We start from the raw sequence: 105,635 nt of genomic DNA, 5'->3' as shown, positions 1-105,635 counted from the left end.
ATCCTGCAGTTTTCAGCGCAATCTTGAAAAACAGGTTGCGTCCCCTATAGGCCGTGAAAATAACGAATCGCCCCTAAAAGCTGCTTGAGTCTCTGGATGGAGGGTAGTGATGTTCTACTCATCTCTATGGAAATGCACACCCAGTATCCAGAGGGCTTCAACGTCTACTATCAGTATGCAATAAATATAGATGACGATGGGGAAGCAGGGGAGGTGCGGTACTTGGTACGGATGCAGAGCAATCTGTACTTCTCTGGGGAACAGGAAACATATTGGCGGCTTCTTGGAGGGTGTTCTCTATGTCACCAAGGGTCCATTGAGAATTGAGACAGTGGACCGGGAACAACCACTAACCAGAGCCCTAGCCGCTACACTACTCACCAGCACAAGAGGTTTGCTTCCAAACCGTGTAGCGGGGCTCTTAAACACATTTCACATTCCCAAGCTTGGTAGGGTTGAGGTTTTAAGTTACTCCCACCTTTGTGACATTAGGGCCCCTGAGTATGCAAGAGGAGCCGCACTGCAGAGCTCAGAAGCAGACCCCTTGGGCTCTATACTTTTAACAAAGGCTGTACACAAGCTGCTTCATCTGGCGTAACACGATGAACGTCCTTGACTCGAGCTTGGCGTGAAATTTCAGTACAGTGTGGACGGCTACAACCGCTGGTCTTGATTGCGATTTATTTTTCACGCGGAAGTTACATGCAATGGATTGAAGTCAAGAAAACAAGGAACATAGCGGTAGAGAAGACATGGTGTACAGGGAGTTCAGTTCGCATAATGTTTTGTCTAGTCTTGCACTTGTTAACAACTGATTCCAACATCAACTGCTGCAACTTCGAAATGAGAGGACAAACAAGGCACTGGAAGCTGCAGCAAAAAAAATGGGATGCGATCGTTATGCAAAAAAGGTCTGCGGACGCACAGCTGTAGCTACGCACGATGGCTCCGCCTTGGGAAAGACACCCGCGCCAACTGACACTCAAAACAACATTGAAACGCTGCGCCAGTAGAGAGTCCCGGAACTACACCTAGTAGGGTTAAGTTGGCGCCTGTATCGATTCCTTTGCAGGGTCAAAAGAGTATCCGCAAACATTCCCATGCCAGCGGAGTTCAAGAAGTTGTTGTCGTGGTATTACTACGTAATGTGCAGTTATGTAGAAATTTTAGTCTCAACATCGTCAAATTTACTGTTAAGCGGCAAGCAGCTCCCCTGTACGACTTTTAAGAAACTTTGTGCTGTTTCTTTCTGGAGCCCCTCTGAAGATTTCCGGTCTTTAGAGCTAGCATTTAATAGGAACTCTACACAACATGTGGAATACCTTTCCAGATTGGCCCAGACCCCCCCCCCCTCTCAAAAAAAATTTAAAAAAGTTCATGTATCGGTCGCCCGACTGGAGAAGGAAGAGTGACTACCCTGCTCGGAGGAAGACTCCCACAGACAGCCGCAGGCACTGGAAGTGCTCAAAGAGGCCCTCGGGCCTCTATAACGGTTTGAGTAAAGACTTGGTGAGAGAAGAAGGAAGCTGCTGAGGCGAAACTGCTTTCGAAAAATAATACTGAATTGCAATCTTTTTTTTTTCAGGCTTTATAGAGTCATGCACATTTGTATAGTGCTACCAGACCTATATCACCTTCAGCACACAAGAACTCATGCAGTTCTTCCTCTTCCTTATGAATCCTTAATAGGAGACTAGGGCACGTACTCACCTAAACAGCGCTGGAACTAAAATGCGGCTTTACTTCGTTCGCCGCGAGAGACTTGGCGCAGACAACAGTGGTCTACCGGACCCTCTGCGGACCAAAGCTTGTTTTTATCGCCCTGTACTCAGACTTCATGCTGCGATCACTCAAGGATATTTTAAGCAGTAGCACCGCGCCAACTCTTTGTATTTGGCCTTCCGTACATCCTGTTAAATATTTTGTTGCAGCGACGCCCCCTCCCCCTCTCCCAAAGATGTCTTCAAGGCACAGCACCGCGAGTCGCACACTGTGTCTGAAGGAAGGACGCCTCGGCTGCTTCCAAGAACAGTTGGGAAGCTCCCATTAGGCACCCCCCCCCCCCCCCCACCCCTGAGGGAAAGCGGTGTCCGTGTGTGACAGCGATTTGTGTGTGAGGGCGGGTGCGCTAAGGGGATTATTGCTTTTCCAAGGTCGGCAAAGCCAGGCACGCAGCGACCCCGGAGAAGCGAGTTTCTTTTTGACGCTCTCCAGCTAGTGTTTCTTTTCTGGTTATGTAGCTGTAAAATAAATCACCGTTCCTTGTTTTAACGCTGTGCAATCTCCCGTACGTTATTGAAAAACGAACACATCCGCTACTCTTTATGACTGAGACTTGACCGTGCAGCACGGCTCCCGTGTGATGTACACGAACTCGTGGTATGATGTCAGTCTGGTGTAGATGCCAAGGTGTCCATTGCTGCCGCAACCGACGCCGGTCGATACGATGCCCATCTCGACCACACGGCCAGGATAGTGCAACGAAGACATCAGTGGTCCCCCGCTGTCGCCCTGCAAATAATGGATAAATGTATTCGCTTCAATTTCGCTCACTCAGTCCGCTCTTCCTTCCGAGTATCGGGCCCCGCAAAACTCATATGCGCAGCGTGCACCCTCTCGGATGCTATAATTATTCCTTCCTGGAAAGTGTTGATTGTTGAGAAAGGCCGGGAAAGCATGGATGCTTTCCAGCTGTACCCGTCCTCGGTGACTGATAGAACGAAAGTTTTGCTCTTCTAAGTGGACAGACTTCTATTATTCGAATAGTGGAAAAGAACACCCTGCCACAGGGTTCATCGCTATGTCTCGCACCGTACTATAGCCCTTAACATTTTCGGACTAAAGCTTGTACCAGTGCACGAATGCGGAATTAGAAGGCATCATTTGAGTGTTGAATTAAAGCATACGATGTAAAGTATGCCATGAACAAGGTAGTCACTTAGCTACAGTTTTGTAGAAATTGCTTGAAATTTCGTATCTTCTGAGCCTCGTTCTGCCTTGTGATTGCGGACCACACGGTAATTTGCGTTTTAATAAAACTGAGGTCATGCGGAGTCAAAGAGAATTTTGTTTATAAAAGAAAATTTGAAAAGATGTAAAATTTTGTTTCCTTAAGCTCCGTCAAAATATCTAAAAATACAGTTTTCAAATGAAGAAAATTTACCTAGAATGACCTCTTTTTTTCAGTTGGCAGTGGCCGGGGAGCCCGCAACAGCCACTGAGACGATCATGTGCTCCGCCTTCGCCAGCTGCTAGTACTGCGTCATTTTCGCGCGTTGCCCACCATGTGCAAGATGCCTCTGATGAAGCAATTCAAAGAAGGGGCGAGTCGTACCAAATGTGTGTTATAGAGCAATGCCAGTGGACAATTTCGAGTCTATGAAACAATACCAGCAACTGTGTGCGCAATAAACGACTTCAAATAAGACTGCCTTCCTTCTACATGAGTACATATAATTTACACATCTGAGAATTCTTTATAGCGCTCTTCATGATATTTTGTTCATTAGGAATTCTTTACACCCTTCAGTGCGTCTAAGGTTGTGCATGTGAGTGTTGAGGCTCCGTCTCTCTCCGAGCTGGTTTCGATGGTTCGCACAGCTACCTAACCGGATTTTTCGCGCCTAAGTTTAGCAGAGGTAGCATCCGGAGATCATATTTCCCGAATACTATGTTTGGGTTTGTTTTATGCCTTGTAAAGACGAAGATGTGACAACGAGGTAGCGGCAGTGCTATCGCTGAGCGCGTGCTGTTGCCAGGCTCCAGAATAATCGCGGACGCCTAGAGGGCCTCGTTCATGGTTCTGGTGGTGCATGAGCTATTAAACCCCCTTTCAAGTGGTGGAGGTTGCTCCTGATTCCGTCCTGGAGCTCCGCAGCGGCACTGTAACGTCAGCAGTGCCGAATAACGCCCCCCTGGCTCCCCAGCCACCGGCTGCTCCGCTTGTCTGCTCCGGCACACCTCGACAACGGGACCCGGCGGTATTCAGTGGGCTCGGCGACTCTGACGTCGAGGACTGGCTGGCTTCCTACGAGCGGGTCAGCACGCACAACCGCTGGGACGACGCCATGAAACTAAACAACGTCATCTTTTACCTGGCTGATGTCGCCAACCTCTGGTTCCGTAACCACGAAGCCGATATCGTCACATGGTCCACGTTCAACACGAGCTTCACTGAGGTATTTGGCCGTCCTGGCGTGCGCAAACTTCGCGCCGAACAGCGCTTACGCGAACGGGCTCAGCAGCCTGGCGAGACATTTACTAGTTATATTGAGGACGTGGTGGATCTTTGCAAGCGCGTGAACAGCGATATGACCGAGGCTGATAAGATCCAAAATATCATGAAGGGTATCGATGAAGATGCGTTCCAAATGCTTCTAGCCAAGCAGCCGGCCACCGTGGCATCCGTCATCAGCTTGTGCCAGAGCTACGAGGAGCTCCGCAAGCAACGCGTCCTCACTCGTCGCACCGTACTGCCTGCCGACGTCCTGTCCGCTGATGTCGAGACCGCAGGAGGGCAGCAGCTCAGGCATGACATTCATAAGTTCATTCGAGAGGAGATCGCACGCCAACTAGCGCTCATCTCTGGAGTTCGGAACCGCCCGCCAGCGCTATCTCCCACCCTTCAGCAGACGATCCGAGCCCAAGTCGCGGAGGCCCTGCCACCCCTGCCACAGCAACCTGTGGCTGCCCCTCTTACTTACGCCGCCGTTCTTGCCAGACCACCATCCCATCCCTTGAGCCCTTTTCAAGACGCCACTCAAGCGCCGCCACCTTCGACGCCCCCGCCTGATTTCTCGCATCGGGCTCAGGTGGCACAACCGTCGCCTCTCTTCACGCCGGCAGTCTCGCACTACGGTCGTTTGTGGCGTACTCGCGACAATAGGCCTATTTGCTTTGCCTGCGGCTTCGCCGGCCATGTAGCCCGCTACTGCCGCAGACGTCCTTCTTCGCCTGCTGACGTCCTGCCACCATCTGCGTATGGGTCTTACATACATAAGTATGGTGGGGCAACCAGAAAAGGAATGTAAACCAATAGGCCACTGCCTGTGCCACTTAAGTATAACAGGCTTAACCCAATCGTAATATAAATGAAAAGGCCCGAAGGCAATGTTGTGCTTTTGCCACCCGTAGGTGGGAAAATAAAAAAATGGGGTAATGCTACTAAGCGACCCTCAGCCGGTGGAGCGGGCCCGGGGAGACTCCCCTGATCTCCCCTGGGACGTAGCGGAGGGGGTGGAACGTAGGTTGTGGGAATGGGACTGAGGGAAGGGTTATGGGTAATGTGATGGGAATGGGGAAAGCGAGACATTGACCCTCATTTTATCATTGCTCAACTTCTGTCTGGCCAGGACTGGGAGGGCGTCGATGTTGACCAATGGTGCGGCTCCACTCACGGGATGCCCGACCACCCAACGACGCAATAGTTCCGACTCGAAGACAGGAAATCCTAACCCGGGGCAGCTGCCTCGGGCTCCTCCACGACTTTTAGGGGTCCGGTTCGGACTTGCGAATCGCTGCCCAGCTACTAACACTCAAGTGTTTTTCGTGGTTTTTCAGACTCCGGAAGTATGTGTGGTGGATCCAGCCAATGGAATTAGACTCCCGGGGACCCACCTGTGCTTCCAACCAACCAACCTTGCACTTATTTCTTCCCCTGGCTTGCTTCACACCTACTGAGGAGGGAGTGTTCAGGGCCGGGCTGACCGGGCCACAAGCCAAGAACCTGGCCGAGGGTGAGATAACCCGGGCCTACTCCACCGCTACTCCACAACATCGACGGTATTCGCATCGGTCATACTAAGGTCCCCCGTACCTCGGCGTCCCACGCTCTAGCCTCACGGCTCCGCGGTCAGCCATCCTGGCTGCTTCCCCTAGGACATCGCTCCCAAGGAGCCCTTCTGCTGGAAACCCCCGCGCGTACCTGGCCTCTCCGTGACCAAAAACCGACGCGCCAGCCGGTAGCCACGCACGCCCCCGCGTGCAGAGGCCTTTTGATTTTCGAGCACTTTTCGAGCCCAATTCCGTGAGTCCAACCTGGTTATAAAACCAGGCCTGCCTCCGCACAGGCATCGGACCTCACGTGCGCGACTGGCCCACTCAGTCGCTTGGGAGTCGCTGCCACTCCCATGGGGTTTTGCATCCCCAGAAGACGAGCCCCGGCAAGCCCATCCCCACTGCTGGCGTTGCACCGGAACAAACCCTAGTAGCCGAAACTACACCGGCCCGTATCCGGTGGCAGGGGGGGGGGGGGGGCCACGAGCAGGCCGCACAGTCGGATTCCCCCCCCCCCCGGGTCTTACATACAGCCGCCCCGCGTGCAAGCGGACCCATTGCCTCCTGCCTTCTCCACCAACCGCCAGGCTGCCACCTCTCATCGTTCCTCTTCTCCGCGGCGCCGTTCCCTATCTCCTATGCGCCGTCGGGCCAGCCCTTCCGCTGCGGAAAACTAATAAGCGCAGTTCCCGAGGCAAGAGCTGCGTCCCCTGGGAACTCTACAAGACCTCTGCGCTCACCAACAAACGTTATTGATGTTTTTGTCGAAGGTGTTGCAACCTGTGCTCTCGTGGACACCGGAGCTGCTGTCTCAATTATGGACGCGAAATTTTCTCGAAAACTGAAGAAAGTCATGACGCCATTTTCGGGAGTTTCTTTTCGCACTGCTACCGCCGAACAGGTCGAGCCGTTCGCAACCTGCACCGCGCGAGTCGTTATTCAAGATGTCTTGTACATCATTCAATTCCTGATCTTCTCCTCTTGCTCCCATGACGTAATTCTAGGATGGGACTTTCTTTCTGAGCACTCCGCCGTCGTCGATTGTGCCCGCGCCGAAGTTACTTTCTCTGCCCTGCCCAAAGCCTACCCGGCCGCACCGTCTCCTGAATATCCGGCCAAAGTACACCTGTCTCACGATGTCGAGCTCCCGGCAAATTCCTCTGTCCTTGTATCCCTCTCGTGCGCCTCACCACGCAACCAGCCTGCTGTAACTGTACTCTTTACCCCCTCGGAGTTATTTCTTCGCCGCAAGAACATGCCGCGACCCTTCGCTGTCCTCACGGTGACCTCCGGAACGACAGCCATGCGCGTCAGCAACCCTCTCTCATCTCCAGTGACCCTTATTCATGGTGAATGCCTTGGGTGCGTCTAACCGGCTGAACTTCTGCAACTTGACGACGACCGAGAAACTGCTCTCCCGCCATCGCTGGACTCTCTTACTCCTGTTCCCTTGTCACCCCCACCGCCCTCTGACATTCTGTATAGCGCCATCGATCAAGATCTCACTTCTCCCTACCGTGACCACCTGTTCCACCTGTTACACCAATTTCGTTCATCGTTTGACGCGTGCCAGTCTCCTCTCGGGCGTTCTGCACATGTCCATCATACCATCGATACCGGCTCCCATCCACCTCTGCGACAGTGCCCATATCGCGTGTCAGCGACAGAGCGTCGAGTCCTCAACGAGCAAGTGGACGACATGCTCGAGCGTGGGATTATACAGCCGTCGCACAGCCCTTGGTCATCCCCGGTCGTGCTGGTTCGAAAGATGGCTCCATAAGATTCTGTGTGGATTATCGCCGCCTAAACACAATAACTAGGAAAGACGTTTATCCTCTACCACGCATCGATGACGTTCTCGATTGTCTGCAAGGTGCGGAATTCTTTTCGTCCCTGGATCTGCGTTCTGGATACTGGCAAATCCCCATGTCCAAATGCGATCGTGAAAAAACTGCTTTCGTCACGACCGACGGACTATACGAATTTAACGTCATGCCATTTGGTCTTTGCAATGCGCCCGCAACATTCGAACGCATGCTGGATAACGTCTTGCGCGGCTTGCGCTGGAAGACGTGTCTTTCCTACCTCGACGACATCATTGTTTTCTCGGCCGACTTCTCCACACATCTGACTCGTCTGCGCCAAGTGTTGACCTGCCTCACCGCCGCCGGCCTGCAACTAAATTTGAAGAAATGCCACTTCGGCGCTCGCCAACTGACCGTACTCGGCCATGTCGTATCCAAAGCGGGCATCCTTCCGGATCCGGCAAAGCTTCGCGCTGTTGCCGACTTTCCAAAGCCCTCTACTCTCAAAGAACTGCGGAGTTTCATTGGCCTCTGTTCCTAATTTCGGCGCTTCATCCGAAATTTCGCTACAATCATTTCGCCTTTGACGCGGCTTCAAGCCCAGAACTCCTTGTCATCATGGTCCTCTGAGTGCGATGAAGCTCGTCGACTCCTTACTTCACCTCCCATCCTTCGCCATTACGACCCTAACGTCCCGACAGAAGTGCACACGGATGCTAGCGGCGTGGGCATTGGTGCTGTGCTCGCCCAGCGAATACCTGGATTTACAGAATACGTTGTCGCCTATGCGAGCCGCACGCTGTCCAAGCCGAGATCAATTACTCCGTCACAGAAAAAGAATGCTTGGCCATTTTGTGGGCGATAACCAAATTCCGACCATACCTCTACGGCCACCCCTTCGACGTAGTCACCGATCATCACGCTTTGTGCTGGCTGTCATCGCTGAAGGATCCATCGGGTCGCCTTGGCCGCTGCGCTCCGCGCCTCCAGGAGTACGACATTCGAGTCGTCTATCGCTCTGGCAGTAAGCACTCTGACGCTGACGCCCTCTCCCGGTCTCCGCTGCCTTCCGACACTGCGACCATCTCGAGCATTGACTCCGAGCTGTCCTCGTTGCGCCCGGTAAACATGCTTGTGGAACAGCGCAAGGACCCCTGGATTACATCTCTCGTGCACCATCTGTCTGGGCCCCCTACGGCAGCTGCCTCTCGCTCACTTCGGCGAGAAGCCCGCCACTTCACTCTGCATGACGGTCTCCTCTATCGTCGCAATTACATGCCCGACGGTCGAAAATGGCTCCTCGTCATCCCTCGCCAACTACGAGCTGAAGTCTGCGCCTCTGTTCATGCCGACCCCCAGACTGCTCATGCTGGTGTTTTGAAAACCTACACTTGACTTCGGCACCGGTACTACTGGCGTAGAATGTACAGCTTTTTACGCAAGTACATTCACTCATGCATTGCGTGCCAACGCCGCAAGTCTCCGTCACAGCGCCTTTCTGGCCCATCGCAGCCATTACCTTGCCCTGCCCGTCCCTTTGATCGCGTCGGCATCGACCTTTACGGGCCCCTGCCCTCTACCCCTTCAGGTCACCGTTGGGTTATAGTCGCCATAGACCATCTCACGCGCTATGCTGAAACGGCGGCTCTTCCGGCGGCTACAGCGCGAGGCGTGGCCTTCTTCATTCTCCGCCAGCTCATTCTCCGCCATGGCGCCCCTCGTGAGCTTCTGAGCGACCGCGGCCGTGTGTTTTTATCCGAGGTTGGCCAGGCGCTTCTGCAAGAGTGCCGCATCGTTCACAGAACCTGCACAGCGTACCATCCTCAGACCAACGGCCTCACCGAACGGTTTAACCGGACACTCGGTGACATGCTCACCATGTACATCAGTCCCGACCATTCCAACTGGGACCTCGTTCTTCCGTTCGTTACCTACGCATATAATACCGCCGTCCAGTCCACCACAGGCTATTCTCCGTTCTTCTTTCTTCTTTACGGCCGCGAACCTACAAGCATGCTTGACACCATTCTTCCTTACCATCTTGATGCATCTGACTGCGCAACTGCTTCTGAAATTTCCAAGTATGCCGAGGAATGCCGCCAGCTCGCCCGTTCCCTCACGTCCGCTGACCAGAATCGACAAAAAGAGCGTCGGGATTCCGGTAGTCAAACTCACGTACCCCTTTCCCCCGGCTCACTTGTCTGGCTCTGGATCCCTGCTGGCTCTCCTGGCCTGTCGTCCAAATTCCAAGCCAAATATCAAGGCCCTTACCGTGTTCTTTCTCAACCTTCCCCTGTGAACTATGTCGTCGAACCACTGACACCCTCCTCTGACCTTCGCCGTCGTGGCCGTGAAACGGTGCACGTCAGTCGCCTCAAGCCTTACCATGACCCCTTGATCTGCACTACGCCTTGAGTCACCAGGATGGCTCCTTTCATCCCCGGGGGCCATTGTAAAGACGATGTGACAAGGAGGTAGCGGCAGTGCTATCGCTGAGCGCGTGCTGCTGCCGGGCTCTAGAATAATCGCGGACGCCTAGAAGGCCTCGTTCTGCGCCTGGTCCTGCCTTCCTGGTTCTGGTGGTGCCTGAGCTATTAAACCCCCTTTCAGCCTAATTAGGCCACAATGAGTCGTAAGTTTACGTTGTCTTTTCCTGCGCTTGAGCGAATGTTTTCACAAATGCTGCAAACGCCCACAGAATCTCGCCCGGTACGAGAGGTACACCCCCATCAAAAATATACAGCCCAAGGGGTTTGCTTGTGAGACCTTGCTCGGCGACCATAATCTCTCGAAATAGGAATGGCTTTGTGTCCTCAATCCTCCCGTTTTGGACTGTTTGATGCAGTAAGGAGCCACACTAAACAGCTTAGAAGCAAACCCCTCGGGCTGTATACTTTTGACGGGGGCTGTACGTACCAGTGGGTGGAGCGGGGACAGGCGGAAGTGTCGAAATATGGTGTGATGGTTTTTCTTGGCTGCACTGAGGACACCTTTTCATTAATTGTATCAGCCCTGGTCTCAAGAAACATTTTTCGCAGAAATTTATCCCATATTTTTGCAAGTTGGGTTTCTACACTACATCTGCCAGCCGGAGCTACAGTGCTAAATTGCTGCACAAAACTTTCGGTTTTGCACTTCATTTTGCAAGTTATCTACCGGAACGTCCTTCAGAATGTGACACTACAGCGACGAAGAGAAGCCCATGGCCATTACTTGCTTCTTTGACTCGGAGCATCGTGTGCAAATCCTGCCCAGAGCGATGCTTACTCGCCGACCACTTCATCACTCTTCTGTTGATATACTGGAAAAGTTATTTAAAGAACTGGACAGTGGATACAAGGTAAGGAAATACGATGGTGGGAGTTCGCGGGATGGCACTGGTAGCACAATTTAACATGCATCCGAAGCAAACTAGACTGTCCTGCAGGAGCCTTGCGCTGTTGTTTGGGACTGCAGCATTGACTTTGAGCCGAGCTGTGAAAAACAAAGCCTAAATGCTTACACGGCTTCGAATATTCCACGAAGTGACCGCGGGAAAACTAGTCCGACATGTGCAGCTGCGTCGAGCTGCACAGAAACGGACTCCTGCTTACGTTGGTCGGGCGCAGCTTCTGCGGGGCAGTTACGTGGCTTTGTTTCATCTGTACGTCGTCGAGAATAGACTTTACAGGTCAGTGTTGTCGAAGAAAAATCCAAAGCTTGTCAAAAACGCTATCGGTTCCCTTCCCGGAATGTGGCAAAGTTTCACGCCTTATGAAAGAGGGTTAGAACTCTGGCCGCATTTTATGAAGGACAATCATTGCAGGCGCCTAGATGAAAATGCTTTTGAATTCGGTTCTCCCAAAAGTTACAGCAAGCAAACTGGAGCAGATTCGTTACTGCACGACCTTCGCCCTGGCACGCTTTTCCGAAAATGTTCACCGATGACTTCAAAAGAATTTTTTTTCGGAACCGATGTACAGAGTCGTCCACTCTTAGTGCGAACACGAGAGCGCGTGGCCCAACTGTTTACATGTACGCTGCTTGCGACACAGCCGCTCATAGCAGCAAAATGGCGCAGGAGAAGAGGGACCTGGACGTGGCGCTTCCCGTCATCGGTCACTTCGGTTAGATGAGCGGCAATGTCGGACGCAGTGACCTCCCAAAGAGCACGGCCATGCACTCGCGTGGTCGCGCTAAGAGTGGGCGACCCTGTACATGTCGCGAATTGCCAAATACGTACATTGCTCAAATGACTCCACTTAATAAGATTATTTTTTTATCTAACGATGCAAAATTGTGTTTGTGAACATCAAGGACGAATAGTTCTTCTGAAGCTGTGAGGGAGCGCACGAAAGACGCGTTCTGCAGAACTGACAACACAGTGATCAAGTGCCACGACCGTTTTCAAAAGAGCTCAGAAATCTGTTGACTCCACTAATGGTGAGATTGAATGCCAACAGAACACGCCACTTGCCGCAGCCTCGTCTTAACAGCCATTGTCTCACAAAAGGCACTTCTCAGTGCTACAGTAGTCCTACTTAGTAACAGGCCGAGCAACCGCACTGCTGCACTACGCACACATTAAGCATTGCTGAACGCTTAGCACGCAGCCAGCATGGCACCGCAGCTTTTTCGTGGTCTGAGCTGAAAACATTTTCAACATTTATTGCACGACAGAATTGGGCACCATCAAAACGCCTTTGGTGGCAGGACAGAAGTGCAAAACAACGAAAGGACTGAAGCGAAGCGCTTGTGGAGATAGCCTGGTATGCGACCGCGGCCATATTTATCAGAAGGCCCGCCGACGCAGAGATCAACCGTGCGACGGCGGCAGCGTCCGCCCGAGGCAACGGTCCCGAGTTTTCTAACCAGCGCGTGCTGGCGACATGGTCATCTTCGGCACTTCGCCGGTGCTGGCGGCGCCGCTCGCTACATACTTTATTACGGTTGACTAAAATCAAACTCCGTAAAATTTGGACATACTTTGATCGAATAATGTTTTCTGTCATCAAGGCTGATAGAATATACGAAAAAGCGTCCTCAAAGCAGCCATTCCATACCTACACTTAACACTCCGCACTCACCACTGCAGCACTGTGCGAAGTTTGGGCGTGTACAAGCGGCTGTCTTATCCAGGCGAGTATGCAAACCGACACTACTAAGCGACGCGACTTTTTTAGGTACCTTCGAAAACTTTCTCATTTTCTACGTCCACATTCTGGACTACGTCATCGAAAGAGATGCAGTTGGCGCAAAACCATTCAGCATACATGATATGGCTAATTCATGGCTGTCTCGCGTCATTGGACCTATCACGTAGAAAACCCGTGATCTTGAAAGCTCATAAATTGCCTAAGCTTTCGATACAAAAAACGAATATGGTTAAGTAATGTTTTCTTAAAACAAAACAAAAAATGAAGAGGATAATTAAAATAGTTGTGATTTTTTTTATTTTCCTCACATGTTGCAGAATAAGACACACAACATTCAGCAGTTAACTTTCTCTCTGGTTCTATTTCTTGCTTTCCAGGCGGCATGATGTCGCACGTAGTCCTACAGCTCTGTGCATTGCAGAAATACAGAGAGGGGCTTTCTCATGCACACTGGTGATTATTTACAGCCCACCCACCACAACGCGTACATCTTATCGGTGTAGCGAGGCTATTGCCAGCGCCACAGTATAAAGAGAAAACAACGAAGGGAAAGACAATCATGAGGACTCACCTGACAGGGCTCTTCTTCTGCACCCCCGGCGCACAAGTTGGACTCGAATTATGGCGCCATATATGGTCACGCACTGGGCCTGAGAGACGAAAGCAACTTTGGCCGCCTTCGGTGTTTGCCTGTCCGGGCCCCTGGGACAAGGAACGAGGGGCGGGGGGGGGGGAACAATTTAATGCCTGCAGCGCATACATAAGGGCACTGTGTAGTACGACGAGCTCTGTGCATTGACTTCTTTTTCTGAGGCGCCCAGCTTTAGTATAATATTAGGCGATGGAGCCCATGTAATGGAAAAAACGTATAACGGATGGTCGTTAAGGGTAGCAGACTCGATTCCAAGAGAGGCCATGCGAAACAGATGGCAGCAGAAACATATGTAGGCGGATTATATTACGAAGTTAGAGATAACAGCGCCGCAGCTGGCAGAGGACAGGGTTAATTGTAGAGATATAGGAGAGGGCTTTGTCCTGCATAGAGTAGAACTTTTCGGGCTAGTGTTCATTGTAGATGCAAAGAAAACTGTCCGACCGACACACTGACAGCGAAGAGGTAAAGACGCACACAACAGCCGTCAGTGTTTGGTTCGCGCAGTTCTTTCTTTGTCCTGCAGTAGGAGTAGTCATGCTGATGATGATAATATTAGGCAAAGGAGTGCATAGATCTGGTCCATTCCCACCGTGTCATTCGTAATAGTGTATGTAGCATGCATTAGCAGCACTTTTAAGAGAGTGGAAGTAAAAGCACTTAGGTGTTCGGCTTGTTCCAGAAAAATTTTATCTGAAAGCCTTTTTATAAATGCTTTACAAAACAATTACTTCTTTTACAACATGTATTGCCATATACCATGTTTCGCATCTATGTAAATAGGCCTGATTTTTCAAACTTACAAACAAAAATACGCAAGAAAAGGGCGTCAGCCAATAATAACCTTAATTTTCTTCCTCAAAAATCCGCGCGCGGTGGTGACAGGCCATGCAAGAACGAAAAAAAAACAGTGCCAAGCTTCGCTGCTTAGCGAACCAAATTCCAGCGAGAGCCGGTTTACTGCGCTCTGTGCTGCGCTGTTTTGATTTCGCAGTGCAGAACATCTAAATTAAAAGCAGGCACGTTATGCTGCGGTTAGCACATTAAAGAGACAGGAGGTATTTTATAGTTTCCTTCTTTTATTCATTCGGCGTGTAACAAGGGCCCCTCTGAGACGACGACGATTTTCACTCCGTTGACAGTGACGGTGGACAAGAGTTTCTTCGTCGGCCATAGCATTAGCAAAGTACCGATGGTGCACGCACGCGGAGCCACCAGGGGCAGGAAAGTTTTATTAGTTTTGGTTTCAGCTACTTCCGTGAACCTGACGACTGGAAGAGAGCTGATGCTTAAAATTGAACTATTCCTGCCCACGCAGGCAACGTATTGTCACGCGCCTTCGTAGACAGAAGAAGCAGAAGATAAACGGTTGAACGAATGGGTAGAGGTAAAAGAGGAGGAAGGGCAGAAGGACGCTCGTAGGCTTCGTCGCGGTCCTGCTTCGATCGATTTCTCTTTAAGTAAACCCCCGTGCGTGGTAAGCAAGTAAAATATCAATATTTTGACGAAGAGGACGACGAACTCTGCAGTGGCGCGGGCAGGAGCGCTCACGCTAGGCCCACCGCCATTAAATCATTCCGTCGCCATCTGTCATGTAGTCCTGCTTTCACCTGCTTGCCGTCACGTAACAATATGTACTTATGCTTGTGGTAATCTTTGTGCAATAAATTTTTAACCTTGAAACCGGGGCGCGAAGCTGCCCTATTTTCGCTAGCGATGGTTAGAACGCTCTCGGGGGTGAAGTTTTTTTCCCCTGGATAGCGCTGTCATGAGGACGATACGACGCTCGTATTGGCTTCCCTCGTTCTGTTATTGCGGGTAATTGGCGCAGACACCTGTATTGGACGAACAGTTGTGTACATGGAGGTCTCCTACCTTTAACTTATTCCGCTCGAAGATTCAGGCGTCCCGCCCACGCTAGCTCCTATCATCTGTTCGTTCTTTTTTTTTCTATTTTAGGCCTGACTATCACTCTGGCATGAGGCCGCGCTAATGTTCTAGCTTAGTGCAAAGTCCCAAACCCATCAGCTGTTCCTTCCTTTTTTTCTATTTTAGGCCTGACCATCACTCTGGCATGAGGCCGCGCGAAAGTTTTAGCTTGGTGCCAAGTCCCACTCCCATCATCTGTTCCTTCTTTTTTTCTATTTTAGGCCTGACCATCACTCTGACATCAGGCAGCGCGAAAGTTGTAGCTTGGTGCCCAAGTCCCGCTCCCATCATCTGCCTCTTACTTTTATCTCAGCCACCTGCTTCTCCTCATTTCTGTCTTATGTGAGCAATCTGCTTCTCCTTAGTACCTTAGTTTAGGCCGCGCGATGACTCTGGCATGGCGCCACCTGTGTCGCCGGATTACACTGAAGCTCTTCTCAGGGGGGACTCCGTTCCGTCAAACAGCTCTCGCCGTAAAATAACCGTACCAATAAGAAGAATGCAGTCTTGGAAGCATTTCATTTACAAATACCAATGCTGCCCAGCCAAACATTTGGAAACTTACAACGTTGAAGGACTCTAAAAACTACCAAGAGGCAGCTTCAGATGAATTCGTAATTTCACCCGTATTGGTAAAACGAATATCTCTCACCTTACACCCATCCTATCGCACCACTTGCCAAGCTCCCAAAGCCAGTGGGCCTGTCCGAAAAGGTGCGCAGCGATCCCTATCCCTTCGGCGCCTCTCTCTTTCTGGGAAGATGTTCTGCTACACTCTGGACGGGGCGTTTAGTAGGCATTGATCAGGGTGTATTCTTATCTGATGTCGTTGAAGTTCTACTCACCGAGTGCAATATCATTCATCAGACTTGTACAGCCTACCATCCGCATACAAACGGTCTAACTGAACGATTTAATCGCACTCTGAGCGACATGCTGGCAATATACGTTGCTGCCAGCCACACGAATTGGAACCTCATTCTACCCTATATTACGTACGCCTACAACACTGCTACTCAGTCCACCACCAGTTTCTCCCCATTTTTTCTGCTCTACGGCCGACATCCATCCGCTCCAATCTACAAAGTTCTTCCATACCGCCCTGCCTCATCTGAGTGTACAACTATTTCTGAAGCTGCCCAGCACGTCGAAGACTGCCGCCAGATTGCACGGTCGCTCACGGTAGACACTCAGGGGCGCCAGAAACACCGCCATGATGACGGTCAGCTTGATCCGGATTTCCCACCTGGTTCACTTGTCTGGCTGCGGATTCCTTTCACTGCTCCCGGCCTCTCAAAGAAACTTCTTTCGCAATACCATGGCCCCTACAGCGTCCTGGAGCGCAAATCCTCCGTTAACTACCTTATTGAGCCCCTCACACCGTCTTCCGATCTTCGCCGATGTGGTCGCGAGACTGTGCATGTCCAACGACTCAAGCCATACTATGACCTGGTTGTGTTGACCGCGCCCTGAGTCGCCAGGATGGCTCCTTTTCTCCCCGGGGCCATTGTGAAGAAGAAGGGCATCATCCTATATTTACGGAGGAAAATAGAGAAGAAGAAGAGGTAGCCGCACTGCCATCGCTCAGACCGAGCGCCTGCTGAACAGACGAGAGACTCGGTCTTGTTTCGCCGCCGCCTCAGCATTAACCTAAGCCCCCGTTACATTATATATATATATATATATATATATATATATATATATATATATATATATATATATATATATATATATATATATATATATATATATATATATATATATATATATATATCGCGAGCATGTCAAGGTGGTTAATATATCTGTGTTAATAGTGAACATACTGTTTATGAATTTACTAATGCATGCGTTTTGGCACGATACCCTAAAATTATTTATATTTTTCACAACTGCTGCTGGGTATCACTGTTTTTTGTCGAGCTGATGACGCCACGTGCGCTTACATCTGACTGATTAAAGGCTCCGGTTCTTCTTATTACTTCGTATTCTTCGTATTTCAGCTTCATTTTGACCAAGACCAATATGAAGCCAATCGGCAGGATGGACGGCGCCTGCTTAAATCGACAGCTGTGCCGACAATTTTTGAATTCAGGCGTAAGGAAATATATACTTTCTCGAAAGTAAACATTTCGACTCAGAAACGTCGGCTCACTAACCTCTACTTATGCTGATGCTACTTAAATACTCTCCAAGCAGTGTCTTTATGTACTGCGAGAACATTTTATTACGAAATGCTGATGGCATAAAAAAAGTCGGAAGAAATAATAGGGACATTTTCTCGCTGATCTGCCCCATAGTTCCTCCAGTACAGATGGCAGAATGAAGCAGGTCGGGTCCTGATCACGGGTCTGTGTTTGCTAGCTAATGCATATCGTTCTAAATCTGATGAAGGGAACCATTTAAAAGCATATGCGAAATTCAAGCCAAGTTCAGTGCTTCGTGTTCTCAATGCAATTTGTTTCTGTTTTTCTAACATTTTCAGCTCGACCTAAATACAGAAACCCGCCTCGTCAACGAACGTTCCCAACTACCATTGTCGGTGATAGTGACCAGAGCTCATCAGCCGCAGAAGAATGCTGTTCTGAGAGCGCTGACAGTGATGTGAGCGAAGAGCATCAAGATGCAAGGGAGAGTGGAGCACGAACAGCAGATGTGTTTTCTATGTCCGCAACTGAGCTCGTGAAACAAGTAAAGGACCTTCAGAATAAGAACTCGATTTTGAGGAAACAATGCTCCATGAAAAAAAAAAGCTGGATAGAAAAATTAGAACTACAAAACGCCTTCAGAAAGAGATGTCTACTTTGACCTCAAATCACAGCTTCCTGAACGAAAATCAAAACGTCGCGCTGCAGAAGCACAACAAAAAGGGCTGTACATGGAGCCCAGCGACAGTAAAGAAGGCTTCGCAGCTGAAGTTTGCTTTTGGTTCTACAGGATACGATGTTCTGTTTGAGCAAGGCAATCCGCTGCCGTCAAGGAGAACGCTCTGCAGAAGTCTACAGCATCTTCCATTTCAACCAGGCGTGCTCGCTCAAATATTTGAAATAATGAAGACCAAGGTACCCAAGATGGCCGATATTGAAAAAGACTGCATATTGTTCCTGGATTAAATGGAGATCAGAAAAGGGCTAGAGCTAGATCGCAGTTCTGATGTTTTTTTCTTGTGTGTTCATGGTTACAGGCAAGAACAGCCGTTGGAAGCAAGTGATAGCTTATCATTTTACAGCTGCTTACGTTTCTGGTGACAGGTTGAGAGATTTTGTGCTTCATCTCATACGACTCTGCTCGGAGATCTCTCTTCACGTACTCTGTGTGACCGGTGACATGGGTGCCTCCAACCGAGTCATGTGGAGGTCTTTAAGTCTGTCGAGCTCACGTAAATCGGTGACTGTGTGCAGTGTTCCCCACCCTTGTGATGCAAGAGAGCTTTACTTTATGCCCGACCCTGCTCATGTACTTAAGAATATTAGAGGACATCTTTGTGAGGAAGAATGTCATGCATCTTAGTGAAAAGATTGTATCAAGAATTAATTTGCCGAGCACTGAAATTTTGGTAGGGCATGTTGAGAATTTGATTGAGCTTCAGCACGACGAACAGCTCAAGGTTGCTTGAAGCCTCAGTGAAATTCATTTTTCAGATGGTCACTTCACAAAAACGAAAGTCGGAATCGCTGTGCAGCTATTCAGAGAAGCCCCCGCAGGAATTAGGTACCTTGTAGATCAAGGAGCGTTACCATCGAAAGCTGAAACCACTGCTTGGTTTTCTGAACTTTTATTCAAGTGGTACACGATAATCACTGCTCGCCATTCGTTGGTCGCCTTAAGCATGATTGACATAGAAAAGTATGAGCGAGCAGTTTCAGTTTTGAACCTTGCGTCAGAAGTTGTATCGGAACTCAGCATTGGCGTGCGAAAAATCTGGAAGCCCTGCCAGTCAGGCGTACTCATGACGACAAATGTTGTGCTGAAGCTACACCTTTACCTCCTGAAAGACTGCGGGTACAAATTTGTCCTGACTGGCAGGCTTGTCCAAGACTGCTTGGAGAATTTATTTTCCGTAATCCGAATGCGGGCGCCTGTGCCCAAGTCAAATGATCTAAAAAATGCCCTTAAAATTGTGTCAGTAAGGCAGTTTCTAAAAGTTCCAAAAAAATCTGGCTACGAAATTGACGACAGTGATTATCTAGTTGATTTTCTCTCTCCAGAAATACAGCAAGCGAGCAGTGCGAATCTGACGAAAATGAGGAAGTCATTGATAGAGATCTGCACCCAGTGTCTTCTATCGAGGGTGACATACTTTCTGATTTAGCGAGATTCTTAGGCCAATTTTGTCTACTGTAGAACATTGCTTGGTGTGCATGCTCATGCTGACCGTGGAAGAGCTCGGAGAACAGCACAAACTCGTTCAGCTGAAAGAGTTTTTACAAGGCTGAAAAAATTTAACTTACGCAAACCAAGAAGTTCTGAAAATTGTTGAGCAGTGCGAAAGGACATTTAATTTTTTTCTGAAACAAGGGATATTAGTCGTGTCAAAAATTCAATGAAGACCCTAAGACAAATGATTATCAGTTGTGTGGCCCTCCCACAAGTTTCGTGCACACAGCACTCAGAAATTTTCCAGAAACTTGTTGACCGTTTCGTGTCCCTTAGGCTTCGTATTGCCGCGAACATTTGCAGTGTTTGTTCATTCTTTAAATCTGCCACCAGACAACTTTATCGCTTTGTTTGCGACTGAACACGCGACTAGATTTATCTGGATTGATCGCCACCTGGCAGCGCTGATTCTACATTGTTCCGGAGTGTTCTAGTAACTTTGCACGCTTTATCTCGAAAGCTCGCTATCACCTTTAAATTCAGCACCTCCGACAGCGGCGGACATTCTATTCGACGACCGCAGAGTAGGCTTGTCGCTTCGCCGCCACAGGGTGATTCAGTCCAATTTGGGAGTAAGCCCTATAAATCGTTTTCTTTTAGAAGACCTTTTGTCCGTCTTCATCGCTGCTTCGACTGCCGTCACCACTACGTGACATATGGTGGAGGTGTTGGGTAGCCTTACATGTTCCGGATGCCCCCTTCAAGTCGTGAAGCCAGCCCTCAGAGCTTCGCACCCGAGGACGAGCCAGCAGCTCAGCGAGCCAGCCGAAGTCTCCAGGGAGAGGAGCCTAAGTTTGGGACCCTGCTGGACCGCACCAGACAGCGAAAATACGCTCTTACGAGCACCACAACCTCGCCGAAGATGTCGATACCGATCGTACGACAGCAGCCGCGGGTGCCGCCAACTTTCAGTCGATCCCTAGGCCAACACGCTGAAGAATGGTTGGACCTATTTGAGCGCGTGGCGTCATTCAACAAGTGGGATGATGCGGCGAAAATTGGACACGTGTTTTTCTCTTTGGATGGCTCCGCACGCACGTGGTACGGAAACTACGAGTCGTCCCTTACGACATGGGAGCTATTCAAGAGAGAACTATTGAAAGTATTCACCAGTGTCGTGAGGAAAGAAAGAGCCGAACGACTCCTCGAGTCCAGGATCCAGCTTCCGAATAAGCCCGTCCGCGGTTACGTCGAGGAAACGAGGCGCCTATTTCGCCGCGCCGGCCCCGAGATGACCGCGGAAAAGAAAGTTCGTAAAAGAAAAACTCTTAGGCAGCCTCGTCCGCCAGCCGCCAGAAACAGTCGATGAATTCATGCAAGAAGCCTGCACGATTGAGAAGACCCTCGACGTCCGAGCTCGGCAGTACAATCGCCCTTCCTCTGCCTGTGCAATCCGTTCGGACATGACGGCCACCACCAGCGACAGCGACAGCTTGCGGGAAGTTATTCGTGAAATCGTCTGAGAGGAGCTACGCCGATTACTGCCATCCTCCCCACAGCCACAAGCATCGACTCTGATCGATGTGGTGCGGGAAGAAGTGCGACAGGCACTTTGCACCCCGACGGCCACAGAACACCAGGCCATAACCTACGCCGCTGCAGTAAGGACTCCTCAGCCCCAACGACAACCCCTGCATCCTGTCTGACATGAACAACTTGTTCCCGAACGCCACCTCCCTGCCCCCGCCCGCCCAGCCTACGATCGACGCTCAAGCCCCAGGAAGTGCGACGACTGGAGGACTTCCAACAAACGGCCACTGTGTTTCCATTGCGGTGAGGCCGGCCATATTCTTCGTCACTGCCCGTACCGACGTATCGGTCTTCGAGGATTTGCCGTTAACACCCTACGACCACGCTTCGGCCAACGTCCGCAGGAAATCGACGAGTACCTGCGTCGAGAGGAGCACACGCCGATCCGCTTTTCGCACTCACAATCGCCGCCAACCTCGCGCTTAATTTGCATCGGCACGCCGCAACTACGCAGCCGCGGTACGAGGAAGGTCTCCCAGCCCCCGTAGGGGAAACTAAAGACAGCAACCTCTGGAGGTGAGGTTGCTCACGAGCGAAACGCCGAAGATCCTCCACCGACCACGCCCCATGAAGACGCTGCACCCGCGACGCCACATGAAGAACCGACACTCGCTACACCGACGCCGCACACCACGACGCAAACTTCCTTCAAAACGACGCCGCCAGTCAAAAAAGCTTCGACCACACGCCCCATCCGCAACTCGCATGCGTGACGAAGCCGTGACCCGACGCCGAGAGCGACATGCAATGCAAGAACCAGGACCTGCGACTTGGAAGTGACTATCGACTCTCTGTCAAAGCCCCTAACGTGTGTCACAGCGAGAACGACAAGCCATCAGGGACCAAGTCGGAGAAATGCTTCGCGACGACGTCATCCAGCCTTGAAACAGCCCATTGGTGGCACCGGTTGTTCTAGTGACAAAGACGGCGCTCTCTGATTCTGCGTTGATTCCCGCCGCTTGAGCACCATAACAAAGAAGGAAGTCTACCCCCTCCCCCGCATCGACGCCACACTGGACCGTCTCGGCAACGCCAAATATTTCTCGATGATGGACCTCAAGAGAGGCTATTGGCAAACACAGGTCGACGAAAGAGATCGCGAGAAGACAGCATTCATCACTCCGGATGGGCTGTTTGAGTTCAAGGTGATGCAATTTGGTCTCTGTTCCGCACCAGCGACGTTTCAGCGAGTACTGGATACAGTGCTGGCAGGCCTGAAGTGGCAAATTTGTCTGGTATATTTAGACGATGTCGTTGTCTTCGCGTCGAACATTGAAGAGCACCGAAAAAGACTTCGAACAGTACTAGAAGCCATCAAGTCGTCTGGCCTAACCTTGAAAGCAGAAAAGTGCCACTTTGCCTACGAAGAGCTGCTGTTTCTAGGCCACATCTTTAGCAAGGAGGTAGTATGCCCGAACCCGCAGAAAACAGCTGCTATTGAACAGTTTCCGCCACCGGCCGATAAGAAAGCAGTGCGCAGATTTCTCGGACTGTGCGCATATTACCGAAGATTTCTGAAAAACTTTTCGCGCATTGCCGAGCCCCTGACCCAACTGACGAAAGCAGACGTGCCGTTTAAATGGGAAGCGGCGCAAGCAGAAGCCTTCAAAAACTTCATTGTCGTTTACAGTCCCCACCGATTCTCGCGCATTTTGATGAAAACGCCGATACTGAAGTTTATACCGACGCAAGCAGCGTGGGCCTAGGTGCCGTTCTCATTCAAAAAAGTGACGGACTGGAGAAAGTCACCGCATACACTAGCCGTTCTCTTTCCAAGGCCGAGGCTAACTATTCGACAACTGAGAAGGGATGTCTTACCGTCATCTGGGATACGTGGAAATTCCGCCCCTACCTGTACGGACGACCGTTCAAGGTGGTCAGCGATCACCACGCGCTGTGCTGGCTTGCCAATTTGCAGGACCTCTCTGGCCGACTCGCTCGATGGAGTCTGCGTCTCCAGGAGTTTGACGTCACCGTCGTTTACAAGTCGGGACGCAAGAACTCTGACGCCGATTGCCTCTCACGAGCCCCTGTAGATACACCGCCGCCGGACGACGATGAGGACGCCTTCCTGGAACCCATCAGCCCCAGCTCTTTTGCTCAGTAGCAACGCTCGGACCTCGACCTAAAACGCCTCATCGAGTACCTGGAAGGCAAGGTTTCTTCACCCCGCCATTTCATTCAAGCGAGGACTGTCTTCCTTCTGTGTGCAGAATGAGGTCCTTGTGAAGAAGAACTTTGCCGCGAGCAATACAGCCTACATCCTTGCTGTACCTGCTTGTCTCCGCGAAGCAGTTCTACACACTTCACACGACGAGCCGACAGCTGGACATTTCGGGTTTACTCGCACCCTCCGACGCATTCAAGACAAGTATTACTGGCCCCGACTGTCTGCCGATGTCGCACATTATGTGAAAACCTGCCGATATTGTCAGCGACGAAAGACCCCTCCAACACGACCAGCAGGATTTCTGAACCCTGTTGAACCTCCCTCAAGGCCTTTTCAGCAGATCGGCATGGCCTTTCTTGGCCCTTTTTCAACATCAACGTCTGGAAATAAGTGGATCATCATAGCGACCGACTACCTTACCCGCTACGCCGAGGCGAAAGCCCTACCGAACGAAACAGCAGCAGAAGTCGCCAAATTTTTCGTGGAGCGCATTCCTCTTCGACACGGCGGCCCCGATGTGCTTATCACGGACAGAGGAACAGCATTCATGGCAGAACTAACGTAAGCCATCCTGCGTTAAAGCCAAACCAGCCACTGGAGGACAACTGCATACCATCTGCAGACCAACGGACTGACCGAGCGCCTGAACAAAACCATCGCCGATATGCTCGCCATGTATGTCCATGCCAAACAAAAAACCTGGGATGTCATCCTGCCTTACGTCGTCTTCGCCTACCACACCGCAGAGCAGGAGACCACTCAGATGACGCCTTTTAGCCTCGTCCATGGGATGAGGCCACGACCACGCTAGACGCCATGCTGCCCAACGTAAAAGAAGAAGATGACATTGACGTTGCCGCTTAGGTCGACAACAACAACAACAACAACTTTCAACGCGCAGAAGCAGCTCGAAGGCTTGCCCGATTACGGATCAAAGATCAGCAGCGGTCCGGCGCCAGACGCTACAACCTACGAATACGCAACGCGGAATACAAGCCAGGAGACCAAGTCTGGGTTTGGACGCCCATTCGCCGCCGTGGATTGAGTGAAAAGCCTTTGCGCCGCTATTTCGGCCCGTACAAGGTTCCTCGTTGGCTAGGGGAACTGGATTATGAAGTCATCCCTGACGCAATGACTGCATCCCAGCGACGCCGCGTACTACCAGAAATTGTCCATGTAGTCCGTCTGAAGCCGTATTATGCGCATTGAAGGACGCTGCATTTCCATACTCTATTTTCGCAACATCCCTTTTATCTCTTACTAGTCGCATTATTTGTTTTAATGCATTGGGTCGATGCTTCATTGAGAGGAGAGTAATGCCGCGAACATCTGCAGCGTCTGTTTATTCTTCAAATCTGCCGCCACACCACTTTATCGCTTTGTTTGCGACGCAAGACGCGACTAGATTTATCTCGATTGGTCGCAGTCTGGCAGCGCATATTCTACGTTGCTCCGGAATGTTGTAGTAACTTTGCACGCTTTATCCGAAAGTTCGCTGTCAGCTTTAAATTGAGCACCTCCGACAGCGGCGGGCATTCTGTTCGACGACCGCCGAGCACGCTTGTCGCTTCGCCGCCGCCGAGTGATTCAGTCGATTTTGGGTGCAAGTCAGCCCAGTAAACAGTTTTCTTTTAGAAGACCTTTTGTTCGTCTTCATCGCTGCTTTGACTGCCGTCACTACTACGTGACAGTATTTTCGCACGATATCTAAACACACCTGAACTTCCTGATCGATCCTATGGAAGCAAAACAGTAGCAGGCGCCGGCCATCAGTGATTACAAGTTGCCTTTTGTTTTAGAACTCAGAGCGGAATGTGTAGAGGCGCGGACAGAAGTAAACGGAGTGCGCCGCACAAGAAAGAACTGCGTGTCAGCGCCGCCTAGCCGAAGCAGACGAAAGCTCGAAATCGCCACGTGCATGTGCAGGCCCCCTTCCGGCGCGACCCTCTCAATGCTCCGCTTGCCTCTCATTCGTCCGGCGTCTATGTCGTGCTGATGATGATTATGATCAGATGGTCGTGCTCTGTGTAGCTAGCCAACATTTCTGAACACACAGACCCCTGTCTTGATACGGCAACTTTTCCGGGGACGGCTCTACCTTTAAGCAGCTTCGTGGGAGACAGCTGGGGTCCTATTCTCGACAATTCGCCATTTTGTTCAAATTGTGACGTAGGCGTGACGTAACCACCAAGGCGGTGCCAGGTTACGTACCCACAGAATCTGATTACGGGAAGAAAAAAAAAGTAAAATCTGGTCTAGAAATAAATACCGTCGTCTGCTACTATTGGCGCCAAGTACGGAACAGAACGCCGCTCCGGGAGCTTGCGCTGAGCCTATGCGTTGCAATCTTAGGTGCATACGCGTCGAGGGGCAGTGCGAAGGAGTGAAATATGTTGCGGCCTCTTGCGTATCATGTCGGATGTCCGGCAGCAGCTAAGGTCCGACTTAGGCTACTCAGTGTGAAAGACTCGCACGTCGGTTGTCAAAGGATTCCACGAGTTCGATGCGGCGGTGCGAGCGAGGGCGCAGCCTAGACGACTTTTCAGTCGAGGTGAACTGATGGCGTACCCGCGAGTCACGAGCGGCGTCACACGCGTGCGTACTGTTGCGCAGAGAAGCTGGCGAACATCAGGAAGGGGACAAGGGTATTCGCAATGGCGTACGTGCCGAATGGGAGCGGAAAGTGAAAGCTTTGGCCGGCAAGATGCCTTTGTGGCATTGCTCCTCATAACGATCGACGACAGCTTCGCACATTCGCTTACCAGCCACAGTTGAATGCAGGAACTGAGACTAAGGCAGTTTTCTGGGGGAAAAGTAATCTCGTCCGGGACAGGAAAGAAGCAACGAGAGCTATATTTTTAGAGTGGTGCCGCCACTGCTGAAAAGGTGCCCGAAGCGGCGCCTAAATCCGCGCAGGCCAGCAGTCCCTGCCCGAGGACAACGCTCGCATACTTCTTAGCGTTGAAAATTCTGCGGAAACTCACTGTTTCCTAGGCGCCGCGTCAGCTACTGTCAGGTCAGCAAGGGTGCTAAAACTTTTAATCGCTACGTATCGGCTTTAACAGAGAGCGGGGCGCAGCGCAGTTGTATCTGTGTGCGCTTGGAAGGCCTCCAAGATTTGTTTAGTGCTGAAATGCATGCTTGGCAAGGCAAGCCTATGTACACATTTTAGGCAACGAGTTGCACCAGACTCTGTTGTTAGCCATGTTTGCCTGCACCCGCGCACGATACGAAACTGCAAAGCGCGGAATATCGTAGTAAATCTCGTCAAGGAGAACGCACCGAGTGCGCATCCCTTATTATCAACTTAAATGTGCAAAGCCGGGGAAAAAACAAGATTCTTTTCTGGCATTAATAACAAACAACATAAGACAAAGCGAAAACTCCCCCCCCCCCCACACACACAACATAATTTGAATAGAGTGCACCCTCACAAAATTTAGTGATGTACTCATATTTTGCTTCCTAAGCCTGCACGCATGCACTTTTGTGATGTAAGTGGCACATTTATTACTTCATAAAAATTACAAATCCTGTCAGCAATTTTGCTTGTTTTTCCCTCCGTAGAAAGGCATAAATTTATTCTACTTGTTCAAGTGAATGCGTAACACTCACGACCACCACACAGAAGCAGCTACACTATATGTGCGATGCAAGTAAGCACAACATTCTTTGAGGTGGGGCAAAATTATTTTCTTGAGCACTTACAGGCCGCCTCACCTCCTTTGCTGTCCACACAAGCAACAGGAGTAAGGCAGCATCTTGAAGTTTCTTCGTTGTAGAATAACAGTTATGCACCTACCATAAAATCAAGCAGCTCCTTTAGATGCCTGATCAAGTCTACAGTACAGCAAGCTTCCAAGTAAGAGAGAAAGATATGTGCCAGAAAAGGTGGAGAGGTCGGATAAGGAAAAGTTCCTTCACCTGTTATTCCACAAAGGGGCAGGGGAGGAACATAGAGGTAGACAGTAAATATCGGGGGTGACACCATATTACAGTAAGACACATGCAATGTGCAAGATTCTTGCTTTATTTGCTTTGTTTTATGGGGGTTATGATCCCAAAGCGACTCAAGCTATGAGAGATGCTGTAGTAGAGAGCTCTCGATAATTTCGACCCCCTCGGGTTCTTTACCGTGAACTGGCATCGCACAGTGCACGGGCCTCTACCGCTGCGGCCGGGATTGAACCTTCGTCTTTCGGTTCAGCAGCCAACCACCATAACCACTGAGCCACCGCGGCAGCTTTATTTGTGTGATGCAAGAAACTTAATTTAATGTTCATGTATGCACACTCATTGCCTAGTACACTACACGCCACACAAAGCCCGAACATGTGTTTTCGGGCCAAGCATTCCAGTTGGTCTTGCACGCAGTATTTAAAGAGACAACTACGTGGCACCATGAGCCGAATAGCTGAAGGAGAACAAAAGCATGACAGTAAACTTAAGAGCACTACAGACAAGGAGGAAATTAATTTATTTCTATACCCTGAAGGCCCGGAGGCATACAAAGAAGAGTGGGGGAACACATAAAATTGGTAACCGCTTTTTCGAATTTAATACAGCCAGATATTGCAGCAATAGAGGCAGGAACATGGCAGGAAAAACAAAAGCATAAGATTAGACAGAAAATAGGCAAGACATTCAATGTTGATGTCGCCCACAGGACAACATATGGGAGGCACCAACACAGACAGCAGTAGTGTTCTGGTTAGGGTACTATTAAGACAAAAGTCTCCAGGAAACACAAAAAGCAATCTAGCCAGTTACGGTAGCCACTGGCTTTAGGTAGGTTTTTAATGTGTGCACCACGTAGGATGTATTCATGATAATTAATAAACCACAGGAGATTGTTCAACACGAAATAAATTATCCTCAAAGCACCATACAATACACACCTAAAAAGAGAAGTCAGCAGTAGGAATTGCAACGATACGGTGCATGTGCACCCCTACGTGAAGACTTCACGCCATAGGGTTCACTTTTTAGCTGTGTAGTGGAGTATGCAAGGCACCCATCATGCAATATACTTCTGCGAGGTGAGGAAAACCCTTGTTTTAGCCTTTCAAGGCCCTTTAAGGTTCAAGAACACCGAGTGTTGCACTTCGGGGATCAAAAGCAGACCATGTGGCCTGAAGACTTGACTACAACCCTGCAATTGATTACCATTGAAGACAGCTGGCGCACCATTAAAAACCAAAACAGAAATGCCAAATACGAAGCAGAACAAGCATTCCAATTTTTGATCTAGGTATATTTTACAAACGTACATACTGGAGCAGTTGCTATGCTGTTGTATTCTGCCAGAAAATTATGTGCTGCAGCCATAAAAAGCACCCTATTTAGAGGACGATGGATGCTAAATGGGATTGAAATGAATAAATCAGTGACAACTAAAGCAAACCCCGAGAAAAATGAGTTCGCAATGTACGAAGTTGTGTACAAAGTGCCCTAAAGGGTTGGATGCAATTTTCTCATGCATTTAGTCATTTGCATCTTTTTTTGCCGAACATCAGCACAGCCACGCATGCACAGATAATTTTACACAGAGGTGGGATGAGACATTGGTGGCACTGACCCAGTTAATCGCAAGGGAAGGCCTGAGTACTGGGTAAAGTAGACGATAAACCGGTGATCAGGATAGATGTAAGTGAAACTGGTGCATTTGATTGACTAAAGGCAGAGAAAACTGCTATATGTTAGTAGAAATTGAGTGAACTGGAAGATATTTTGCTCAAAATTTGAGCCCCCTGAAATATTAGCTTGTTTTAAAAAAATAATTGCTTTGCTGCCAATTTTCTTTTGAAGCTCAAGCAAAATTTCGGAGCAAGTCAGCTATAGAACAAACTCCATTTCTGCAAAGTATCACAACAAACACATTTGTTTTTGATACAAAAAAAAAATTTCATGACTGCTGCAGGACATGTGATGGAAATGAGCCGATTGCTGCTGCCACACAGCAAAAGTGGTAAAATCCCACACACATCAGGGTCACAGAAGCAGATTTCTCCGGTAACAAGACAAGTTGCAATGTGTGAAAGAAGTGTGACGCGGTATACGTGCGCATTGATAATGCCCATTTCACGAAGTGCCAAATCCAGTAGATTCCTGTGTTAAATAAAAAAATAGCAATGCATCCATTGATGCCCCAGTGATACCAAAGAAACATAGGTTGAACAGATTGTCTGGAATTTTTGTCAAATTCGCCTAACAGCATTAGCAGTAGCCAAGAACAAAGTGCCAGCAACAAGGTTGGTAAAAGCAGGGCCTTACACATCGAAACTGGTCGAACTAGCAGACAGCTGCCTTGTCTTTCATTCACACAAGCTTGGCAGATGGCAGACATGAAAAAGTTGCCCCACTTTTTGCTCAGAGGAAAACTAGTGGATTGCTGTATCACAACACATAGCATTTAAAAGCAACAGTAGAAAACAGGCACACAGGCAAAGAAATGTCAGGAGACAAAGCTTGCTTTGCTCTGTGAGCACACACAGATGACACATTAGGGACCTCCTATCGGACGAACAGTTGCCTACAATATCAGACTGCGCCCTTAGCAAGATGTGATAAATGACTGCATACACAACCCCATGTTTTCTTTCACTGCACTGAAGCTCTGTTTCCTCTGTTTCACTACACTAAAGCACCCACATGCACAATCTGCATAAAGAGAGCACACAGAAATGCAGTACGTCAAGAATTAGCAACTGTTCAGTAGCGTTAAAGCATGTGTTTACTCACACATCCGGCCAATTTGCAGATGGTAGGAGAAACGTTTCTTCTACGCTTCCTGTCACGTGAAGAACTGCAGCACTAGAGAAAAGCCTAGTCTACACATCAAACACACTTGTCATTACACACTCGAGTGACAAACTGAAAGTAAAATCTGGTCCTGTTTAAAGAGCAGCACAAAAATCACAGACTTGAACAGCTTTCTTGCTGTGTGCAATGAAACTTGAAGCACAAAAAACGTTTACATATACTGATCATAGCATGACTACAGGTGAAAACTATGGCAGTGAATCCTGCAGCTAAATGCGGATGCATGCAATGTGTCGCACAGTGCAAGTTGTGATCGCCTTTGAAAATAATCCTGTTCCTTATGTACAGCACTTGGCACCTGTGAAGACATCCAATGCAACCCTTCCAAAGAATGATTCTTTGCTTGAGAAGCACTCTAGCTGAGAGGTGAACGATGTTGAACCTTGCAGCAGCATTCCTCAGCACATGACTTCCTAGGATAGCAGTGATGCATCGAAGAGGCACAATATACACATGTCACCTGGAAGGCAATCAACACTGTCTTTAGTGCGTGAGCTTGAGTGCAATGCAAGTTTCATACACACAAGAGAAATGACTTTCAAATACGAGACATCACAGGGCTGTAATTATCAAACTAAAGTTTCACGTATGACTGTTACTACTCAAATAAACTGCTTTTGTAACAGTTATATTTTATAGGTCATCTCAATCAAAATGATGGAGGAAGTAAAACAGAACTGTGAAAACAGCTTGACTACAGCCAGACTGATGGGTATAAATAATTATTACATATTTATTTTTATTGTGTTGCAGTGAAGACAACTGCTTCAAGGCATATTGTATGGGAAGTCCAAGGTTAACTTTACCTCAGAATATTTAACTGCACTAAAATCTCACTACACGAATGCTTTTGCAACTGCATTTATCAAAATGCAGATGCCAAGCCATTGTGTTTGTGTGCAACGAAAGAAAACCATAGACATGCAGACGCCCTACGAGTCACCCACATCCGCATATCGTAGTAATCTGAAAACTCGTTACCTTAGAGACAAGACTATTTTGAAATGCTGTTTTTATTTTCACAAGGCTTCCTCGCTTAATAGACTACAAATAAATGTGTCATGAGATTCATAGCTGTTTGCATGTGACCAAAAAAGGGTAGGAACATAAGGGACTTGTTATTACACACCCAAAGAAAGCCACCAGCCATCAATATGAATAACCTTGCATGCAGTCATCTGAGGAAAGTCAACAGCAACTTTTCGTTGCTGTTTCCCTTACCTCATCGATGCTCGCGACGATGTACCCGGCACATGTACGCTGCCTTGGTGACACCGCTGTCTTCAGAAACTGCCCTTATGCACACAGACACTGACGCACACAACTTAAGCACACAGATGATGCACTGATGAGCACAGTCCCGCCGACAAGCCGAACACATTCTGGAAGCATGTTGCTCAGCCGGCAGACAACATTTTGTGCCACCCTCTCATCACTCACGCAGTTGAATATCAGGTCAGCCACAGCGTGTAAATAGAGGCAAACACTGAACTGATTGGTGTCCAGATGTTCACAGCTACCGATCGCGCCTTGAAACACAGGATCAGAGTAAAGGCCGGAGCACCTTCAATCCCATGTGTAAGGCAGACCAAGGTGCTCACGCGCTGCCTCTTGCCGCAATTGTTCTTGCACAGCCCGCCACCACACCATATATCACTGGCCAAGCCGTCAAACTCACGAACCGTGCAGTCCTTCGAAAACACTGAGGCGCACTCACGAATGCCTCGCTTCTCGCAGCCCGTTATAACAAACAGCAGCTACGGACCCCGCCAAATCCTCGCTGTAGCAACCACGACCGCGCGGACCGATAATTTATTAGCATGAGAGAAGCGTTTGAAACGGGAGCGCAGCTAGAGTCCTCACGCGGGTGTAAAATTACGCTGTGATAATTAAGGCTCTAAAAGGCTGCTTAATGAAGAGGTACCATTATAACGCCGATTCAATGCTTCTACATTCAAAACAACCATGTTTCTGAACAGTTTATTACTTCAAATAAGCGCCTACCAAACTACGGTGAGCTAACAGCCATAAAAATCAGTGTGGTCATAATTCGATTATGTCCACCATAATTCGTCCTCAAAAAAGCGGTTTACCCTCTATTCCTAACAGAAATCGCATATGTCGCTTAGTTTTTCTATCAATTAATTAATAATAATTTCAAGGTTGACACTTTTAATATCATTAATTATTCCTCTGGGTACCAAACTAGAAATCGCCATTCTCTTTCCATAACACCATTAAATTCGCGAGTTAATTGTTTTAAATATTCCTTTTTTCTAAGAACCATCACTGATGGAATAACCTCATGGATGATGTTGTCAGGCAGACATCATTACATTCATTTCAAGAGCATTTGCATTGATTGTTGCTAATTTACCTTGTCGCTGTATTTTCTTGCTGAATTTCTATGTGCAATTCTGTTTTTTTTGTAATTCTGTATATTAACACAATGTTCCCACCTGCTATGATCTTGTGTACAAGATGGCATTATTCATAAATAAACTAGAGCTGTTCAGTTGGCTCTACTCATGAAGTCTGCTCCAACGTTATTTCTGCCTTTAATATATTCCACCTCAAATTAGTATTCTTGCAAGGCCAAACTCCATTTCATAACTTTACTATTGTTCATTTTGGCCTTGGTTAAGTATTCAAGCGGCTGATGATCTGTTTCAATCCTGAAATGTGTCCCATAAATATAAATGTGGAATTTATTTACCGCCCACACCACCGCCAAACATTCCTTTTCGACAGTGGAGTAGTTGCGTTCACTAGCCGATAACCTCTTGCTTGCAAAAAATACCGGATGTAACACGCGATTCTCTTCTTGCAAGAGTACGGCTCCTAAAGTTCTGCCTGATGCATCAGTGCGAAGCACAAACTATTTATTCATATTCAGAGCAAGCAGAACGGGCGGTTTTGCCATATACCCTTTTAACATAACGAATGCATTTTCAAGTTCAGCTTTCCAATTCAGCTTATTGCTTACCCCCTTCTTAGTTAGTTCGACAAGCGGGTCGGCTATGTGGGCATAATCGGGAATAAAGACCCTTTAGTATCCCGTCAGACCCAGGAACGACTGTACCTCTTTCTTGGTCGTCGGTGTCTGGGCCTGCTGTATCTTGTCCAAGATGTCGTCTTTCGTCGCGATACGGCCCATCCCCAGCTTGTGCCCGAGAAAAGAAATGGCTTCAATGCCTCACATTTTGCCAGTTTTATGGTCAACCTAGCTTGCTGAATTCTATCAAATAGCTTTTTCAGCGTAATTATATGCTCTTCCCACGTATCTATTTCCACCAGGATGTCATCAATATAGTGTTCTACATTTTGGAGCCCATCCAAAACCTTCCTCATGAGCTTCGTGAATATTGCGATGCTGTCTTCAAACCAAAAGGCATGAATTTAAACTGGAATAAACCCGCCAAGCACGAAAAGGCAGTCTTCTCTTTAGACGAATCTTCCATTGGTATTTGCCAATATCCTTTAGCTAAGTCAAATTTAGAAAAAAAAACTGTTGTGAGCCACCTTAGCGAACACCACGTCCGCTTTTGGTATGGGCTCTGCATCGGGTGCTATGATGTCATTTAGCCGACGAAAATCTACACACAGTCGGTTAGTACCATCGGGTTTTTGACAACCACGAGAGGCGCATTGTATGCTGACCACGCCCTCTCAATCACACCAAGCTCCAACATATCCCGCACCTCCTTTTCTATTGATTCTTGAACTGCTAAAGGTAGTGGGTATTGCTTCACGCTGATTGGTCTACCTGTAGAGAGATCTCTTCTGCAACATATGACATCCGTTTTGCCCGGCACATCTGAAAACGCATCCTCTTTGCTTTGGAGTAGGGCCTTTATCTGTGAGCTTCGGGCTTCATTCAAATTGGCACCTTGTGTGATCCTACAGTTTCCTTCCCACTGCACGTGGGCACCTCGGCAACATCATCAATCTCCTCGGCTACGACCGAGCATGCTACCTTGGGGGCGCACTGTACTGGAACTCTTTCTTCGTACTTTTTCAACAAGTTTGCATGGAAAACCTTCTCGGTGTTATTTAGCAATAACTCATAATTCATGTCATTTTTCTTTTGAGTCACAAGGTAAGGGCCCTTCCACTGCATCAGTAACTTATTATGATCCGTGGGTAGCAAGATGAGAACCTTGTCGCCTGGATTCAAATTCCTGTGAGTGGCTTTCTTGTCATAGTAGCTTTTATAACGTTCGCGCGCCCGTTCCAGACCTTGATGTGCAAGCCTGCATGTTTCTTCCAACTTGTCCCGCAACTCAAGAACGTATGTGTATGTTGTCTTAAGATCTGATGCAATCTCCTTATTAGCCCACAGCTCCTTAAGTATTGTAGGTGGACCTATAACGGTTCCCCCATACAACATCCCGAAAGGCGAGAAACCAATACTCGTTTGTGGTACTTCGCGGTAAGCGAACAAAAGAGCTGGGTGATATCTATCCCATTGAGTAGGTGTCTCGTGGCACATTTTCTTGATCATGTTTTTGAGGGTGCTGTTGAACCGCTCTACAAGCCCATTACACATGGAATGGTAAGGCGTTGTCAGTAACTGCCTTACTGACAAAAGGCGGTTAACATCCTTCATTAGTTCCGATGTGAAATTCGAGCCCCGATCACTCAAAACTTCCCTCGGGAACCCATAACGCGAAAACATTTCCACGAGACCCTCCGCCACTTGGATACTGTCAATAGTTCTCAGTGGAATAGCATCAGGCAAACGAGTGGCCACGTCGACCAGAGTAAGCACATATCTATTGCCTTTAGCGGATACTGGAGAGATTGGCCCCACAATGTCAATCGCCACTCGCTGAAACGGTAGATCGATGGCTGGCATCTTGCCCAGAGGTACGGGACCAACTCTTCCCTTCGGAACTGTGCGCTGGCACACGTCACATGAGCGAACAAAGCGCTTAACGTCACTCTGAACACCCGGCCAAAAGAACTCCTCGGTGATCCTATTTACCGTTTTTTGAACACCCTGGTGTCCGGCCATAATGGCGTCAAGTCATAAGCGTAGCACGGTCTATCGCATATCTCTCGGTAACACCAGCTGTTGGACCCGCCTTCCTGAACTAAATATGCATTGTCTGTGCAGAAGACAATTTACCCCATTGGTATTCGAAAGACGTACGACTCTTCTTTCTTTTCACTTTTTCCCCGACTCTTTCGATGCAGGCCTTCGAGCTCGGTTCTTCTTTTTGCCTAATTGTCATTTCGCCCGGTGTTACGCTCAAGCACATTGCACCAGGAGTAGAGAGCGAACGCTGCGTTGCTCGGGCTGTCGCTTGAGCTCTTGTCTCCACTGCCGACGAGAAACAGACTGCACCCGTCTGACCTGTCGCGGACCTTTCCTCCTTTGAATGTTCTTCAACGTCGAGCATCCTCCACTCGGCATCGGGGTCTTCGACACTTCTTGCACCCGTAATGTTTCCCAGGATGAGATCGTAGATGGGTTGGTCTACGCATTTTGCCACTACCTGCCCAGTATAATATGGCGTGGACACTAGAATCCTTGCTTCAAGAAGGTACCTCACTGTGCTATCTACAAGAGTGACGGCCGACGCTTCCCCTGTGAGATCCTCGTCCTACACCAGGCTTCTCCGAACCAAGACTGTGTTGGCTCCGCTGTCTCTAAGCACCAATATAGGACGGTCCCCTATTTGCCCAACCGCCACTGGCATTGCTGCTTTCGACTTGGGTGTTTCACTACCTGCCTCATTTTCCAGCGGCGTTTGCTCTCCTTTCAGCTGTGGAACCTCGGGTGGCGTGACAAGTTCTACCATAGAGTCGACAACGCATGCAGCTCGGTTTTGCGTTCTGTATCGGCACTCATCCAGAGTATGACCCCTCCTCTCACAACCTTGACAAACAACCTGTGTTTTTTGGCCAGCGCTCCTAGTCCGACAGTCAGCTGCACGGTGTCCCACGTTGCCGGTGAGAAAACACCTTATTGGCGCCTTAGATGCACCGCCATATTATTTTGGTTTTGCCGCATCTGTCTCTAGGGTCTTTTGGGTTTCCTCCTTTGCCTTACTCAAAGTTCTTAACCCTTGAGCCTCGAGGAATTGGTCTGCAGTGTCGGCGAACTCTTCCAACGAACACAACTTTCTTTCTTTCAGGAATAGCACCAGCTTTGAGCTGCAACACGCTAAAAATTGCTCTCTGACCAGCTTGTCACGCACACCTTCAAAACTGTTTTCTGTGTTTGACATATCAAGCCACCTATCAAAATAGTTGGGTAGCCTGCTGGAAAACTGCTTTGCGGTTTCCGAATCCTCAGGTTTCGCGGTGCGAAAGCTCTCGCGAAAACCCTCTGCCGTAAGCCTGAATCTTTGGAGGAGTGCCTTTTTGACTTTCTCGTAGTACATGGAATCAGCAGCAGGCATCCTTCCAAAAACATTCAGCGCCTCTCCGACTAAACACATGCTCAATGCCGTGGCCCATTCACTGCGCTCCCAGCCTTGCCCCAAAGCTATCCGCTCGAATCGTTGCAGATATGCATCCAAATCATCTCTCTTGTCATCGAAAGGAGCCATCAGCTTTCTTGAACAAACTCTTGCCGGTCTATGAGATTCTGTACCCACTAATGGACGCTGATCATTGTCCGTGATCTCCTCATATCCTCCCGCGACATGCGCCTGTTTCCACAAAAGAAACTCTTTCTCCCGTTCTATCCTTTTCTCCTGTTCTTCTGCCTCGCGGGCTCTTGTAGCTCCTCGCTCTTCTGCCTCGCCACCTCTTTTCGCCTCGCGCTCTTCTGCATCACGAGCTCTTTTTTCTCGCTCTTCTGCCTCGCGAGCGTCTGCGCGTGCTTGCGCCCTTTCCTCTCTCTGCCTCTTTCCCTCCTCCTCATAGAGATGCATCGCCTCTTCCTTGCTTAACCTTAGCTTGAGCGCCAGTTCTAACGTTCTTGCCAAATCCATCCTTTCTGCCGTCGAGAGATCGGAAAGATCCGAGACAAGGCAAAAAGAAAAAAGGAAATGAATCCTGGCACCGGCTCGCCACTTATCTTTGTCACGGATCTCTCCGGAGAACACTCGGACCGAAAGAATGGACCAGGCAACGGGCGTACCCACACAAACGCACATTTAATGCACCCTACGTGACGCACACACTAGAACACAAAACTAACAAAACTAATACAAAACACAAAGACTATAAATACACATGACCCGGGCACACTGCTACCAGCGTCTACTACTAGCGTTCTACTATTCGTGGTCGGCGTTTGTGCTCACGGTTGGTTCGGTGCGGCTGCGGCATTGTATGGATCCCGTAGCCGGCGTCGAGGCGGCGTTCGACGTACTTGGGCGGGCGTCGCTGGCGGCGTCGCTGGCTGCGTCGTATAAGCTCCCGGTCCAATCGCCCGTGGAGGTGATGCAGGTGCTGTTGGTGTGGGGGGCACCACCCGGATGAGTGGCAACAGCGCTGGAGACACACCTGGCCGTAGCAGGTGGTAGCGACCTCCGTTGACTCCCCGGAACGGGCTCAGGCACGGCAGGAAGGCCACGATGCGATGCCGTAGAACGCGAGCTCACCGGAGCAGTAGCTTGTGTCGCTCTCTTCCAGCCGATGGATCCCTGAGCCGCCGGAGCCTCCGCATCTCTGCTGTTCCTCCCCGGGCCTCGCTCTCACTCGCCCTTTTGTAGCCTCGGTGTCAGTCCACGTAAGCCTTGTCGTCGTCTTCTCTTCTCCACCAATCATCTCCCTCCACCTCACCGAATGCTTCTCCACCAATCATCTCTCTCCACCTCACCGAATGCTTCTTCCTCTTCTTTATTCTTCGGTTAATTCACGTCGTCCTCTTCACAACTCTTTCCTTTGAAATTTAATTTAGGCTGCTTAATATATGTGACAACATTACATGTTTTTGAGGATTTGGTATCACGCGGAGAAAATCATTGTGGAAAGGCTCCGAGTACTGCGATTTAATGTGAACTCCTGCCTGATTACTGCAAGCAAGCCTGCGTTTGTTACGTTGACCATGTGCAAATTTCTGGCGGCGCCTTTGCACCTGTGTCACATTCCGCAGGCCATTTCTCGTTTTACTCAAAACCCATAGCGAAATACTAGCGATGAGGCAGCGCCTCCTCTATTTTTACAATGCCTGCCGAATGCGGCCGATCCGACCATCCAACACCCTCTCCTATCTTCCTTTCCTACTCTCCCCCGTCGGCTAGCCTTGGCGCCTGCTATACATTTGCGAGGGAGAGTGACCATCTGAGTGGCGCCTGACGACGGAAAACGGACGAAGACAGTTTTTGAAACGTTGCCTCTTTCTTCGTGAGGCGGCGCTCTGCATCCCTCATAGTAATCAGGCTGCCTGTCAGGTAGGCGACCGGTCTCGAGGAGCGCGCGCCGCCGCCGCTACTCGAGCCCGGCCGTGTCAGGAATTGACGCGTCATCGAGCGCGCCGTGCGTGGCGCTGCTCATAGTGGAGCCACTGCAGGCGCTGGTTTTAAAAGGGGCCACAGAGAGTGGGGTACAGCAGTGTTAGCTACAAAAGATTGTGGCGACTTGTTCGAATCGTGTATCTATTTTAGCTACAGTGCTGAAACATTCCGCAACAAGTGCTGAAAATTCTTTGCAGAAATGTGAAATCACAGTGCAAAGGTAGTTAGTAATAGGTTAGCAGCGATTGCGTGTTCAACCCACAACCGTGGTGGCCTCATTTTGGTAAACAGTGAATGGAGAAACGCTCGTGTATTGACACTTAAGCACACGTTAATCTGGAGGCCTGGATTATGACACGCCTCGAATACAGCACGCCCCAATTAATCAACCTATTATCGCCTAAAATGTTTGAATAAGGTTGTACAGATGTAGTAAAGGCATGAGTGCCATGGTGCTTCGGCAAATACAACACGCTGCTTCGACGAGAACACGACGCGCTAAAGAAATTTTAATAGAGAAGGGCATTCTTGGCCAGCACCTCGCACTTTGTGTGATACTGTGCGAATTGTGAGTATTGTTGCTAAATAGTCGCTTATAAATTTTGACGAGAAATAACATAACATGCAGCAGTAGTGGATGCTTAATGCTTCAAAGGCGCGGTGCTTTCCGAAAAGATGTTTTTGCGTTGCTAATTTGAGCTCGTGTGCAGCGTATGCAGTGGCTCAGGTTTTCGCATCCGTTGAGGTCAGTGCACTCGTCGGCCATGTTACAAAGCTCCTTAAGCATCAAAACAGGGGTTTGCTCTGTTTTCAAGAGTTCAGTCCTTCACCGTTGCCGCTTCCAAACAGTCGGCTCAATTCCTTGCAGAAAGGTCATGGAGATTTGTGGGTCTTCCCCTGAAGCACTGCTAGATCAAGATTCACAATGGCAAACGTACTGAACTTCTTACCACGTAGAAGTTTTGGTTACTTTCACCACAAACCAGCTATGGACGATGTGCCCTTTCGGGTATCTGCTCTTCTTCCTGCGCTATTAAATAAAATTTCTCGTCGGGTGTAAAAAACATATTGGCGACTTAGGGAGGCAAGAGGTGGGGGAAGCTTCGGAAAAACCAGGGCCTCCTCTATATTTAGAAATAGAGGGCGCGCTGGGAAAAACAGTTAAGGGGTGCGTACGTAGGAAACTCACTTTCGGCGACTCACTGCACGGACGTTCTGCTCGGTGCTGAGAAAGCGATACAAAAATGAAAAAGCGCTGGTAGAAGAAGAGGCAAATAAAACAAAAATCATGTCCACTTCAGCACGTGGTCAGACGCAGTCATCGTAACATCGATGAGTGAGCGTGACCAACGCGAATTTTCATACCGACCGGTTCAGTAACTGCTCGAGATAAGATACGTGTTCACGTCTTCAGCTTCAAAGCTTGGAAGCTAGCTTTTACCTCGTATTCCTTGCGTCTTTTCCTAAGGTGATACAGTGAAGTCTGCGGGATTCCATTTTTTCGTGCACGATGCGTTACTGTTGTGTGCCATCGTGCAGGTCGAGGACAGACAGCATCGATGCTATGTCTCGTTTCACGAGATTCCCAGTGACGATTTGCTGCGTGCGCAAAGGCTGAAAGTTATCGGACGCAACAACTGACCACCCAACTATGCGCCGCCTCGCTCCACCGTCTGCAGCAAGCATTTTCTACCTGAGGACTTCAGAGAGGGCTGCAAGAGGCGCACACTGAAAAAAGGGTCGGTTCCGAGTATTCTCACCTCATGTGCCCCGCAAATGCAAGCAGCGAGCTCGCCTGGAAGCTGCAGTTATATTCCGGCCAAACGTCTGTCAGAGGCGGGACACGAACTCGACGAGGACGGCGTAGCAGTCAAAAACCCTCGCAAGGAAGAGCTTCAAACCACTTGGGATGAGCTCTCTGATGATGCTGCGGGAGGCACGTTTGGTGGTCCTGTTCCTTACATCACCGGTGACCATAGGGATGTAACCAGCTCTGTCGCCTCTTCAGTACCATCCTTGCACAACATCTCACAGGATTTTACGTCGGCGGCTGAAGGAGCGTCTACAGAGCCAGGAACACTCAACACTGTGACCGTAGTTACACCTTGCGCAGAAATGACCAGTTCGGCAGATGTATCTCGGCAACACAACCATGCACTTCCGAGCCCGTTGGTCGTGGGATCACCTTCTGTGAACACGCTTTTGAAACCTACCACTTCTCTCACCCCTGCATCCCACCCGCAAGTGATGTATACTGCAACAAACGCGCTTTCACGCCTGGCAGTGGTCGGAGGGACGCCAACAGAGTGTCCGTGCGCCGAAACGTAACACCGTTACTAAAAAGAAGTTACAGCTGTCAGATGGCCCCCATCAAAACAAGTTTCAGAATCGGGGTCGAACGCAGGAAATGTAAACGTAAAGAAAGAGCCCTTCTACAAAAGATAAACACCCTTGCGCAAACGATGGTACGTTACAAGGAAGAGGTGCACAAGTTGAAATAAGATTCTGGAGTGAGCGCATTCTTGAGAATTGTAGAAGCTCCCATGGAAAACGATCTGCAAGCGTAATTTATGCACGATCAAGTGAAGAACTACGGACGAAAACGGCCGTCATGGTCGGAAACGACAATCAGATATTCAACCATCCTCCGCAGCCTCTCTGCAAAGGCATACGAATACCTGCGGTCAGAATGCCTCCTTCGTTTGCCTTGCCGGAGCACTTTGCAAAAGTACCTTGGATTGACAGCCGGACAAGTCGGTTTCAGTACTTTCGTAAGCTGCAGGCTGGAGGCAGAATTGCTGACCCTAACTGCTCCTCAGGCAAGAGCATGCAGCTTAATAGTTGATGAAATGCGAATCAAGGAACGGCTGTTGTATCATAAGCAGCGTGACGCTTTTTTGGGAGAAGTCGACATGAGCCCAGAATTACAGCACTTCGTGGGCACCGAAAATGATGAACTTGCCAACAGTTCGCTATGTTTTTTGCTCTGTGGTCTTAGTGCACGCTTTAAGATTCCTGTCTCCTATTTCATCACGAAAGTTAGCACCGGAGTCCAGCTTGCTGAGACCATGACGTACGTCATCAAGAAAACTGAAGAAATTGGTTTTGAGATCGTGCGCTTGGTGACAGACAACCATAAAAGCAATGTCGCTGCAATGGGCATCCTCTGCAAAGGGGCTGCCACGGCCATTGCTCCACACCCTTTGGACGAGTCCAGGCGCATTTTCCTTGCATTCGACCAGAGCCACATCATAAAGAATGTAAGGTCGCAGTTCCTGGCAAAGGATATGGGGGGCAACAAACAGATTACAGCCACACCGCTGAAGAAGCTCTACAAAATGCAGCGAGTCTCAACAGTGAAGCCGGTGAGGTTCCTCACGCGTCGCCACTTGTATCCGTCCAACATCGAGAAGATGAGCGTAAAGACTGCTGTACAGATGTTTTTACCTCCGGTTACAGCAGCCCTGGAATACATGAAAACTCAGGCCGGACACATATGCGATGCGGAGTTCGTGTTAGTGGGCCCAACGGTCGAATTCATGCTGGTAATGCGCCGGTGGTTCGTCCTCATGGATGTTAGCAATACAACGCAACACATTCACAAGAACGACCCGGACAGCCGACCGTTCACCGACGCCGAGGACCCGAGACTAGAATGGCTCGAGCACGAGTTCATTTCTTACCTGTCGAGGCTGAAAGAAGAAAGCAGCCAAGAGAGCTACCTCAGCAATGAGACACACCACGCACTCTTGCTCACCACCAAATGGAATGTGGAGTGCATACGTTTTTTATTGAAGGACAAGGGCTACAAATTTGTGCTCACTCGAATGTTTTCCAGTGATCCAATTGAGGCATTATTCGGATTTTTGCGAAGGTCCGCTGGTTGCAACGACACTATGGATGTGGCCAATGTAATATCAGGACTGGAAAAGATGCTAAAAACAGGCATCGTGTCTTCCTCGATGTCAAGCAATGTGAACTGCTCTACATCATTCTGCAGTGTCACTGCTATTTCTGCTAAAGTGACCCCCAACAGTTGTTCGACAAAAGCTTTTTCCCCACTGCCGCCGAGGAAAAATTATTGCAACTGTGCATATCTCCAAGTCATCGCCTTCCGGATCCAGAGTTAGCCAGCATCTCGATGATTGGCGGATACATCGTTCGAGTTACAACAGAAAACTGGAGCTGCGAACGCTGCATTCAACTTATACAAAAGTCAGTCGGAGACTCGCCGATCGACTGCCTCATCAAATACCAAGATCGTGGAGGGCTGAAATACCCTACAAAGGAACTTGTTTCTGTGTTGATGGCGCTTAGGGCCTTTGTGGACGTTGTGCTGCAACACAGAAAGGCCATTACCAAGCCACTGAGAATGAGCTCGAACACGCCGTTAAAGTTTTGATGAAGGCTCCTGTGCTGGTGTGTGACAACGAAGGCCTTGCTCACTGAAGAATGTTTTTAGAGCTTTTGTGCACGAAGTTTATTAGGCCCCTCCTTAGCAACCATGCCCTTGATATTACGGACCAGAAGTCTGTCGCCAAATTATACGTGAAAAAGCCACTCTCACGCAAAGTGCTCAAACTGTGACTATATGTGATGTTGAAGGTGCATGGATGTTGGTAAATGTGGCATCACTTTTATTGCTGAGTACGGCCAGCCATATATAAGAGCTAGATGATGGAGCTAGCCCAGTAAAGAAAGATAGCTGCGGCTCCATCCGGGCGTTAGGTGAGTTTTGTTTTGTTCGCTATTGCGATTCGATCGCGTACGAGGTGCTTCGTCCTGCTCCCGTGTACGAAAGTGGTTGTCCTACACTGAAAATTTCGTTTGACTGTAAATGAAAGTTAATAGACAGGAATTCTGTAAGTGTAAATGGCTGTAGATGCAAAGAGTTGTAATTTATATAGCATCAGACACAGGCAAAGTCTTGTATGTGTTTTTACTGTATATAGTTGTAAATATATGTAAATAAACGTACGTAAACACCACCTTCTTTTATACATTCTATGCCATGACTTCTTCAGCTCCACATAGATAAGCTTAAAAACTCCCAGACCTCACGCAAAACTGAAAGCAGCAGACGTAAGGCGCATAATTAAATGGTGCCATTTTACTGCTGCTACGATGACAGCAGTTTGCCAGCTTCGCGGACCACATCATTTACCCACACAAAACAATTTTCTTTAACAATGCGGCCACGAAACGGAGTAAAGTAACAGTTTGCAACGCTTTATTAGTCAGCAAGGAACAGAAAATATTCAGGGGGGGGGGGCACTTTATCGACCGAAAGTGCGGTGAGGCGAAAACCTTTTGCGCGGTGTTGCTGCTTGTGTCGCTGATGTGTGGTGGATATGTTGATTAAAGAGTGCGCAAGTGTTTATGAATTTTCTAATATCTTTACTTGAATGTAACGTAATCAGCTGGGTGAATGTTTGCTTCTAGGTTATATTTCGAGGTGGGGGCAAATTTTGGAGTGGCCTAGGCCAAATTTGGAGGTCACTATCGTGTTCGTCGTTGTGAAATTAGGTTGAAAATCGATTTTGGTCCAAATCTGTCGAATTCATATTTCGGGGGTGTGGAGGTCAAATTTGGAGGTCACCATCGTGTTGGCCGTAGTGACATTAGGCTGGACATAGATTTGGTCCAAATCGGCCCCGTAGTCATGAGCCTATAGTTGCTTTCGTGTTATTAAGTGGCGCAAACACTCCAAGCAGCGCCTCAAATATGCCAGCCGCAGCCGTCAAGTGATCAGCGGCGCGAACGCCTCAGCCCGCCTCTGCGAACAGCGAGCAAAGCTCCAGCCGCTGGCGCTGGAAGAAACGCCGCGCCGCGGATAAAACGAGAGCTACACAAGAAGGGGTACGAAGGCAGAATCTGACAGACGCATGGGGTAGGAGAGGGGCAGAGCGATAACCAGAATTTCAACAGCGCGCGCCTATACGTAAGCATGACGCAAGCAGTCCAACCATCTGGGTAGCGCCGCAGCGCGGCAACTAACTGAAGTGAGGCGTACCGGCGGCTCTCATTGCGAAGCGGGCGATTCGGCTGGCATTGTAAAAATAGAGGAGGCGCTGGATGAGGGCAGTCGGCTAAAGCGTGCCTGTTCCTTTTGATACAGTGTGTGTAAATCCAATCTATTTTGAGTAAACAGATTAGAGATGACGATGGAACCATTATAGAGTTTCTCAATATTACCTAGAAGGAAAGCTGGCGCCACCATTTATGCGAGTTTCTTAAGGAACACTCCATCCACCATCGGAGTGAGTCAGTGAAAACTTTATTGGATCTTTCAAGGGTTTCGCGGTTATGAAGTCTCCGTCGTCTTCTCTGGTGCTGGCGACTTGAGGCTTCTCGTCAGCAAGGGTGGGCCCCTATTCCAAGGCTCCACTAAGTCGTGCTGCATCATTCGCGTGCTGCACTTGCTCCGCACTCGAGTGTTCGTGTTGGTGGAATGCTTTGTTGCGTTCGCACTCCCACGTGATATGGTAAAGTGTAGGTGTGGCATCGCACCAAGGGCAGGTGGCTCTGTATTGTGTCGGGAACATCTTATTAAGTATGTGTAGGTTAGGAAAGGAGTTGGTCTGTAATCTGCGCCAGCCGGTCGCTTCCTCCTTTGTTAGGGCTTTGTGTGGCGGTGGATATCTAATTCTAGCTCCCCTATGCAAGTTCAAGGTATCTGCGTATCCACCCTCGCAAGCCTGTAGGCGGAGCTCCGGAGAATTTGACTGCCCTGCTCGAAATGCGTTACCTTGAGCTAGGCTGTCTGCCCTTTCGTTCTCCCTATGCCCGAGTGGCCCGGGATCCAGACTATGTTATGCCTGGGTTTCTCCTCGGCGGAGGTTATCCCGCTGAGTATTCTAAGGGCTGTTCTGCTGATCCTTCCCCTCGTGTGGTTCCTGCACGTCTCCTTCGAGTCCGTCAGTATGTTGACAGATCGGCCCGTTCTGTAGCCTTCTGCTGCCGCCAGCGCAACGGCAATCTCTTCGGGCTCCGCTGTGCCGGCGACCTTTGCCGTGGCACACGTGATCATGTTTCCTTCCTTGTTTACCACTACCGTCGCGGCTACGCGTTCTCTCTCGCGCGGATATACGGCAGCGTCCGTGTATACGGTGTTGTATAACTGGGCTAGCGTTCTTTCTACGTACTCGGCCCTCGCTTTTCATCTGTCTTCGTGAAGATCGGGGTCCCTGTTTTTCGGCAATGGTCCCACTTTAATGGTTTTCCTAAGGTGGTGCGGTACGTCCGCGTCTCTGTCTACTAGTCCGCTCGTGTCCCGACCCAACCTTCTTAGGAGCGCTCATCCCGTAGGGGTGCCGCTGAGTCTCGTGGTTTGCGTTCCCAGCAGAGCTTCGGCGAGCTCGCTGAAGGTGTTGCTGATGCCTAGCTGGAGCAACTTTTCGTTCGACGTGTTCTTGGGTAGGTGCAGAGCAGTCTTGTACGCCTTTCTGAGAATGGTGTCGGCTTGCTCTCTTTCCGCCTTGGTCGTCGCGTGGTACGGCAGGGAGTACGTGACTCGGCTGACAATTAGGCTGTTGACTAGCTTGAGAGTGTGTTCCTTCATTCCGTATCTCTTTTGGGAGACTCTGTTGATCATACGGCCCGCCTGCTCTGCCGCCTTGCTCAGCAGGCTGATGGTGTGGCTGCATTTTCGGCTTCCTTGCAACCACATGCCCAGGATCCTTATCATGTTCTTTTCCGGGATGTTCTGTCCCTCGAGAATGACCTCCAGTGTCGCTTGGGTGGGATTCTTGCCGACCCTTAGGAGTTCCGACTTCTCCGTCGAGCATCTTAGGTCCCTCTCTCTGGTCTAATTTTCTGCGCAAGTTGCCGCTTCCTGTAGTTTTTCTTGCTTCTCCCCGAGTGATCCTTGGGTGACCCATATCGTGATGTCGTCGGCGTACATCGCGTGTTGGATGCTCTGGATCTCGTTGAGCCGTCTTGCGAGTCCAATCATTGCCACGTTGAAGAGGACGGGCGATATGACGGATCCTTGGGGTGTGCCTTTGCACGGCGTGGGGAAGACGTCGCTTCTCAGCTCGCCCAGCCCCACGGTCGCCGTTCTGTCGCTCAGGAAGGCTCTGACGTAATCGTGCGTTCTCCTCCCGCAGTTGGTGTTGTTGATGCCTTCTATTATGGCCGCGTGGCTTACGTTGTCGAAAGCCCCCTTTATGTCGAGGGCCATGACGACGTTTTCGCCCACCTTCGGCATCGTCTCGAGCACTTCCTCCTTTAGTTGGAGCAGCACGTCTTGCGTAGAGAGGTTGGCTCTGAACCCCTGCATGCTGTCTGGGTACCATTGTTCGTTCCCCAGGTGCGACTGGATTCTGTTCGTGATCACTTTCTCGTACAGCTTGCCCAGGCACGACGTTAGAGATATCGGCCTGAGGTTCTCGATCTGGAGCTTCTTGCCCGGCTTCGGAATCATCACGACGACGGCGTGTTTTAACTCCGCCGGCACTCTTCCCTCTTGCCAGAGCTTGTTGAGGTAGGTCGTAAGCTGATCTATCGCCTCGTCACTGAGGTTCCTTATTAGCGAGTTCCGGATCTTGTCTGCCCCCGCCGCCGTGTTCTTCGTGGCCGATCTTATCGCCTTGACGACCTCCTCTCTCGTGATGGGTCGGTCCATGGCCGGGTTCTCTTCGCCACGGTATTCTTCTCGGTAGCTGTCGACCTCATCTTTGCCGTAGCACTTGATCCGGGCCTCTTCGAGTAGTTGTTCGTCCGTGCCTTCGTTTGGTGCACCAGCCTCTGTATCGACTTGCTGCCTTCGGATTTGCGTTTTCTCGGGTCCATGAGGGCCTTGAGGATCTGCCACGTTCTGGCCGTGCTGAGGGTGCCGTTCAGCGAGTTGCTGAATTGCTGCCACCCCTGCCTGGCCAGCTGCGTCGCGTACTGCTCCGTTTGCTTGGTTATATCGGCAATTTTCTTCTTTAGCTTCCTGTTGAGTTTTTGTCTCTTCCACCGCTTGGTGAGCCCGCGTCTCGCCTCCCATAGCTTGAGGAGGCGCTTGTCCACCTCCGGCGTTTGTTCCGTTCTGTCTACTTCTTTCGTGTATAGGTCTTAGATTCGTCTGAGTTGTTGGCTCCACTCTTCCGTAGAACCGATGGCGCCCTCGAGCTGCTTGCAGTGCGCTCTGAAGGCGTCCCAGTCCGTTAGCCGAGCCGTGCCAATCTTCCTCCTGACGTTGTCGGCCACCGTGCAGATCCTTATTATGTGGCGGTCGCTTCCAAGGCTCTCGAGTAGGTTTTCCCACTCCGCTTGTTTGGCGCCCCTTATGAAGGTTAGGTCGGGACTCGTGTCTGGACTGACGCTGTTCCCCTGCCAAGTCGGTTGATTCTCGTCGGTTAGCAGCTCGCATCCTACGTTCTCTGCCGCCGTGCAGATGCCGCGCCCCTTTTTGTCCTCTTTGTTATAGCCCCATCTCGGGCTCTTGCCGTTAAAGTCGCCCGCTATGATTAAGGTGTTTTGCCTCGCCAACTTGTTCGCCTCCGCAAAGAGCCTAATAAAGTTCCCTTTTGTTTGCTTGGGTGGGTTGTATAGATTTACGATATAGGTGCTGTTGGAATTTCTTTTCTTTTGGGGAATTATCTCCGTAATTACGTGTTCGATCTGGGTGTCCTCTATTTCTTTGTGTGCTATGGCTACTACTTGTTTGCTTATGAGGGTTGCAGTGCCGCCGCTTTCCTGACACGTGTAGCCCCTGAGTGTTGGGGTGTTGTTTGCTTCTTGTAACATAATTACATCTGGTGGGGTTCCTCTGGTGTATATAATTTGCTGCAGGAGGCCTTCCTTACGCTTGTACCCCCTGCAGTTCCATTGCCAAATTTCTAGTTGTTGGTGCCGTTCTGATATGTTTGGTTACTGTTGTTTGTGTTGGGGGTCTCTGCGCCGATCCTGCGTTCGTTGTATAGTCTGTCTCTGGCGTCGTTGGTGGTTCTTTGCGTGGTCTGGTTTTTTACATAGTTTCTAAAGCTCTGTTTGTGTGTGGGTGCAGGAGTAGACGCGGGACAAGTCAGGTGGAGAAGATGGCGGGGCATGCACTTATCACTCGTGCCATGTTTGAGTTTCATATCGATGAATTTGTGACCACTTAAAAGCTCATAATTTGGGAGAATTGCGCATATTGCTTATCAGGGGCTCTGTGATGTAGCAGTGCGCTGACCGCTCCAGGCGTTAAGATAGTGACTCCTGAAACCCCTGCATTCCGCCCTTTATGAACTCGCTGCCCAATGCACACTTCACGTTTTTAAGGATTTGGTATCGCCCGTAGAAACAAGACACTGCGGAAAGGTCCCGAATACCGCGATTTAATGCGAACTCCTGCCTGCTTGCTGCAAGCAAGCCTCCGTTTGTTACGCTGACCATGTGCAAACTTCTGGCGGTGCCTTTGCGCCAGTGTCACATTCGGAAGGCCATTTCTCATTTTACTCAAAAGCCATAGCGAAATCCTAGCGATGAGGTTAGACGGCTGAAGCGTGACTGTTTCTTTTGAGACAATGTGTATAAATACAAGCTATTTGCGACCAAGTTGAGTTTACTTAGCGTGCTAACTACGTCCTAGCTTTGCTTCGAACTGCGAGGCTGCACTCGTCGTCAGCACCGTTGAGTAAACCGACTAGAGATGACGATGGAACCACCATAGAGTTTTTCAATATTACCTATAGGGAAAGCTGGAGCCACCGTCCATGCAAGTTTCTTAAAGACCACTCCACCCACCATCGGAAATGCCGGGAAGACGAGGTTTCTTATTTGGCTTCATCAGCGTTGGGCCCAAAACATCAGTTCTGCCTCGGAAGCAGCCCCTGGACCTCGAGGCTCCCGCCTACATCGAGATTAAACTTCTTTTATAGTGGGTTTTTCGCTTCATTAAATTAAATTCAAGTATTAGGCTGGTATTGAAACTTTCACAACATTTTTTCGAGGTTCGCCGCTTCAAGAGTCGTATGTTTGGCTAAATCCGCTTTTCATGCCCAACAAAAGCCAAGTCAAATACTCAGCCTCATCTTCCCAGAATTTCTGCGCCTCTCCATGGTGAATAAAGTGCTGTGCCGCCAGCTTTATTTCTATGTAATATTCAGAAACTCTGTGGGAACCAAAAAGCTCTCTCAAGTCCATCTTAAGTTGTGTTATTCTTGCTCTGGACCTTATTGAATTGCGAGCGTTTCCTCCGCAGTTTTTTAGCGCAGGTTGCAAAACAAGGGGAGGTCTCGTCAGCGGGAGTTGTCACGTCAAGCCTGCAACCGCATGTGCAGCTTGAGTGCGTGTCTAGCTGACGTGACCTGGAGGTGCAGTAAAGGTTAAACGGCGCCTGTAGCTTGGAGCATTTCGGACTCACGGTTAGTGTTGGCGGCTGCCGCGAAGACGGCAAGCCTTTCTTTGTGTTCTACCGAGGCTCTCTTGAAGCTAGAAACTTTTCGGGTTCTCGACTATTTTTTTTTTGCTCCTGACGTGCGGGGCCAGTGCTCGGATAAAAAACGAAGTGCAGATAAACCTCCCCGAAAGGTCTCGGGCAATGTCCAGACAATGTGGGACTCTTGATCAAAGTGTTTTTTTTTTTCCTGACATCTGCCGCGGCTCCCTGCTGCTTTGTATGCCCATGAAGGGCAAAACAGATTAAATAAAGGTTGGAGAGTTTTTCCACAGAAGTACAGGAGTTTCAACTAAATTTAAAAAATAATATGCGATGACTAGGATTTTGAAACGGAAAATCTGAATAGCCAACTGTTTCATAGTTCCTGCTCACGGGCACATTCGACGCGAGGCGAATGCTCTACTTTTACTCCATGCCATTTATCATGATGTAAGCATCATCACAAAATGGAGGACTTAAGCATCCAGTTGACTAATAATATAGTTAACCCAGGCCCAGATGAAAGAATCAGATATATGGAGCTGCGAATTGCAAAAGGAAGCTGAAACTTTCATAATGAGAACTCAAAGATCAGCCCTAACATCTTAGTGCCTAAGGATAATTTTGTCTCCATGTTCTATTGGTTTGAATTTTGTGTCTGCTATTTGCGAATATTCGTTGTGAGCAAAGGTATCCTTTCAAGCAGCTTGTTTGACTTTTAATCAATGCGCTGAAATCATTGCTCTGACTTATTTCTCTACAGAGACCGGTCCTGCGAGAGATTTTCCGCCACGGTGGCCACCGGTGTCAGCGCATGTTCTTTGCTTCGTCATTACCGCACCTGATGTACTGGCGCGAGAGCAGTTTTACAGGCATTAGGGCGGGTATTTTTTTTTTGGAGCAATAACTTATTTGAGGCAATTTTGCTGCTTCCTTCCTGATTTATCTTTTCCGGACAAAAAGGTCCAACGAGCAAGACTTACCAGTTTGGTCGCTGCTGCCTACCTGACAAAATGTTCCAAATGGTGTGCTTCAGCTTCGAGCGCCATTGTCAGGCTAATAGTTTGCGCAGGTCAAGAGACCAGCTATTCAGATCGCGCTTTACATCAGGCTAGGCTAAGACCAGTGGGCCATATGTAAGCAGCACTTGCCAACAGGTGTTCTCTACAGATCCTGAAACAATATCTTTGCTTTCTATTTGTTGGTGTTCTTTTCATGAACGTCTGCTTCTGTTCGCAATGTTCGCCCCTCGCCAAGCGGTGCGTCGTAGACTTCTGGACTGAGTTAAAGAAGGGACATCAGTGCTAGAGAATTTGAAAAAGTTCAGTGCGGTTCAGCTTTCTTTATATATATATATATATATATAACTGCGCCTGATGTTCACAAAGTGATCAAGGAAGGGAAAACCTCAGGGTGCTTTCCAACGTTTCGACAAGAGGAATTCTTCTAGAGCTTAGAACAGTGGTCTTTCACCCGTACCCCTTCAGTCTTAATCGCTAACTGCTATCCAATGCACGGGCTATTGCTGGCGCTATCGAAGATATATTAGTATTGGAAATGCATGTAGCGCGACAGAAAAGATGACGGAAAGCCGATGATACAGACAAGCGCTACTCGTTACTAGTTTTGGCTGATGGTTGAAACACACGTTTTTACAGGTTTTTTTTCATGGACGAACACCGCAGGCTCTCGCATAAATGATAAAGGAAACACCAAACCCCCGCCGCGGATAACTCTGTCTAAAAATATTATGCTCATTATGGTATAGCTTCACCTAAGGAGAGAGACGTACGTCGTACGTGACACGGCTCGCACGATGGCCCGTCGTTGCCTCTTCCAATTACCGGTGTCTTCTTTTTTTTTAATGGTGAGCGCTTTTTAGGCCATTCGAAACTCTTGCAATGAACTACGTAAATTCTTTCCGATCCCATTCTATAGGCATCTTTCATGCTCACGAAGGTGCTTATTCCGATAAAGCCCCGACTGACAATGTACGCTTTCCCACAGGAGAGCAGTATTTGATAAACAATCCCTACTTTGCACGCAACATGTCTATACTAATGCTTGATTCATACTCATGTTCATGAATGTTTAAGTAAAGAACGCTCTTGTTAAGTTAGAAGCCCACGGCGCCGATGGGTTGTTCCCCTCCCCCCCACGTTTTCCCTGGAGCGGTCATCTCCGTGGGAAGTAGAAGGAGTTTACTGAGAGGCCCGACGCCCGCGCGTAGGGTGCCTCGATGACGGCTACCCGCGCTAATCCATTCGGATCTGGCGCCTACTCACCTCCTGCTGACCGGCCGTGCACGAGGGGTAGAGCGGTGACAGTGCATCACGCGTTCCGGACGCTGCCCAAAGCCGTGCGAAAGCGGGAGAAGGACCCCGAACTGTCTTGTCAGAGTCGCAGGGGGCCGACGACCTTTTTCCGCTGAGGAAATTCCTTCGCTGTCAGCGGAGACGGCAAAGCCGATGCGTGGCGCCTCGATGGAATGCCCATGCAGCGAGCTGCGTACGCGAAACCGCGCGCCCTGCACGTTCCAGGAGGCGCGGAGTCCACTGGGTCAGGCTCTGGTGAGCCCTGGGCTCCGCCCACTTGCATGTACGGTGCCATTGCACTGCTATTGGTTCAAATTGGGCGAGAGCTGGTTTAGTAATGCTCCGCCCAATTATCGAAGGTGTTGAAAACCGCTGGAGACAACGACTTCAGAGGAGCGCGCCCAGTCTCAGCCTCGGCCACTTTTATTAAGCCTTTTTTATTAACTGCCTTATTCTCACCTGCCTTGTATTTCGGCACCGTTTTTAATAAATAAGTTTTGTCTTAAGAACTTAGAATTTCTGCCCCAACCGGCAACGTGTCATCAGACAAGTGAGTGAAGACCAGAAAGCTCTTCGTACTGCGAACCGCCGTGTATATTCGATCACCGGCCAGTGTGCCGTCATCATTCACCGCTCGCGACGAGCAACCGACCAGCCCAATCCGGCCATCCCATCAGAGTAGGGCAGGAAAGATTAACTGGTGCCGTGACCAGGATCATCGGAAATAACTGGTGCCGTGACCAGGATTGAGGATAGTTTAATGCTCTCACTGCCGTTCCATCTCTCTTGAAATTCGACAGGATCCTTGTGCCCCAAAGGAGAGCGTCGGAGGAGGCAGAAATTAGCGACATTACCAAGCCAGCATTCATGGCCTACTTCGGTGCAGACGATTGACTTACCAGAAGATGGAAAACACACCCATCGTACATGCCGCTGAAATAGACGTCGTTAAATTGGTTGTACATGGATTCCGACCACACCGTGTGTCTCAGTTACATCTTAACTCAATAGATATAGGCCGTTTCTGCCAAATTCTGCTCAACCACTTGACAAATACAGCCTTCAGTTGGGAGAACAGATACTTGCGCAGGTTCAAGCGGCCATGTTAATAACCTGATGATCCCGTTGACGCCGCAGCCATCAATAGCAGACGCGGTTTTTTTAAAGGCGCGCATGGTATTCGGAGACGACTTAAATTTGGTAGTCACATATATAAGAAATGTTACCCTCCAAGCCCACAACACGACAATGAGCGTGTTACCCAAGCATCTGTCTGGTAGCCCAGCAGAATACCAGATTCCTCGGCAACCCTGCCTACGTTGCACGCGGAACTGAAGACACGTGAAGCACTGCGGCGCCTCCGGGATCCACTGTCGGCGGAGGAAGCCATCTTAGGCCGCCATCAGCTCTCAAACGACGTCACGTATTCGCGAATGCTGAACAACATTCTCCTTCCGGCAGCACTGTGACGGCCGCCCGTGGTCTACTCGAGCCAGGTTCCCACTGAGTTCGATATGGGCATAGTTGGCGTCCTCCTTGCAAGGCAAGTGTTCCGCGCCGGCCCGAGACCAGTTTTGATGACTGGTACCGCCACTACGCGGGGTTTTCCTGCCACTGCATGGCGCACTCCGAGCTCTTGACTGAGGCAGCAGATTTCCACAACCTCCGAAAATGCCAAGCTCTGCATATTTTTATGTGGGCGTATTCCCTGCTGATCGCGCACCGTGCGGTCAGCGAACAGTACTAAGTGCAAAGTTAGGCGAGCAATTTTCACGACGTCTGGTAGAGTGCTCAGCATGTTCTGTTCACAAGATTATTTATATTCTCTTCCAGCGGGAGCTGGCGCAACAACGGCAATGCTCTTGTCTCAACAGCATTGTGCCAATGGCCAACGTACCAGTTTCTTGACGCATTTGTCTGTGCATCGTATAAAGGTGCTGCAGACACGAGTTGTGTGAACCTGGCATACTGCAGGCGGGCTTCTGCACTAGAAAACTTGTGGATTTTTATCCTAGGACTTAATGTTGCACTCCAACTTTTCCTTATTTTACCTCTCAAATATTCCGCCTTATTTGTGACACCGTGTCGACTTTTAACAGACTATGTTAGGCTGAGTGTAATCTCTACGGGACAGCCTTTTTTCCCTGGTGTTAGAAGCACGTCGTGTATAAATGCCATTACTTTTATAACAGCCACATAGGATAAAATATTCGACTAAGTTAGCGAAATATGCGGCAATATCAATGTAGCCTGTACTCGCGGAGACTATGCCGAATTCCTGTAGCTTGCGAAGGCTTTTGCTAGCCCGCGTTGGACCCATCGCCTATTATTTTCGCGCAATTATATCAGATTCACGATAACTCTCAGGCACGAATGAACAATGAGGTGTTGAGCTATTTTAGTGGAGCATATTGTAGCACGTAGTGGTTACGACAATGTAGGCAGTGGGGAAGACAACGAAAAGTTCTAACAGAACGCTATTGATCGGGGCTAACAAGCGCTCGCAATGGACTGAATAACTCGGCGGCGGCGAAAGCAACAAGCGTGCTCGCCGGCCGTCGAACAGAATGCCCGCTGCTCTCAGCTGTGCACAATTTAAAGGTGATAGCGAACTTTCGAGATACGGAATGTAAAGTAACCACAATAGCCTGAAACAACGTAGAATCGGCTCCGCATCGATGCGTTGCGAACGTCGGATATTTTGTCGAGGAAAACAATCGGCGTTTCTTTGTAACCGTGCCGGTATTCGTCACCGAATTTCGTCAGCAGCACTTCAGCTTGGGCATTGCGGAAATGTGCAGTGCCTCTTGCAATGCCGATCCCTCGCTCTAGAAGCAACTCCATGTTTCCACAGATAAGATTTTTCAACATCTTGCCATGCGTGCCGCCTATGAGCATGACGCTTGATCGAAGTGGGACGCTCACTTGCTCATGCAAGATACTCAGGGCAACATGCTACTCCATGTTTGTTACCGAAGGGATGGCTTCGTCCATCGAAAGCTTGATTAGCTTGGAACGCAGGTATACGATCGTCTGAAGCTCATTAAGGAAATTGATGCCCAGTATCACGTCGCGGGAACATAGTTATTTGCTTTTTTGTACAGTGGTCTGCTGAATTGTCTCTCTGTGGCGAGATCGAAATGGTATTCTTAGAGTAGTGTGCTTTAACGTGTGCAAAAAGGCACGTTCACCACGTCTGGCTCTTATCAAGGCATGATGTGTCATACGCTCTTTCATGAAGCGGTGCGTGATCGCGAAGGTTCTTGGCTAGGAAAGAGCCACGAGAGGAAATTGTGCGAGTTGCACCGTGCTTTAATTTGTTGTCGTTTTTCACATCTCGTAAGAGTGGTGGGCAAAGAATACCGTGAGGCACACGGAAACAAGTCTGCGCACACTTAGCTACGTCCAGCAGACATAGTTTTTAAGAAGAATAAGGTCGCTTTATTTGCAAATTTGCTTATCTGTCGCTCCAGCAGAGGACATGTTCACAATTTGCCACGTGCCAAAAGCTAAGAAAATAGCTTGAAACTACCTGTGACCTTGACAAAAGCCACATGAACAAAAAAATACATACATGCATTGGAGGAAGCTCGAACAAGAGCACACTGGTGGCCAACTATAAATAAGAAAAAGCAGAAAAGATCGCCATACACAGTATAATAGCCGAGTGGTATTTTTCGCCCGGAGAAGTTGGGTCCTTAAGACCCCTGCATTGCCCGGCAACGAATTCGTTGAGAGGGTAAACTCAGAAAAACTGTCGGGTAAAACACAGCAGCGAGGTATTCAAGATTGAACTGGTTAAAGTGCCATGCTAGTTACCAACGCACTTCGCGGCAGATGCGTCCGCAGATGGCAAGCTTACGTCTGCTTTTCCGAGGCGATGGCAGCGCTTCTGCTTTTTTCCAGAAGTAAGGTCATGCAGGCTAGCGCAGAGTGTTACAGACTAATTATTTCATTCAATGCCTAGTGTGCAAGTCAACTGCAGCAACGCTTTTTGTTTACCACCAACTATATATACAGTGTACAGTGCGGAACTATTTCCCGGAATACGCCGTACGTAGTGAAGGCGAGCCCATGTACTCGTACTTCGAGCAAAATTACTAAGTCCAAAGCATCAACCACTGTCATTGAAAACCCACTCTGAAGGCCTCCCCGCGACGTTGCTCCCTGGCTTCTTGCCGACCGCGATCAGGCTAGCGACTGAAGAGCCACTTCGTTTGTTTACGCACATATGTCAACGCTCAGCGCTAAACCTCTCCATGATAAGAAGGACCCTTGTCCTTACCTTCCGGGAACGCTTTGATCTTTACGGAAGCCGTAAGTGCTCTACTATTCGAATTCCAAAAGTAAACATGCAGCTTGGTAGCTTTTGGCAAAGGCTGTAATTGGCATTTCTATAATATCATTTTTGTTTTGCGAGCTCGATCGTATTCAAACAATGATTTTTTGTATTTGCAGTCGTCATGCATGTGCTTGCGATTTTGTGCTGAGAGGAGTGTTGCACAATACCCTGTAAGGAAAGGACAGCGCCGCACAGTTCGGTGCACGTTTCGGTGCACAGTTCGGTGCACATGGCGGCTTTCTTTGCAGCGTCGGGGGAGATGTCTCTGGGGAGTGTGTATGTGTGTGTACAGATGGAAGTGAGGGTGTGATCCACAACGGCAGCGACCGCTACATTGCCCGTGCAGGCTGCCATACCCAACAATTCTCGACAAAAGCATTTTTGAACGGTAAATAGTTTATGAACGCAATTTTTCATGTATTGTAAGATTTCACAATAACAATCAATGTGTCCGCAGCTCTCCCGTCAGCAGGCTTGCGTTTTTTTTTCTATTACTGTTTTTGCTATTGTCAGAAGCGTTGCCAAGTGGCTTTTTATGGCATCCTTGACTGCTCGTTCCGAGCGACGAAAACGCTACGCAGGAAAGATTTGGTTACATATCAGAAGAATGGACCATTATCTTCAATATTTACATATCGTGTCGTTAGAGTTTTTCAATATTCAAAATTATTGTCCAAGAATATTGAACATCTACGCATACGGCGTCTGGTTCGGAGCCGTAATATCAGTGTAGTGCTTTAGCACGAGCTCTACGGCGTTCATCATGGAGTTAGGGGTGCATGCTACGGGGGAGAGGCTTAATGAGCAGTTCTTGGTGTAGGGGTCTTTTTATGCAGAGTAATGATGGATCATTGGCCGGTAACCAGGTTTCAAGGAAAATGCAGGCTATGCCGGCCCCCCATTGTGTTGTGAAGGGCTAGTTGTAAGAGTCGGTTGATAGGTATATTTAGGGGAAGGTGGAGGGCGACCATGTATACCCAAAGAATGAGGGGAGCTAAGGTGTCCTGTCACGGCGAGAGAGCTGGACATAGGAGGGGAGTAGAGCACACAGCTTAGGACAGAGGATTGAAGGGGGCATAGGTCGCGTTCCTTCATGCCCTTGTAGAGGCTGGAGACCTGGCGGATGATGTGCGATATCGCCAGTACTACCTGCCTGAGCCTCAGGAGGGAGGATAGTAATGTTCTGCCTATTGCTATAGATATGCACACCCAGTATCCTGAGAGCTTCGACGTCCGGTATAAGCCTGCAATCCATTTCGATGACGATAAGAAAGTGGGGGGAGGTGCGATTCTTGGGCCGGATGGAGAGGAGTGCGGACTTCTCTGAACAACAAGAATGTCCGACGCTAACTTCATAATTTTGGGTCATACCGACGGCTGCTTGGAGAGTGTCCTCTATGGCGCCAAGTGTCCACCGAGCTTTGAGACAGTTAGTGCGCCGCTTCCCTTTCTCAACAACTACTAGCCAGAGCCCCAGCTGCTACACTTTTCAACAGCCACCACGCCTTGGTATTCTTCAAGCATACAGTAGATGCGTCAGCGTACATAAGCTGCTTGACCAGGCGTAACACGATGAACGTCCTTGACTCGAGCTTCGCGTGAAATTTCAGTGCTTTGTGGACGGCAACAACTACTGGTCTGAATTGCGTTTTATTTTGCACGCGGGGGGTACATGCGATGGGTTCAAGAGAAGAAAACAGTGACGGAACAAAGCGGTGAAGAAGACATGATGTACAGGTAGTTCAGTTCGTATTATAATGTTCTGTGTTACCTTACACTTGTTTGTTAACAAATGATTCGAACATCAACTGCTGCAGCGTCCAACTGAGAGGGCAGACAAGACCGGCTGCACCAGGAAAATGAGATGCGACCTTGATGAAAAAAAGACTTGAAGGTCCGTGTACGCACGGCTGTACTCACTATGGCTCCGCCGTCGGAAGTGCACCAATATTGAGACCGCGCGAAACAGGTGAGTTCCGGAACTACACGTAGTAGGGTTAAGTTGCATAAGTAGGGTTAGTGTCGATCGCCTTGCTGGGTCAGACGAGCATCCGCAAAGGTTCCCGGAGTGCAAGGAGTCATAGTCACGGTATTAACTGCATAATGTGCAAATCTTTGTGTCAAGGTCATGAAATTTACCGTTACGCGTCAAGCAGTGCCTCTGTACTAGTTTTCAGATAATTTGTGCTCTTTCTTTCTGGAGCCCCTCGGAAGATTTGCAATGTCTAGAGCTAGCATTTAATAGAAACCCTTTGCAACATGTGGAACACATTGTCAGGCTGGTCTGGACGCCCCCCCCCCCCCCCCTCCTAAAAAAAGCAGAAAACGTTCGTTTATCGGTCGTCCGAGTGTAAAAAAAACACTGACTACCCTGCTCCGAGAACTCTCACAGACAGCAGCAGGCATCACAAGTGCTGACAGAGGTCTTTGGACCTCTATAACGGTTTGAGTAAAGATTTGGTCAGAGAAGGGAGCTGCTGTGGCGAAACTGCGTTCGAAGAATAATGCTGAATGACAATCTTTTTTCGGCTTGCACGGTCATGCGCACTGTCTGGTGCTAGCTGACCTGTATCATCTTGAGCACGGGATAGCTCATGCCCTATACAGCCTTAATAGGAGATGGGCATGTACTCATCTAAAGAACGCTAGAATCAAAATGCGGCTTTAATTCTTTCGCCGCAAGAGACTTGGCGCAGAAAACAGTGGTCGACTAGACTCCCTGTGGAGACAAGCTTGTTTTCATTGCCCTGTATTCCGACCCCATGCTGCGATCACTCAAGGATACTTTAAGCAGTAACACCGCGCTGTCCCGTTGTATTTGGCCTTCCGTACGTCCGCTACCCGTCATGGACGAGACTTGACCGTGCACCACGGCTCCAGTGTGATGTTGTACACGAACTCGTGGTAAGACGTCAATCTGGTGTAGATGCCCGGATGTCCCTTGCGGCCACAACCGATGCCGGTCGACACGATGCCCATCTGGACCACACGGCCAGGAGAGTGCGACGATGACATCAGTGGTCCCCCGCTGTCACCCTGCATTTTGTACCACACTATTTGAAGGTTGCCCAAATGATTGGTGCCTCACTACCGAACTAGCAACCAAGAGCAAATAAAAGGGTAATGTATTCGCTTCAATTTCGGGTGGTCAGTTCGCACTTCCTTCTTACTATCGGGCCCCGCAAAACTCATATGCACAGCGTGCACCCGCACCGCTGCTATAATTATTCTTTCCTGGAAAGGGTTGATAGTCGAGAAATCCCGGGCAAGCGTGGAATTTTTCCTGCCGCACCCGTCCTTACTGAATGATAGAACGAAATTTGTGCTTTTCTAAGTGGACAGGCATCCATTATTCAAATAGTAGTTAAACAACCCTCTGCAACAGGGTTCTCAATATGCCACGCACCGTAGTTTAAGATGGAAGACTGTACCAGTGCTCGCACGAGGAATCAGTGGCATCATTTGAGTCCTCAATTAAAACTTATGCGACAACAAAGTCTGCCATGTCGTCACTCGTGTGCTGTTTCTGCTGCTGAGCTACATGGCCTTGTTTCATCTGCATATCATATTGAATAGCGAGAACATGTTCATGTGTTCGAAGAAAAATCCTAGGCTTGTCAAAAACCCGGTTCGTTCCCTTGCTACGTCGTGGTCCAGTGGCGCGCCTTAAGAAGGAGGAGCTGAAGTCCGGCCGCATTTTTTTCAAGGACGCAGTCACTGCTGGCGCCCGGAGGAAAATGTTTTTCACTGCGCTCCTCGGAAACCTCACAGCAAACAAAGTGAAGCAGATTCATTACTGTACGACCTTCGCCCTGGCACGCTTTTTCGTAAATGTTCGTCGTTGGCTTGAGGTATATTATTTTGGAACCGATGTACATGTTGCGGATCGCCAGACACCGCTGTGTGTGTCTACTCGTTCTTGGTCCCTTGTCCTGTTGCGCTATTGCTCTGAAGTAGGAACCAGCAAGCCCGAATTTCAACGTTGCTCAAACATGCGTTGTTTTCCGCGCTGAACTGACCCCACCTAATGAGATTATCTTTTATGGAACCACGCAATATTCGTGTGTACACAACAAGGACGATTAGCTTTTCTCAAACTGTCAAGTAGCCCACGAAAGGCGCGTTCTGCAGAACTTACAACATCATGATCAAGTGCAACGACCGTTTTCAAAAGAACTGAGAAATCTGTTGACTCCTACAACGGTGAAGTTTAATGCCAACAGAACACACCACTTGCCGCAGCTTTGCCTCAACAAGCATTGTCTCACAAAAAGCACTTCTCAGTCCTTCAGTAGTCCTGCTTATTAACGGGTCGCGCAACAGCATTGCTGCACTCCGTACAAATTAAGCATAGCAGAACGCTGAGCACACAGGCAGCGTGGCACGACAGCTGGATGTGGTTTGTGCTTGCAACATTTTCAGCGTTTATTGCACGAAAGATTTGAGACCATCCTATCGCCGTTGGTGGCAGGACAAAAGTGCACAACGCGGAACAGGCATACGCGAAGCGCTTGTCGAGGTCGCCTGCATGGTATGCGACTGCGGCCACATTTATTGGAAGGCCGGCTGGCGTAGAGATGGGTGGTGCGGCCGAGGCAACTGTCTCGAGCGTTCTAACCAGCGCGTGCTGGTGAAACTTCGTCATCTCCGGCTTCGCTGGCGCTGGTGGTGGTGGTTGCAACTTTACTGCGACAAAATGGAAGGGATTAATTGGGGATGCGGCGAGTTCAGGGTGGCTTCAAGTCGGGGGCGACCTCTTGAGCTCGCTTGATGAGGGCCAGCTGCGTAGCTTTTTGAACTGGCCATGAGCTTGTCCCATTCCTCCGCCGGAAGAGCTGGCAAGAGTGTCGTCGAAGGGGTTTGCTAGCGCATTTTCGTAAAATATGGTTTTGGATGGCGTGCGTCCCGTCACCGCAGTGCGGGCATGGAGGAGCATATTCACCGTTTGTGATTATACATAATCAGTAGGGGCTAAGAATTTCCTTTGTTTGTAGGCATCTGAGTGTCGTGGATGGCAGCGCAGATATCTAGATGCTTTGTTACGCTCGACTGAAACTACACTCCGCAAAGTTTGGGTAATTTGTCGGAATGTTTTCTGTCACCAAGGCTAATAAAACATGAAAAAGCAATCTCAGACCAGCCGTTCGATACCTTCACTAAGCACTCCGCTTTCACGACGCGGCACTGAGCGAATTTTGAGCGTGTACACATGTACAAGCATCTGTTTTAGCCAGGCGAGTATGAAAACCGACAATGCGAAGCGACGGCACGTTTGGGTGTCTTCGGGAACATTCTCAATTCCTATGTCCGCCGTATAAACTGCTTCGTCAGAAAAGATGCGCTTATGCAGTCGGCGTGAAACCATTCGGGTGCCTTTCGGGTGCCTTTGGACCGGTCACGCTCAAAACTGGTTATCTTGTGGTCTCATAAGATGCCTAAGCTGCCAATATAAAACTAATATGGTTAAGTAATCGTTTCTTAAAACAAAAATGCCCAGAGTAACAAAGATAGGTTCATTTTTTTCTGTCTGCTTTACGTCTGAGCAGTCAGCCAGCTTGCTCTCTGGTTCTATTTCTTGCTTTCCGAACGGGATTATGGAGCACGTAGTCATACAGGTGTGCTCCTTACAAAAATACAGAGAGGGGCTTTCCTGTGATGACTGGAGTTTATTTCAATAAAGCAATCAATCAATCTTCTATTTCACTTTGTACATGCAAACTGGGGATGGTGAGAAAAAGCAGTGAATGATACACCGCTTGACGGGCCTCACCACCCTTACAAGTCAGCAGTTGCCAAGAGGCAAAAACAATCACAGAAGTGAATAGAAGTGAACTTATGAAGAACAAGGTTGACCAAAACAGATATCTAGTAATTGGCAGCAATAACTGTTAGCAAAAGACAGTGAGGCTATAAAACAGAGTGGCACAGTACACGCAGACACTTGAAATCGCTGTAGCACAAATTGCTGAATAAAGCTTTTTCCGGACGGCAAAGACATAATATGCACTTGGTCACTGAGTGAGGTATTGAAGAACTTTGGCTCAATATACCTTAACATTCAAAATCTATAGTTAGGCCTGCATTTTGGTAGTGCAAACCTACACCGCAATCTGATGTCGTACGATGAGTGGCAACATGCAATTGGTAAAATTGGACAAATAAATGAATCACCCTTTTTTACCACTGTTTTATAAAAACATGCAAATCTGTAGTCAAATAATTTGTTGGCATGTAGAATATTATAATGTAGGTAAATATGTCTAGTAGGCAAATCATACGACCTGTGCACGAAGCATTTTCTTTTGCAATGTTTGCAGTTTGAGGAAGTTAGATACCGTTGTGTTGCCCCAGAAAAGGAAACAATAGCTTAGGTGGGAATTGAAAAATGCATAATAAAAATTAATTTCAGTTTTGATAGGTAAAGTATGCCTGTTACGCAACGTAATTCTGACGGTTCTAGTAAGTGCTGATGCAAGGTTATTAACATGTGCATCCCATGTCATCGTACTGCTGAACGTCCCACCCAATGATTTAAAGGTTTCCACGTATTCGATTACACTGCCACTGAGGAATAGTGAGGGGCGGTGAAATAATTCTTTTTTTTTAGGAGGAGTACTGCTTCAGTTTTCTCTTCTTTATCTTTAGTGAGGTAACTGATGACCGTGTGGCAAGTGATAAGAGCGTATTGTTTGCGGTATGTACTAAGCGGTGTACATCATTGGAAGAAAAGAATAGGCTGGTGTCGTCTGCATATATTATATATTTTGCATGGTTGCTGATGTTAGGAAATATATATATATATATATATATATATATATATATATATATATATATATATATATATATATATATATATATTGAACAGTAGTATTGGCCCGAAAATGCTACCCTGAGGGACGCCATTCGAAATTCTTAGAATCTGTGAAGAGGAATGATTAATCACCACATATTGAGACCATGAGCTCAGATATGATTTTATTAGGCTGACAGCATGCCCGTGTATGCCGTAGTGCTCCAGTTTTGCGTAGAGAACATCGTGATTTAAGCAATCGAAGGCTTTACTGAAGTCAACAAAAATACCAAGAGTTAAAAGCTGTGACTCAAACATTTTTTAATATGTACTTTTTTTCAACCAGTAGTGCATGCACCGTAGACCTATTTTCTCTAAAACTAAACTGACAGTCAGCTATTACGGAATTTTATACAGAAAATGTTGAAAACAGATGCGAATTAGCTGTTCTAAACCCTTAGAAAAATGCGGAAGTATAGACACAGGTCTATAGTTTCCCAAATTGTTTGCATCGCCTTTTTTATATACCACGGCTACCCTGGCTAGCTGCATGTCGGTAGGGAATTGAGCAGTCTTAAGTGTGGTGTTATATATATATTAGGTTAGACATGGCGTAATTATATCAAGAATATATTTAACTGGTCCGCTCTGTACTGGTCCGCTCTGTATTGTGTGCATCAAAATACAGGTATCTTTTATTTTTCTGCAAATTGCAAAAACTTCAGCTTCGTCCGTTGGTCCTAGCAAGAGGAAATCTTTTAACCTGCCGCCTAAGAAATTAGAGATGCGAGCATTAAATTAGCTAGAACCTACTTCGGTGAACAATTTATTAATAATGTTCGTGAGGTGTGAACCTGAGATTTCTTTACCGTCGATTATTAAACTTGTTATCTTCTTGCCGTGTGCGTTTCTATTCAAGAGTAAGTTTAAGCGCCTCCATTTGTCTTTGGCGTTGCTAGGAAGCTGTTTATCAAATAAGCTGTTATAGTAAGCGACTTCAGCTATCCTAATTTCTTTATTCAAATGATTGCGCAATGATTTATACCTGGATAGTACGTCCGCGTCCCTAGGTTTAATGAATTCTGCAAACATCTTGTGTTTATTTTTGACAAGTCGTGTAAGGCGACGGTTCATCCAGGCTTTACGAGCATTCTTGCAAGGAATTATTTCAACCACAGGGAAGCAGTCATTGTAAAGAAAATAAAAAATTCAAGGAATTTGTGATAAGCGCCCTCAGCTGTGTTTTCTCAGTATACGGGATCCCAGTTCACTAAAGGAATGCGGCTCCTAAATTGCTCAAGTGTTTCTTGCAAAATAAGTTGCCGCTGAGCTTGTACATTTGCCTTCGTATGAATTTGTTTCTCTAGACGCAAGCAAACAAGCAAATAATCACTATTATCTACTGCGATATGGCCCGAAAAGAGTGCATTATGATTTGTTACGATAAGGTCTAGCGTGGAAGAACAGGTAGCAGTTGTGGACACGACGAAGCATGGTGCATGAATGACGCTTTATTGAAGAAGGCGAGCGGTTATATAGGCAAGCGGTTAGATAACAGAAATGGGGGCTGCTTCTGTCCGGCTAGGCGCGTGTGCATGACTTGCACTACGTCACATCTCCTCTCTCTCTCTCTCTCTTTTTTTTTTAATCGTCGAATGAAGTAGAGTTTCAGAACTCAGGCGCCGGGTGTCTTAGTGGTGGTTGGCGCTTCCGTTCACTCCTGCGGAGTTGTGTAGATTCGGATGTCCCTGTAGTGTCTGGGACTCCCACAGCTGGCAGCGGCGCGGGAGTCTTGTGGTCTGGAGACGAGGGAGGAGGAGCCGGATTGAGGTGTTCTCTTGTGCGCTGAAACTGTTGACCCTCTTCCGTTTTGACGATGTAGGCACGAGGAGTCTCAGCCCGCTGTACGACCGTGACAGGGGACCATGATCTTGAGGGCACATTGTACATAGTTGCGGTCGAGCCAGTGCGAAGCTCTGGAAGAGGCCGTGTACCTCTGTTGTAGAAGCAGCGTTGCTTGCTCCTGATGTCTTCTAGCCTTCGTCGCACGGTCTTGGGTGGCACTGTTTGTGGCTCTAGGTGGCTGGTTGGTACAGGAAGCAGCGTTCTTGTCTGTCGGCCCATGAGCCTCTGCACAGGGGACTTCACAGAAGAGTCCCGAGGTGAATTTCGACACTCAAGCAATGCGGCACAAAACTCAGTGCTGCCGAAACGGAACCGCCTTAACAGCTTCTTAGCTTCCTGTACTGCTCTTTCTGCCATTCCATTCGAGCGGGGATAGTACGGACTAGACCGGACGTGTTGCAGGCCAATCTTATCGGCGTAATCCTTGAACTGTTGGCTACTGAAGGGTGGTCCGTTGTCCGTGCAAAGTCGCCTTGGGAAGCCATGTGTTGCGAAGATGTCATTGCATGCTGCAATAACCTTGTTGGCTGACGGCGCTTGCACAAGCCTGATTTCAAAAAAGAAAGAGTAGAAGTCAACAACGACTAAGTACTCGGCACCGTTGTGATGACAAATATCAGCTCCTACTGACTCCCAGGGCAGAGTTGGTATCTCGTGACTTAACAGCGGTAGTCGCGCATTTCTTGATTTGTACTTTTGGCATGTTTGACAGCGTTGAGCGACTTCCTCAATATCGCTGTTTATACTTGGCCAGAAGACAACGGTTCGGGCGCGTGCCTTCATTTTTTCTGCTCCTGTGTGCGCAGCATGAAGAGAAGCCAGTACCTCACTGCGCAGTCTGGCAGGAATGATAAGGCGATTGCTCCGGAACACAAGGCCGGATTCAGTATGCAGCTCGTCGCGGAAGCTCCAGTAGCTGCGTAGCTCGGTAGTGACGTCAGCCTTGTCAATGGGCCACGCTGTGCTTGCATACTGGCGAAGTTTCACCATGCTTGGGTCACGGTCCGTCTCCCGCAGAACTTGCTCCAGGCGCCTGTCTGAAGCTTGAAGACAAGCGATAGTGTTAACGTGGAAATGCGCGCAATGTTCTACGAGCTGTGCTTTATGAGGAAAACGTGATAACGCGTCAGCGATGAACAGTTGTTTTCCCGGAGTATACTTGACATTTATATGGTATTTTTGTAGGTTTAGACGCATACGCTGTAGGCGGAGAGGGCACTGGCATAATGGCTTCTTGAAAATCATTTCGAGCGGCTTGTGATCAGATTCCACAATGACTTCTGGCTGCCCGAAAATGTAGTCCTTGAATTTTTCACAGCCGTGGACGATGGCTAGCATCTCTTTATCTGCGCGTACCTTTGCTGTGCTTCTGTCAGCGAGCGAGATGAGTAAGCTAAGGGGTGTCCATCCTGCATTATCACAGCGCCAATTCCGTTTTGGCTGGCGTCTACAGATAGGGTGATTGGTTTGCCCTTCTGGTAATATGCCAATATGGGAGCCGTTGCTAGTGCTTCGCGCAGTGCTTCAAAGCTTTTTTGATGTCTGTCTTCCCAAACCCATGCAGCATTCTTTTTTAAAAGTTCTCGGAGCGATGCTGTGAGCGTTGACATATTAGGAATGAAGCGGGAAACGAAGTTCACCATACCCAAGAATGTCTGTAGCTCTTTCCGGTTGCAAGGGGCCTGCACGTGGATAATATCTTCCAGTCTCCCTGGATCCAGGCTCAACCCGTCGCGCGTCAACACGTGGCCTAGGTACTTGACGGATTCCTGCAAGAAGTTACACTTTGTTTTGTTCAATTTCAAGTTGTGCTCCTGACATCTTGTCAGCACACTGACAAGATTTGCGTCATGCTCTTCTTTAGTGCGACCCCAGACTAGAATGTCGTCCATTACGACTGCTGTGCCAGTGAGACCTAGTACTTTGTGCATGGCGCGCTGAAATATTTCGGGAGCCGAAGAAATGCCGAAAGGCATACGTAGGAACCTGTAACGACCGTACGGAGTGCTCATTGTGCAAATTCTGGAGCTTTCCTCATCCAGTTTTATCTGCCAAAATCCCGTAGCGGCATCCAAAGTCGAAAAGTATTGTGCTCCACACAGAGACGGTGCAATGTCTTCTAGCGTTGGCATAGGATAATGTTCCCTCATCAGCGCTTTGTTCAAATCAGATGGATCGAGACATATGCGTACCTTGTCATTCTTTATGACGGTAACCATGTGGCTGGACCACTCGGTTGGCTCGGTCACCTTGGAAACTACTCCGGCTGCTTCCATGCGGTCCAGTTCCGCTTTTACTCTGTCCTCGAGTGCGAACGGAATCCGGCGTGCTGCTTTGACCACTCCTTGGGAACCTGGCTTGAGCTTCAAGTGGTAGACGACATCCTTGAGCTCGCTTAATCCGGAGAAGACGTCTTCATACGGCTTGACTACGTCGTACAGCTCTTGGTGCTCCAGTGAAGCAATTCGGCGAATCAAGCCTAGCTTCTCGGCAACTGAGCCGCTAAGAGTCACGGGTATGTCGTCTTCCATTACGAAGAATGTCGTTTCAAATGTTCCCTCGGGTCCGGTCACATGAAGGTGACTACGTTTCGTTGCTTTTTTCTGAAAGCCAAAAAATGTGTTCAGCACGACAGCGCAGTTTTCGGGTTGCTTTTGAGTTATCTTCTGCAGCTGGCTGCGTGATATGACCGAGCAATTGGCTCCTGTATCAAGCTTGCAGGCAACGGGCGTTTCTTCTATTTTCACGATTGCAGTCCAGCGGTCGTCTTTCTTGCTGCTTGGCGATAAAGTTTGCAACCAGAAATTATCTGCCTGTCCGTCTGAATTCGCTTCCAGTGACGCCACTTTTTGCTCTTTCACGCAGAGGTTAGCGCTCTTCGTTTTGCACGCAGCTGCAAAATGGTTTCTTTTGCCACATTTTAAGCACGTGCGTCCTTTTGCAGGGCATGTTTCACTGTTGTGAACACGAGCACATTTGTTACAGCGACTTTTCATTTGGAGAACCGCATTGACCTCCACTTGACAGTTCTTGCTGGAGTGTATTTCTTCACTTTGCTCTTTGCCGTGTTCCCGAGCTCGACACATTTCAACAGTTTTGGCCAAGGAAGCATTTTCAGAAAGAAGCGTTTCTTGAAGCTTCTTGTCTCTCATTCCCAGAATGATTCTGCTTCTTAGCATGCGTTCTTCCAGCTCACCGAATTCACAGCTTTTTGCTAGTACACGCAGCTCCGTTAACCAATCGTTAAAATGTTCGTCTTCCTTCTGGTCACGCTTTCCAAATCGAAACTCGTGATAGGCTAGGTTTAGTGCTGGCTTGTAGAACGCTTCAAACTTTCGCTTCAGTACAGCAATGTCGCTTTTATCCTCTCCAGCATCAAATACGAAAGTGCTGTACGTTTTGCGTGCGTCTTCTCCAATACTGATGAGAAAAGTGGCTGCCTGTACCTCTTTCGGTTGTTGGTCCAGGTAGATTGCAGTTGAGAAGAGCTCGAACTCTTGCTTCCATGCTTCCCAGCTATGCCAGACATCTCCCGTTGTATCCAGGGCCTTCGGTGGTGGCAGCAGCGAAGTGACGGGGGCGGCAGGCTGGGCGCGGTGCTGCTCGGCGTCTGTCATGGCTCTGGTCCGATGAAATTACCCGGGCCTCCCGGATTGCCGTGCTTCTGCCGTCGGTTACGTTGCCCGGTTGCGTTGCGCGATCGCTAACCGGTCACTTCTGACACCATGTGGACACGACGAAGCATGGTGCATGAATGACGCTTTATTGAAGAAGGCGAGCGGTTATATAGGCAAGCGGTTAGATAACAGAAATGGGAGCTGCTTCTGTCCGGCTAGGCGCGTGTGCATGACTTGCACTACGTCACAGCAGTGATGCGTGTTATACTACTAATAGCGTTGTTAAAACCAATCACCTCTAGAAGTGTTGAAAGTTTTTGCTGTGCTGAACTGACTGTGCTTATATCTATGACGAAATTTCTCACTATACAGGAAAAAAAGGTTTCTGTGTTAAAAAAAGAATAATTCGCGCTCAAAGTGGTAAAAAAAACGTTGCTAAGTTGCCGGTAAAGAACAAAAAAAGTTTGGCAGGCCGACTTCACAGTGAGCATTTCCATATCACCATTGAGGAAGCAGTGATCAGATAAGAGTTCCCAGGCATACTTGTTTTTCACCAGTAGCGCAACGCCTCCCCCATGTTTTATAATGCAGTTAACATAAAAAGACTTATACCCCAGTATTCGCAGAACATCAGTGTCGTGACGATACCATGTTTCGGTTATACAGATCACATTAAACGATATCGTTAAGCCTGCCATAAAATGAGTCAGTTGATCAACTTTGTTCACAGCAGATTGCATGTTGAAATGAATTAACATGGATTGCTTATTTTCATCTAGGCCAACATATTTATTGAACCGTGTAGGTGTGCAAAGAGGTGCAGCGTTCAATCAATTCTCCATAGGCAACTAAGCAATAACAACGCCTGCGTGATGAGTAATGACTTCGCATTACGTCATATTTAGCAAATCGGCTTGACTCCTTATCCGAATGATATCAGAAGTATCTGTATTGCGCGCGAGTATGCTGCCATTTTTGGTCCACACGTTCTTCCAAGGCGTTTCTTTTTTCCTTGTAATTGTGGCACCAAGAAGGCGTTTGTTGTCAGGTGTCAAATATTCATTGACGTAAATCCGTTGAGCAGGACTAGTGAAACCAATGTCAGTAGTTGATAGGGTTGCCTTTTTTGCTGGCTCAAGAAAATGGTTTCTCTTCGCACGGGTCGTGAATCTGACAACTAAATTAATGTGATTGCTGTTTTTGGTTTTAACGCTATGCGCAATGTCAATGTCTGCCAGGTCAAGAGGAATGCTGGTGGTTTGTGCGGTTTCCAGGGCTATCTCGGCAGCTATGTCTTTAGCGGTGGGTGGCAAGCCCTTTATCTCCGCATTGTTCAACTGGCTGTATTGCTCCAGTTCAGCAATTCTCCCTTCAGCTTTAGTTAGCCTCTCTGTTAAGTGCTTGTTTTCCTGCCTTAAAACAACACATTCCTCCTTTTTCCTCTTGACATCAGTAGTCAGTGTTTTCACTTCTAATAGAGCATTTTTGAAGTCATCAGCAGCGTCAGAACAAAATGTTATGCTCTGGTTCATTGAGCGCATTTACAGCCGAACGACCTCTACGCGTAAATCTTTTCGGTGCAGCGAGGCTATTGTCAGCGCCACAGCATAATAATAAAAAAATGAAGCACAAGATTCTCATAAACTCGTACCTGACAGGCGTCTTCCTCTGCACCCCCGGCGCACAGGTTGGACTCTAGAATAATGGCGCCATACTTGGCCACGCACTGAGGCTGAGAGACGAAAGCGACTTTGGCCTCCTTCGGTGTTTCCCTGTCTCGGCCCCCTGGAACAGGGAACAAGAAGCGGCACGCACAATTTCATGCCTGCAGTACATCCAGCACATACACAAATGCACTGTGCAGTATGAGAAACTCTGTACCTTGATTTCTTGTCGTGGCGCACAAAGCTTTTGTATTGTATATATTACTGCAGATAACAGTAAGCGATGAATGTCATGTAATGCGACGGCAGGATAATCTATGGGCGTTAAGGGTAAAAGACTGGATTCCAAGACAGGCCAAGCGCAACAGGGGGCAGCAGAAAGTTATGCGGGCGGACGAGTTTAATAAGTTTGCAACGATAAAGTTGCCGTGGTTAGTAGAAGAGAGGGCGAATTGGCGTCCTCTGCCCTCCAAAGATTAGAATTTGTCAGGCTAGTGGGTTCATTGCAGATGCAAAGAAAGAACTGCGCGAACGAAACACTGGCAGCGAAGAGGCAAAGACACACACAAGCGCTACCCGTGTTTGGTTCGCGCAGTTCTTTCTTTGTCCCGCAGTGGGTGCAGTCAGGCTGATGATGACAGTAGTAGGCAAAAGAGCGCATAGATGGTTCATTCACACCGTGTCAGTTGAAATAGCTAGTTTTTGTAGCATGCATTAGTAGCACGGTTAAAAACCTGGAAGTAAAAGCACTTCATGTTCGGTTTGGTGAGCAAAACTTCGACCTGAAAGCGTTTTTGGAAATACTGTGCAAACCTTCTACTTCTCTTATAACATGCATTGTATATACCACGTTTCAAATTTATTTAAATCGGCCTATTTCACAAAATCAGAAATGACGATACGCAAGGAAAGGGCGTCTGCCAATAATCAGCCTCAATATTCTTAATCAAAAAATCCGCGCGCGGTGGTGACAGACCATGCAAGAACAAAAAAAAAAAGAACAGTGCTAAGCTTCGCTGCATTGCGCATCAAATTCCCGCGAGAGCCGGTTTACTGCGCGCTGCTTTGATTTCGCAGTGCAGAACAGCTTCAGTAAAAGCAGGCGCGGTACGCTGTGGTAAGTACGTTAAAAAAGGCACGAGGTACTCGAGAACTTCCTTCTTTTTTTATTCGTTCTGCATACGGCCACGGTTTCTTTGCGGTGACGACGACTTTCACTCAGGTGAAAGTGACGGTGGACAACAGATTCTTCGTCGGCCATAGCATTAGCAGAACTACAGCTGGCGCACGCGCGCGGCAAAACCAGGGCCAGGAAAGTTTCGTTAGTTCTGTTTAGACTACATCAATGAACGTGATGACCAGAAGAGAACTGATGCTTAAAATGGAATGAGTTTTGCCGACACAGGCAGCGTATCAATATGTACTTATGCTAATGTTTGGGCAATAAACTGTCGAACCGGGTTGCGAAGCTGCTCTATTTTCGCCAGCAGTGGTTCAAAGCCTCTCAAGGATGAAATTTTTTCGGCTGGGTACCGTTGTTATCACAACGATACGCCCATCATGTTGGCTTCCCTCCTGCCGCTGTGGTGGTAATAACCGCTGACGTCTGTATTGGATGGACAATTGTATATAATATGAAGGTTTCGTACCCTGGAGCAACCACCCGCTCCTCCTACCTCCAACTTATGCCGCGCGAAAGTTCAGGTGTCGTGCACACTCTAGCTCCCATCACCTGTCCCCCTTTTTGTTTTTTATCTTCGGCTGGGCCATCACTTTGGCATCAGGCTGCGCAAGCTTCTGGCTTCGTGCCAAGTCCCACTCCCATCATCTGCTTCTCATTTTATGTTAGCCATCTGTTTTTCCTTATTTCTGTCTTATCTGAGCCACCTGCTTCTCCTTAGTTCTACTTTAGGCCGTGCGATCTCTGGCATTGTCTGATTACGCTGAAGCTCGGGCTCAGGGGAGGCCCCTCAAACGGCTCTCGCCATAAAATAACTTTTCACCACCTGTTGTTTTCTTAAGTGCGCTGACATCGCTGAGTACCCGGGCCTCTAGAATTTTGCCTCCATCAAAATTTTACCGCCGCTGAGACTGAACCGGCGTCTTTCGGGTCCGCAGCCGAACCCATAACCATTCAGCCACCATGGCGGCACAACGTGGAAGGACTCTGTAAAAACTGCCAGCAGGCCTCTTCAGACGAATCTGCACATTTCACCCGCAGTGGTAAACAGAACAGGTCTCACCTTGCACCGATCCTACTGTATCACTTAGCAAGCTCCCACAGCTGAACTATATCGCTACCTGTGGGCCTGCCCGAAACCGTGCTCGGTGATCCCCTTCCCTTCCGCTTTTCGCTCTTTCTGGGAGGACGTTCTGCTAGCCGCTAATTCATCCGACCAGCTGAGGCCGTTTGACAGGGCCATGCGTGGAGGCCAGTGGGCTCCTGGACTGCTAGAGATCCTCACGGCGTACTAAAACCGCTTCAACCATTCACCCTTTCAATAAAGTTTTTCCCCGTACTCCTCCTGAAGGAATGTGCAGCAGGTTTGCGTGAACTCGAGGCGTGACCATAATAGAAGCGCAAACTTCGCCTTGACATGGACTGAAAATGCGGGCATGGGGGACGTCTACGTTGCACGACGACGGATTATCTGCGATAGGTTTTTCCGTGTGAAAATTACATCCAAAAAAGACCCCTTGGAACAAGCCAAAACAAAACTAGTTCCGGTTGTGTTTTTTAGTGGTCTTTTCTGACTGGACAGGAAGAAGGACAGGGCGTTGAGTAGACCGTAATTAGTGTACACTATTTTATGACCGTACGTGCTAAAGTATCCATAAATTATTTCAGTTTCTGCTCTCCTTATATAAGAAGTTATACAAATACAATAAGTTAACTCTTCGTCTCTCTTCAGTATGTCTGTTATGTTACCTCTGCTACGTTAAATGTAGCGTCACCGCTAGTACTCCTTAATGTTTCTTGTTTTCTTCACTCCAAAAATCGCTTTTGAACACATCTATAAAAACTTTTTCTAAACACCCGATAAACGCACTCCTGCATTAAAACTACAGTTTTTATTTCTATTGTGTAATAAACGCTCCACATTCTTCTAACGCGAAGTGTGCTTCAGCAGATAGTGAGTACTAGCAGGAGAGCTTTCTTGAACGCCGAACAAACTGCGCAATACTAAATGAGCATTCTCTCGCGTGTCAAGACTACGATGCCTTACCTCACGCGATGAACAGACCCATAAAATGTTTTGCGAGACATACGAGAGCCAACAGAAACCACGCGTGGTCATAAAGCATTTCTTTTTTCAATCTGACGTATAAGCGTTGTGGCAACTTGTGGAAGGACCTCCCGCTGAATGGTGTGAGATGTGCTGGCATTCTCCAGTAGTGCTCTCCTTGAACAATATTATGGGCCGGTGTACGGATTCCCTTGCGGGTTTCAAATTAAAACTCCTCAACATGCTCTCAAGCGCGGGAAATCATCTTAAAAATAATGGTGTTTTATTCAGGAGAGCCGTTCCAGACGAAGTATTTATTCCACTAGCGCACTTTCTTGCGCGTTATTACGGCTTAAAATTTTCCGTCATTTTAGCACCGCGTAATGAAAGCGACCCCTAGATTTTCAACTTATTTCAGTCAGTACGTTAGTAAGTGCCCGGGTACTGCACGCATCATGAGAAGAGGTCGTGGCAGTGGTTTATAAAATTATTGTCTTCGGTCGTATAGGCTAAGAAGCGCAGGAGCATACTCACCGTACGACTCGCGTCCCCAGCCAGCGATGCTTCCGTACCTGCCTACCAAGTCTTCAGCGTCGAGGGGCAGACAGATGGGTCTCTGGAACTCGTTGTACCTGATGGCCGAAGTGAGCTCCAGCACGGCAATGTCGTTGACCAGGTTGCGCTTCTTGTATTCCGGATGCATGGTGCAGTGCTGGACGTCCTGGTGCAGGCCGTCAGTGAGGCGGTGCACGCCCGTCTTAACACTCAAAGACTTTTGGCTGGTGTAAAGCAACAACAAAATGCAGGCGGAAAAATTAATGGTCGCACACTAAAGGTGCCCGCATGGAACTGGTTGAATAGTATGGAAAGTTTAGTCGCTTTTGTCGAACTTGTGCGTTCGGCACGGCTCAAAAGTTCTAAAATCCCTCAGCACCCCCGGATGTATCTGAGGCAGGGGGCTCTTCTTCAGAATTACTATGTTCGACTTTTGTTGTTCTTCGTAAATTTCAATAGTTTGATGTACACCCTCCGTCCAAAGTGTATCTTGCACAACTCAGATAGATTTTTTTTGTGCATCTGGGCCACATTGCATAAGCCTTAACGATGCACTTCATAATTCGTACACTCAGGCTTACGCTGCATCTATCTATTCCAGGCAGCGTTGAAAGACGGCGACGAAATTAAAACTTTTCCTTTCTATGCGCTTTGCTTAAAATTTTCACTGCTGGCGTGCTTACATTAAGGCCCAATTAGTCTCAGCTCTTGACACTTCACTTGGATTACAGTTATAACAGTAAGCATGTGGTTTGGCCATTTCTGTTTGCCTTAGCTAGCAATATGGTTTTCATTTCTTTTCTATAACTATTTGGTTCAATACAAATTGGTCTTAGTTTATATGGTAACAAACGTAAGACAACGGCGGATTTAGTTCTCTTAAGCTCATGATATGACGTATTCTTTTTGTAGAAGACGCAATTTTGAAGCAGAACATAACCTAGCAGCAAAGTTAATCACTGAATATTCATTTCAAAATCTGGCTGGACAGCACATTTATGATTCTTCTCTTTTTTTTCCTGTGTTTTCTTCCAGACGCTCCTTTGTCATTTTCGAGACCAAGCCTCGGCGAGTATTAATATTAACCAAGAATCAATGCTTTAATACTATTATTTGTGGTTTCAATGACACTACTAAGGCCAAAATATGCCAAACGGATGGTTATATTCTGGTTATATAGTCCTGATGAGGGCCGGGTTCTTGTCGAATCTTCGACGTAATAAAAGTTTATCCCAAAAGCGCGCTTCAACATTTTACTTATGTTATGAGGAGTGAATTAAGTTATATATATATATATATATATATATATATATATATATATATATATATATATATATATATACATATATATGTGTGTATATATATATATATATATATATATATATATATATATATATATATATATATATATATATATATATATATATATATATATATATAAACTTATTTCACTCCTAATACCATAAGATATATATATATATATATATATATATATATATATATATATATATATATATATATATATATATATATATGTATATATATATATATATATATAGCAGACAAGGTAACAGAAATGAGGGACTCGTTTTTTGACAACCTTATGAAGGGAGCCAACAGTCACCATAACCAATGTGCATAGTGGAATGCTTATTTATTTATTTTTAATGTGTAGTGCTAATCAGTGGGGTAATACTTAGATTAATCTCTCGCTTAAAGAAAATTAATTATAAAGCAGCAGAGAAAACAACCATGCCGCCGGTGGGATCCGAACCCACGACCTCCGAATATCACGTCCGGTGCTCTTACCAACTGAGCTACGGCGACGGCTGTCTAATCTGCTGCTCTCGTCGGTATTTATGTTTATTGGGTGTAAGCAAACCTTGAGAGTGTTCACCAGCGCCACCCTCGTCCATAGCAGCGGACGTAGCACGTCCTGCATTACCGCGAGTGTGACGTGGAACGTCATCTAACGGCGAGGGCGGAAACTGTGCGAGAGCCCTCTTATGCTACCTATGGCATGAATACTGCCAGAACCGAGGCCCTCGTTAAGCAATTAGCAGACAAGGTAAAGTAACTAAGGGACTCGTTTTTTGACAAACTTACGAAGGGAGCCAGCAGTCACCGTAACCAAGGTGCAATATATATATATATATATAAAGTGTGAGCACAGTGCGTGACCCTAGTCTTCATCAGTGAATATTCATCAATATATATATATATATATAATATATATATATATATATATATATATATATATATATATATATATATATATATATATATATTGTGTGAGCACAGTGCGTGACCCTAGTCTTCATCTGTGAATATTCATCATCATCTCGCATCTTCGTCTTTTGAGGAGTGGCCGCCATATTTGCCAGCGGGAATAAAGAGCTCGCTTGGTCCACATTCTCACAAGTGGTGGAGGCTGCTCTAGATCCCGCGTCCTCTCCGTCGCCACACTGCAGCTCCGTTCCGGTCGTCACCTGGTCGGACCATCTCCGAAGATGAAAACCGTCGACCAACAACGCCGTGACGCTTCCGCAGGCCTTGCTGGTGCCTCAGCAGGTGTGCTACCCCTACCTGCTGATCCCTCCGCCCGCAACCCTGACTCCAACGCCCCCGCTGCTCCTATGTCACCTGGACACCCGACATGGACCGTCACGACCCTTCAGCGCGAGCCTCCTACATTTGCGGGTCTCCGTGGTGATGACGTCGAGGACTGGCTCGATCAGTACAATCAGGTCAGTGCCTACAATCGCTGGGACTCTGCCATGATGCTTCTCCACGTGCCATTCTATTTAACCGCCGTGGCTAAGACTTGGTTCGTCAACCATAAAGATACCATCCCGGACTGGACCCACTTTACATCGCAGCTTCGGCAAATTTTTGGCACTGTTGGTGCCAGCCCGGCCATCTACAAACAAAAGTTAGATGCGCGTACCCAGCACCTCCACCACTTGTGAGACTGTGGACCAAGCGATCTCTTTATTCCCGCTGGCAAATATGGCGGCCACTCCTCAAAAGACGAAGATGCGAGATGATGAATATTCACAGATGAAGACGAGGGTCACGCACTGTGCTCATATATATATATATATATATATATATATATATATATATATATATATATATATATATATATATATATATATATATATATATATATATATATATATATATATATATATATATATATAGCTTAAGCTCGCATCTTTTGAAATATTGATAAAATCGAATGTTTCTTGTGTCCCACAATATATTTTCACTGGTCCCGCGTATTAGTCACTACTTATCACGAAAGCTTTTCAGAACGAAATACTTACAAGAAGAAATTTGTATTCGCGAACTTGAGAAAACTACCACAACCAACGACCTACCTCCACCCTCCCAAGCGGCGGCGGCGTACAACCAATTCTGGTAATGCACATATATCGTATCACATCGTATGATCGCTTGTTCATTGTATTTTACGTGAACAAACCACTCACCCGTCGCAGCAGTGCGCCGCGGTAAGGACGTGACGTCGGGAGATGAGGCTTCCGACGCAGATAAAGTCCTTGTAGTAGTCGAAAATAGCAACCTGTGTCGCAAGACAGGATCATAATCAGAAAGCACATTTCTTAATGTGTTATTAACTAACGCAACACAATGAGAGGTCCGAAATGAAAAGAAAGGAACTAAATATAAGCCCCACGGTGGCACAGTTGATTTGGCGTTCAGCTGCTGATTCCAAGGTAGCGGGTTCTATCCCGGCAGCCGGACGGAGACGAAAAAAAAAATGAGACTGTTTACCCTGGTTAGGCGAAATGCGAATTAGATGCGCTGGCGTTTCGGTTTTCACTTGGTGTCTGGTCGGGGCTCGATTTCAAGGTTAGGTCGTGCTTCAGACAAAGATAAGCGAAATCGGACCTAAGCTCCGCTTATGGGTGCGGCACAATAGCGTTTATGGGTGAATGCCCCTGTATCGTCAACTGGTCATTCTCTGCATTCATAGATCGCTGCGAGCCCTCATGCCACTCCTGGTGCAGTGGCACAGCAGTTAAACGATGCACCACTGCCCTGCGATGGTTCTTGCTGCCACCGGTAGGGTTTGTAAGACCCGGATTGGTATCGAAGGCAGCCCCTAGCAACTAATCAATAATTCAACTGCTGTTTGCAATAATGGACAGTTAACTAACAATTCAGAGGACGAGAGGGGGCGGGTTGTGATTACTCCACGAGGTCACGTGGCCTAGATAGCGCACCTGCCACATAGGTGGCTAGGTGGCAAAGAACAGACAGAAGACAAACAATGGCGAAATCGCTGAATTCGGGCTCAACTGCTAACGCACTAAAACTCCCACGTGCTGTGCGTTGTCAGCGCTCTTTAAAGGCTCCCAGATGATCAAAATTATTCCGGAGCCCTTCCCTATGGCGTCCCTTATAGTCCATGCGTTGCTTCGCATTGTTAACCCCCTTAATCAGAACATAAACTGATCAGGAAAGAGTTAAACTAAAGAGAGTCACTTTCACGCTCTAAGCAATGTTTCATCTCTATTTCAAGTATATCGCATGTTTTAGGCTGTCATAACGTTTGCTTTGACAAAACGGTTCTCTCTGAAAAGTAGCATAGTATTACCTCCCATCGCGCAGGGGCATCCAGAGGCTCGATTCATTGCGCTGGGACTGAAATAAAGGTGTTTCTTCTCTCACTAATTGACTAATGCGACGAAGCTTGCTTATGAATGCCGCCCTACAAGTGATGCCAGAAAAGGTCCCCGCCCCGAGCTGACAGCAACGGCATTCAAAGAAAGTTGGCTAAACGTATCAGGTACGGAAAGTTGTTAAGCTATTGTTGTCGTCTAGGTGTTGGCACAGAAAGGGAGCCGGGATGCGTGAGCAGTGAATGTCATTGTGCCCCATCCTGGTCACAGGTTTTTCCTAGTTCGTTAACTGCCATTATCAGAACAAGAAAGAGCGTTGCCGTTGCACCAGTGTCACCATCAGCAGCACAAGCATGCATATCCCAGTCACGCCCACTGGAGGACAGAGGCCACTCTTAGCAAGCATCAGTCAACCGGCGTTTCCCCAGCCGTGGCGAAATGCTGCAGCATATTTCATTACTTAACCCTCAAACAAGGACTCTTCCTCATCTTCTATGTTTACTTTACCGTGATGTTAACTCTATAGGCTTTTGTCATGGGAGGGAGTATTCATTTCGTTTCTAAGAAAGAGTATTGTTAATTAAAACACTGGCAGTAATGAATGACACAGCCGCCCCTCCTCATAACCCCACTCTGGTTTCTGATCTCGGTGGACTTACCAGCCAAGGGTGCTTGTGCTCGTAGTATTCCTGCCCGCGACGATCCTAGGAATCAGCTGCTGGGGAACACGCATGCAGTGTACTCTAAAAAAGCGATAATACATTACTGCAGCCCTATCTAACTTCCAAGTATATGTTTAAGTTTATTATTTTTTCTTAAATTACTACCACATTTTTGATTAAGTCTCCAACAAAGATAAAGTTCTTGAATGATTCTTTAAAGTGAACGAAAGGTTTCAATGCTGCTAGTAATCAAGGACAAAGGCATGACTTCCTGCTTAGGGACTGGTGAGTGCTCACCACGATGAGTGTTAAAATGCAATGATTAATAGATTGCATCTCAATGTCAGCAACTGCACTTCTAATAAGCATCCTGAAGTGTAAAACACGGAATCGACTGTGGCTTTTGAGCGAGCACACTTATTACCCGTTTCTCTGCAGATTGCTGTTAATCTAATTCCCGGGTAAATATTAGCCCCCAACTAGTCTTTCTGCCATTTTGTACTACAGGCAGCTCTCCGGAAGCATAACAGCAGCTTACAACGACGAGCTACTGTTTCTTTTTTTCAGAATACCTTAAAGGTTCAGTAACTTGTTCTGGCTTCGGGCGTATAATATATGCGTCTACAAACCAACTGCGTTTGAGCATTAATCCTGTGCAGTTTCATAACTGATTCCAACGTTAATATTCCGATACGGTCTTCTACCATCGTGTCACATAATCTCAAAACGTTAATTTTCGGCGCGAAGTAACTCAGAAGCGAATAAACACTGAGATTACTGGTACTGAATGAGCCTGAGTGAATAGGCGAATTAGCACTGAGGGTGTCGGAGCCTTGGCACAACCACTTTTAACTCGCATATACGTTAACTAACTTACCGCATTTCATTGGCTTGTACTTGTCCGTGGCAGGAGGGGTTACTATGGACCCTGTAATCGGAATTCAACGGTAAATGCTTCAATCCCGCATTTATAAACTGCCTATTAACGTAAGTATTACTTCTTCCCCGAAGCTGCTGTCAGAGTTCGCGCTGCTTTTTTGTAGTGGAACACAGCCTCCTGTGAAATACTCAGGGGACCTGATAGAGCGGCCCTTAGCCATGCAGAATGGTCGTGAGCAATACAGCACTGAAATTCATGTGGGGAAAGCCTGCTGCGGGCCTCTTCATGAACTTTTTAGTTGCACGAAGGCATTGCAACGATCTGAGGCACCTCTTTCGGAGGTCCTTAAACGACCAACTGCTGGCTGATAGTGTGGCTAATTTACGTGGCCAGGTTACGTGCATCTTATATACAGCATCAGGAAAGCGTGCTGTATCAATTTGCTCATCTTTTGTAAGGTGTAAAAAGAGCTCCTCGGGGTCGTTCGTAGGGTTCTGTTCTCACCTGAGAAGACGCCTTCGATAGGAGGCAAAAAAAATGGCCACGAAAAAAGGTTTATATTTGAGGCGAAACTTTCCGACCATACGTTCGAGAAAGTTCGCGTCAAACTCAGACACATGGTTTCTTAAAATAGATCTATTTTGTAGCCGCTGGAGCTACGCAACCCTGCCTTTCCATATTGATGTCAGCTTGCCCTCACCGGCTCGGACAATGTCGAAACGCAGCTTGAAGCCGCGTCCCTCCTCGCAGCAGTCGCTGACGAACTTCAGCTGTACTTTGTTGGTGGTGGACACGATCGTCTTGGGCCGCGTGTATCCACAGTACCTGCATGTGCACGCGAGCCATGCACGCTGTAACAATGCCAGAAAAGGGCCTGTAGCCCTCCCATGTTTACTTTTAAAACGGTCACGACCTTGTAACATGGTTACCGCTATTGCATAAACCGGCTGGAAAACTGACATATGACTTATCCGTACTGGTGATGTCCCATGCCGTAAGCACAAAATTCTATCATTTAGATACGAAAATCCAAATCCCTACTACAAGCCCTTTTTCTTTCCGGCAGCTGGAAAATTCTCGCAGTTTGGGCAAACTGAGACAATTTCAGGTTTTGAAATTCTCTGTACCTCATGCAAATTTCCTTTTCGCCACGTTCTGCTCCTCAACTTTTGTCAAAAAGGGATAACTCCAAGATTTTGAAATCTCTGCTCCCAACTAGAGATGCTCTTGTTTCGGACATTGGACGCTTATCATAGCCCAAGAACCCTCACTAGCATTTCCCGTTAGCATAGTAAATTATGATTACTGTTGAATACGCTCCGAACTTGTACCAAGTCTATGGTCTATACTTGACGACCTGACACGGCCTGGTGCACTTCCAGCCAGATAAGTTTTAAAATCTGACAAAGGGCACTAGCCAATACTGTGAATGCCAACTTTACGCCAGCATTTTACAGGCTCATAAAATGGAGACTTAACACAACAGTCACCGTGCTATGTTGAATTTCGGCACTAGTCTTGGTCAGGGACGTGGAGGCCGTAATTTACGACAATTAATCCTCAAAATGCAGAGCTGCTGAAAGGGCCTTCAATCAGCAAACTAAGTTAAATTACTCAACAAGTGGGTTTGCAATTTCAAAAAAAAAAGGCTGACAAGCACGCAGAAAAATCTCCCATTAAGGAAACAAAGCTACTTTAAACGCTCTGAGTTTGCAGCTATACTCGCTGCTGCCACTTTGGCGGCTTATCTTTTTGTGCGCATGGTGGTTGCTCTCGGATGTTTTCGAAACTGCATTTATTTCCCAGCATGGGCCTATATGCCGGCGCCGATACAAAACAGTCTTGTGTTGTAGTTTATAACAGGCATTCACAAGTGGGTATGCAGATTTGCAGAATGACACTGGATATGTGCTCTCCGGTAAACTTTCAAGCACTCAGTTCAACCACCACCAGCAGATATGGATAACTGCGATATACCGCCCCGTTTCATTACTAAGCAACGTAATATGTAGCACGTGGACTGCTCTTCATTACGTGGCAAGTTTTCTCTTTGCTTCTAATGAGGCTGCCAAAAGGATGTACAAACTTCGTCAAGAGCCCTCAGGCCACAGGTTTTGTCGTTAAGGTGTCAGAAGGGTACACGACCCTCCTAAGGCTACACAAAACGCGATGTGTTAGAATGAGGGTTCCTGTTTCGCTTCAGAAATTTGGGTTTCAGGTATGTCTTGGTACCCTAAGTGGACCGCTCAACGACTTGCCCCGTGGCTTAGGGTGCACTTTCAAGGGTTCATTTTCAAAGCAGAATACAGTTCATTGAGGCCGGTAGCCTAGCACCTCCACCATGATGTAGCAGCGTGTCATTAGTTCTTGCTAGTTCTTTCATGCTTCTTTGCACTTATAGCATAGTTTAATTCCTTTAGTCCGACTTGCTATATCCTCCGGAGTACTTACGCTGCAGTCATGCGCTATAGCCCTTGACAATAGGCTTACCGGTGCGCATCGGTCTGGAAGTTTCCTGTCCGGCTAATTTCCAGGTAGTCCATGAAACAGGTGTTGTGGTCATCGCTCCTGATATCGAACCAGCCAGTGAAGCTCATCTTCACAAGCATCCCACGGGGTGCCTGCGTCACGTGTCAGCCAACGGATACACTTTCCTCTAGCCGGCACCAATGTAGTCTCTCAGGGGCAGGTCTTGTACCGTTACAGTTAAGAAACAACCGATTACAATTACAATTATTTCATCTCAAATGTAACTTATTTCACTGGTAAATTGGTAAACTTCACTTGCAGCTTTTCTCGAACTTTTTTTCGCCTTTTTCCAAGTTCCCTTGCGAATACATCAGTTGTAATGCTGAAAATTATCTCGATGTTTGCGCAGAAAGGAAGCGCGCTTCATTACCATACGAAGACCTTGCGCAGCACCTCAAAATTACGCAAAGCTCCGCGCTTCGCTATTGTTCGCTTTCTGAGGGGACAAAGATTAAGTTCACTAAACATGACATACCCTTGTGCCGTTGTGGCAAAATGCGAAGCGTGTCACGCGGGGATAAAGAAATGCCAGCTGCTCGGGCTTGTTCGTGCGGACACACTCGCGCGCGCGACTTCTCCGCAGATTGGCGATTCTCGCTATAACACCAGGGAATTGCATGCTAGACGAGCTTTTTACACAGAATTCACGTTCTCGGAGTTACGGCACAGGTTACTTGTTTTTGTAAAAAAATAATCTAACAGATTACTAATAAATAAATTACAGAAAAAACGACTGGATTACTGAGAACGTTACAAATTAAGAAAAAGTAGTTATTGGATTTCAAAATTTTACGAAAATATGACCAATTAGAAATAATCAATAACTTGTAATGGTTACGTACAATCACGCTCAGGCGTAACAAGTCCTCTTGTCGATACCTTGGCTAGCGGACAGAGGGTTCCCCTCAAACGTTGTTCAGTTTGTTTTGCCGTTATCATGTTCGCTGGTGCCGGTAGAAATATATTAATTTGGCGAATCAAATATTGAATTCTGGATTTTTCTTTTTATACTGCTCTGAGAGTTTCGTTAGCTGCCGCATAGCAGTCTCTATCGTCGTAATCGAAAAGGCTATCTTTCAAAGTCCCTCTAAAAGCATGTGGTACCTAGTTACGTAAGGTGATCTCACCCTCTATTTTCCACACACACAGCCTGTGTGCCCCGTAACTGTACGGGTAGTCGGGCGAGGTGACGAAGCCCGACCGCTTTAACAGTCCCCCGCAAGGCGACTGGTAGAGCCGGACGCGAATGCGGAAGCCGCGGTCGCGCCCTTGTTTGTCCGTATACATGCGCATGACGATCACGCTGTCCTTCCCCATCAGGAAGTTCCGCCGCTCTGAGGACCACAGTACCTGGGGGAAAGGCACAGTCGTAACCCATTGTTGGGATGAGCTGCACGCTAATGTACCTTGTTTGAGGCACGCTGTCACAAAATTGCGTTGGTTGAAATTCGACCTGTCGTAGACCCCGGAAAGATATTTTTTGCCAGACCAAGGAATGTAAGGACAGACCCTCTTCTCTAAGTAAAGCGCTGGCGTTTTTTCTTTATAATATCTAAGTCCTTTGCAGAACCTTATGCTTAAGGACAGCTTGTTCGCTGCGGAGTATGGCACACCACCCACTGTAAAATTAAAGGGCGGATAACCAAGTCTTTTGCCCTCGAGCTATCACAGCGTTGATGTGTTCACCCGCTGTCCAGACAAGACGGTCAACAATGCCCTACCAACAGTGAGCGTACAAGCAGCTTCTAAATTTCCTATTCCTTGCATAACTGAATGAAACGCTGTAGGAAGCTCACAAATGGAAATCAACAAAAGAAAGCAATGCTCAGAATGATAGGGAACATATCCTACAGGGTGGAAATTGAAGTGAATAAGAAAAAATGTTATTAGCAAGAAAGTTCAAACACCAACAACGGTGCTTTTCAAACGTTAGTTGTCTTAGTGCACTAAAATGCCAGTACATTAAAGGTACAACAGCACGTGCTGCAGACTGGAAAAATCTGCATGTTTATCGTCGTGTTTATCGTGTTTATCGCCGCAGTATGTTTTCTCAAAACCAGATAGCGCCTTCAACTCATCCCTGTTTTTCCCATATCGAGCGCTACAAAACCACGCTACTTTCCCTAGTGGATCTTAACGTTCCATGATAATTTACAAGTTGTGTTCTGTAACGTGTGACTCCCGGGCTGTTGCTTTTTACTTTTTATTGCGCCATTCCATAGTGTCCGTACTCTACATATTGCATAGATGTGACAAGCGGCATCCGGGGAGGAGTGAGAGAGAGTAACGGACTAACAAGATGAACGGGAAGGGAAGACAAGCAGTGTGGAGAATGCAAGTAGCGACGGGAGGGGAAAGGTGCTTCTCATTAGTAGACGCCAGCCACAATATAGCGTTTGCGCCTCCGCCTTTCTCTTCGTCGTAGCTCTGTGGAGGGGAAGCGTTGCCAATAGCTCAGCGACTGCGATCGGTGCCCGTTCGCCTTTCCCCTCCCCACAGCTCTGTATCACGCGTCGCGCCCTCTGCGAGGCAACCGCCGGTCGGCGACAACAGACCCCCGGATATGAACACCTGTTATGGTGTTAGGCCGGGAAGGAAGCGGCGAGCCAGTCCGGACCTCGCTATTCATGCAGCGCAGAATGCGAGGCTGATAGGCTTCGAAGTCCAGTCCCCGCAGTGCGTACTGCCGAAGCCTCAGCGAAGAGTATACGCCTGAAAACCCTGTGGTCTGTGCCGGCAAAGCTGATGGCAGGCCGGGTGCGGCTTCGAGACCATATAGACTGTTCCGCACCAGCCCAAGTAGGGAAGCGTTGAAGGAAAAAGGAAGCCGAAGGAGCCACGAAAATGCTTCACATGCAATTCTAGAACTTTATTATAGGACACTTTGCTTACAGTTCCTCTGTGTGCGGGGTCCACAACGATCTGAGAGCGTTACCATCGGTTCGGCACTGAATGTTGCCAGACATTTTTCCAACTGTCAACCTCACTATGCAGATGTCGCCCACTATAAAGTTGTTTAGCTTCAATCCTGTCATTGCCTACTTATCGACGTGTCTAGTCTTCGCGTCTGGGCAATTTGGCGCTAAATTTTAGACGCTAATTTAGCCTACGTGCAATAAACTGCTTTAACGATGTTCATTTCAGTCAAAGAGCTTTCCGCTCGGTAATTTGTCTTGCAAAGGACACCCTTTAGCGGCGTCACCTACAACTAAACCTTATTAGGCTTCTCACTAATAAGTACAACCCAGTAAGTCATGGCGATGTCATGTCACACTACTCTGCCATTAAACACGGCTTAAGCAACCGCGCAGGTTTCACATGAGGGAACGCCCATATCCATATTCTTTTGTTATGGACCACTGGGAATCGAATAAATGATCTACCAGTTATATTTTTGCGGCACAAAAGACCGCCGACGACAATTGGACACTCAGCTACCTAGTGGCAGCCGGCTTCCTAAATGGCGACGCGCGTGTTACCCCTTACGCTCTCACTTCTCCTGTCCTGTCGACGATGTCCACGCCGTCCTTGTGGCAGAAGGCGCTGCGCTCCATTAGGAACACCTCGAACGTCACCTGGATGCGCGCCATTTCCTGCTCCACCGGGCTGTCAAGCTTCACCTGCAGTGCGCATGCGTGAGAGTAACGCCATAGATTTCTGCTTAACATGTAATGCAGTGCCACAATGGATGCCGCAGGCAATGCGAACATCTTCCTTATATACTCGTCGACATTAGGATATCCAATGTCGCTGCTCACTACTTGCATACAAAGCGTACCAGGAGACAGCAGTGGTCGCACTTTCTCACCAGCAGCTGCACAGGTGACATCTTCCGGAGAAAACATTTACTGGTTTCTATCGTGTTTCTTTGTCTAGTAACAAAAAGCTGCCTCGCCCTCCCGCTAGCTATTGGAAATTTCGTCCAGGGGCGAAGAAATAGAAGGATTCTACTCCAATATTTTCCTCATTTGTTTCGCTTCACTCTGTCATTTGCTCAACTGCGCCACGCCACCTTTATAGCTAGGCGTGCCCTCTCTTGAACAAGTGTCAAAAGGGCGACAAAAATTAACATGCAGCAGAAAGAGAATCAACGTAGCATACTTGTCCATAGGCGACGGGGAATGCTTTCTTTTTTAGATTATATGCCGTATGTGGCCACAACCAAGCTGGCGTGGAAGCTAGGTCCCTGGAGTGAATGCTTTCATGGGAAGCGGGAGAGATGGGGCAAGAGACCGCATCAGTATCATTCTGGGTTGTTCGCCCTGGCGGTAGATAAAAATACTTGCTAACTTGAACGGTAAGGGGGGTTCAAATGAAGTTTACTCGAATGCTGCCATGAACTGAGCAAATTACTTTCTAAACCGGCTAACCATAGTATTTGCTACAGGCGCCGCCACAAGTGAGCAGCGTATATGCACCAATAGTGCCCAGGCCCCTCAAAAAAACTAAGAACATGTCAATTCATTATGTTCACCCTCTGTGTCATTTTCGTCGCTGTAGATCCCCCCCAGTAAGAGACATACAAAGACTTCGGACTGCCCTAGCTGCCTTACAAAAGGCGCAAGTGCGCAGATTGAACCTGACTAGGAGCATTGTAAAACTAAACAGCTCCAACCTGTGACTTTTTGCTCTGTATAATAAAGTGTGCCGACCTGATTTGAAAACATTAATCAGGCGGGTTCCTGAGAGCCCATTCAGCTGACAGCTCCTGCCTACGTGTCGTTGTCTTTCATATAAAAACATAAATAGCGAGCTTGCGAAAAACCGTCGCACAACAAGTTAAAGTCTCCGCTAGTAAAGCGTCCCTCCAAGAAGTGTCAATTGTTTGTTATAAACACACACCAGCCATCAAACAAGTAATAATAGTTAACCCCCCTCCTGCACCTTCTATCAGAACGCCCATTAAATGAAGCTCTATTAGGACGTAAGCGTAAGCTAATTGTGTTCCGCTTTCGTGAATTTAGCGCCTATGAGGAAGTGTCTGTCCTGTACTAACTTAGAGGTTCCTTGTACCTTTTCAGTTTATTTAAGGTTACAAAGAGACATACCTAATATCTGTTAACGCTAGTCAAAATTTGGGTAATTGTGAAAAAAGGTATGAATGACGAAACCGCGCACTCAAAAACTGAACTCAAAAACTCCGTGCGGATAACGTGAATAGCTTAGTAACAATTATCCAAAATGGAGATAGTACAGGGTGCTTGACTGAATACTGTCAGTAATTTTCATAGACGGGTGTTAATAGAGTGTTTTCTTGGGTATAATGCGGTAGCCTTTAGTGGGCATCAGAAAACAGCTGAGACGTGTGCACTAACGAGACGCAGAATTAAAAACAAATAGCTACCTTTCTAACTATTATAGTTGGTCCCTTCATTTATTAAATAACTGACAGCTCACAGTTAATAATATGTATATATTTTTTTGGTTTCGGAAATGAATTCTTGAACCGCTGCAGCGCATGAAACTTTGGGCCTGCAGATAGAAAAAACTGAAACCGCTCGGCCGGAGAACGCACGCTCGTCACTCGGCGGCGCATGTGTCACGTGCTGTCTCCCCGCTCACTGCTGTTCCCGCAGCGGTAACTGCTATTTAGGCGTCCATATATTAAGGCGCTTCCATAATAATCACTGCTCATAACGTGCTTTTAAGTGCAAACCATCATGCGTTCGCAGCTAATTCCATCTCTAAGGAACCGTGCTCGTTGGTCACTTACCTCGACCTTGTATTGAATTTGCGTATCTGGAGGGTAATAGTCGTCAGGATAGTTTGGACTTTCGATGTACTGTTCCGGCTGTTCCTTTGTCAGTGTGAGCACTTTGCTGGGCAGAACATTTACGGCCACTGCAAATGCCCAATTTAAATTCTATTTTATGCAAAAACCTCAGTCCACAACCGCTTTACACATAGAGTAATCGCAAAGCTACTGTGTTGACAGACAGCGCAGAGACATCGTCTTCATGAAGACTTGCAAAACACAACATATCCTCGCGTTCCTTTGCAGTGTAATGCCTCACTGCGTTCCTTAATTGATGTGGTGGTCCCTGTGCTCTGAGTGGTATTGTGAATTTGTACGTGTTTGTTCGGCAACGTACCATTAACGAGCATTCAAAACTTTATAGAAAAAAGTACGCTATACAGAAAGACAAGCTGGACCGTGCGAATCACACGTTTGCTTAACCTCTTCCGCATTTTTTGCATAAGTGGGCAAGCATTTGTTTTCTAATTTACTTCGTTGACGAGCGCTGATAAGGGTTGCTTGACAAGATTGACAAAAGTGGATGGCAAGAATGACCTGGCACTATAGCCGCATAGCCTTTTGATGTAGCTCGTCTCGCCTCCATTAAGAGCTGGCTTTAACTTCCATGATGCATATTTCTTGGGCTTTGCGTGTGACGGTGTTCGCACTTTTGTCTATTAATCTGATGTATTTCAGCCTTGGCCGCGAACTACACGCCTCTCAAGGTGCTAGCGCATGTTGTCAGTTTGCTTATGAGCGATCTCTCTGGCACTCTTGATCTTTAATTTAGGCGTCATCCTGTGCCTCACCCACCTGGCTGACATCCTCAATAGTCCGCAGGAGAAAGTGGCAGCTTTCTGCTACCACATCGAACAACCTTAATGCGTTTACCCCATAGGTAGTCTCTAATGCAGCCAATAGCGCAAAAGAAAATACAAGTAGGCCACAGTGCTGAGCTAGTCCATGAAAGGAATTTAGCTGACCACGTTCTTCTAGAATGGAAAGTTTGTGCAACGCTACTTTAGGACCTAAATCTGCAGAACGCTTGTCTTGTACCTACCTTTTTTTCTAATTCGGCTTATCGTAATCTCATCATGATTTTATTTCAACCCCTGTCGTGTCCTGGGCTGTGCTATTCACTTCTGGTCACATTGCGTTTTTTTTTTGGCCGAATGTGGTGCAAAATGGGCAAGCCCACGTACACTGACGGCACTGCGAGCTCACACTAGCTCCTGATTTGCCTCTTGTTCTTTATAAAGCAGTCCAGATGCTCCCAATTGTAGAGCGCACATTCAAGCAGGTAAAAGTGCCGGGAGCTGCCCCCCGCGCTTCTCCACTGTCAATTCATCTCCCCTCCCCCAGCTAATCTGAATAAGATGGACAATTCGTCCATATCATTCTTCACTGCGAGACTTGCCTGAAAACTGCACATTAGTGCGATATTGCTCTGCAGTGAGATTTTGAAAATAGTGATGAATGTAAATTGAATGGCCGCATGGTTCTATTATTATCATCATCATCATCATAATCATCAGCCTGACTACACCAACTGCTGCGCAAAATCCTCTCCCATGTCTCTTCAATTAACCCTGTCTTTTGCCAGCTGCACCCGCCGTACCCCAACAAACTGCTTAACTTCTTTCGCGCAGCTAATTTTCTGCTGCCCCCTGCTACGCTTGCCTTCTCATCCATTGCAAATGGGTCTTTGACCCCACCTTGAGAAGTCGAAAATACCTTTTTTCATGGCGCTCTTTGGCCATAGATGCCCTTGCGCCATAAAAATCCATAATAATAATCATCATCATCCCTTCGCACTCCGTTACCCTTAAGGACCAGCGGTTATCTAGCCTTCGCATTACATGCCCCGCCCAAGCACATTTGTTCCTCTTGATTTCGACGTGGGTGTCATTAACCCGCGTTTGTTCCCTGACCCACTCTGACCGCTTCCGGTCTCTTAACGTTACACCTATCATTTTTCTTTCCATGGCTCGCTGTGCTGCCCTTAACTTAAGCTGAACCCTTTTCGTTAGCCTCCCCGTTTCCGCCCCGTAGGTTAGTACCGGTAAGATACAGCTGTTGTACACTTTCTACTTCAGGGATATTGGTGAACTGCCATTCATGATTTGAGAGAACCTGCCATATGCACTCCACCCCAGTCTTATTCTTTCAGCTATTTCCTTCTCATGATCCGGATCTGCTTTCCTAAGTAGACGTATTCCGTTACCACTTCCAGCACCTCGCTGTCAATTGTGAACTGCTGTTTCCTTGCTTGACTGTTGAACATTACCTTGGTTTTCTGCATGCTAATTTTTAGACCCACTGTTCTGCTCTGTCTGTGTAACTCATTGTTAATGATTTTCAGTTCATCTCCTGAGTGACTCAGCAAGGCAATGTCATCAACGAATAGCAGATTATTTAGGTATTCTATATTAACCCTTTTTCCAAACTGTTCCCAATTAAGGCCTCAGAACACCTCCTGTAAACAGGCGGTGAATAGCATAGGCGAGATTGTGTGTCCTTGCCTGATGACCTTCCTTATTGGAATTTTATTGCTGACTTTATGGAGGACCATGGTAGCTGTGCAGTTACTTTATATATCTTCCAGTATTTTGACATAAGGCTCATCTACACCCCGATTCCGCAATGCCTGCATGACTGCCGAGGTTTCCCCTTAGCCAAATACTTTCTCGTAACCAATAAAGGCTATATATTTCGGTTGGTTTTATTCTGCACATTTCTCTATCATGTGAAAGAGAGTGTCAATATTATCTATTGAAGAATATCTTTTACTAAAGCCTGCCTGATCATTTGGTTGATGAAGTCTAAGGCTGCCCTTACTCTATTAGTGATTACCTTAGTGAATACTTTGTAGGCAACGGACAGTAAGCTGATAGGTCTAATTTTTCAAGTTCTTGGTATCTCCTTTCTTATGAAATAAGATAATATTTGTATTCTTCCAAGCGTCTGATACGTCGAGGTTATAAGGCATTGTGTGTACAAGGTGGCCAGTTTTTCCAGCACAATCTCTCCTTCATCCTTAAACATATCTGCTGTTACCTTATCCTCACCAGCTGTTGTTTTTTTTTCGTTTAAATTGCTCCTAAGGCTTTCTTTACTTCCCCTTTCGTTACTGGCGGGATGACGCATTACTGTGCGCTACTGTTGTATCATTACCGTTCTGATTACATTGACTACTGCATATATAGGTTTTGTATTATCTTCCAAATATACAGGCGTAAATGTGGTTGAAGTGCGCTTGAGCGTTGTGCTCTCTACTAATGGAACTACGTGTTGGAAACTATGTCGGAGTATTTCTGCCGCACCCAGTTTTGCAGCACCCTCTCTAGGAAATTCTCAAGCGAGGTACTCAGTTCTTTTATCGCCAATTTTCCTGGAGAGCTGTTTAACATTGTCGTTTCCGCCAACTTCATAATCGACAACTCCCAAATTTGAGCGACTGAAACAATGACAGGAGTGGTTCTAACATGTGCTCTCATTTCTCTCATACGTAGTTATACAAGAGAATGCATACATAAGATAGGTTTTGGAAGCAGTAATGAAATGCGTTTTGTTTGACAGAGACAAATCACTAGTTTGGAACCTTAGAAAAGGCTCCAAGGTATTCTTTCAACACAGCGAAACTACATCATTCATAACTTCACTTTCTGCTTTGGGTGTGAATAATTACTGAATAAATAGACAATTCGTTTTGTAAACAGCGCGATATCGTACCTGATGGTATCCATAGGTCCAGCGCAATCTGAAAAATAAATACACATGCATACATTGACTTGTGCGAAAAGACAGAAATAAACAGAATATGCATGGAATCAACTGCTCGTAAAGCGCACCTCTTATGACACGTCTTTAAAAGCGCGCTATGCTCTCCGAAATAAATGGTGTTCTCCAAATTTGTTCCTGAGCCCTGGGATGCCTATGATACATTTGACAGCCTGACATACGAAGCTTTCTTCGTGGTGCTCAAAATAAGGCTTTCAACTTTATGCAACTAGCATAACAAAACTAATGAAGGCACACAACAACATTGCCTCCACATAGTAAAATAAGGCAGATCGCCTCTCTTTGTTTTACCTAATAGGGCAGATCACGATGCAGAATATTTCCTTGTCATTAAAGGTTAATCGTTTGAAATATGTGAGTGATAAAAAATTTTATTGAGCCCATATTTATGATAGCTTTGGTTACCAGTCAAACCTGGAAAAAATGTTAGTTAATAGTGGGTGTAATTAACTTCTATTGTACCTAGACCAGAGGGAAGATTACGTGTGTTATCGCTGTCCACCGCAGGGACGCCTTTGTTCAAAGCGAAGAAAAGTGTCGCGTCGGATTTAACCTAGCATCCAAGAGCCGACTTCATGAAAGAGCACCATCGGGAACTGGACGTTTGGTTGTACTCTTCCGCGCAATCTGCAGACGCTGGGCTGAAAGCATTCAGCAAATTAGGGGTTCAGCTGTCAAAGCATCTCGCACACAAGAAACTTTCATCGCTGGTTTCGGTAATCATGGTATCGCATTCCACGATTGGTGGAGCGCCTGCCAATCACCTATTCTACAGATCTGTGAAGAGCATTGAAAATTCGAGCCGCAATTTTCTGGCACCTTCAGTTCAGTGCCAGCCTATATTCGAGACCGCTTGCGGCAGTCCTGTGAGGTCTTCGAGGAACAGACTATATTTATGACAGTCAGCACGCTCTTGTAACTGCGCAGTACAGCGTGGCGAGAGTGTCAAGGTTTTGCAACCTCTGACCTCTTCAATTTGACAGTTTGCAATAATGACGATGCATTTGTGTCGGTTCCAAAACGCACTGCTGAGGCCAAACACAAACGTAGGGAGCCGTGACAATTAATTATTTCTTATTGTTTGCACCGACCACTTTTAAAAGCCTGTTTTAGAGCGACTTGGCTTTCTTTTTTCATCTTGGCATTCTTTTGCTCTCCTAGCCTTTTGTTTTTATTAGATGTCTTGATCAGTGTCGGTGTCGTTGCATTTTTACCTTTTCGTGGGTCCACTCGTCTCTCTACCCGAAAAGCAAAGCACTGGAGATTGCAAAGCAGAGGTGCACGAACCGCTTAATCCAGTCCTTCGTGCTTTCATTTCTTTTTTTTGCTTTCCTGCTTCCTTCATTTTTTTTTGTCTCTTTCTCCCGATGTGCTGCTTCAGCGGTGAGCAGTGCCAATTCAGCTATCGCACCACATATTTAACCTGTTATTCACCATCTTTCTTCTCTTTTATTTTATTCGCTCTCGTAAGCGTTCAAGCGAGAATGTGTGTGGGTGCAGGAGTAGACGCGGGACAAGTCAGGTGGAAAAGATGGCGGGGCATGCACTTCTCACTCGTGCCATGTTTGAGTTTCATATCGGTGAATTTGTGACCACTTAAAAGCTCATACTTTGGGAGAATGGTGCATATTGCTTATCAGGGGCTCTGTGATGTAGCAGTGCGCTGACCGCTCCAGGCGTTAAGATAGTGACTCCTGAAACCCCTGCATTCCGCCCTTTATGAACTCGCTGCCCAATGCGCACTTCACGTTTTTAAGGATTTGGTATCGCCCGTAGAAACAAGACACTGCGGAAAGGTCCCGAATACCGCGATTTAATGCGAACTCCTGCCTGCTTGCTGCAAGCAAGCCTCCGTTTGTTACGTTGACCATGTGCAAACTTCTGGCGGTGCCTTTGCACCAGTGTCACATTCGGAAGGCCATATCTCGTTTTACTCAAAAGCCATAGCGAAATCCTAGCGATGAGGGCAGTCGGCTAAAGCGAGACTGTTCCTTTTGAGACAGTGTGTATAAATCCAAGCTATTTGCGACCAAGTTGAGTTCACTTAGCGTGCTAATTACGTCCTAGCTTTGTTACGAACTGCGAGGCTGCACTCGTCGTTAGCGCCGTTGAGTAAACCGACTAGAGATGACGATGGAACCACCATAGAGTTTCTCAATATTACCTAGAGGGAAAGTTGGCGCCGCCGTCCATGCGAGTTTATTAAAGAGCACTCCATCCACCATCGGAAATGCCGGGAAGACGAGGTTTCGTATTTGGCTTCATCAGCGTTGGGCCCAAAACATCAGTTCTGCCTCGGAAGTAGCCCCTGTACCTCGAGGCTCCCGCCTACACGAAGATTAAATTAATTTTATAGTGCGTTTTTCACTTCATTAAATTTAACGCAAGTATTAGGCTGGTATTCAAACTTTCACAGCATTTCTTTGATGTTCGCCGCTTAAATTGTTTGGCTACACCCACTTTTCATACTCATCAATAGCCAAGCCAAATACTCAGCCTCATCCTCCCAGAATTTCTGCGCCTCTCCATGGGGAATATAGTGCTGCGCCGCCACTTTCATTCTATGTAATATTCAGAAACTGTGGGAACCAAAAAGCTCTCTCCAGTCCATCTTAAGTTGTGTTCTTCTTGCTCAGGACCTTATTGAATTGCGAGCGTTTCCTCCGCGGTATGGTAGCGCAGGTCGCAAAACAAAGGGAGGTGTCGTCAGCGGGAGTTGTCACGTCAAGCCTGCAGCCGCATGTGCAGCTTGAGTGCTTGTCTAGCTGACGTGACCTGGAGGTGCAGTAAAGGTTATGCGAAGCCTGTAGCTAGGAGCATTTCGAACTCACGGTTAGTGCTGGCGGCTGCTGCGAAGACAGCAAGCCTTTCTTTGTGTTCTACTGAGGCGCTCTTGAAGCTAGAAACTTGGCGGGTTTATCGAATTTTTTTTTTGTTCCTGACGTGCGGGGGCAGTACTCGGATAAAAAACGGAGTGCAGAAAATCCTCCCGGAAAGGTCTCGGGCAATGTCCAGACAATGTAGGACTCTTGATAAAAGTGTTTTTTTTTCTTCTGAAATCTCCCGCGGCTTCCTACTGCTCTGTTTGCCAGGGATCAAACAGATTAAATAAAGGTTGGAGGGTTTTTCCAAAGAAGTACAGGAGTTTCACTAAATTGAAAAAATAATGTGCGATGACTACTATTCTGAAGCGAGAATTCTTAAATCGACGCCATCAACTTTTGTGCTATGCGCGCACAGGGTCCCAGTACTACACTTTAGAATAATTACAAAGACATTCGTGGCTTAGAATTCGTTTTGCTGGGAAAAAAAAAACGCCTCCCACAAAGCAATGAGTGACCAATAGCTACCTGTTTCAAAACTCACGTTACTGGTAAACTACACCATGTACTGCCTTCCTCGTGCGTTCTACGTAACTCTCAGGTAACTCGCCACGACTATCGATCAATATCACACACTTATTGTGCTTTTTTGAACGAAAACATACCCATCGCACACAGATACCTGGTCTCCCTTAATTTCTTTTACAATAACAAAGGCGACGTTTTAAGCAGGCAAATGATAGAGGGAATTTTAGATGTGATGAATTTATCGCTGAAAACCGCTGCGTAGCGGCAATTCTATGTAAAAACGACTACGGAAAGAGTTGCAGGAAGAAGACAGACAGCTTAAACGCGAAGCAAAACGCTGAGGCAGCGCTTTCTCGTTGCCTGCCTATCTGTCTTTTCGTGCTGATGCCACCATGTAATACCAGAAAACAACACACTTCAACATCGCAAAAGAAGGCTTTGCACTAATTTTCGCTGTTTGGAGTTTTTTGTGGAGCTGCAAGACACAGTATGCATACGCTCTGTTCATTGTTTCTCTTTTTTATATTCCCTGCAATTGAAGCGCGTTCTACACAGACATAACCCGGAGAGCTCGCGCTCAGAAGGTGAACGCCATTGCCAAGGAGACAACGAGCCGGAGGATAAGGGCAATTGGAGACGCCGATCTTGAGAAATAAAAACTCAAACCACGTGTCATGTCAGTTTAACTAAATGTCATACCGTGCGTTGGTTTGCTCCCTTGTCTGTCTCTAGGCGACGCCGAAAGGCCACTGCACATCATGAAATGATAAGAGAATTTCAGGGCCAATTATAACGCAGGATTATACGTTGAGGCGTGGTGTCGTCCGAGGTCTTTGGAGCATTCTCCCATCGGGTGCGAGTGACTCGCGTACAGAATTATACCAGGCGTCCCAGCTAAATGTAGCCAAGCTTTTAGAAACTCAGTGTCCTAGCCGAATGAAGCTACCTGATTGCTGTCGAGAGCCGTGTTGTCTAGCGTGCAGCATTTTTCTCTTTTGAAAGTAAATTAGAAAATACTAATTAGCCTACTTTTTGTATATTGGCATGGTAAAAAATTCTCAATTCGGCAGTTGTCCATCGCGTTAAAAACCCGAAGAGTCAAACATTCACAACAACGTGCCACTTACGTAGATATTTTTGCTAGTCTAAAACGAAAGCCAGGATAATGCAAAACTGTCACGTGGTAGTTCTTCGGTGCCCCAAGACGCGCTCCCCAAGAACGAAATCCGCTCATCTCTAGAACGCTCGTCCCACTGCGGGTTTGCGTTTGTAGTGGCCGAAAGATCTGTGCCACCAACTGCTAATCTCTTTTCGGTATTTCGTTTCGGTACGTAAAAAAAAAATCTGCGTAAACAGCACCTCCTAGTAAAAATTTTGGTCCGTGAATTTTTAAGAGCACCTCCAACTTCCGAATGTCCACTTTCACCTGAGCCAATAATCGTAAAGTCTGTGAATTAGTGCGTACTAATAAACTACTTTTCAGCATGACTAAATACTGCAATTAGGCAACACGACATTCGGCAGCACTAGCTTATAACACTCCCGTAAGAAATTCGGTCTTTTTTAAAACTTGGTTGCATTAATCTCATACGCCCGGCGTATGTATGCATATATACCTGTATGCATGTGTGTTCGCGTGTGTGTTTAATTGGACATCGGCCAAATCACAAGGTAAATACAACATTTGTCCGTAAAGTTCCAAGACTAAGTCCATTAAAAAAGTGCGTTTAACATTTAAATCATTTGTGCAGCACCCCTCCGAAATAGCCTTCCTTGCAGTCTATACACAGCTCCCAACGCTTCTTGAGGTCTTGGAAACAGTTGGAAAATGCTTCTTTTGGCAGGGCTGCCCGCTCCTTTGTTGTGGCGTCTTGAACGGCCTCCGCGCTCCCCATTCAGCGACCTTTTAGGGCTCTCATCACACGAGGACGCAGGAAAAACTCGCATTGCGAGAGCTCAGGCGAGTATGGCGGATGGGGAAGCACAGTAATGCTGTGCTTGGCGAGAAATGTTGTCTCGCTGAAAGCAGTGTGCGGCCTTCTGTTATCTTGGAGACGGCTCCATTGTCCAGATACCCGTAAGACAGGGCGATGGCTTTGCAGTGCGTCACGAATGTGTTGGAGCACACGGATATAAAACTCCTGATTCCCCGTCCACCCTTGTGGGACAAACCCTGAGTGTATGACTCCTCGGACATCGAAAAAAACTATCAGCAACTTATCTGTTTTCGTCTCCTGTCGCCGCACCTTTATCGAGACCGGAGAGCTTGTGGACCGCCATTCGGGGCTCTGCCTCTTTGTTTGAGGATCGTATGGAAAACACCGTGTTTCGTCTCCAACAATGATGCAATCGACGAAGGAAGCATCGTTCTCTGCCTCGGATAGCAAATCAGCGCTCACTGACGACGGCGTGTCCTTCTGATCCTGCGTTAGGGAGTGCGGCACAAGTCTGGCGTTCAGCTTTCATTTCCCTAAGTTCTCACGCAAAATTTAGTGGCCTGTTGGCTTACTAATGTCGAGAGCATCTGATAGCATGCGGACTGCAATGGTGCGGTCTTGCTGTACGATTTCCCTGATTCGAGCCACGCTGTTTTCACTCCATGAGGATGAAGGGCACCCCTGCCTTGTCTCGTCTTCCACCGATGTTTTCCCCGAAATGAACACCTTGTGCCACACAAAAACTCGCGACTGCGATAATTTCTCGTTGCCGTAAGAGTCACGAAGGAGCTCATACGTCTCTGTGGCTGTCTTGCCAAGCTTCACACAGAATTTTATGTTTACACGTTGTTACAGTAGAATGCGCAGACGACTAGTGACAACGTATTTTTGTACATGTAGTGCCATCTAGTGGCTGCCACAGCAACTGACATAATTAGATTTGGTTAGCCCGAAATGGTGGCGCTACACATACGCACCAACATTTGTTTTAGAGAACTATTTCTAGAGAAGAAAATAAATCAGTCTCGAAACTTTACGGACAAAAGTTGTACTTCTCCCGTTGATTTCTAGTTAATCTTACGCTGCCCCAGCAGCAGGCACTCTGTAATCACAAAGTTCATAATATAATGTATTTACATTAACTTTCTGCCGTTCTTGCTAACTTTACCTCAGAGTCCACTGCGTTCACCTAAGAGACCATTGATTATCTCCTCAGCATATTATATAGCCTTCTAATGCTTTTTTCTCTTTTTAATTGCGGCTAAGGATATTGTTACCTCGCATTTATTCTCTGTAACCCACTCAACTTCCTTCCAATCTCTCAATGTTACTCCCTCATTTTCCTTACATAGCTCTCTGCGTCATCTGTAATTTAATTTGAAGAGATTTCGTGATCCGCCAGGCTTCCGTCTTATAGGTGATTTAGGGCAAGGAGCAGCTTTTATATGCTTTCCTCCTGAGGAATATTAGCAAGCTTCTATTTATGATTTAGGGGTACCTCCCAGAAGCACCCCTGCTCATTCTTATCCTCTTAGCCAATTCCTTACTATGGTCCGCAACTACGTTCACTACTTGTCCTTGACTAATTGCTTTGCCACTTCCAATACATCGCAGCCTATTGTAACCTGTGCGGCATTTCCCGAGTTGGTGACTATTACTCCAGTTTTATTCATATTAACTATTAGTGTCATCATCCTGCGCTGAACAGCAGCGGTGGCCTAAGTGGTTTGAGCATCCGCCTCGCCTGCGGGAGGTGCCGGGTTCGATCCCCAGTGCCGCCGGGTACCCACCGGTGATACAATGGGTACAAGCTTTCCCCTGCCTGGTGCTCGGTTTCTTTAGGGTGAAAAGCTTTCGAAATGAGTCTCTGACCCCACCTTGCGCAATGAAATACTACCTTGTGTCATGGCGCTCTTTGGCCGAAGCTGCCCTTGCACCATGAATATTCGTCATCAGATTCCTGCGCTGTGTGTTTAGGTCATCAATCATGCGCTGCAGTTCATATCCTGTGTGACAAAGTGCTTTTTTCCCCGGAATAAACTTGTTCCTCGTAAGCATGCCAGCTATAACAGGACTGGTTATATTCCCTGTTTTTTTATAACCTGAATGATGGTTTGAATGCACGTGGTTTATTGTCAAGTACCCTTTCCTAAAACTTGCCTGTTTGCTTGGTTGACTGAGCTGCGGGCGCCGTAATTCTACTACCGGTCACCTTTGTAAACAACTTCTAAGCAAATGACAGTAAATTAATCAGGCTATAATTCCTTAAATCTTAATAGGAGAAGATTTAAATATTAATAAAATTAATATTTTGTCAGCATGCATCTATGTTTCAGATAATTAATATGGAGAAAGCCAAAACAATGTTCAACAATCTCGCAAGAAAACAGCATTTGCGTTTAGTAGCAAGGCTCTCGAAGTGGTTGGGAATACGGCTGCTTAGAGCAGGTAGTGACCGGTGATCCAAACCCTGACAGGGGAGTAACTCGAAGAATAAGAATAGGTTGCAGCGCATATGGGAGGTTCTCTCAAATAATGAATGGCAGGTTACCAATATCCCTCAAGACAAAAGTATACAACACCTGTACCTTACCGGTACTCACCTAAGGGGCGGAAATGTTGAAGCATAGGAAAGGGTTCAACTTAAATTGAGGAGAACGCAGCGAGCTATAGAGAGAAAAATGATAAGTGTAACTTTAAGGGGCAGGAAGAGGGCAGAGTGCGAAAGGGAAAAACTTGGGGTAATGGCATCCAAGTCAAAGTCAAGAAGAAGAAATTGGCTTGGACATGCCATGTAACGGCCTGGTGGTCGTTAAGGGTAACGGTGGTCGTTAAGGGTAACGGACTTGATGCCAAGGGAAGGCAAGCGTAGCAGGAGGCGGCTGAAAGTTAGGTAGGCGGATGAGGTAAAGAGGTTTGTGTGGATAAAATTGCCGCAGCTGGCACAGGGCAGGATTAATAGAAGAGGTATGGGAGAGGACTTTGTCTTGTAGTGGAAGTAATCAAGCTGCCGCTGATTATGACGTATCGACAAGGTCCAGGTCATGAGGCATTGCGTGTGCATGGAGGAATGTTTTCTTAGCACAAGTTGTACACCGCCTTTCAGTCGATCTATGAATACTTTATGGTGAGCTGCAGCTTCCCGCCGTTGAATTCCTGCTAGGGCTTCAATTACTTGTCTTTTCGCAGCAGGCCACTCTCGGAAGACTGACAGCTAGACGCTTGGCCGCAAAGCTGGAAAGCAGCCCAGACAATGTGGGCGTTTTCGCGTTTTCTGAGTGACACGGACCTCAACTCGTGTTTTCAGTGCCATCGAATGTGCGTGCATATATTCTTATCTCTCTTCTCAACACATCGTCACCCATCGCGGCCCTCTTTTTTCTCCTCCTCCCCTTCCCCAGTGCAGAGTAGCAAGCTAGTTATCAGTGTGTCTGGCCGACCTCTTTGCGTTCGTTTCATTAAAGTTATCTATCGATTGCCTTTTGGCAGTGCTTCTCAGTAACCTACCCCGCCACCTAGCCCCTATTTTTATTGAATACTTTGTGACTGTTATTAAGGCTCACTTTCATTGACGGCACAACAGAGTTTAATACCTCAGTTAAAGCGAAACTTGGAACATGCGCAGACTTATTATTTGCTTCTTGCTCCTGTGCTTGTCCTTCATCTTCGTCCCACTTGACACGGCGCATGGGCACAGCTATGGCGCAGCTCGGTTTCGACGGCGCGCCGCGCCGCCGGCAGCACCAGCTGCTCCGCATAACGCAGCTGGTCACGTGACCAGCTACGTGGCCAACCACGTTATCAGCCACGGCGCCGCGCCGCCCGCAGCTGCTCCACACCACGTCACCAACCACGGCGCCACCCCGCTCAAGGCTCGTAATGCTACTGTAATGTAGCTATCGCTACAAAAAGAGTACTTAAGCACCCAGTCGACTAATAATATAATTAACCCAGGTCCGGATGAAAGGATCACTTTCATTGAGCTGCGGATGGTAAAAGCAAGATCAAAAATTTCAAAATCACAACTCAAAAAGCAGCCCTAACATCTAAGTGCCTCTTGAGAATTTTGTCTTCGTGTTCGGTCTGCTTGTATTTGTGCGTGCTATTTGCGGATATTAGTGGTAAGGAAAGGTAACCTTCCAAGTAGCTTGCCTGACTTATAGTAACTGTGGTGAAATCAATGCGCTGACTTATTTCTGCGCAGAGACCGGTCCTGCGAGAGATTCGCCACCGCGGTGGCCACCGGTGTCAGAGCATATTCTTTGCTTCGTCATTACCGCACCTGATGTACTGGCGCAAAAGCAGTTTTACTGGTATTAGGGCGGGTATTTTTTGGAGCAATACCTTCTTTCAGGAAATTTCGCTGCTTCCTTCCTGATTTATTTTTTCCGGACAAAAAGGTCCGCCGACCAAGGCTTACCCATTTAGTAGCTGCAGCCTACCTGACAAAGTGTTCGCAGACGGTGTGCATCAGCTTCGCCAAGCGAGCGTCATTATCAGACTTAGTTGGCGGAGGCCAAGAGACCAGCTATTCATATCGCGCTGTACATCAGGGTAGGCTAAAAAACGGTAGGTCATATGTTAGCAGTACTCGCCAACAGGTGTTCTCTACAGATCCTGAAACGACAATATATTTTCTTTCTATTTGTTCGTGTTCCTTTTGTGTTCGCAATGTTCGCCCCTCCCCAAGCGGTGCGTCGTAGAATTCTGGACTGAGTTAAAGAAGAGATATCAGTGCTAGAGACTTGGCCGCTAAAGCTGAAAAAGTTCACTGCAGTTCAGTTACACACACACACACACACACACACACACACACACACACACACACACACACACACACACACACACACACACACACACACACACACACGCACACGCACACGCACACGCACACGCACACACACACACACACACACACACACACACACACACACACACACACACACACACACACACACACACACACACACACACACACACACACACACACACACACATATATATATATATATATATATATATATATATATATATATATATATATATATAATGCGGCGCCTGATTCACTGGGGCTAGAGCAGCCGGGATTTTTCGCCGGCTTTAGCGTTCTTTCATGGTTTCCTGTTGCACGCGACGAAACGCCCAGGTACTCGCTCATTAAAATCACAACTAATAGGTTGGTTGAACTTAACTTTCCTCGGTACATTACAAGCTTTGCACTAAGTATTTGAAAGATAACCACTTTGCGAAAAGCGCCACGCAGAGTGAGAGCTTTGAAAACGTACTATCAGCAATTAATCAAACGCGAAGAGAACTAAAGTGCCAGCACAAATGCACTAACATATTAGCTCCTGGAGAGGAAATGCAAGTGAGGTTGAAAAACGCTTCTAAAGGACAGTCTACGAGCCTTCGATGTAAAATTATCCTTCACTAGAATTGAGGTTCCCCAGCTAAGAGGTTCTAATATTGCTGTTCGCGGTTCAATTGCCTTGTTCGCGTTTCAATTATTGCCGGTAGTACATAGCGGGGGATACAAAAAGGACTCTCCAGTGCACAGCATTTGGAGAAAAAAAGAAACCAATGAGAGAGAAGGCTGTCATCTACATTCCTGGAATAGTCCGTGCTGAGCTAGTGTGACAGTCTGTACTAGTGTCACTTAAGTGACAGCTCCGCGACTGCTGCACGGTTGCCATGTTTCTGCCGCAGAATGAGAAACACACTGAACCGACAGCGTTCTTGTCTCGGTTCAAAAACTAACTGTTGATCATCATCATCTTTTAGTTTGCCCTTAATCTTTCCGTTAGGTACATTAGGTAAGCAATACCGAAAGTTGGGCGATTTGGTTCAAGGTCATGATAAGCTTGGGCCAACTGATCATTTTTTGTAATGAAAATTGAATAAAAAGGCATTACATAAGGGGGCATTACATCACAATGAGCCCCAGTTAGCGATCAGATTGAAACTTGCAGAAATTTTTCTTCTTAAGCAGACCAAAGGCGACATGCCTTACCTTCTGTGTTTGTTGTGTGCACTGACGCTTCTGTTACGGAACTCCGTTTTCGTTCTGTGCTGCCGCCAATATTGGTGAAATAAAAAGAACTTCAGCGCGCACGCTCACATTGCAGTGTAGGCGCACCGTAGTTACCTCGCATCAACTGACGGCAACGGCAGACTCTTTTGAAGGCCTGGAGAACTCGCGATACAACACATGCAAAAGGTGACCGTGAAAGTGACTCACCGAGACGGCGAATACGACCGCAGCTGTCGTGCTGAGTTTCATGCTGCCCTTGAATTCCGTTCGTTCGTGTGTGGCTCAGGCGCCTCTGTTTTCAAACCCTTATACTATTTTTTTTGTACGAGAATGTGCGCACGACGTTCTCTTAGTTCCACTGGACGACTGTCGTCTTTACTCTTGCTATTTGCGGCGAGAGAGAAAACAGGGTGTTCGCGCGCGAGCCCGAGCACGTTATGCGCACTCTTCATGGGGGATGCCTTGCGGAGCGGTCGGGCTGCCGGGCATGTGCGTCTCACCGCGTTCTCCCATGTGCCGCTCATACGTCATTTCTTGCGAAGCCAGCGACAGAACAACAAAAGGTAAAATGTGCACCGTTTGCGGATTTTGTCTTGTATACTGCGTCTTGCCTCAGCGTCGAAGACAACTTGTTGTTTCTGAGTGCAGAACAGACGGTGAAAAAAAAACGAATGAAAAAGAACCGCAGCGAATAATGTAAAGCCCGCAACAATGAGACGCGCCTTCGATGGGCTTGCTTTAATTCTCCTGCGGCCGGGAACAATGCAGGAGCGTTTGCGGAAGCGGGGTCACTTCTACTGCCTTGAAAAAAACCTGCGCACAGCAGCTTGGTTGAAAATAATGGATTCTTTTTTTTTAATCCTTAGCGCTAGATTTATTCCTTACAGGGCGAATTGCGAATTAAAGGGATATGGTATTTCGTACGCCAAACTACTGAGGAACAATTTCCCTTTCTTGCTTCGTTTATATTTTGAGTCCCACAAGCGCCACATTGATGATATTCATTGGGTCCAGAGTGACTCAGCGTTATTTTTGCATAAAAATTTTAATAAATTTTTGAACAGGCGTAGTGACGCTGTTGATGGTGATGATAAAATTTACGCTTTTCAGCAAGAGAGTGGAGAGTGGAGAGTGCGTCTTGCGGCATCGGAGTAGCACCGCGACCACGAGGTAGTTTTCGCATTTTAAGTTATTTCTTTTCAGGGTAGTTTAAACGTCTACGCATGTGGTACTTGTCTGTGAATTCATTTCATTCGGCGGTTTTCAACACGATCTACAACTTCCGAATTGGCACTTTTTCTCAATTCAAGTAGATGAAAAGTTATCTAATTCATCATCATCATCAGCCTGGCTACGCACACTGCAGGGCAAAGGCCTCTCCCATGTCTCTCCAATTAACCCTCTCTTTTGCCAGCTGCGTCCACCGTACGCCCGCAAACTTCTTAACCTCATCCGCCCACCTAACTTTCTGCCGCCCCCTGCTGCGCTTGCCTTCTCTTGGAATCCACTCCGTTGCATTAAGGACCAGCGGTAATCTTGCCTTCACATTAAATACCCTGCCCAAGCCCATTTCTTCCTCTTGATTTTTACTAGGATCGCATTCACCCCTGTGTGTTCCCTCAGCCACTATGACCGCTTCCGGTCTCTTAACGTTCCACCTATCATTTTTCTTTCCATAGCTCACT

The 105,635-nt window shown here is 47.6% G+C and overlaps 1 non-coding gene and 1 pseudogene across 2 annotated transcripts; both read right to left on the bottom strand.

Annotated features, from left to right (window-relative positions):
* Positions 1 to 59,226: 59,226 nt before the first annotated feature.
* On the bottom strand, positions 59,227 to 104,462 carry LOC144098002 (clotting factor B-like; annotated as a pseudogene). Its single transcript, XR_013307123.1, has 13 exons — positions 104,158 to 104,462; positions 92,564 to 92,591; positions 88,808 to 88,935; positions 86,581 to 86,714; positions 84,226 to 84,444; positions 83,056 to 83,189; positions 81,266 to 81,390; positions 80,563 to 80,613; positions 79,683 to 79,764; positions 77,869 to 77,960; positions 74,354 to 74,598; positions 70,580 to 70,713; positions 59,227 to 59,652 (listed from the first exon to the last, which is right to left on the bottom strand). The product of XR_013307123.1 is annotated as a clotting factor B-like (transcript).
* Positions 76,128 to 76,201, bottom strand: TRNAS-UGA (transfer RNA serine (anticodon UGA)). The gene has a single exon. It is a non-coding gene; the product is annotated as a tRNA-Ser (tRNA).
* Positions 104,463 to 105,635: the final 1,173 nt, after the last annotated feature.

The sequence above is a fragment of the Amblyomma americanum genome, chromosome 7, assembly GCF_052857255.1.
Source record: "Amblyomma americanum isolate KBUSLIRL-KWMA chromosome 7, ASM5285725v1, whole genome shotgun sequence".
NCBI classification, from domain to species: Eukaryota; Metazoa; Arthropoda; class Arachnida; order Ixodida; family Ixodidae; genus Amblyomma; species Amblyomma americanum.
Note: the sequence above shows the minus strand (reverse complement) of the source record. Positions and strands in the feature narration are given on the sequence as shown.